The sequence below is a fragment of the Bos indicus x Bos taurus genome, chromosome 7 (assembly GCF_003369695.1).
Source record: "Bos indicus x Bos taurus breed Angus x Brahman F1 hybrid chromosome 7, Bos_hybrid_MaternalHap_v2.0, whole genome shotgun sequence".
Lineage (NCBI taxonomy): Eukaryota > Metazoa > Chordata > Mammalia > Artiodactyla > Bovidae > Bos > Bos indicus x Bos taurus.
The window spans coordinates 69,653,917-69,766,723 of NC_040082.1; the positions used below are offsets into that span (position 1 = coordinate 69,653,917).

At 37.5% G+C, this 112,807-nt stretch overlaps 4 protein-coding genes across 4 annotated transcripts; all 4 read right to left on the minus strand.

Moving 5' to 3' along the window:
• Positions 1 to 4,553: 4,553 nt before the first annotated feature.
• Positions 4,554 to 5,001, minus strand: LOC113895482 (cytochrome c oxidase subunit 7B, mitochondrial). The gene has a single exon (XM_027546753.1). The coding sequence runs from the start codon at positions 4,956 to 4,958 to the stop codon at positions 4,701 to 4,703; it is 258 nt and encodes an 85-aa protein (XP_027402554.1). The 5' UTR covers positions 4,959 to 5,001; the 3' UTR covers positions 4,554 to 4,700.
• A 5,905-nt stretch (positions 5,002 to 10,906) lies between these two features.
• Positions 10,907 to 11,860, minus strand: LOC113896304 (olfactory receptor 2G2-like). The gene has a single exon (XM_027548541.1). The coding sequence runs from the start codon at positions 11,858 to 11,860 to the stop codon at positions 10,907 to 10,909; it is 954 nt and encodes a 317-aa protein (XP_027404342.1).
• A 14,041-nt stretch (positions 11,861 to 25,901) lies between these two features.
• On the minus strand, positions 25,902 to 26,831 carry LOC113896608 (olfactory receptor 2G2-like). The gene has a single exon (XM_027548839.1). The coding sequence runs from the start codon at positions 26,829 to 26,831 to the stop codon at positions 25,902 to 25,904; it is 930 nt and encodes a 309-aa protein (XP_027404640.1).
• A 16,364-nt stretch (positions 26,832 to 43,195) lies between these two features.
• On the minus strand, positions 43,196 to 96,551 carry GCSAML (germinal center associated signaling and motility like). The gene is made up of 5 exons (XM_027546754.1): positions 96,397 to 96,551; positions 70,019 to 70,078; positions 66,521 to 66,570; positions 47,153 to 47,181; positions 43,196 to 46,256 (listed from the first exon to the last, which is right to left on the minus strand). Exons 1-5 carry the CDS (start codon positions 96,423 to 96,425, stop codon positions 46,026 to 46,028), a joined length of 399 nt encoding a protein of 132 aa, XP_027402555.1. The 5' UTR covers positions 96,426 to 96,551; the 3' UTR covers positions 43,196 to 46,025.
• Positions 96,552 to 112,807: the final 16,256 nt, after the last annotated feature.

Sequence of the window (112,807 nt, forward strand, 5' to 3'; positions counted from 1 at the left end):
ACTTAATTGTTCAAACAATGAAGTGTCTTTGGAGGCTTATGAGCACACAGGAGAATGATATTATCTATTTCTGTTTTGGAAATATTGGCCTGGTAGTGATTTATAGATGGATGTGGAAAAATTATTGTCAGGGAGTTCAGTGAGGAACATTTTGATAGTTATCATATAAACTAGTGGCCTTGTAATGCAAATGGACTGAAAACTCTTGGAAATGACAGCAGTTCAATAAAAATTGACAGCAGTTTAATAAAAATTAGTTGGAGGAAAATTAATTGAATGAAAATGTCAAAATTAATTGAATAGTGATTTTGTTATGGAAAGGGGGATAAGAGAAGGATTATAAGATGATTCAATGATAGTTTGTTTTCAGAATGAGAAAACTGAAGAAGTATAAAATGGCAGACTATATTTCCCATTCTGATAGATTTTTGCCCAACTTACCAAGACTCCCATTTCAAAACATGTTTCATTCCATTCTCCTCTACCATGCCTTTGGTCAAAGTTTTTCTTCTTGACTGATTGTGAAATTTTAGGACTCTTAAAATGAGGTGATTGTTTCTAGTGTGTTTATTTATATACACCAAGCCAGGTGTGAGCCAGGTGTGTTTTTCTTCAGTCCAAAAGACGTAGAGGAAATATTTTTCAATGTCAGCTCATGATGACTTTTATAGAAGTTTCTAATGTCTGTTTGTCTCTATAATTGAAAATTGTTATGCTAAACATGACAAAAGAATACAATATGGAAAATATAGATATTAATACAAGAAGCAGGCAGAAACAAGCTATTTTTAAGAAAAACATAAAAAGTAAGAAAGAAGTTGGAAGCAGGGCCAAATTGTGCAAGAGATCTTAAAATGGGGGGTTCTCCTTGTATTTTCTTAAAGTAACAATTAAGCTATTGCATATGGATGAAAGGAGAAATAATAAAAATTGTATTCTATAGTTAAGATTGTGAAAGACTTTGAAATCCAGACGAAGAGACTAGAAATGTTGATGGTTTTGAATAAGACTGTTTTAAAATATCTTGTCTAACTGTGTAGAATTGATTGGGTAAAAAAAAAAAAAGTGATAAGCAGATACAAGAATCAATAAATGAGGTGTAGCCGGGTGTCATGATCTTTGCCTCTAATTCTCATTCAAACTAAGCATGAACCACCAACCAGAGGGATGGATACCACACACAAAGCACTCTAGGTCCTCCTTCTGCTGGTCCATGCCCTACCTAGCCTCTGCCTCTGCCCCCACAAGCTGACTCATTACCCTGCCATGCTGAGCAATTTGCAATCTCCTGTCTTCAGTTAACTATATCTTTTCTTATTCCTCTACCAGAATATTCTCTCCAACATCCATCACCTGGAAAGCATCTACAGTTTTCAAAATTCAGCACTGATCTCTAACATACAAACTCCCCCTTGACTCTGACTTACCTCCACTCTCCATGCTGACAAGATTTATTTTGTGTCACTGCTATACTCTAAATGTACTTCTATCATATTAATAGAAACTATAAGACTCTACTGACCTAATTTTAGTCCTACCCAATCATAAGCTACTTCTTAAACTGAAGGGTCATGCTTTACTGATATTTAATGTAATTTTTCTGATGTCTGATGCATAATAATTCAGTAACAGCTTGATAAAGAAATGAATGCATTTTCAGGTGTCTTGTTTCCCACAGTCTGATTCTTAAAAAAAAAATCTGTACAGAAAATATAAGAAAAATAAATTATGGTCAGATAAGCTGAGCTGAGAGGGAGAGCTGAACTGCATATATAGGAAATTAAAAAAAAAAAACAACAATGAGCCAAAACAAAGTGACAGGGAAGCCCTTAACCACTTACAGTGATATCATGAGTCTAAAGCTGGAGAAAGCACCTACTCCATGTTTCTTGTCCCTTTATGGAATGGCATCACTGTTGAGGGTGCCCTAAAAAAAGTAGCTCCTGCAATTTCATGATCCTCAAACCAAAGGGAGAGAGAGAAGAAAAGGACAAGGTATGGAAAAATAGAGCACTGAATCAGAGTGGAAGAAGTCTTAAAGTTTTCCCTTTCTTCCCCTACCAGGAGGCTTTGGCAGAAGTACCTGAAGAAGTACTCAGTCGCTCAGTCCTGTCTGACTCTTTGTGACCCTACAGACCATAGTCCATCAGGCTCCTGTGTCTATGGGATTTTCCAGGCAAGAATACTGGGGTGGATTGCCATTTCCTTCTCCAGGGGAACTTCCCAACCTAGGGATAGAATCAGCATCTCCTGTGCCTCCTGCATTGGTAGGCAGACTCTTTACCACTGAGCCACAAGGGAGGCCACATGAGGAAAGCTTCTTTCCAAAGCTTCAGACAAACAGACCTAGCAATGAAGATGCCCAGGACATAAATACAAATGTGTCTAAGGACATGACTAGCCACAGGAGCTTCAGTCTGACTGCAACCTTTCAGAGATTGCAGTGCATTGGCTATGCAGCAAGTCTCATGTGGAGGTGGCAGGTTTTCCCATGAAGCCTGCTAGGCAAAGTTTTTGTAACTGCCTAAAGTCAGGGTTGAAGAAGAACACCTACCAACAGAGGGATGGATAAAGAAGATGTGGTACATATACATAATGGAATGTTACATAGCCAGGATCAACTCCTCTGTTACCTGTGCTATTGTGCCACTCAGCCTTTGTTCATTACCTCAATTGCCTGCTTGTAGAAAGCTTTGGGACAGCCTAAAAAATCATAATTCTGTCCTGTCTCCATTTGGAGAAATTCAGCGTAAGACACAGGTTTTTCTGATCTAGCATATTTTCCATATCCTGTGTTCCTTCATGGCTACTCTATTGGGCTTCCCTGGTGGCTCAGACAGTAAAGAATCTGCCTGCAGTGTGAGAGAACTGGGTTCAATCCCTGGATTTGGAAGATGCCTTGGAAGAGGGCATGGCAACCCACTCCGGTATTCTTGCCTGGAGAATTCCCATGAACAAAGGAGCCTGATGGGCTACAGTCCACAGGGTTGCAAAGAGTCAGACATGACTGAGTGACTGACAGCATAGCACTATTGGTGAAAATTCAGTTTCAGTGATTGTAGATTTCTCAGTTCGTGTGTTTAAAAAACAGATTGGAAGTGCTCTCCTGAGTAAAGTTCCTGGTCTAAGGTGTAATCAAGTGCCCTCTACCCATGAAGATTTGTATTCTTGCTGACCTTCAAGTTTCAGTAAAATAAATTACGTCCTCTAAGGAAAAACAAAACCAAAAAAAAAAAAAGAGAGAGACCATAATGTCATTAGAATTAAGAAAGAATAGATCTCTAGAAAATATTACATTTCTTATTGATGAAATCCAATCAATAAAGCCAATCTTCCCTTGTTTTGGTTAAATTGTGTGTTTATGTGTGCTTAGTCATTCAGGCATCTCTGATTCTTTGTGACCCCATGGACTGTAGCCTGCCAGGCTTCTCTGTCTATGGAATTCTCCAGGCAGGAATACTGGGGTGGGTTGCTATTTCCTCCTCCAGGGGATCTCCCCAAACCAGGGATCAAATTTGTGATTCTGAGATCTCCTGCATTGGCAGGCAGATTCTTCACCACTAGAGCCATTTTTTGAAAATGGCAGAGAGCTCCAGAGTTGAAAAGCTTGTAGTGGTGCCCTATTTAATGAAAGTTTCCTTATGATAATTCACATGAGTAAATTTTTACAGAAAGCTGAATCACCTTGAAGTGCTCTAGTTGAGCTATGGAGTTGTATTGATGTGGAATTGAGTGTGTCTGTATCTATTTATCTGTTGTCTATCATCGTAATCATCTATAGTGTTCCTGTAAAAGCACAATTAACTCAAAAAATATTAGCCATGTAAACAAGTCAATGACAATGGTTTATACCTATGAAGAATAGCATAAATTACTCTATTCCCTTATTTGATAGGCAAACCTGGGTGCAGATAGCTTATCTGTCTCATCAGAAACCATTGTTATTTAACTGATAGATCAAATCCAGCAATAATAGAAACCAAAGACTTGCTTACCTCAGGAACTTTTATAAACCCCTTCAAGATCCAAGTATATTCAATTAAGACTGAACAGACAATCCTTACTTACAATTATGGCTATTTTGTTCTGTTTGAAATTTTCACATCCTCAGGAGGCTCATTACACAGCATGTTCTTAGTTGTGTGTTTACATGTCTAACCAGAGCCTGACCACAAGATGACAGGCTTCAAAATCGTGTCTATCAAAGAGTCATATTTCCGACAGAAGCCAACTGTAAGGAAACTTTTAGTGGTAATGAGAATTATGACAGAAGGAAATCCTAAAAAGGGGAAGTTGGCAATATCACCAAAAGGCCATGACTTGTTTACAGTTAAAAGTCTTCTGGGGAAAACCTGTGTCCCCAACAGACAATTAGTCAAGGAACTGACTAATTCTGAGGATCATCCAGGGAGACAGGATACACTTACTTCCCAACTGTGAGAGTTTCCTTTCTTCCTTGAATATTGTTTTGGGACCTTATAATTTCTTAAGGAAATAGTTATCAGACTTTCCCAGTATAAAATAAATAAATAAAAATAGCCTACTTCTGGATATTTTTATTTCTTTTTTTTTTTTTTGAAGGTTTCAAGTATACTTTATTTCTTCAAACATGCTATATTTTAATGGGTACATAGTACTTTTACTTGGAATTAATTATGAGTTGATTTTGAAACAATTCAGTATTAAATCAGCTGGGATGATTACTGTTCTCTCCATTCCTTTGGGGTGACTCTGCCAACAGGTGATGGGTTCCACTCTATTCCAATTTGTGTTGCCATATATACCCATACAGCAACACAGAAAGTGGCTCCACTAGCTAATACAGCATTACCATATTTGTCATGGAAATCAGGTGCCCGCTTTTGATGGATCTGCCTTGCCACTGCTTGCTGAATGCTTTGAACTCTCAGACGACTTAGTGCGTTTTTGGCCAAGGGAAACATCCTGAGGTTGAACATAAAATGGCTGCAACTACAGCTGCTGGTCTCTAGCAATTCGGCGTCCTTTATTTCTTTACTACAATTACAAGAGGTAGTGGTGGCAGTTTAGTCACTAAGTTATGTCCCCCTCTTGCGACCCCATGAACTGTAGACTGTCAGGCTCCTCTCTCCATGGGACTCTCCAGGCAAGAATACTGGAGTGGGTTACCATTTCCTTTTCCAGGGGGTCTTCCAGACCCGGGAATTGAACCCAGGTCTCCTGCATTGCAGGCAGATTCTTTACCGACTGAGCTACGAGGGAAGCCCCCAACTGCAAGAGAGATCAATAGGGCAATTTTTTCTTCCTGAATATGGGGTTCAATGAACCATATAACTTTTTATCTGAGCATCTGTCCTTGTTAAGTATTAATAACTTTAAAAATAACTTGCAAAGTATTAATAGCTTTAAAATCATCTGAAGAAATGTCTAGATCTGACATTTTTGTGAGATAATGACATTTTTTTTAATATATTTTTCAAATCTCAGTCTCAAAACATTTGTTTTTAATTGAAGTATAGTAATTACATTATCATATTAGTTTCAGGTATACAACATCACTAATGATTCAAAGTTTATATATATATATTACTCAATTTAATTTTATTATAAAATATTAGTTATATTTTCTGTATAATACCACTTCAGTATTCTTGCCTTGAGAACCCCATGAACAGTATGAAGAGGCAAAAAGATAGGACACTGAAAGATGAACTCCCCAGGTCGGTAGGTGCCCAATATGCTGCTGGAGCAAAGTGGAGAAATAACTCCAGAAATAATGAAGAGACAGAGCCAAAGAGAAAATAACGCCCAGTTGTGGGTGTGACTGGTGATGGATGTAAAGTCAGATGCTATAAAGAACAATATTGCATAGTAACCTGAAATGTTAGTCCATGAATCAAGGTAAATTGCAAGTGGTCAAACAGGAGATGGCAAGAGTGAGCATCGGTGTTTTTGGAATCAGTGAACTAAAATGGACTAAAATGGGCAAGTTTAATTCAGATGACCATTTTATCTACTACTGTGGGAAAGAATCCCTTAGAAGAAATGGAGTAGCCCTTATAGTCAACAAGAGTCCAAAATGCAGTACTTGGGTGCAATCTCAAAAATGACAGAATGATCTCCGTTTGTTTCCAAGGCAAACCATTCAATATCAGAGTAATCCAAGTCTATGCCCAACCATGGCAAAGAAGCTGAAGTTGAGCAGTTCTATGAAGACCTATGAGACCTTCTAGAACTAACACCAATAAAAGATGTCCTTTTCATCATAGGGGACTGGAATGCAAAAGTAGAAGTCAAGAGATACCTGGAGTAACAGGCAAATTTGGCCTTGGAGTACAAAATGAAGCAGGACAAGGCTAACAGAGTTTTGCCAAGAAAATGCACTGGTCATAGCAAACACCCTCTTCCAACAACACAAGAGAAGACTCTACACATGGACATCACCAAATGGTCAATACTGAAATCAGATTGATTATATTCTTTGCAGCCAAAGATGGAGAAGCTCTATAGAGTCAGAAAAAACAAGACTGGGAGCTGACTGTGGTTCAGATCATGAACTCCTTATTGCCAAATTCAGACTTAAATTGAAGAAAGTAGGGAAAAACACTAGACCACTGAGGTATGACCTAAATCAAATCCCTTATGATTATACAGTGGAAGTGAGAAATAGATTTAAGGGCCTAGATCTGATAGATAGAGTGCCTGATGAACTATGGACGGAGGTTCGTGACACTGTACAGGAGACAGGGATCAAGACCATCCCCATGGAAAAGAAATGCAAAAAAGCAAAATGGCTGTCTGGGGAGGACTTACAAATAGCTGTGAAAAGAAGAGAAGCGAAAAGCAAAGGAGAAAAGGAAAGATATAAGCATCTGAATGCAGAGTTCCAAGAATAGCAAGGAGAGATAAGAAAGCCTTCCTCAGCGATCAATGCAAAGAAATAGAGGAAAACAACAGAATGGGAAAGACTAGACATCTCTTCAAGAAAATCAGAGATACCAAAGGAACATTTCATGCAAAGATGGGCTCGATAAAGGACAGAAATGTATGGACCTAACAGAAGCAGAAGATATTAAGAAGAGATGGCAAGAATACACAGAAGAACTGTACAAAAAAGATCTTCACTACCAAGATAACCACAGTGGTGTGATCACTCACCTAGAGCCGGACATCCTGGAATGTGAAATCAAGTGGGCCTTAGAAAGCATCACTACGAACAAAGCTAGTGGAGGTGATGGAATTCCTGTTGAGCTATTTCAAATCCTGAAAGATGATGCTGTGAAAGTGCTGCACTCAATATGCTAATTTGGAAATTTGGAAAACTCAGCAGTGGCCCCAGGACTGGAAAAGATCAGTTTTCATTCCAATCCCAAAGAAAGGCAATGCCAAAGAATGCTAACTATTGCACAATTGCAGTCATCTCACACGCTAGTAAAGTAATGCTCAAAATTCTCCAAGCCAGGCTTCAGCAATACGTGAACGGTGAACTTCCAGATGTTTGAGCTGGTTTTAGAAAAGGCAGAGGAACCAGAGATCAAATTGCCAACTTCCACTGGATCATGGGAAAAGGAAGAGAGTTCCAAAAAACATCTATTTCTGCTTTAGTGACTATGCCAAAGCCTTTGACTGTGTGGATCACAATAAACTGTGGGAAATTCTTCAAGAGATGGGAATACCACACCACCTGACCTGCCTCTTGAGAAACCTATATGCAGGTCATGAAGCAACAGTTAGAACTGGACATGGAACAACAGACTGGTTCCAAATAGGAAAAGGAGTACGTCAAGGCTGTATATTGTCATCCTGCTTATTTAACTTATAGGCAGAGTACATCATGAGAAACGCTGGGCTGGAAGAAGCACAAGCTGGAATCAAGATTGCCGGGAGAAATATCAATAACCTCAGATATGCAGATGACACCACCCTAATGACAGAAAGTGAAGAGGAACTAAAAAGCCTCTTGATGAAAGTGAAAGTGGTGCACTGGGATGACCCAGAGGGATGGTGTGGGGAGGGAGGAGGGAGGAGGGTTCAGGATGGGGAACACATGCATGCCTGTGGCGGATTCATTTTGATATTTGGCAAAACTAATACAATTATGTAAAGTTTAAAAATAAAATAAAATTTTAAAAAAATTAAAAAATTTAAAAAAAAAGAAAGTGGAGAGTGAAAAAGTTGGCTTAAAGCTCAACATTCAGAAAATGAAGATTATGGCATCTGGTCCCATCACTTCATGGGAAACAGATGGGGAAACAGTGGAAACAGCATCATACTTTATTTTGGGGGGCTCCAAAATCACTGCAGTTGGTGACTGCAGCCATGAAATTAAAAGACACTTACTCCTTGGAAGGAAAGTTATGACCAACCTAGATAGTATATTGAAAAGCAGAGACATTACTTTGCCAACAAAGGTCCATCTAGTCAAGGCTATGGTTTTTCCAGTGGTCATATATGGATGTGAGAGTTGGACTGTGAAGAAAGCTAAGCGCTGAAGAATTTATGCTTTTGAACTGTGGTGTTGGAAAAAACTCTTGAGAGTCCCTTGGACTGCAAGGAGATCTAACCAGTCCATTCTAAAGGAGATCAGTCCTGGTTGTTCTTTGGAAGGACTGATGCTAAAGCTGAAACTCCAATATTTGGCCACCTCATGCGAAGAGTTGACTCACTGGAAAAGACTCTAATGCTGGGTGAGATTGAGGACAGGAGGAGAAGGGAACCACAGAGGATGAGATGGCTGGATGGCATCACTGACTCGATGGACATGAGTTTGAGTGAACTCTAGGAGTTGGTGATGGACAGGGAGGCTTGGCATGCTGCAATTCATGGGATCTCAAAGAGTCTGACATGACTGAGTGACTGAACTGAACTGAAAGAGGTCTATCTGTAAAAAGGATATGATGTTCATAAATACTATCTCTCCCAATACAGAAGCACCTAAATACATAAAGCACAGAAATATTAATGGATATAAAAGGAGAAGTTGAGAGTTTGCAGTAATAGTGTTTGTGTGTGCTTAAGGAGAAGGTAATGGCGCCCCACTCCAGTACTCTTGACTGGAAAAACCCACAGGCAGAGGAGCTTGGTAGGCTGCTGTCCATATGGTCGCAAAGAGTCAGACATGATTGAGCGACTTCACTTTCACTTTTCACTTTCATGCATTGGAGAAGAAACTGGCAACCAACTCCAGTGTTCTTGCCTGGAGAATCCCAGGGACAGGGGAGCCTGGTGGGCTGCCATCTACATGGTCGCACAGAGTCGGACACAACTGAAGTGACTTAGCAGCAGCAGCAGCAGTCACTCAGTAATGTCTGACTCTTTGTGACCCCATGGACTATAGCCCACCAGGCTTCTTTGCCCATGGGGATTTTCCAGGCAAGAATACTGCCATTCCCTTCTCCAGGGGATCTTCCCAACCCAGGTCTCCCACATTGTAGATGAATTCTTATTCTTTAGTGACCAGGGAAGCAATAATAATAGGGGACATTAATACCGTACCTACATCAATCAATTAATCATCCAAAGGGAAGATCAATAAGAAAATATTGACTTTAAGTGATATATTAACCACATTGTCTTAATAAATATATACAAAATAGTTTACCTTAAAACTGTATAGTAGATTACATGTTAGGCCACAAAACAAGTCTCAATAAATTTAATATTAAAATTACATCAAACATCTTTTCTGACCACAACACTATGAAACTAGAAATAATTTTGAAAATAAAACTGGAAAAAAACATGAACATGTGAACAGTAAACAACATTCTACTAAACAATTAATGGATCAGCAAAGAAACTAAAGAGGAAATTATAAAAATACCTTGAGGCAATAAAAATGGAGACACAGTTTTCAAAAATCTGTGGAATGTAGAGTATTTTTGCCAGCTACAGGCTGTACAACCTAATGTTTGCTACAATGCAGTGAAATAGAGATTTTAATACTATGTGTTTGTACAAAATTTTTCAGAATCAAAGTGCAAAAGTCTTAATTTTCAGAAAAAGAATGTTATAAGCAAAGATCTTCAGAATGAAGTTATAGGTAACAAATCAGTGTTGTAGCATAAATAATAAAAGGAGTTTTATTAAGCTTTCATCTGGAAAGTGAATTTCCAAATTATAAAAATATGTTTATATATATAGACCTAAATGTAAAAGAAAAAAAGAGTATATTATTGTATATTTTTTAAAGTGAAATAATCAACATAACATTAAGAAGTGCATGGTTATACTAACAACAATAGTGTTTTTCTTTATATGGCTTTGCAAGCTATAGAATAGTCCGTGGCTATACTTTTTCTTAGGAATCAGAGTCCGATGTTAGTTCAAAGTGATTCAATTGGTTCAACTACAAAATAATAAAATCAAGTTTCTGATTCTGCTTTATTCTCCACCTTTAATGTGTGGCTTTGTCTTAATGCTGTTTATGCAACTCTCTCTATGTCTACCACATGTTAAGTGGATAGAGTATAGGGTGAAGTAAAATAATTTGCTTTACAACAGCTTGCCCATGGTTCATCCATCTTACATACATCCTTGCAAAAAATAAGCCATAAATCCATCTAGAGAAACATAAAGGGTAAGAGACTAAATATATTATTCAAAAATTGTTAAATGGCTAATTTAAAATATTTCTTGAATATTTTCATATTTTTCTTCATCTTATAAAATCTTCATTAAAATAAACCTCAAATGCTGCATATATAATATATTTTGGAGAAAAGACATGAACCAAAGGATTTATGTTACCACTGTGTAATTGTAAGGTTGGGACTAGACACATACATTCCATAGTATATTACAGAATGTTTTATAAGAAATTAATCAAAAAGAAATGGGGAAAAAAGTTTTAAAACATTATGTGATTTTCTTTAACCACAAAAATTAGATATTTATCATAGTAGTGCTTTAAACCATTTTTTGACAATCATGTAAACTTTATTACCAAAATCTTCCCTAGAACTTTTTTTAGTGCTTCCTTGACCTCTTTGTTCCTCAGAGTATAAATAAGAGGATTAAGCATGGGGGTCACCACTGTGTAGAAGAGAGAGACAAACTTTCCCTGATCTTTGTATGTACTTTTGGCTGACTGCAGATACATGAACATGATGGTTCCATAGAACATGATGACAACTGTCACATGGGAGGAACAGGTCCCAAAAACTTTCTTTCTTCCAGTAGCTGAGTTGATCTTCAAAACTGCCTTGGTAATGTAACCATAGGAGACTAGTATGAAGGAGATAGGCACAACAAGGAAGAGGATACTAGCCACAAAGAGCTCAGCCTCATTGAAAGTGGTATCCACACAAGCCAACTTGATAAGTACAGGGACTTCGCAGATAAAATGATCCACTTGGTGATGCCCACATAAAGGTAGCTGCAGGGTGAGAGTGGACTGTACCAGGGTGGTGGCCACCCCACTAAGCCATGCTAAAGATGTCAGGGCCATGCAGAGATGAGGATGCATTAGGAGAGCATAGTGGAGGGGACGGCAGATGGCCACATAGCGATCATAGGACATTACAGCCAGAAGGACACACTCAGTAGATCCAAGAGCATGAGAGACGTAGAGCTGAACCACGCAGCCACCATAGGTAATGGGTTTCATGGGATCCTGCAAGTTTACCAGGAGCTGAGGAATAACACTGCTAGTAAAGCAGAGGTCCAGGAAAGAGAGATGAGAAAGGAAAAAATACATTGGTGTATTAAGTTTGGGTTCCAGATGAGATATCAGAATGATGGTGATGTTCCCTAAAATGGTTAGTAAATATAAGATCAAGATGACCACAAAGAGAGCCATCTGTAACTGAGGGTAATCAGAAAACCCTAACAGGATAAAACCTGTTATGTTTCCCTCATTGGTGCTCTTCACCATCCCCATGTGCAAAGTATGTTCCATAAAGTTGAGTCATAGCTGAGAAAGATTATATATTACATAAGGTCAGATAAATGACAATGTCATCTCTCCCCAAAATTATATGCTAAATGCTTAGACCTCATAACTTGTATCTATTTTCCTATTATGTGCATTCTAAATAAATACAGTGTGCATTCTCTCAATGGCATAGGTGTCTTCTGATGCTCTGCAAGATAGAAAAGAACAGATTTTTTTAAAATGATCAAACTATAGTAATTAAAACAGTATTGTATTGGCATAAAGGTAAACATATAGATCGATGGAGCAGGATAGAGAACCTAGAGATAAACGCTTGCATATAAACAAGTCATCTTCAACAAAGAGACCAAGAATACACAATGTAGAAAGGGCAGTCTCTTCAATAAACAGTTTGGGGAAAACTGAATATCCACATGCAAAAGAATAAAATTGAACCTCTAGCTTACACCATACACATAAATCAACTTAGATTAAAGATTTGAATGTAAAATCTGAAACTGAAACTCCTAGAAGAAACATAGAGGAAAATCTTCATGGTATTGGTCTTGGCGATGATTTTAAAGATATAAGACCAAACCATGGGCAACAAAAGCAAAAATCTATGGAAGGGGAGAAAATATACACAATTATACCTAACATCCAAGATATGTAAGAGATTCAAATGCCTACAACAACAACAAAAGAGATGACCTAATTAAAAAGTGAACAAAGAACTTGAACAGACATTTCTCAAAACAAGACATACAAATGTCCAGTAGGCATATGAAAAAGTGTTCAACACCACTAATCATCTGGGTAATGCAAATAAACCCACAATGAGATATCACCTCATACCTGTAAGGATGGCTGTTATTTAAAAAAAAAAAAAGATGACAGCAAATGTTGGAAAGATTATGGAGAAATTAAAATCCTTGTACAGATTAGTGGGAATGAAAAACAGAATCAATGTTCCTCAAAATATTATAATTATCATACAGTCCAACATTCCCACTTATGGGTATACACCCAAAAGAATTGAAATTGAGATCTTTAAGTGATAATTTCATTCCTGTATTTATTGCAGCATTATTCACAACAGCCAACCTAAGTGTCCATCTAATGATGGTCAAATAAAAAGATATACTATTCAACTTTAACTAATGGAGTGTTGTTAGCATATTGATAAAATATTATGAATAAATAAAGAAGATACAGTATATTCCGTGCATGCGTGCTAAGTCCTTTCAGTTGTGTCCGACTCTGTGCGACCCTATGGACTGTAGCCTGCCAGGCTTCTCTGTCCTTGGGAATTCTCCAGGCAAGAATGCTGGAGGGGTTGCCACGCCCTCCTCCAGGGGAGCTTCCTGACCCAGAGATCAAACATGTGTTTCTTATACCTCCTGCACTGGCAGACAGGTTCTTTACCACTAGTGCCACCTGGGAAACCCCTTATGGTATTTTAGTCAACTTTAATTAATGGAGTATTATTAGAATATTGATGAAATATTATTTAGCCTTAAAAAGGAAACAAGTCTTACAATGTGCAACAACATGGATGTACTTTGAGGATGGTATACTATGTAAAATAAGTCAGACACAAATGGAAAAACACACCTCTTATATGTAATATGTAAAACAGTCAGCCTTATAGAAACATAAAATGGTGATGGCCAGAGGATGGGAGGAGGAGGAAACAAGGAAGTGCTCAATGGTTAAAAAATTGCAGCTATACAATATAAGTTCTAGAGAGCTGCTGTCCGACATATTGCTTATAATTAACAATATTATATTATGTACTTAACATTTGGTACCACGGTAAATCATGTTGTGTGTTCCTACCACACATTCATACAAAAAGCAAAAGAACACAAGGAAACTTTTGGAGAAGACATATAAATGTATTACCTAGATTGTGGTGACTGTATCATGGGTCCACACATATGTCCGGACACAAGGACTTATATATGTTAAATAAATTGTGAATTTATTTATATATTATTTCTACCTCAATAAAGCTGTAAAAAAAGAAGCACTGTCATCTGTTTTAGAAAATTAATTTTATTATCATTTCCATCCAACCAAATGTACCCCTTTATATTGATGTCTTTCTAGTCACATGAAGGGAAAACTCAGCTAATTTCAACTAGAGAAAAAAACAGGTTTATTTAAGCAACTTTCAATAAAGTGAGAATAAGACCATTTTTCATCACCCCCAAAAGAGTAGAAATTAGTTGTAACATTATGTAATTTTTAAATATACCAGATGAGACTGGTAGTAATTAAAAATCAACTACTCAAAGGTATATGTTCAGTCAAAGGTGCATACATATTTAGAATTTAAGGCAACATTTGAATCTATTTCTTATGATCAACCAGTTAATTCTATACTCTTACCTATCTTTCTTTTTCTTTCCCTTAGTGTTTGTTTATGTGCTTTTGAAAAACTGCTCATTCTCTTTTTTTCAGAGACCCAGGATCCTCCAGCCTCCAAAAAGTCTTTAGGAAATGAAATGCTAGCCATATGATTTTTTATTTCTTTTTCCTGTAATCATTTGCATATTTGTTATCAACTCAAAGTGTGAGTGCAAAATGTAATTCATATTTTTAAAGCAAGTTATTAAGGGTAAATAAAACATTCTTTATTATCCTTATGATAGTAAGCATACTTTACTACCATACACTCCAAAAAAATCTTTGTTCTTAACTATCTGGGAACCTTGATAATGGATAAATATATTTTTGCATTTGACTAAGTTGTATATGTGTCTACTCACAACAGATTGTGAGATTCATGAGGCCAGGAGTCATATAAGATATGACTTCTCTGTCTCTAACCCTTAGAGTGGTCAGCACAAAGTAGCCTTTCAAAAATTATTCAGCAGTTCACTCATATTATATCCACCATATTATACCTCTTTCTTTTTCCCTAGGGAAACTAACATATCTCTAGTCAAATAGTAGATAGTAGATATCACTACCAAATGAATGATCAGAACTTACCAACCTTCCCTCAAATTAGAGATGTCTCAAACATATATGGCTCTGCTATCTATTTGAACATCGCTTAATCAAAAGCATGAGGCTGAGAACATGGACTTGTAATATCATAACTAGGGGTCAAATCCACACATGGCCCTCTTCTTGATTTTTATGAACTCTATCCCAGTCTTGTAACTACAAAATTGAAATACTCTGACACATCCTCATTATTTCATCTTTTTCTCATCCTTTCTCAGTAGGAAATACCATAAACTTTGTTTATTACTAAAGCAAATGATCCCTTTTCAAATATTTTTAGTAGATATTATGCAGTATTGGAGAAGGCAATGGCACCCCACTCCAGTACTCTTGCCTGGAAAATCCCATGGATGGAGGAGCCTGGTAGGCTGCAGTCCATGGGGTCGCTAAGAGTCAGACACGACTGAGCGGCTTCACTTTCACTTTTCACTTTCATGCATTGGAGAAGGAAATGGCAACCCACTCCAGTGTTCTTGCCTGGAGAATCCCAGGGACGGGGGAGCCTAGTGGGCTGCCATCTATGGGGTCGCGCAGAGTCAGACATGACTGAAGTGACTTAGCAGCAGCAGCAGCAGCATGCAGTATTAATTATTATTAGTTCTCTATCACTTCAGATCATTGCCCTGCAAAATGTCTACCTTCCACTTCACTGGCAATATTCCAATTCATTGACTTTTTATTTGCATAGTAAACAATTACTACTTCAGTTTACATTTTCTTTCATCTGAACCTTTAAAAACCTCACAATAAACATGAATGAATGGACTTACAGGAAACAGCAGCAGTGTCCAAACACCTTCCAAACATACATTGCTAAGTTCACAGGAAGCAATTAATTTCAATTATAGATATCATTAACTTGGACTCATTAAGTAACAGTATTTTTCTGAGCAAGTAAAATATCTTTATTGCTCATTAAGAACACATTATGCATTACTAAGCATGAAAGTTTTAAAACAAGTTGTGAAAAACATTTTTAAGATGTAAATATTGACAGTGAATGCAGTATTTCCACTTCTGTCTTTAAAACTAATAGCTTAAACACAAATGGCAGAAAATAGAAAGTGAATACTATTCTAAGCAGGAACAGTTCTAAAAGCTATGGAATGCTTATAAGCCTATATTATATATTCCACATATTATGTGCCTGATACGTTAAAATTTAACAAAATCACATGAACAGAGAGTGAAACTCTCTTCACTAAGCACCATTCTATATAGGTCTCGTCTTGGACAAAAAAAGTATAAAATATAGAGGGCCATGAAAACATATATTTTACTGAAAGTATAGCCCATATAAGGGATGGCTCCATAGCTGGGAAGATTAGCTAGTTTAATAATTGAGTGACAGGGTCAAATATCAAGTTGAGCTGGGCATGTTCCAGAGTAGAGATTTCATTAAGGGAAGAAATGATTGAAAACTACCTATCTTGAGTGAACATTCAAGATGCCCCCTGTACTTTTCCATCAAATGATTGAAGGACAGAACACAAATTCTAAATTACCAACATTTAATTCTCCCTCTCATATTCTAAAAATACCACTAAAATAGCACCGGGGGCTGGGGTGGAAAGATGGAAAATACAAGACAAAATGATTCTGCTGTATTTGGGAAAAAACAAGTCTAGATCACTGTATACATCAAAAGATAATAGATATGTAAAAAGCATAAAACACTGAACCTAGTGTTTGAAAGAGAAAGCTGTTCAGTCGAGTTGGACTCTTTGCAACCCCATGGACTCTGCTGCTGCTGCTGTAAGTCGCTTCAGTTGTGTCCAACTCTGTGTGACCCCATAGATGGCAGCCCACCAGGCTCCTCTGTCCCTGGGATTCTCCAGACAAGAACACTGGAGTGGGTTGCTATTTCCTTCTCCAATGCATGCATGCATGCTAAGTCACTTCAGTCATGTCCAACTCTATGTAACCCTATGGACAGCAGCCCACCAGGCTCCTCTGTCCATGGGATTCTCTAGGCAAAAATACTGGAGAGGGTTGCCATTTCCTTCTCCACCATCAATTCTACAGTCCATGAAATTCTCCAGGCCAGAATACTGGATTGAGTAGCCGTTCCCTTCTCCAGGAGATCTTCCCAACTCAGGGATCGAACCCAGGTCTCCCACATTGCAGGCTGATTCTTTACCAATTGAGCCACCAGGTAAACCCAAGAATACTGGAGTGGGTAGCCTATCCCTTCACCAGCAGATCTTCCAGACCCAGGAATAGACTGGGATCTCCTGCATTGCGGGTGCCTTCTTTACCAGCTGAGCTACCAGGGAAGCCTAAGATTTATGTTTTTCAAAATAAAATGCAACAACAACCACAAAAATCAAAGACAAAGAAAAACAATGAAGTAAAGATCTCTAAGAAACAAAAGTTAGATGAAGAACGTATATACTTGAAGAAGAATTTCTCCAAGAAACAAGGTAAATGTTTAGGAAGTAAAATGTACTCCTCCTCACTCTCTAAGAATATAAGACAACCTGTAGCTACAAAAACAAATGATTCGAATCAACAGTAGTTTTTAAAAGAGGGACTGGCTGAATCATGTGAAAAACATCAGGAAAATGTATAATGGTTACTGCCTAAATTATATTTCACAAAGAAATTTTCATACAAAACAGCAAATTGAGGCTAGATTGTAAACAATTTTTATGCTTTATTATAAAACTGCCAATCATCTGTTGTGCAAAATACCATCATTAAAACTTTTAATTAAAGTGGAAATATACTTATAAACAAAGACACATTTCTGATTCCCAGGTGACACAGTGGTAAAGAATCTGCCTGCCAATGCAGGAGACATAGAAGACGTAGGTTCAGTCCCTGGCTCGGGAAGGTCCCCTGGAGTAGAAAATGGCAACCCACTCCAGTATTTTTACCTGAAAAATTCCATGGACAAAGGAGCCTAGCAGGCTACAGTACATGGGGTCACAAGGAATAGGACATGACTGAGCATGCAAGCAGTATCATATGAAGAACCATGCTGTGTAATTGAGACTAAATAAATCATGCTAAAAGACTCTGATGATGGAAGGGATTGGGGGCAGGAGGAGAAGGGGACGACAGAGGATGAGATGGCTGGATGGCATCACCGACTCGATGCACATGAGGGGAGTTGGTGATTGACAGGGAGGCCTGGTGTGCTGCGATTCATGGGGTCACAAAGAGTCGGACATGACTGAGTGACTGAACTGAATAATCATTCCTTCCATCAATACCTAAGGAGTATCTCTCAAGTTTCAGCCAGACTTCCTCTCCAGCTCCCCCTGCAAATGTTGACTGTCTAATCTGCAATTATGTTTCTTCTTTCTGTGCAACCCACTCATCCTTGGGCTCCCCACATGCTCTGTTGTGGACCTTAAATCATTGTATGAAACTAACTTTTGGCTTTGATAGCTGCCTCCTAACATGGGCACTCTTGGTCTCTTTGTTTTGAACCAATCCACTGTGACAAGGAACATCCCATGGGACAGTTCTCTAAACCCTTGAAGATAATGCCCTCTTGTATTCCAACAGATACTACCACCTTTAAGACCACTGATTATCTGTGCTACCCTCAGAGAATGACATAATCAATGTTGTCTTAAATTGTCACCCAATCAATGTTGTCACCTGTAGCCCAACCCATCTGCCTTACACAACCATCTGCAGGGTATTTTCAGTCTCAGGAAATGAGATATTCATAATTCACTGGAGGTGTACCTCCAGGATAACTAAAGTATAGAAAACTTCTGGATGTTTTCATATCACAGGGAGTCTATTCTGACTGTAACATAAGCATGGAGAGAGCTCCTCCTCTTGCTTGTGCTGGACATACACATAGCACCTCACATGTACCTGGAGCTCCTCCATCCCTCAAGAATCTGCTGTCTGCTGAGACTTCATCTCTAGTGTATATCCCCAATTTGTTTCTCTTGACTGAGTCATTAGAAATACCACCTGTACTAACAAATGTTTTAAACTCTCATATTGTTCTTCTCTAACACTGAAAGTTTTTTTTCTCTTTGAAAGTAGTGTGGCATCCATTATTTCACTCTGTGATTATAGAGTATGAATTCAAATTCTGTCATACGTTTTAGCCCATGAACTATTATTCTCCTTAAAATACTTTCCAATATTTAAAGTTGCTATGAATCATTCAATCTTCTACTCAATTTTGGTAAACTCTTTTTACATTTCTAAAATCCAACAACAAAAAAACAAAAATTAAATTTTATATGTAAATATACTAAACAAAATGTTCTCATCCACAAAAGATAGGAATAACTCTAGTTTACACATCACAAATATTGTCCACTAACTAAAATCCTTTTTAAAAATTGGGTTCAAATGTCCTTTCAACAGAAAGAAGAGATATGGGATGTATCCTGAGAGAGGGCAGTATTCTGATATAAAAAACAAGCATTTTAATTGTCTATGGGGTCAATCCAGAGGAAATTAGGAGACTGAGATTGCTGTTAAATAAAGGGGCAGCAGGGTGGTAAGTGAAGAAGTGAGGCACATATTAATCTTTCAGAAATGAATTTCTGGAAATGTATTTGTACTTACAAGTAGTATCAGTTGGTTAAGCAGATAGTGTGTATACTGACTTAATTCCCTTTTAAGTCAATGAGACTGTCTCTATATTTTGACAAGATGCTTCACAAATGTGTATCAGATGCAAAAATATTTGGGTCAAAAGGTCATTTTTTTTCATTTTGAAGAATATAGAAAGATCAGGAATGATCAATTTTTAACTCATTTCTTGCTGCCTTTGAGCAGAGGTGATATTGAGCATCAAAAAAAAGGGGCGGGGGGAGGAAGGACGGAAAGGAGCCAGGAAGGAAGGAAGAATTCCAGTCAATTTTATAAGGAAAAATGTTTTAAAATAGTCAAATACAACATGAAATTACTATTAGAAATCCAGAGACTTCTCAATTCTGAAAAGAAAGTGAAAGTGTTAGTTGCTGAATCTTGTCTGACTCTTTGCATCTCATGGACTGTAGCCCACCAGGCCCTCCTCTGCCATGGAATTCTCCAGGCAAGAATACTGGAGTGGGTTACAATTCCCTGCTGTAGGGGATCTTGCCAACCCAGGGAGTGAATCCAGGTCTCCTGCATTGCAGGCAGATTCTTTACCACCTGAGCCACATGAATTTCTTTGATTTCATAGCTTGCTTTACATGCACTAAAACATACAACCAGACTATGATGACCACAGCAGGTACCATCTGTCAACATACCTGTTTCAGGCTGAGAACATGCATTCTAGCTTCAGGAGTTCCTTCTTTGTTCACAGTATTTCCAGGTGACCTGTGTCTTGAGAGGAAATATAAAGGTATTCCTGATTAAGGTCCCAGAGCCACAGGAACTGTTCAAGACAGTGCAAGCTAGGAACCAAATGTGAGGTTTTGAGAAAAGGAAACATTCAGGCTGTTGTAAAGTCCTGTCACTGACTACCAACTAAACTAATATCGGTATGCCCACAAAGATTAATACCTAATCTTTCTTCCTTACCTGGAAGAGTATGCAAGAATACTGAAACTATCTTTGAGAATTTACTACACGAATGAATTTTGACCCTCAGTTATGAGTAAGAAATATCACAATGGCTAGAAAGCTACTTCTCTGGAACTGAATCTCTCTGCAGCAGCTCAGAAAGATGTGCCTGCTCATGCAGTCTGTGGTACAATATGGAAATGAAAAAATAAATAGTTTCTAAACTAAATGCTGGAGTTTGCATAGAAACCTGCCAGAAGACAATGAGTGATCCCCGGTGATGCCAATTCTGAAAAGAATGAACTTGAAAGGGTAAAACCCCAGTGACTTATTTCCTCCTTTAGGAGTTGGTTTATACTAGGGAAAAAAAAGACTGTTAATATGGCCTTAGAAAGTTCCCAAAGGATAAGAAAATTACCATATTCCCTCTTTGGAAAATATGTTGCTCATTAAAATGTCCATAACAGAAGATCCCAGGATATGATCATGAAAAAAATGTCCTGTGATCATCATTTGTTAATATCACCTAAGGGTTTGTGTGGTAAGATACCAGGAACTTCCCTGATGGCTCAGAGGTAAAGAATGTGCCTGCAAAGTGGGAGACCCAGGTTCAGTCCCTGGGTTGGGAAGATCCCTTGGAAATGGCTACCCACTCCAGTATTCTTGCCTGGAGAATTCCATGGACAGAGGAGCCTGGCGGGCTATATTCCATGGGGTCACAAAGAGTAGTTCACAGCTGAGCAACTAACACAAACACCAGGTACTTACCTTGACACTTTCCAGAACATGTGCCAATTAAATTTATCCTAAATAGCTGTGGAAAGAAGGGAAGTGAAAAGCAAAGGAGAAAAGGAAAGATATACCCATTTGAATGCAGAGTTCCAAAAAATAGCAAGGAGAGATAAGAAAGCCTTCCTCAGTGATCAATGGAAAGAAAGAGAGGAAAACAATAGAATGTGAAAGACTAGAGATCTCTTCAAGAAAATTAGAGATACCAAGGGAACAGTTCATAAAAGATGGGCTCAATAAAGGACAGAAATGGTATGGACCTAACAGAAGCAGAAGATATTAAGAAGAGGTGGCAAGAATAAACAGAAGAACTGTACAAAAAAGATCTTCAGGACCCAGATAATCACAATGGTGTGATCACTCACCTAGAGCCAGACATCCTGGAATGTGAAATCAAGTGGGCCTTAGAAAGCATCAATATGAACAAAGCTAGTGGAGGTGATGGAATTCCAGTTGAGCTACTTCAAATCCTCAAAGATGTTGCTCTGTAAGTGCTACAGTCAATTTGCGAGCAAATCTGGAAAACTCAGCAGTGGCCACAGGACTGGAAAAGGTCAGTTTTCATTCCAATCCCAAAGAAAGGCAATGCCAAAGAATGTTCAAACTACTGCAAAATTACACTCATCTCACACACTAGTAAAGTAATGCTCAAAATTCTCCAAGCCAGGCTTCAGCAATACGTGAACTGTGAACTTCCAGATGTTAAACCTGGATTTAGAAAAGGCAGAGGAACCAGAGATCAAATTGCCAACATTCACTGCATCATCGAGAAGCAAGAGAGTTCAGAAAAACATCTATTTCTGCTTTATTGACTATGCTAAAGCCTTAGACTGTGTGGATCGCAATAAACTGTGGAAAATTCTGAAAGAGATGGTAATACCAGACCACCTGACCTGCCTCTTGAGAAACCTGTATACAGGTTAGGAAACAACAGTTAGAACTAGACATGGAACAACAGACTGGTTCCAAATAAGAAAAGGAGTATGTCAAGGCTGTATACTGTCACCCTGCTTATTTAACTTATATGCAGAGTACATCATGAGAAACGCTGGGTTGGATGAAGAACAAGCTGGAATCAAGACTGTAGGAGAAATATCAATAACCTCAGATATGCAGATAAGACCACCCTTATGGCAGAAAGTGAAGAAGAACTAAAGAGCCTTTTGAAAGTGAAAGAGGAGAGTGAAAAATTTGGCTTAAAGCTCAAACATTCAGAAAACTAAGATCATGGCATCTGGTCCCATCATTTCATGGGAAATAGATGGGGAAACAGTGGAAACAGTGTCAGACTTTATTTTTCTGGGCTCCAAAATCACTGCAGATGGTGATTGAACCCATGAAATTAAAAGACGCTTACTCCTTGGAAGGAAAGTTATGACCAACCTAGACAGCATATTAAAAAGCAGAGACATTACTTTGTTAACAAGGTCCATCTAGTCAAGGCTATGGTTTTTCCAGTGGTCATGTATGGATGTGAGAGTTGGACTATAAAGAAAGCTCAGCACCGAAGAATTGATGCTTTTGAACTGTGGTGTTGGAGAAGACTCTTGAGAGTCCCTTGGACTGCAAGGAGATCCAACCAGTCTATCCTAAAGGAGATCAGTCCTGTGTGTTCATTGGAAGGACTGATGTTGGAAGCTGAAACTCCAAATCTTTGGCCACCTGATGCAAACAGTTGACTCATTTGAAAAGACCCTGATGCTGGGAAAGATTGAGGGCAGGAGGAAAAGGGGACAACAGAGGATGAGATGATTGGATGGCATCACTGACTCAATGGACATGGGTTTGGGTGGACTCTGGGAGTTGGTGATGGACAGGGAGGCCTGGCGTGCTGTGGTTCATGGGGTCGCAAAGAGTCGGACATGACTGAGTGACTGAACTGAACTGAACCCTTTTATAATGCTTGCTTGGACAATAGAAAAATACTAATTTGGCCATTACAGAGAATTCAGAAAAATTACAGCAACTCAGAAAAATAACCTCAAGAATAGATCTAAGTAATTGGCCCACAGTATTGAGGTAGCTATAGAATGAGTTACAATTGAACAGCAAATGTCAAGCGTTATTATACCGCTCTGTTCTCACTAGTGTAAAATGCCACTTTACATTTTTGAGCAGATAAGTTAATAATTCTATTCTTATTTCTCTTGTCTATTCATATAATACTTTAGTTGTTCTGCAGAAGAAAAATTAATTGCTGCTTTGTTTTTATTCAAAACCAAAGAGTCCCCATTTTTCCTTGATTGTCTAAGTCTGATCATGCTTACCAACAATCTCCAAATTCTACATCCTGCCTGTTAAGCTGTTTTGTGCTGATGTCAGACTATCAATAATCAATGTTGTGACTGGACACAATTGCAGTTCTTATATACTTGCAAAACACCCTTGAGCAATAACCTTCAGGAAACTTTGAAATATAAAGCTTTATTATTTACAAGATTTAATAATTACCCAGCACACATGGGGCCACATGGGGTTGGGGAGAAGAGTAGTGGACTTGGGGTTCTGACTTTATTGAAATCATGGGTAGGAACCTAGGATTTCTTAAGTTCATTCTTTGTAGGTGAACTTAAAACACAAGAGCAGAAATTTAAAGTGCCCTGACCAGAGAAAGACAAATATATGATATTGCTTACATGTGAAATCTGAAATAAAAGGATACACATGAATTTATTTATAAAAGAGAAATATTCAAATATATACATACATGTGTGTGTGTGTGTATATATAAAGAGAGAGAGAGAGAGAATTAATATGCTTCAAAGAAAGGAAGAAAGCCAAAAGAGAAAAAAGTCCTCATCAGACCAAAAGGTCAGTTGTTGAAGTGATCTATGATCTCTAAAACAAAAGAGCCTTATTGGGTGGAGGTGACCTGTCTCTTTATCAAGTAAGGTGGCCAACAATTTGTCAGATAGCCGTCTGTTATGGATTCACCACTGAAATGGGTCTCTCAGCAATCAAACCCTAAGTCAGGCATTTATGTTACAAAAAATAAAAATAAAAAATAAAAGAAAGAAACCTGTCAGAGCTTATGCTGCATAAGCTTGTTTTCCTTTTCATTTTTCTATTATTAAGCTCCAGTTTACTTGGATTTCAGAGATGCTTGCACCCTCCTCAATATAGGGGAAAACATTTTATTTTCAGTTATATCTTGCTATATCTGTGCATATATCATGTAAGTCTTCTAATCATTTTAAAGAAAAATGTCCTCTCTGTCACCAAAAACATTCCACTTGAAGACTATTTGGCTACTATAAGCTGTCAGACCCTTTAAAATTTACCCATAAATTCTTTCCTTTCTTACACACATATTAAAATAATTGTGATTTAGCAAATAACAGTATAAACTCATTCTTCCTTCTTCAAGGTGAGGTGCTGCTGCCTAGGTAATGTTGCTTTGCAACCGTATCAGCTTAATATAAAAAATCCAAATAAAATAAAAACACGCAGCCATTAATATTATATTGAGATAAATTTGATTTTACAATCAATTTGATGAAAGTGAGGTTTTTCTCCGTCTAACATTGACTTCTTTTGTTTGACAAGAGATACCATCACACAGTGAAAATCTATCAATCATCTGAGTTGGACGATTAGCATATAAACCCTTTACAAGTGTGGATGCTGTTCTGTTCACATCTGTATTCTCAATGCCTGAATAATTGTTAATAAACAAATGTACCTCATAAAGGAGATAAGACAAATATAAGTTTCATGAGGAGTTAAAAATTGCATGTACCTAGTAACATATATAATGCAAAACATGATTAGTTCATTAAATAAATATCTTCTGCTTAGTAAGGAGGCCATCTTAGAAGCGCACTTGTGGTAGAAAATTAAAATGGGAAGAAGTGGATAGACTAGAGAGATAACTAAAAGGTAAAATCCACAAGACTGTATATAAGTTACAAACAGCAAATGAAATAGGAGACAGAGTTGGGATGATGTATGTTCCATTTTGTGATATTGAGAATAGTAAAAAATAACCAAAAAACCAGAGAGCTTTTGACTTAGCTTTGATGTACTAATTCTGAGGTTGTTTTAATAACCCAGGTGTAGAAGTGAAATACATAATTGAACATGAAAATATAGACAGTAAATACCTATATTGAAGCACAAATCTGGGAGTCACCTTTGTACAGATTTTACTTTAAACTTTGATCCGGTCATAGCATCATTGCCATTCTTAAACATCTACTAGGGAGAGAAACACTAAAAAGTCAGAAAATTGTCAAACAGGAGGAAAGCACAGCAATAATGAGCTTGGTGTATAATGGGATCACAACCTGAGGGGTTCAGGAATCCATGGTGAGCTGAAAGAATAATAGTGTGGATGTTTAGGATTTGTTCTTTCTGACATGAGTAATTGGTCAAAATATTTCAATCCATGCAAGAGAAAAAGTATAATACTCATGTAGTTATGACTAATAAATTAAATTTGTGAATAAACTTTATAAGCAATAAAATACCTAGAATAATCTAACTTTAATTTAAGCTGCTCAATATCATTCATTCCAGCTTATATTTATAGCTGATGTAAAGATTATGCAAATTGTTCAGGTCACCCAGCTGTTCTGTCATGAAATGGGCATTCAAACTCAAGTTTGTCCAACTTAGAATTTCAAGCTCTGTTTAAAATTTTTCTATGGAAACTTACTTATAGGGTTATGAACATAACTGAATTATTTGTTGTCATCATCCATTAAATTACTGTCCTAATAATGCTCTTTTGAATATACTTTGACAATCATGCCTCACTAAATCATAAAGTTTTCCCCATAAATTTTTTCAGTGCTGCTTTGACTTCCTTATTTCTCAGGGTATAAATAAGGGGGTTAAGCATGGGCGTCACCACAGTGTAGAAGAGAGACACAAACTTTCCCTGGTCCTTGGATCTACTCTTGGCTGGCTGGAGATACATGAAGATAATGGTTCCATAGAAGATGATGACAACCATCAGGTGGGAAGAGCAGGTCCTAAATGCTTTACGTCGTCCAATGGCTGACTTTATCTTCAGAACCGCTTGAGCAATGTTCCCATAGGACAGCAAGATGAGTGACAACGGCACCACCAAGAATAAGACACTGGCCACAAAGAGTTCTGCCTGGTTGAAAGTGGTGTCCACACAAGCCAACTTGATGAGCACAGGAACTTCACAGAAGAAATGATCCACTTTGCGATTCCCACAAAAGGGGAGTTGTAGGGTGAGGGTGGACTGTATAAGGGTGGTCGTCACCCCACTGAGCCACGCCATAGAGGCCAGGATGTTACAGAACCGAGGGTGCATGACAAAGGCATAATGTAGAGGACGGCAGACTGCAACATAGCGGTCATAGGACATTACAGCCAGAAGGACACACTCCGTGGATCCCAGGGCAAGGGAGACATAGAGCTGAACCACACAGCCACCATATGTGATAGACTTATTGGAACTCCCCAGGTTGACTAAAAGCTGAGGAGTAATACTGCTGCTACAGCAGAGGTCCAGGAAGGAGAGATGGGAGAGGAAAAAGTACATGGGATTATGGAGTTTAGAATCCAAGAGGGATACGAGGATGATGGTAGAGTTGCCGAGGAGCGTCATGAAGTAAAGAAACAGGATTACCCCAAAGAGAATGAGCTCTAATTGAGGTCGGTCAGAAAAACCTACCAGGATGAACCCAAGGAGTCTGCTGCCATTGGTCCACTGCATTACTCTTGCTTTGACTATTCACTCCAGAGTGATGAAGTCACATTAAACAGAAACTGAAAGAATTTTATAGCAATTCCCTTGGCAATTAAGATCTAGAAAGAAAGAAAGAAAATGAAGTCACTCAGTCCTGTCTGACTCTTTGCGACCCCATGGACTGTAGCCTACCAGGCTCCTCTGTTTATGGGATTTTCCAAGAACACAGGAGTGGGTTGCCATTTCCTTCTCCAGGGGGTCTCCCTGACCCAGGAATCGAACCTGGGTCTCCCACATTGTAGGCAGTCGCTTTTACCGTCTGAGCCACCAGGGAATTAAGATCTAGATATTGAGAAATAAGACTTTGGATATAGGTAAAGAGAAAGGGCAAAAGTAGAGGATACTGGAGTATATCATTGGTTATCTTGTGAAGTGGCATGCCTGATCTGTTGATCACAGGTTTTCCATTTATCTTGAGGATAAAACAAAAGTTTTAAAATGCATCAAGGTTGAAATTTTCAACACCTTTTCAATATCATTTTTTTCAATATAAAAGTAATGGAATTTTGTAGGAAATGTAGGAATTATAAACATCAATGTGCCTTATCAGAATCTACCAAATAGATTAAGTAAGGTAGGACCATGATGAAACATGTGAAATATGCATCTTATTATCTGTGTAAGCAGTGCATTTATGAGAATGTAGAGTAGGGAGAAGAATCTACAGAGGACAAGGCTTAGATTGAATCAACTGTGCTCTCAAAAAGATGAGAACAATCAAAGAATAAACCATGTCTTGATGGTAAGATATAAATATAGAGGGCTTCCCTAGTGACTCAGTGGTAAATAATCCACCAGCCAATATAGGAGATATGGATTCGATCCCTGATCCAGGATGATCCCACATGCCATGGAGCAACTGAGCCCAAGCGCCACAACTATTGAGCCTGTGCTCTAGTGCCCAGGAGCGGCAGCTACTGAGCCCACGTGGCACTGCAACTAGAGAATAGCCCCCACTCTCCATAACTAGAGTAAAGCTCACACAGTAACAAAGACTGAACATAGTCAAAAATAAATAAAATTATTTTTAAAAAAGAAATGAATATAGGAATGGAGAGTACATTATAGGATGTCATAGGAAAAAGGAACTAAATTTGAAGCATGATTATTGCTTATTGACTATGCCACATAACAGAATAGGATACAAGGTAAATTTGACTCACTTTTTCAAGGATACCAATATCAATACATATTATCTGGATAGCCTAGGCTTTGTAGGAGGGTTTTGGTTTGTTTTAAATTTTCCTTTGCTAAATAAATATGCCTGCACAGTGTAGAATCATTTAAAACAGAAGATAGCCTAGTCCAGAAACTATGTAGGCAGCTAATAATAACAGTGTCATGCTAAGTCACTTCAGTAGTGTCCAACTCTTTGTGACCTTATTGACACATAAGGTCCATAAGGAGCCCACCGGGTTCCTCTGTCCATGGGATTTTCCAGACAAGAAAACTGGAGTGGTTTGCCATGCCCTCCTCCAGGGGATCTTCCCGACCCAGAGATCAAATCTACATTTCTTGTGTCTCCTGCACTGGCAGGTGGGTTCTTTACCACTAGCATTACCTGGGAAGTCCATAACATAACAGTGTAGACAATCACAATTAGAGACAGTGAAGTTGATATCAATAGGATGCAAGAAATGCTTCAGTGCATGAAGTGAAAATTATTAGGATTTAACTACCATTGGGATATTGAGCCAATGAATAGGAAGAAGTTAAAATTATTGAAGTTTTGCACATAATGAAATAAGAAGATTGAGTAGTTAAGAACAGTGTGTATCAATTCAGTTCCAAGTCAATTGATGCCTGGAAAAATCAGACTGATCATTTCTACAATGTTCAAGGACAAAATTAAAAACCACTGTTTTGATGCCTTTCTTATCATAAAGACTTTGACCTAGAGTCCTGCCCAACCTATGACATATTGTTACCAGCTACTCATTTGACACCTAGTCATAATTAAGATCCTATGCTATGCTATGCTAAGTCACTTCAGTCGTGTCCAACTCTGTGTGACCCCATAGACGGCAGCCCACCAGGCTCCCCCATCCCTGGGATTCTCCAGGCAAGAACAGTGGAATGGGTTGCCATTTCCTTCTCCAATGCATGAAAGTGAAAAGTGAAAGTGAAGTCGCTCAGTCATGTCCGACTCTTAGCGACCCCATGGACTGCAGCCTACCAGGCTCCTCCGTTCATGGGATTTTCCAGGCAAGAGTACTGGAGTGGGGTGCCACACATAAATCATATATATAACTTTTATGATTATGGCAATTGCATAATAATATGATTATGACAACTAAATGAATATAAGCACTATCCCCAGCCAACTGTCAAAACTCTGGATGTTTGAAGAACTTATGGCAAATTAATCATTATCACTCCCCAAGTCTCTTTTAAAATACAAATGTAGCTGAAAAGGGTAACACTTTAAGACCTTAAATTTTTGTCCTGAAGTTTTTATTTAAAAACAATCCTGTCAAGTTTTTGATTTTTAAACTATATCCCTTTTACCACTAAGTATGTTGTCTTAGCACAAGTTTTCAAAATTTCTCTTTTGTGTCATTAAAATCCACCAAGACACCACCAAAGTCATATTTATTGTGCTTAGACACACATGCAATCATTGCTTCTCCTTGTGTTAATGGAAGTCTATGGAGCATGATGAAAAGTCAAGGATTTTGGAGTCAGATAAGGTTTAAGTCTTGGTCTTTCACATCTTAGTTGTATATCTTGAATAAATCTCTAGATATCACTGGGCCTTGGTTTACTTGACTGCAACATGGAGATGATGAATAGTTCTAATTTACAGTGATAATGTAAGAACTGTTTGAGGTAGTGGATCTAGAATGGCAGTGCTTTGGTTGGGGATAAAGGTGTAAACAAATATTGTATTTCATGTATGGGTGAGAGTGTTAAAACACAAGGTCAAAAGTCCTTCATGTAGTTTACTAGCCCCTCAATAATCATGCCTAAGCCATGGTGGCTTTTGACAACTCCTTCCAAGCCTCAGAAGGAAACACTTTCAGTTCTCCAAACGTAGAATGTGGTTTTCCATTGTTAAGTTTTACTGCATACTGTATTTTTAATAGTATTCACTCATACACATACTACATACTCATACTCATCATCTGCTTAGATATTTTTACATTCTTTAAGACTCAATTTCATCAGCATTTTGGCAAATCTTTACAGAAGTCACTTTTGCAATTCATTTCTACAACTCTGTATTTCTATACTTATACATTATTAGCACTAAAGAGTATTGAATGTGATGTCTATTATCTTGATGTCCTTCATATCTAGCACAGTTTCCAAAATAATGATTGTGAAGTCAAAATCAATATATAAATATGTATAAATAAAACTTAAGGCTTCCCTGGTGGCTCAGACGGTAAAGCATCTGCCTGCAACGCGGGAGAACCAGGTTTGATTCCTAGGTCGGGAAGAAATAAAACTTGGGCTTCCCTGGTGGCTCAGATGGTAAACAATCTGCCTTCTACATAAAAGACCCAGGTTTGATCCCTGGGTTGGGAAGATCTCCTAAAGATGGGAATGGCAACCCACTCCAGTGTTCTTGCCTAGAGTATTCCATGGACAGAGGCTATTGTCCACAGGGTCACAAAGAGTCAAACATGACTGAGCAACTAACACTTTCAAATAAAAATTTAAAAGAAGAGCTTGTGGTTTATCTAATAATGTATTTATCTTTTATCATTTAATATATGAAATATTTTACATATTTATATAGTAATATACTTTTATTATTTATTCCATTATATATAATTATATATTATGCTTCATTATATATGAAATAAAAGACAGATGATCTATAATAATGAATAATGAATAATACATATTCAAATACTACATTATAATATATTAAATGACAAAGAAAAAGATCTAAATATTCAGAAAGAAGACTTTGTAATAAAGGGAAGGGGCTAAAATAGAGAATACCAGCGTGTAATATCATCAATTATCCCATGTTACCTGGTCTATTGATCAGAGATTTTCCATCTACCTTGAAAACAAAACAACTTAAAATGAATCAAGATTGAGGTTTTCATCTCTTTTTCATCAATATCAAATCTATATATACTTAATTTTTATACTCTTCTCTATTCAGTCATAAACACATTGAGGACCAGTTTTCTTATCCTTTTAACAGCATGTATTAAAGTATTTATACATGTTAAGTGAATAACTACAAATTAACTATTTCTCTTGGACATTGTATCAGCTAATGTATCCACCAAAATTTATTGTATACATACTGGGTTCTATGCTATATAAGGGGAATGTTAAATTTTAAAAAGCATGAATTTTGTATCAGAAATTTTGCTGGCTAGTAGAAGCACAAGCATACTCAAGAAGTAGGCACAATGAGAAGTTTTAGGTATAGTTGCTTAGTAAATCTTATTCCATTCTATAATAACTAACAGAGGGGAGAAAAAATGGAGATAAAAGAAAGATTTCAGAAAGTGTATTTGAGTTGAGCTTTTAAGATTATAGAGTGCTCTTGAGTTGCCCAAGTTTATTTCAAGAAGCAGCAGCAGTCTGATGAGTTAAAAAAAAAAAAAAACAGACTTGAAATAAGCTGGTATCATCAGTCAAGCTGAAAATTATTGCCTGGAGCTTAAAGTGCAAGAGCTGGAAAGAGCAGGGGGATAGAGAAGCTGCAACCAGCAGTTGATTGATCTTAGACTGTTTAGGTACTAGAAATCCATACAGCGTTTTTATAAACTATGACAACCATGTGGGTAATTTTATGTATGGAAATGTCAAGCAATTATTCTGAAGACTTCAGCAGAGGCTAGGTGATAGGAATGGGATCTAAAACAGCAAGAAGGAAAAGGTAAGTGTCTGCTGACCTCTACTTTTACCTTCCACTGTCTCTGATCCAATTCATGTCTTTGAAAATAAAAACAAACTTATCTCATGGTACTACTGAACAGGCCATTCTGATAAGAGAATTCCAAATGGGTTTTCTCTTTATCTACAAATGTTTGTTACATGATATACAGAGAACCGCACCTCTCATAGTTGAGTTTGGAAGCTGCTTTTCACTTAGAAAAGAAAATGTATGACCTGGTCTCAATACTTTGCTGCAGAAAGTTCTGCCTGCTCTTACCATTTTTGAAACAGAGAAAATGTCTTGGCTGTTTATGTTGCATTGATTCTGCGAGGATGCCAGGACAGGACTGCAATCTGTGTAGTTGCCTAGGAATTCACTAGATAAAACATGAGATTTTGCCCTTGCTCTAAGAGTGATCACTGACTACCTGGTTAACTTTGGGAGATGGTTTTATGTCCCTAGAATTAAGTGTCTTTATATATAAAGTTAGGATATTACCATCAGTTTTTTTCCATGCATCTAAGGTATATTAACATGAGGAATTAAAATGTTTTATAAATATCACTGAAAGTCAGTAATTCAGTCATGAGTACATAATGAATGAGACACAGAGGACTCATACACCAAATGCTGTTCTGAGTTATGTGCATTCTGTGAACCTGTTTAATTCTCTCTACAAGACTAGTGGTTTTTACTATTCTTATCAACAAAGATGAGAAAATTGATGCTGAGAGTGGAGAAGTAACATGTTCAAGGAGACTTTAGTGGCAAAGCTGGAATCTGAGCCCAGATTGTACTCCCAAACTCCTCACACTGTGCTGGCCTCCTGGGTTCTTGCTAAGATGCAAGAAATGGACATACGTGTAATGGCTGTGCAACTACCACTACCTTCTAAGTCATCTCTTTAGTGTCTCATTCATTAACTCTTTCTGTTAAGAGATTTATTTTGGTGAAAACTGCCCTGTTTTGAGTTTTAGCTTCAAGCCTTCCAGGCTGTGCTAATACCTTGGAGAGCTCTCAGATATTTACATTCAAACACTCCAAGACCACGGATGGGAAGCAGTGTCACAATGGCGGTATACCAAAACCTATTTCATATGTACATATCTGCATGTTCTGCTCTGAGGTGAAGAGAGGAAGGAAAATTTAATAAGAACATATAGACAGAGCCAGTGGCAGGTGGCATTCTGACAAATAATAGAGACAGAGAGTAACACTGGGAAAGAAGATGAGGAGTAAAAGAAATACAATTGTGGGGAAACTGGCAGATATTATATATCTTTGCAGCTTTTGGAGCTAGGGATATTCACGTAGTCAGATGAGCAAAACCGAGCATGAATGAAGCCAATGTTGAGAGTTTAATCTTATGGTGATATTTTCTGGTTCAGAAGTACACACCACACATGAATGTAGGGAAAGAGGTAGCAGTACAGATGTTTCTACTGTTCAGTTGAGTGAACCCTAAACCAGTAGATCTAAGCATAGCTTACTGCAGTCAATGTGTATTGGGGTTATCTGATTAGATATTGTGAAATGTTTAAATGTTGCTTACGAGAGTAAAGGGTATTGGGAAAATGTTACAAAACTTACCCATAAAGTTGCTGATACAAAGGCTTTATGTATAACTGCTTCTGAGATGCCTAGTGTGGAGTTCATAGCTGACCATTCCATCACAGGAGACTTGTACCATTCCTGCATTATTCATTTGGTTTGATCTTAGTAGGTCATTTTCCCCTTTTTACTAATTTCCCCTTTTCCCTAAAGTGAAATGAAAGAATGGAGAAAAATTGAACTGTGAAAGGGCTGGGTTACACAAATTTAATTCTTATTATAACCCCAATTTAAGTATTGTCCAGGAGAGGAAGACTTTGCTGCTATATAATTTTAATGCTGAATATCAACTATTAAAGAAATATAACTTAAGCCCTCAAAGCAGGGAAAGAACACTGTATTTTCATGAATACACCAAACCAATGAACTTTTGGAAGCCGCACAATAGTCTCTCTCTTACAAACTCATTGACATCTCTTCTTTAGAAATGTATTACCCAGAGTTGGTAATGGACAGGGAGGCCTGGCATGCTGCAGTTCATGGGGTCGCAAAGAGTCGGACACGACTGAGTGATTAAACTGAATTGAACTACCCAGTTACCTTTTCCCCGCTTAGTGGTGATGTTAGTCCAAAATTATCTGCTGCCAACTCATTAAAGTTCCTTGAACTCATGATTTCATCTCTACATGTTTCTGTTGCCACTTCTGTAAAAAGGAATGAAAATTAAAATATCTCTATGCTTTAAAGAAAGATTAAAATACTTTTTAAGTTTAAATTTTAAAAGATTTTTAAGTCAATAGACTATAACCAAATTTATGCCTCTTAAAAGAAGCTACTATAAATGCTTTAGAAATCTCTCTGAAGTAGTAAACTTATGATTATAATTTGGTAGCAATTAAATGAACTCCCTTACTTTATCCAACTCTTAAAGCATGGGCATTCTTCTTTGGTCAGCATGATAGTTCAAACAGAATTCTATGAAACATATTTAGCAGTTATCCTTCCAGATGTTGTAACATTTAAATTTTGAGGAAATATTAGCTACTTAAAAAGCATGTTATCTTAATAATAATGCATATTTAGAGTAGCACAACCTTTGGAGTATGTAAAGATGTTCTGCCTCACATGGTGTTCAGAGAATAAACACAATTTATTATGAAGTTGTCAATTTTCCTGAAGTGTGGATGCTTTGCATACTACAGAGAGAGATCATGCATTTGTCCTCTGGGATACTGTGCCCCACCAGGAAATACTTATTAACAAAAGATGGCCAAGGAGAACAATTCATTGTAATCCCTAAAGTCATTTTTGGTCATTTGAAACATTTTTAATAGCCTAGGAAATTTCAATAGTATCTCTGGAGATAATGACTACCATTTATTCTTTAAAGGTTTGATAGAATCAATTACTGAGTATGTGAGCCCGAAGGCTTCTGCTTTGGAAAGTTTTATATAGGCAATGGCAACCCACTCCAACCCACTCCCAGATCTTGCCTGGCAAATCCCATGGACGGAGGAGCCTGGTGGGCTGTAGTCCATGGGGTCGCTAGGAGTCGGACATGACTGAGCGACTTCACTTTCACTTTTCACTTTCATGCACTGGAGAAGGAAATGGCAACCCACTCCAGTGTTCTTGCCTGGAGAATCCCAGGGATGGGGGAACCTGGTAGGCTACTGTCTATGGGGTCGCACAGAGTCGGACATGACTGAAGCGACTCAGCAGCAGCAGCAACTATGGAGAATACTATGAATATTCCTTAAAAAACTAAAAATAAAACTACCATATGACCCAGCATTCCAATCCTGGGCATATATCTAGAAAAAAACATAATTCCAAAAGATACATGCACCCCAATGTTCAGCACTATTTACAATAGTCAGCATATAGAAGCAATCTGAATGTCCACATGGTACATATATCCTATGGAATATTACTCAGCCATTAAAAATGAAATAATGACATTTACGACAACACAATGGATCTGGAGATTAGCATACTAAATGAAATAAATCAAACAGAGAAAAACAAATATCATGTGATGTCATTTACATGCAGAAGCTAAAAAAAAAAATGTGATAAAAGCAAACTTATTTACAAAACAGAAACAGACTCACAGACTTCAAAAAGAAACTTATGGTTACCAAAGGAGAAAGGTGGAAAGGCAGGATAAATTAGGAATAACATGTATACCCTAAAATATATAAAATAGATAATCAGCAAGATTAAGGTATAGCACAGGGAACTCTACTCAATATTTTATAATAACCTATTATTCAGGAAAAAAATTATTATTATTAAGGATTATTCAGGACAATAGTCTGAAAAATGGATATATGTATATGTGGAACTGAATCACTTTGCTGTACACCTGAAACTAATACAATCTTGTAAATAAACTATACCCCAATATAAAATAAAAAGTAAATTTTAAAAGTAAATCAATAAATTGCAGATAAGTATTAATACGTACATATTGCCATTCTTCTCATTGTTTCAAGATTGTTTTTGTAGTTCTTTTGTGTTTCTTCTTTTTTCCTTCCCTTCTGTGTGATCGATGACTAACTTATGTTTGGATTTTTTCTTTGTTGTGTTTTTATCTATTACAAATTTTAGGTTTGTGATTATCACGAGGCTTATATATAGCAATATAGAAAATATGGGTGTATATATACACATATATTTGTAACTTTTGTTTCTGATATCTTATTTTAATGCATTTTAAATGACCTTGAATTTTTACTTTCTCCCATTATGTTTACTGTTTTTGACATCCATATTTATATCTTTCTTTTATGTGTCCCTTAGCTAATTTTATTATAGAAGATCTTATTACATTTGTCTTTTAATCTTTCTACTAGTTCTATAAAACATTTATACTACCTTTATTGCATACTTGCTTTTTTCCATTAGACTGTTATCTTTTATAGCTTTTCAATTTCTAAATTGTGGCCTTTTCTTTTCCACTTAGTGATGTCTATTTAACATTTATTGTAGAGCTGGTCTCATGGAGCTAAACCTTTTCAATTTTGCTTGCCTGTGAAATTTTTTATCTCTTTATCACATCTGAATAAAAGCCTTTCCATATGGATTATTCTTGGCTATAGGTTTTTTGCTTTCATCATTTTCAATATAAAGTATTACTCTCTTTTTGCCTACAGAGCTTCTGCTGAAAAGTCAGCTGATAGTATAATGAGAGCTCACTTGTTCATAACCTGTTGGTTTCCACTTGCTTATATTGTTCTATCTTTATCTTTAATTTTTGCCACTTTTTTTTCAGTTCATTTTTATTTGCATATCTGAGCTAGGTTTTAATCCATTAAGTATATGGTGTATATGTAATTTTGGAACAATTTTTTTTTAATTTTAATGTTTTTTATTTTTTATTTTTTTTACTTTACAATATTGTATACTTACATTACACTTTGTCTTGACCTGGTCCCCTTGAAACTTTCTGTTTTGTATTCTCTGTGCTTCCTATACCTGAATGTCTGTTTCCTTTCCCAGGTTGGGGAAAGTTTTACCTAATACGTCTTCAATATGTTCTCATCCCCTTTCTCTCTTTTTTCTCTTTTTGGGACTCCTTCAATATTTCACGGACTTCCCTGGTGGCTCAGACAGTAAAGCGTCTGTCTACAGTGCGGGAGACCTGGGTTCGAGCCCTGGGTTGGGAAGATCCCCTGGAGAAGGAAATGGCAATCCACTCTGGTACTATTGCATGGAAAATCCCGTGGACAGAGGAGCCTGGTAGGCTACAGTCTATGGGGTCGCGAAGAGTCGGACACGACTGAGCGACTTCACTTCACTTCACTTCACTTCAATATTTCGCAATGGTAAAGAAGCTGCCTGCCAATGCAGGAGATGCAAGAGATATAGGTTTGATCTCTGTGTCAGGAAGATCCTCTAAAGTTGAAAACAGAAAGCTGCTCTAGTATTCTTGCCTGGAAAACTCCATGGACAGAGGAGCCTGATGGACTACAGTCCATCGGGCTGCAAAGAGTCAGATACAACTGAATGACTAAGAACATGCACGCCATGTGTCAAACATATCTAATTTTTAAATAAAATAATTTCTTGTTCTGAGATCCTGTATCTTCTTTGCTATCATTATTCTGACATTTTTTCCTGAGAGGTTGCCTATCACCACTTCACTTAATTGTTTTTCTGGGGCTTTATCTTGTTCTTTCATCTGGTACATATTCCTCTACTGATTCACTTTGTTGAATCTGTGATTATGGTTTTCTTTCTGCAGGTTGCAAGGTTGTAGTTCTTGCTTCTGTTATCTGCCCGCTAATGTATGAGACTATCTAAGAGGATTTTTCAGGCTTTCTGAGAGGAGGGACCAGTGGTGGGTAGAGCTGGGTATTGTCCCTCTGGTGGTCAGTCTTGCACTCAGTAAAACTTTAATCTGCTGATTCATGGGGCTGTGTTCCCAACCTCTTTGTTGTTTGGCCTGAGGTGACCAAGCACTGGAGCCTACAAACTGTTTGATGGTGCTAGTGGCTATTTCTGGAAGGGCTGACTCCAATGAGTACTTCCCAGAACTGATCCTTCCAGTGTCTTCATCGCTGGATTGAGCCACAGCCACCCCAAACTCTGCAGAAGACCTTTCAATATTACCAAGTAGATCTTGCCTAGTCTCTTATGGGTTTACTATTTTTCTGTCTCTGGGTCCTAGTGTGCACAAGACTTTGTGTGTGCCCTCCAAGAATGGAGCTTCTGTTTTCTCCAGTGTTGTGGAAGTCCTGCAATCAGACCCCAGTGGTCTTCAAAGCCAGATTCTCTGGGGACTCTTCCTCCCATTCCCTGACCTCCAGCTGGGAAGTTTGACATGGGGCCCAGAATTCTCCTGTGGAATAACTTCTATGGTATAATTATTTTTCAGTTTGTGGGTCTCTTACCTGCTGGGTATGGGATTTGATTTTATTATGACCACACCCCTTTTATTGATTCATTCTGGCTTCCTCTTTGTCTTTGGATGTGGGGTATCTTTTTTTGATAGGTTTTTTCATGATTGTTCAGCAGTTGTGAATTCCTTTCACATGAATTTCATTTCATCACTGCACAGATTCTCTAGTTGTGATACACAAACTTAGTTGCTGTGCAGTGTGTGGGATCTAAGTTCCTCGACCAGGGATGAAACCCATGTTCCCTGCATTGCAAGGTGGATTCTTAACCACTGGACCACCAGGGAAGTCTCTGGGATTTATTTTTTAATGCTCAAATACCTAAGATACATTGATGAACAGATAATGATTACTAGGCAGAGTTTTCCACAGACACAGACCGATACAAAAAATGCATCTATATCTATAGCTATCTACCTGTCTATCATCTATCTATCTATCCATAGAGAGACAGAGACAGAATTTTCTCACACAAAAGTAATGATTGATAAGCCTGAAATTTCTAAGTGGGCCTGACAGCTGAAAATTCAGGTAAGAATTGAAGCTGCATCTTGAGTCTAAATTCTGTAGGACAGGAGTCTGGAAATTTAGGCCAGACTTCTATGCTGCAATCTTAGAAAGAATTCTTTCTTTCTTGGGTTATATCAGTCTTTCTTAATTAAGGCATTTAGTTGATTGGATGAGGCCCACACAACATTATAAAAGGTTAAGTGAACTGAGTGAAAGTCACTCAGTCATGTCCGACTCTATGTGACCCCATGGACTGTCCGTGGAATTCTCCAGCCCAGCATACTGAAGTGGGTAGCCTTTCCCTTCTCCAGGGTACCTTCCCAACCCAGGGATCGAACCCAGGTCTCCCGCATTACAGGCAGATTCTTTACCAGCTGAGCCATAAGGGAAGCCCATAAAGGGTTATGTACTTTACTAAAAATTTACCCACTTAAATGATAATTACATCTAAAAAAAAAAAATCACAACAACATCTAGATGGTTGTTTAACCAGCCTAGACAAGTTGCAGTCCACCCTTTGCTTATGTGGCATCCATACACATCTTCTTAAACGGTACTAAATCTGCAAATAAAAAAATAACAGGGTGGAATGGGTAAAAGTGCTTAAAACGTACAAAATTCCAGTTAAAAGACAAATAGGTATGGGGATATAATAATAGCATGGTGACTATAGTTAACAATACTGTACTGTATATTTAGAAGTTGCTAAGAGAATAAATCTTAACAGTTCTTATGAGAAAACAATGTGTACTTATGAGTGATGATGGATGTTAACTATATATACATCTAATACAATGTTATATCTCAATTTAAATAAATAAGAAAGTGTCAAAGACTGACTGGACTAGAAAAACAATAGTTAACTATAAGCTAAGCTATTTAAAAGAGGCATCTAACATACAAGGACATGGAAAAGTTGAGAGGAAAAAGGATGGAAAAAGATAATTGAATCATGCAAATAATAACCAAAACAAAACTGATATGGCTTTATTAACATTAGAAAAAATAAAGCTTAGTAAAGAGGATATATAAGAGGATAACAAGGAGAGGTGCCGATTCTAAGCTTTGTGTGAAGTTAATAACATCTTTCAAAATATATAACTAAATATGGTATAGAAATAAAGGAAACTGACAAATTTACCACCACAGTAGGATATTTTCAATACATTTTTTTCTCGATAATTATCACATTTAAAGGGAAAAAAATGAAGATAGACTATTTAAACCACATGATTAACTGGTTATATCTAATTGGTATATACACAATGGAACCAAAGTTACATTATTTTTTAGCTTACTATGATATAGTTTCAAAACTTTTCCACTTACTGTATCATGAAACAAATTTTGACAAATTTCAGAGAACTAGTATTATACAGACATCCTTCTCCAACAATAATTAGAAAGTATTAACAAAAGAAAAAAGAAAAAAACTGATAGTAGAAATTGAGAATGTGCTTTTAAATAACTTATGGTCCAAAATAAATTGTAATAAAAACAGAAAATATTAAAAACTGAACAGTTGTCGAACTGTGTTTTCAGATATGTAGAATAAAGCTTAAACAGTACTTTAAAATTTATGATCTTAAATGTTTACTTTATAGAAGAAAGGATGAAATATAATTTGTGAATGACACAAATTCAGAAATTTGTTTTTAAAAAAAGAAAAGAGAACATAATTCTACCTTTTCTTATCTTTTTCTAAAATTTTATTTATTTACTTTTGGCTGTGCTGGGTCTTTGTTGCTGCATGGGCTTTTCTTTAGCTGTGCTGAGCAGAGCTACTCTCTAGATGTGGTATGCAGGTTTCTCATTGCAGACTTCTCTTGTTGAGGAGCACAGGCTCTAGGGCGTGGGCTTTAGGAGTTGTAGCATGTGAGCTCAGGAGTTGTGGCTCCTGGGCTCTAGAGCACAGGATCAATAGTTGTGGCGCACAGGCTTAGTTGCTCCACACAAATTAAGCAACTCCACAGCATGTGGGATCTTCCTAGACTGGGGGTTGAGCCCATGTCTCCTGCATTGGCAGGTGGATTCTTTACCACTGAGGCACCAGGGAAGCCCCTCTGCTTATCTTTTGTATACCCAAATGTATACTAATCTTCTCCCCAAAAAAGAATGCAAAATCCTTAGATGAGATTCACTCTCCTGTTTGATATTCTATAACTTAAATACTATGATATAAAGTTAAAATGTATATGTATATATGTGTGTGTATGTATGTATGTATAAGGAAAGTCAATACATTTTATGTTTCATGATAAGAAAATGAGAGAAAAAATTTAAAGACATTGGCTTAATATAAAAGTACATGTACATGTAATATGTAAAATGTATATATATTATACATTTACAGGTTTATATATATATATATGTGGGGGACTATATATATGATATAATTCATAAACACAAACACATGCATAGCAACATAAAAGAAATACTCATAACAATTACAATCCTCATTTCTGTAATTGGTCACATGGTTGTAGCTGGATAATTATCATCTTTCATTACACATTGCATATTTCCTGTGCCGTCAGCAAGTACCTCAGATAGTTGTGGGTTTTTTACCTTGTGGGGTGATCCAAGCCATTCCTGAAGTGTCAGGGACATTAGTAGTCCTACCTGAATTAGGTTGTTGTAATTTTCCATTGACCTCAGTCATACGACATGGTAGCATTAAGAGAACCTTAAGGGATACCCTCGATTCCAGACATATTCTTCCTTATCACTGTTGTAGACGACCAGTCCAATTTATTTCCCTTTGGTTGTTCATATCAATTACCCCAACTAGGATAGTAATTTCCTTTTGTCTGTTGATCAGGTGGTATGAGCCCAAAATGGCTAGGTGGCAGTCTTAACTTCTGGTTCCTTATTGTTTCTCTTGGTCTATATACTTCTTTTGGAAGTAAGATCTCTAGGCAAGCAGAGCATAAGTTTCTGAGGACTAAAAGCAAAAATTTGGCTAATGTGTCACTAGAAGTAATAGTGGGTGGTGCCCTCCCGTGTTCACCCTTTGATTGCTGGACCTGTGAAACAGCACCACATAGTGGCCACTGATTGAGAGCCTACACAGCCAAGGACAACCTGGCCTCGACTAAGCAACATATTGCCAAAGAACTGGTGCTATAATTGAGTCTTCAAAATATCATTCCCCTGTATCAAGCCCTCTGCTTAAGGAGAACATGGTAAGATCAATGATTTTCGTAATCATGGGCTCATTTCCATGCTTCTTTCTCTGTGTAGTAAGTTCATTGATCAGAAGCAATGCTCTTATAGAAAAGTCACAGAACAGTGGGTAAGGCATTCCACTGCTGGTACTACTACTGGTGCATTTGGCAGAAGCATTGCATTCAAGGATTGAAAACCTCACCCAGAAAAAGTGCCTATTTCATTAAAAACAAAAATAATGCCCTTCCTTAATGGGAGTGATACAAAACACCTTGATGTTGGGAAAGACTGAAGGCAAAAAGAGAATGGTGTGAAAGAGGATGAGATGGTCAGATAACATCATTGAATCAACTGAACATGAATTTGAGCAAACTCAAATAGTGAGAGTTTATAAATAGCAGAAGATAGTGAATAGAAAAGGAGCCTGGCATGCTGTAGTCCATGGGGTCAAGAGTCCACCAGGACTTAGCTACTGAATAACAACAGCCAGGTACCTGTCTGATCACCACAGGAATAGTGTTACATCAGGGATTCAGAGTTGGACTCTCCTGCTGACACTTGGCCCGTCAGCAGTGACCATAACAAGGTAGTCCTTGGTGAGTGTAAGTTCATGTTGCTGAGCCCAAACATAAAGCTTATCCCTGCCACTATGATCAGTTTGTTTATAAGCCCACTGAGCAATGATAGGTCTGGGGAAACAGGCTGACAGGTATTTACAGGCTGACAAGTTATCCCATCCATTTGATTATTAATATCTTTCTCTGCTAAGGTCACACTTTGGTGAGCATTCTCATAGGACACAAATATCTTCATATTTTTAACATGTTAAGAGAGATCTAACCACATATCTTTTTCCCAGACCTCTTTACCAATTTTCCAATCATGTTCCTTCCAAATATCTGACCATTCACTAAGCCTCTGGCCCTAGCAAATGAATCTGTACACAGTTGCACATCTGGCCATTTTTTCTGCCAAGAAAAGTGAATTACCAGGTGCACTTCTTAAAGTTCTGCCCAGGGAGGAGAATTTCCCTTCAGCACTGTTCTTCAGGGATGTTCCAGAAAGGAACAGTAGAGCAAGAGCTTTTCATTTTAGGTGTAATACCTGTGTAAGTACAAAACTGTCTATAAACCAGATGAGTCTTTCTTCCTGTCAGCTGATTGTGGAAAACTCGTCATGGAGCAATAGGTACAGGTTGGGAGAAAGAAAGTGCAGGAACGGGAACCAGGGGCATTTGGGCCACTTCTTCATGTAACTTATTTGTGCCTTCAGGGCCTGCTTGGCCCAAAGTTATATATACCACTTCCAGTGGTATATATGATGGAATGTTATTGTGTGTGCCCAGTTCTATGGCTTGGTCAAATGACACAGTTGATGATGCGCAAGGCAACTTGGTGACCATGATTAAACCTTTAGTCTCAGAGCTATTTCTCAAAAGGATAGTAATGATCTTTGGAGGATGGATCCAAAATTTTAAGGGCTTTCCCTGTGATTTACCTTCCAAAGCTCCAGACAATTTCCTTATGTGCCACTGACACTTCAAGCACCACTGGACCTGCTGAATCATAAGGTCCAAGTGGCAGGGCACTTGGAGAGCAGCCTGGACCTGATGCAGAACTGTCACTTGTCTTGGGCCCCACTAAAAACTAGCAACTTTTCAGGTCACTCCATAAACAGACAAGAGCTGCAAATCCAAATAAAGAGTATGTTATTAGCAAAATCCACAAATACTGTGTCTTCAAAATTCCACAGGCATTGGATCTCTTTTTTGTCTACAGTAGTAGCCAGATGCAACAATTTATTATTTACCTCAGAAATAATATCTCAACATCCCCCATACCACTAGATGCCTGGATATTTCACTAACATAGAAAATCACTGAATTTTAGTAAAACTTATATCCTACTCTTGAGACATAAAGGTCTTACTGATAAGTCTTCAAATCCCAAAGATTACCAATAAGCCATCAGAAACTAGGAGAGAGGCATAAAACAGGTTTTCTGGGAAAAGAGAAAACCCCTGGCTTACAATTTGATCTTGAACTTTGCAGCCTCCAGAATTGTGAAAAAATAAAATTTTGTTATTGAAGCTACCTAGACAGTGACACATTGGCAACCCTAGCAAACCAACATGTCTGAGTACTCAAGTAAATGTAAAGCAGCTTTATTTATAATGTCAAAACTGTAAATGCCTCACATACCCATCAGCAAATAATTAGATTAAAAATTATGAGTTATTCATTCAGTAGTATACTTATAAAAATGTCAACTACTAATACAAGGTGAAACATTCATTATGCTGAATGAAAGACAGCTTATACATTAAAAACAATACTGAATCTCCACAAGAAATGGGGTATGATTTACAACCAGGTCACATCTATGCTTTTAGATTTCTATATTTCTTTTACTATACAGTAATATTCATTAACCTATTGACTGCCCCTTTTCCTATAATTCCAGATTATTAAGTATATTAAAATGAGTCATTATCTTGAATATAGTATTTATTACATGTGAAAAACAACTACAAAAGCATACAGAGAAAAAATAATTTTGTCATTTCATAAAGTTGACTGATTTCTACAAGGTAAAACAATTTTGTCATTTCCCAAAGTTGACTAATTTCTACAAGAAAAAACAAGTTTGTCATTTCTGAAAGTTGACTGATTTCTACAATAAAAAATTAGTTTTGTCACCTCCTAAAGTTGACTGATTTATACAATATTTCTACATATTTCTGACAAGGTCACTTTTCCAGAATTATAAGATTTCTGTTAAGTTCTCCTTCCACACATTCAAATCACTTCAAAGGAACACAAGAATTTACCAAGAATAGAGAGTCAAAATTTGTGTAAAACCAATAAGTTACACAACTAGAACCCAGCAAATGCTCAATAAATGGTAATTATCTGTATCTTCTGTTATATGAGATCATTCCTAATAAATAAGGTAAGTTATATTTTGACATGACCTATTACATTCTGTTAATTTGTCCATTTTCTCTGTCTACCCACTTTCTTCCAGGTAGAGAGTGCTATAGAGGAGGCAGTAAAGGAGCTCCAGTGTAGAAAAGTGTCTCGGTTTACATTTTGTTAGAGATTAATGTGCATAGAAAAATAACAGACATTATTTTAGATTAAGTCTAGTATTAAACTAATAACTAGAAACCAGATTCCTTCCTACAGCATATGTCATTTTAATGAAAAAATATGAAAAACAAAACAGAAAGTTATCTGACATCTATCTATTGATTTATCCTTGCCAGTAATCTAAAAGGTCAGTATATTGTAGCTATATAAAAAGTAATTATTGATGTTTTGTCCATTATGTCCTTTATGTCCTCAATGGGAAGTTGGCAAGTTGTTTAGACTCTCCTTGAGAATGAAAGTAAAAATAAATGGGTTGTTTACCAATTTGCCTGAATTTTGAAACCAGACACTATTCTTCCTTCTTCATTAAAAATAACTAGTATTTAAATTAACTAGTATATTGTGAATAAAACTGTAAATACAAGTATGCTTTCAGTTTTTAGTTAACTTTGAACAAATTTATCTGATTTACTATCAGAAAGAAAGACACTGGGCCACTAAACCTCATTCCTTTTTTAAAATTGCACTCTCAGCTTTTCCTCTTAGAAAGGCCAATATCAAAACCTGTTAATTCTTAAACTGCTACCACAAATTTACATGCAAGAATCTCCAGTATGCGGAAAAGGCAAAATTGAAGTAAATATTCAGTTAGCAAAGGTTCTGGTCACTAGTCTTATTATGTTAAGAATTTATTGAGTAGATTACACCTCAAAAATGAAATAGATAATTAGGACTGTGAATGCTGGCCTTTGAAATTTGGAATGTAGAATTGGAGTTGGATATTCTAAGTCACATATGTATAGATGTTTATTGTTCTAGGGAGGATCCCCCCTACAATTTCCACATCCTCAAACTTTACAAACAAAAAGAGGTCAAATACTCTATATCATTATATCAATTTATGTGGCTTTACCCAAACCACATTGACGAGATGTTTCAGTTTCTTAATGTGGTACAGTGAAAGAATATCATTTATAAAGTCTGGCCAGGAATAAAAGTTTCATGTACTGCTGAAAGAGAAAGACTCCCCTGGAGGTCACCATTTGCTCATCTTTATTACTGGAAGATGATGAGGCAGGAGTATTCTAGTGAGGAAGCACAATTTCATAATCATTCTCAGCTGCACAGGAAGATGTAATACTGCAAGGTCTCCTGAGAAGGGCATATTCTGTTTCTGGCCTTTCTCTTAATGGTCTCACTCTCTTTGCGATGTTCTCATAACCATCATCGTTGGAGTTCAGGGAGGGTCTCCGATAGGGCCTATGATTAATGACAGTGTAACATACTTCTTCACAACCACTGACATTCTCACATCCCTGCAAGTACAAAGAAAAAAGAAATCAAGGATCTAGAATCAATCATCAGACTTGAACTCCTTTTTTCTTGTCTAATGATGATCTTGCACCTCAGGTATTCAAGGCCCTTTCTCCAAGCCCTGATGTCTTAAAGACTTCATTTTAGCAACATATCCTTTGCTTCAAACTGCCACCAATTCTGTTTTCATTTCACTACAAATAATAAAAGAGAATAACAAGACACTGTTATCTCCCTGAACATCTAGAGAAAAGTAGTTGTATACTTTATGTCACACATACTGAGGTATAATATATGCAACAATCAGAATCACAGATCTATAAGTAATTAATCAAATTGCATAACAATTCTTCATAGGATAAAATTTAATTAATGTAATTGAGAATCTAAATACATTTTCAATTGTATGGACCATGAAAGAAAAATTAAAATACTACTAATTAAATCAATAAAATGTTTGTGATATAATATTAAAAAGTGTTTTTTCATCTGTTGATTGATATTTACCATGTTTATAAATATAAAAGCTAAGTCCTGGACATAAAGATTAAAAAGGGAATGTGGAAAGCTAAAAAATAATATATGTTTTATGGTGGTCAGATTGTAGTTGTGAATTTGATTTACTTTTGTTATAGTAGCTTTGAAAATTAAAATATTAGACTTTGATAGACTTGAGAAAACAATACAAACTTACTAATCACCTAAATTTGTTCAAATATTTTTATTTTTTTATTTCTTTCTATTTTTGCATTATAATTTCCAGGAATAATATTTAAACTATGAAAGTCTTTGATAAATCCATTCAGAAATTGCATGTTAAGGAAGATCTACAAGTAGGTTTATATGAAGTTGTCTGTATTTTGCATTTATCACACAAATGTAATAATGATTGTATTACCTGATTAGAAGTGGATGGAACACCTTTACCTGGAGGGTAAAAATAAAAAGAAAGCAATCTAAGAGTTTTGGGACATCACAAATTGAGGGTAAGGAGATAATGAAAGGGTAGAAAAAAATGATGAAACTTCAAAGAGGTCCACTGTCTAAACATGTCATGATTCCATGTTATTATTGAGGTTCTTAAGGAAGGACACATCTTTTGGGGCAACAACAATACTATCTTTCTGTGTAAATGATACATACCAAAGTTGGTGACTAAATGTAAATTTTGAAGCTGGATAATAAAATTTTGTCCATAAATATGCTATGACAATACAGAATGGCAAGTATAAATAAAAAATAATTATTGCTATAAAATTAAGATATAAATGTTATAAAGTTATCATAGGAAAATCATACAACTCTTAAGATGAATAGTCATTATAGAGATAGGTACTGACATAACAAAAGTAACTATATCAAATTAAATACAGATTCAATTTGATTACAGCTATAAATATTGATTTATACATTTGTTAATCTAAGATTCACTGCTAATATTTTTAATTAATATGTTAGAACTATAGGTTACTATATTTAGACTACTAAATATAGTAAAGTCTCAATTTGTAAAAGGGACATTGAATGATTCTTAAATCTACAACCTAATAGGCTTGAAAGTGATTGTGAGCAAAATCATAGAATATGTTAAATAGATTCTATATAACAACAGTATGCTAGTAACTTTTAACACCTCATTGTTCTTCACAGAAAAGTCACATTCAATGCACTGATTTCAAATATGAAATATTATATTTATCCGTATAATAATATATCTTTATAAATATCACAGTATGTAACAAATCAATTAACCAAATATGTTTTTAAATTAGTATTGTTTTATAATCAGAAGCTGAGGGAATTATGTAGCTTGAGCACAATTCAGTGGTAGCATTAGTGAAAATTTGGAGAACCAAGCACAAGTATGAAAGACATGAAAAACATCATACACCAGTGGGTGAAGTGGTTACAGCTTTTGGTGCTGAAAATGTTAACATATTTAAGAACAAGCATATTTATTCTAAGGTTAAAGATGTGAAACATGCCCATCATTGTGCTAAAGTTCAGCTAAATGCATATCCAGAGTAGACTTCTTACTTGAAGTTAGAACATTGAAAAATATATATATGAGGCTTAGAACCAGAATGGAAATATCTGAGAAAATTTCTGATGACTGCGATTAACCTGAATTCCACACTCCAAGAAAGATCATTGTGTCACATGAGGTGTTCCCGCTGGTCTTAGAGAGTGGGACTCCTCTTTCCTTTTGAAAACCCTGAAATTTATCTTGCAAAGGAAGACCAGCCAGTATCTCTTACCAAGAATACATTCTTATTCATACTGAAGATAAAAATCAGATCCAAGCATACCCTTGACATAAAGCAGATTATAAAAGAAAGAGAGATAAGACGAGGAGACCACATTCTCCCCCACAAATTCATCAAAAGAACATTTGAACACTGAGCAAATTCCACAAAACAACTTCTGAACACTGGCAGAGGACACCAGACACCCAGAAAGGCAGCTCATTGTCTTCAAAAGGAGGTAGGACAAAATATAAAAGATAAAAAGAGAGACAAAAGAGTTAGGAGGGAGTCGTAAAAGAGGAGAAGTTCCAAACACCAGGAAACCCTCTCACCAGCGGGTCTGTGGGGAATCTTGGAATCTCAGAGGGCAACATAACCAGGTGGAAAAATAAATAAATAAAACGCACAGATTATGCGCCTAATGGCAACTCCCAGCGGAAAAGTAGCCCAGATGCTTGCGTTCACCACCAGCATGTGGGGGCTGAACAGGGAGGCACATGCTGCATTGTTTAGGGTAAAGACCAGACTTGAATGCCCTGAGGGCAATATGAGGGAGCTAATGAGAGATACCAACTCAAACTGAGGGATACCCAGAGAGAGAGAGAGAGAGAGAGAGAGAGAGAGAAAACTTTCCCGCCTTAGGCACTGCCGGCCTGCTCACAGAACAAAGGACTGACTGAATACCAGAGGAGAGCTAGCCAGCAGTGGACCAGCCCATCCCCCGCTGGAGGCAGAGAAGCAGGCGGGCAACAGCCAGAGCCAGAAAGGGGCAATCTTGGCCCCAGAGATGGCATCCTCTATCAAGCTGCAAGCATGCTCCCAGTTGCTAACCAAGTTTTCCTGGGATCCTGGATGGTTGACATCCATCAGGATTGCAGCCAGAGATCAGCTCCCCAGAAGAGACACAGGGCACACCTGAGATGGCACTCCCACTACACACCCAGGAAACTGAGTGGCTGGGACGGGGGAGGCGATAAGACGCACCACACCTGGGGAGTGTGTGCTCGCCAAGCACCTGGTCATTTGAGCTGTTCAGACCTGGGAAGGGCACAAATCACAGGCCCAACCGAGTCTGCACCTTTGTGGAGTACCCGAGAAACTGAACCTGAGCAGCTTAGACCTGGGAAGTGCACTCAACCCAGGGCCTGCTTTAGACAGTTCCCCTGCAGAGCAACCTGGAGCCTGAGCAGTGTAGACTGTGAAAGCACACACGCTGTGCGCGGGGGCAAACCCAGTGTGGCCAAAACACTGCAAGCACTCCCCACACACACCAGTGATATTCATTTGCAGTGTTACTCTCTCCCCACACCACGACTGAACAAACGAGCCTAAATAAGTGACCACCTTCTTCCCGTTGTGTCAGGGTGGAAATTAGACACTGAAGAGACTTGCAAACAGAAGAAGCCAAAATAAACAGAGGGAACAACTTTGGAAGTGACAGGTGCAACAGATTAAAACCCTGTAGTTAGCACCGATTACATTGGAAGGGGCCTATAGATCTTGAGAAGTATAAGCTGGAACAAGGAACTATTTGAAACTGAGCTGACCCCACACTGCCCTCAACAGCTCCAGAGAAATTCCAACTTACAATTTTACTATTTAAAAATTTTTTTTATTTTCTTTTTAAGTCCTCTTACTCCTTTAATTTTCATTTTTATAATCTACTATTGCAAAAACAAAAAACCCTATTTTTAAAGCAAACTTCATATATTTTTTAATAATTTTTGTGATTTTGTTTTGCTTCTTTAATATTGTATTTTTGAGAGTCTAACGTCTACTCTAGATTTTTAATCTTTGCTTTTTGGTATTTGTTATCAATTTTGTACCTTTAAGAATCCAATCTTTAGTACCCATTTTTACTTAGGAGTGTGATTACTGTCTTGATTGCCCTCTCCCCTTTTTGACTCTCCTTTTTCTCCCCTAGGTCACCTCTGTCTCCTCCCTCCCCCTTCACTTCTCTTCCCAACTCTATGAATCTCTTTGGGTATTCTAGGCTGTGGAGAACACTTAGGGATCTGATTACTGGTTAGATCTGTCTCTCTCCTTTTGACCCCCCTCTTCTTCTCAGGGTCACCTCTATCTCTTTCCTCTCTCTTTTCTTCTCTTTGTAACTCCATGAACCTCTCTGGGTGTTTCAGGCTGTGGAGAGCACATAGGGATTTCATTACTGGCTAGATTGCTCTCTCCCCTTTTGATTCCCCCTCTTCTCCTCGTGGTCACCTTTATCTCCTTCCTCCCTCTTCTCTTCTCCATGTAACTCAGCTAACGTTTCTGGGTGTCCCTCATTGTGGAGAATCTTTTCTCCATTAACCTAGATGTTTTATCATTTGTGCCATATGGATGGAGAAGTCCTAAGGCTACTGTAAGAATAAGAGTGAAAACCAGAGGCAGGAGGCTTAAATCCAAAACCTGAGAACAACAGAGAACCCCTGACTCAAGGGAACATTAATAAATAAAGAGGTCATCCAAAAGCCTCCATATCCACACTGAAACCAAGCTCCACCCAAGAACCAACAAGTTCCAGAACAAGACATACCACACAAATTCTCCAGGAACACAGGAATATAGCCCTGAGCTTTAATATACAGGCTGCCCAAAGTCACACCAAACCCACTGACATCTCAAAACTCATTACTGAACACTTCATTGCACTCCAGAGAGTATAAATCCAGCTCCACCCATCAGAACACTGACACAAGCTTCCCTAACCAGGAAACCATAACAAGCCACTCATCCAACCCAACCCACAGGGAGGAACCTCTATATTAAGAGGAACCACAAACTGCCAAAATACAGAAAGGCCACCCCAAACACAGCAATCTAAACAAGATGAAAAGGCAGAAAAATACTCAGCAGATAAAGGAACATGATAAATGCCCACCAAACCAAACAAAAGAGGAGGAGATAGGGAGTCTACCTGAAAAAGAATTCAGAATAATGATACTAAAAATGATCCAAAATCTTAAAAATAAAATGGAGTTACAGATAAATAGCCTGGAGACAAGGATTGAGAAGATGCAAAAAATGTTTAACAAGGACCTAGAAGAAATGAAAAAGAGTCCATCAATAATGAATAATGCAATAAATGAAATCAAAAACACTCTGGAGGGAACCAACAGTAGAATAACAGAGGCAGAAGTTAGGGTAAGTGAGGTTGAAGATAGAATGGTGGAAATAAATGAAGCAGAGAGGAAAAAAGAAAAAAGAATTAAAAGAAATGAGACAACCTCAGAGACCTCTGGGACAATGTCAAACGCCCCAACATTCTAAAAATAGGAGTCCCAGAAGAAGAAGACAAAAAGAAAGGCCATGAGAAAATACTTAAGGGGATGATAGTTGAAAATTCCCCTAAAATGGGGAAGGAAATAGTCACCCCAAACCAAGAAACCCAGAGAGTCCCAAACAGGATAAACCCAAGGTGAAACACCCCAAGACACATATTAATCAAATTTAAAAAGATCAAACACAAAGAACAAATATTAAAAGCAGCAAGGGAAAAACAACAAATAACACACAAGGGGATTCCCATAAGGATACCAGCTGATCTTTCAACAGAAACTCTTCAAGCCAGAAGGAAATGATAGGACATACTTAAAGTGATGAAAAAGAAAAACGTACAACCCAGATTACTATACCCAGCAAGGATCTCATTCAGATCTGAAGGAGAAAGCAAAAGCTTTACAGACAAGCAAAAGCTGAGAGAATTCAGCACCACCAAATCAGCTCTGTTAGGTCCATATCATTTCTGTCCTTTATCGAGCCCATATTTGCATGAAATGTTCCCTTGGTATCTCTAATTTTCTTGAAGACATCTCTAGTCTTTCCCATTCTGTTGTTTTCCTCTATTTCTTTGCATTGGTCACTGAAGAAGGCTTTCGTATCTCTTCTTTCTATTCTTTGGAACTCTGCATTCAGATGCTTATATCTTTCCTTTTCTCTTTGCTTTTCGCTTTTCTTCTTTTCACAGGTATTTGTAAGGCCTCCTCAGACAGCCATTTTGCTTTCTTGCATTTCTTTTTCCATGGGTATCATCTCGATCCCTGTCTCCTGTACAATGTCACAAACCTCCGTCAATAGTTCATCAGGCACTCTATCTATCAGATCTAGTCCCTTAAATCTATTTCTCACTTCCACTGTATAATCACAAGGGATTTGATTTAGGTCATACCTCAATGGTCTAGTGTTTTTCCCTACTTTCTTCAATTCAAGTCTGAATTTGGCAATAAGCAGTTCATGATCTGAGCCACAGTCAGCTCCCAGTCTTGTTTTTGTTGACTGTATAGAGCTTCCCCTTTGGCTGCAAAGAATATAATCAATCTGATTTCAGTGTTGACCATCTGGTGATTTCCATGTGTAGAGTCTTCTCTTGTGTTGTTGGAAGAGGGTGTTTGCTATGACCAAACTATGACCAAATGCTATGCCAAGTGCATTTTCTTGGCAAAACTCTATTAGTCTTTGCCCTGCTTCATTCTCATATTCCAAGTCCAAATTTGCCTGTTACCAGGTGTTTCTTGACTTCCTACTTTTGCATTCCAGTCCCCTATAAAGAAAAGGACATCTTTTTTGGGTGTTAGTACTAAAAGGTCTTGTAGGTCTTCTTAGAACCGTTCAACTTCAGCTTCTTCAGCATTACTGGTTGGGGCATAGACTTGGAGGACAGAAATAGTATGAACCTAACAGAAGCAGTAGGTTTTAAGAAGACATGGCAGGGATACACGGAAGAACTGTACAAAAAATATCTTCACAACCCAGATAATCACGATGCTGTGATCACTCACCTAGAGCCAGACATCCTGGAATGTGAAGTCAAGTGGGCCTTGAAAGCATCACTACGAACAAAGCTAGTGGAGGTGATGGAATTCCAGTTGAGCTATTTCAAATCTGAAAGATGATGCTGTGAAAGTGATGCACTCAATATGCTAGCAAATTTGGAAAACTCAGCAGTGGCCACAGGACTGGAAAAGATCAGTTTTCATTCCAATCCCAAAGAAAGGCAATGCCAAAGAATGCTCAAACTACCACACAATTGCACTCATCTCACATGCTAGTAAAGTAATGCTCAAAATTCTCCAAGCCAGGCTTCAGCAATACATGAACCATAAACTTCCAGATGTTCAAGCTGGTTTTAGAAAAAGCAGAAGAACCAGAGATCAAATTGCCAATATCCACTGGATCATGGAAAAAGCAAGAGAGTTCAGAAAAACATCTATTTCTGCGTTATTGACTATGCCAAAGCCTTTGACTGTGTGGATCACAATAAACTGTGGAAAATTCTGAAAGAGATGGGAATACCAGACCACCTGATCTGCCTCTTGAGAAACCTATATGCAGGTCAGGAAGCAACAGTTAGAACTGGACATGGAACTACAGACTGGTTCTAAATAGGAAAAGGAGTATGTCAAGGCTGTATATTGTCTTCCTGCTTATTTAACTTCTATGCAGAATACATGATGAGAAATAATGGACAGGAAGAAGCACAAGTTGGAATCAAGATCGCTGGGAGAAATATCAGAAACCTCAGATATGCAGATGACACCACCCTTATGACAGAAAATGAAGAGGAACTAAAGAGCCTCTTGATGAAATTGAAAGAGTAGAGTGAAAAAGTTGGCTTAAAGCTCAACATTCAGAAAATAAAGATCATGGCATCTGGTCCCATCACTTCATGGGAAATAGATGGGGAAACAGTGGAAACAGTGTCAGACTTTATTTTGGGGGGCTCCAAAATCACTGCAGATGGTGACTGCAGCCATGAAATTAAAAGACACTTACTCCTTGGAAGGAAAGTTATGTCCAACCTAGATACCATATTGAAAAGCAAAGACATTACTTTGCCAACAAAGGTCCGTCTAGTCAAGGCTATGGTTTTTCCAGTGGTCATGTATAGATGTGAGAGTTGGACTGTGAAGAAAGCAGAGCACCAAAGAGTTGATGCTTTTGAACTGTGGTGTTCAAGAAGACTCTTGAGAGTCCCTTGGACTGCAGGGAGATCCAACCAGTCCATTTTGAAGGAGATCAGCCCTGGGATTTCTTTGGAAGGAATGATACTAAAGCTGAAACTCCAGTACTTTGGCCACCTCATGTGAAGAGTTGACTCATTGGAAAAGACTCTGATGCTGGGAGGGATTGGGGGTAGGAGGAGAAGGGGACAATAGAGGATGAGAAGGCTGGATGGCATCACTGACTCAATGGACCTGAGTCTGAGTGAACTCCGGGAATTGGTGGTGGACAGGGAGGCCTGGCGTGCTGCATGGGGTCTCAAAGAGTCAGACACGACTGAGCGACTAAACCTGAACTGAACTGAAACCAGCTGTTCAACAAATGCTAAAGGATCTTCTCTAGACAGGAAACACAGAAAAGGTGTATAAACTCGGACCCAAAACAACAAAGTAAATGGCAATGGGAACATATTTATCAATAATTTAAAAAATGTAAATGGGTTAACTGCCCCAACCAAAAGACAAAGACTGGCTGAATGGATACAAAACAAGACCCCTATATATTCTGTCTACAAGAGACCCACCTCAAAACAAAGGACACACAGACTGAAAGTGAAAGACTGGAAAAAGATATTTCATGCAAATGGAGACCAAAAGAAAGCAGGAGTAGCAATACTCATATCAGATAAAATAGACTTTGAAATAAAGGCCATAAAAAGAGACAAAGAAGAACACTGCATAATGATCAAAGGATCATTCCAAGAAGAAAATACAATTATAAATATATATTCACCCAACATAGGAGCACCACAATATGTAAGGCAAATGCTAACATGTGTGAAAGGGGAAATTAACAATAATACAATAATAGTGGGAGACTTTAATACCGCACTCACACCTATGGATAGATCAACTAAACAGAAAATTAGCAAGGTAACACAAACTTTAAATGATACAATGGACCAATTAGACCTAATTGATATCTATAAGACATTTCACCCCAAAACAATGAATTTCACCTTTTTCTCAAGTGCACATGGAACCTTCTCCAGGATAGATCACATCCTGGGCCATAAATCTAGCCTTGGTAAATTCAAAAAAATTGAAATCATTCCAAGCATCTTTTCTGACCACAATGCAGTAAAATTAGATGTCAACTACAAGAAAAAAACTATTAAAAATTCCATCGTATGGAGGCTAAACAACATGCTTCTGAATAACCAACAAATCACAGAATAAATAAAAAAAGAAATCAAAATATGCATAGAAATAAATAAAAATGAAAACACGACAACCCAAAACCTATGGGACACTGTAAAACAGTGCTAAGGGGAAGGTTCATAGCAATACAGGCTTACCTCAAGAAACAAGAAAAAAGTCAAATAAATAACCTAACTCTACACCTAAATCAACTAGAAAAGGAAGAAATGAACAACCCCAGGGTTAGTAAAAGGAAAGAAATCTTTAAAATTAGGGCAGAAATAAATGCAAAAGAAACAAAAGAGACCATAGCAAAAATCAACAAAGCTAAAAGCTGGTTCTTTGAGAAGATAAATAAAATAGACAAACCATTAGCGAGACTCATCAAGAAACAAAGGGACAAGAACCAAATCAACAAAATTAGAAATGAAAATGAGAGATCACAACAGACAACACAGAAATACAAAGGATCATAAGAGACTACTATCAGCAAGTATATGCCAATAAAATGGACAACTCAGAAGAAATGGACAAATTCCTAGAAAAGTATAACTTTCCAAAACTGAACCAGGAATAAATAGAAAATCTTAACAGACCCATCACAAGCATGGAAATCAAAACTGTAGTTAGAAATCTTCCAGCAAACAAAAGCCCAGGACCAGATGGCTTCACAGCTGAATTCTACAAAAATTTAGAGAAGAGCTAACACCTATCCTGCTCAAACTCTTCCAGAAAATTGCAGAGGAAGATAAACGTCCAAACTCATTCTATGAGGCCACCATCACCCTAATACCAAAACCAGACAAAGATGCCACAAAAAAAGAAAACCACAGGCCAATATCACTGATGAACATAGATGCAAAACTCCTTAACAAAATCCTAGCAAACAGAATCCAACAACATATTAAAAAGATCATCCATCATGACCAAGTGGGCTTTATCCCAGGGATGCAAGGATTCTTTAATACCTGCAAATCAATCAATGTAATACACCACATTAGCAAATTGAAAGGTAAAAACCATATGATTATCTCAATAGATGCAGAGAAAGCCTTTGACAAAACTCAATACCCATTTATGATAAAAACCCTCCAGAAAGCAGGCATAGAAGGAACATAGCTCAACATAATAAAAGCTATATATGATAAACCCACAGCAAACAGCATCCTCAATGGTGAAAAATTGAAAATGTTTCCCCTAAAGTCAGGAAGAAGACAAGGGTGCCCACTCTCACCACTACTATTCAACATAGTTTTGGAAGTTTTAGCCACAGCAATCAGAGAAGAAAAAGAAATAAAAGGAATCCAGATTGGAAAAGAAGAAGTAAAACTCTCACTGTTTGCAGATGACATGATCCTCTACATAGAAAACCCTAAAGATTACTAGAAAATTACTAGAGCTAATCAATGAATATAGGAAAGCTGCAGTATATAAAATCAACACACAGAAATCCCTTGCATTCCTATACACTAACAATGAGAAAACAAAAAGAGAAATTAAGGAAACAATTCCATTCACCATTGCAACAACAAAAAAATAAAATACTTAGGAATAAATCTACGTAAAGAAACAAAAGACCGGATTCATTTTGATATTTGGCAAAACTAATACAATTATGTAAAGTTTAAAAATAAAAGAAAAGAAAAAAAAAACTATAAACACTGATGAAAGAAATCAAAGATGACACAAATAGATGGAGAAATATACCATGTTCATGGATTGGAAGAATCAATATAGTGAAAATGAGTATACTATCAAAAGTAATCTATAGATTAAACACAATCGCTATCAAGCTACCAACGGTATCTTACAGAGAACTAGAACAAATAATTTCACAATTTGTATGGAAATACAAAAAACCTCTAATAGCCAAAGCAATCTTGAGAAAGAAGAATGGAACTGGAGGAATCAACCTGCCTGACTTCAGGCTACACTACAAAGCTACAGTCATCAAGACAGTATGGTACTGGCACAAAGACAGAAACATAGATCAATGGGACAAAATAGAAAGTCCAGAGATAAATCCACACACCTATGGAGACCTTATCTTTGACAAAGGAGGCAAGAATATATAATGGAGAAAGACTATCTCTTTAACAAGTGGTGTTGGGAAAACTGGTCAACCACTTGTAAAGGAATGAAACTAGAACACTTTCTAACACCATACACAAAAATAAACTCAAAATGGATTAAAGATCTAAACATAAGACCAGAAATTATAAAACTTCTAGTGGAAAATTTGGGCAAAACACTCTGACATAAATCACAGTAGGATCCTCTATACCCACCTCCCAGAGTAATGGAAAAAAGGCAAAAATAAACAAGTGGGACCTAATTAAACTTAAAAGCTTTTGCACAATGAAGGAAACTATAAGCAAGGTGATAAAACAGCCTTCAGAATGAAAGAAAATCATAGCAAACAAAGCAACTGACAAAGAATTAATCTCAAAAATATATAGGCAATTCCTGTAGCTCAATTCCAGAAAAATTAACAACCCAATCAAAAAATGGACTGAAGAACTAAACAGATATTTCTCCAAAGAAGACATAAAGATGGCTAACAAACATATGAAAAGATGTTCAACATCACTCATTATCAGAGAAATGCAAATCAAAACCACAATGAGGTACCATCTCACGCCAGTCAGAATGGCTGCTATCAAAAAGTCTACAAATAAATGCTGGACAGCATGTGGAGAAATTAAGGAAACCCTCTTACACTGTTGGTGGGAATGCAAACTGGTAGAGCCACTATGGAGAACAGTGTGGAGATTCCTTAAAAAACTGGAAATAGAACTGCCTTATGACCCACTAATCCCACTGTGGGACATACACACCAAGGAAACCAGAAGTGAAAGAGACACGTGTACCCCAATGTTCATTGCAGCACTGTTTATAATAGCCAGGACATGAAGCAACCTAGATGTCCATCGGCAGATGAATGGATAAAAAAGATGTGGTACATATACACAATGGAATATTACTCAGCCATTAAAAAGAATGCATTTGAATCAGTTCTAATGAGGTGGATGAAACTGGAGCCTATTATACAGAGTGAAGTAAGTCAGAAAGAAAAACACCAATACAGTATATTAATGCATATATATGGAATTTAGAAAGATGGTAACGATGACCCTATATGTGAGACAGCAAAAGAGACACAAATGTATAGAACAGTCTTATGGACTCTGTGGGAGAAGGCGAGGGTGGGATGATTTGAGAGAATAGCATTGAAACATGTATATTATCATATATGAAACAGATCGCCAGTCCAGGTTCTATACATGAGACAGGGTGCTCAGGGCTGGTGCACTGGGATGATCCTGAGGGATGGGATGGGGAGGGAGTTAAGAGAGGGTTCAGGATGGAGAACACAAATAAACCCATGGCTGAATCATGTCAATGTATGGGAAAAACCACTACAATATTGCAAAGTAATTAGCCTCCAATTAAAATAAATAAATTTTTTAAAAAGAAAGAGGATATTTTCCTTTTTATTTATGCTCTTAATATGTATTCACAACCTGCCCAAATAAAACAAACAAAAGTGTGAATTCAGCAACACTCTGTTGTTATTGAATTGATTCTGTGAGTCCTAGATTATGAAAGAAAGCACACATATGATATGGAACAGAATGAATGTCTAGATACTGATGCACTTACCAGAAAGTCTGGACTCAATACTGCAATTCACAGAGTTGAGAGGCACATCTAATTATTAACTAGAGTGGCTGCCTAGGAATTAATCTCAGTAAAGGCCTGTATAAAAAGGCATTACTGCTTCAGGTTGTAATTGTCTCCTATTACTGCTGCCATGGAATTAAAAGACACTTACACCCTGGAAGAAAAGCTATAACAAACATAGAGTACTAAAAAATAGAGACATCACTTTGCTGACAAAAGTCTGTATAGTCAAAGATATGGTTTTTCCAGTAGTGCTACGGTTGTGAGAGCCGGACCATACTGAAGGCTGAGTGCCAAAGAATTGATGCTTTTGAACTGCGGTGCTTATGAAGATTTAGAGAGTCCCTTGGACAGCAAGGAGATCAAACCAGTCAATCCCAAAGAAAATAGACCCTGAATACTCATTGGAAGGACTGATACTGAAGCTTCAATACTTTGGCTACCTGATGCTGTTAGGGAAATTAAACTTCCCTTGTAGCTCAGTCAGTAGTCTGCCTCCAGTGCAGGAGAACTGGATTCCATTCCTGGGTCAGGAAGATCCCCTGGAGAAGGAAATGGCAACCCACTCCAGTTTTCTTGCCTGGAGAATCCCATGGACAAAGGAGCCTGGCAGGTTACAGTTTATGGCGTTGCAACAGTCAGACACGACTGAGAGATTAAGCAAGAGCACGCGCGCACACACACACACACACACACACACACACACACACTCATATACACACACAGTCTTACTTAGGCTTCAGAGACAAAGCAGAGCAGGCGTCTGACTTTGCTTCTAACCTGCCTGGAAACTGCCCTGACTGGGAGTGACTGGGAGTGACTGCATGCTGTGAGTGCAAGACTTTCAGTACCTTACATAAAATGGGGGAAGAGTCTTGAAATTGTTGAGCCCCTGAAGGGGACCTGGCCAACCAAGCCCCAGGCTTAACAACATTCCAAGTTTTACAAGACAAAACAAACAGAATTAGCATGAAACTAGGCTCGCAATAGATATTAAGAAGAAGTGGCAAGATACACAGAAGAACTGTACAAAATAGATCTTCATGACCCAGATAATCACGATGCTGTGATCACTCACCTAGAGCCAGACATCCTAGAATGTGAAGTCAAGTGGGCCTTAGAAAGCATCACTATGAACAAAGCTAGTGGAGGTGATGGAACTCCAGTTGAGCTATTTCAAATCCTGAAAGATGATGCTGTGAAAGTGCTGCACTCAATATGCCAGCAAATTTGGAAAACTCAGCAGTGGCCACAGGACTGGAAAAGGTCAGTTTTCATTCCAATCCCAAAGAAAGGCAATGCCAAAGAATGCTCAAACGACCGCACAATTGCACTCATCTCACACGCTAGTAAAGTAATGCTCAAAATTCTCCAAGCCAGGCTTCAGCAATACATGAACCATGAACTTCCAGATGTTCAAGCTGGTTTTAGAAAAGGCAGAGGAACCAGAGATCAAATTGCCAACATCCGCTGGATCATGGAAAAACCAAGAGAGTTCCAGAAAAATATCTATTTCTGCTTTATTGACTATGCCAAAGCCTTTGACTGTGTAGATCACAATAAACTGTGGAAAATTCTGAAAGAGATGGGAATACCAGACCACCTGATCTGCCTCTTGAGAAACCTGTATGCAGGTCAGGAAGCAACAGTTAGAACTGGACATGGAACAACAGACTGGTTCCAAATAGGAAAAGGAGTACGTCAAGGCTGTATATTGTCACCCTGCTTATTTAACTTATATGCAGAGTATATCATGAGAAATGCTGGGCTGGAAGAAGCACAAACTGGAATCAAGATTGCTGGGAGAAATATCAATAACCTCAGATATGCAGATGACACCACCCTTATGGCAAAAAGTGAAGAGGAACTAAAAAGCCTCTTGATGAAAGTGAAAGAGGAGAGTGAAAAAGTTGGCTTAAAGCTCAACATTCAGAAAATGAAGATCATGGCATCCAGTCCCATCACTTCATGGCAAATAGATGGGGAAACAGTGTCAGACTTTATTTTTGGGGGCTCCAAAATCACTGCAGATGGTGACTGCAGCCATGAAATTAAAAGACACTTACTCCTTGGAAGGAAAGTTATGCCCAACCTAGATACCATATTCAAAAGCAGAGACATTACTTTGCCAACAAAGGTCCGTCTAGTCAAGGCTATGGTTTTTCCAGTGGTCATGTATGGGTGTGAGAGTTGGACTGTGAAGAAAGCGGAGCACCGAAGAATTGATGCTTTTGAACTGTCGTGTTGGAGAAGACTCTTGAGAGTCCCTTGGACTGCAAGCAGATCCAACTAGTCCATTCTGAAAGAGATCAGTCCTGGGTGTTCTTTGGAAGGACTGATGCTAAAGCTGAAAGTCCAATACTTTGGCTACCTCATGCAAAGAGTTGATTCATTGGAAAAGACCCTCATGCTGGGAGGGACTGGGGACAGGAGGAGAAGGGGATGACAGAGGATGAGATGGCTGGATGGCATCACCAACTCGATGGACATGAGTTTGAGTAAACTCCAGGAGTTTGTAATGGACAGGGAGGCCTGGCATTTTGTGATTCGTGGGGTCTCAGAGTCAGACATGACTGAGTGACTGTCTGAACTGAGGCTTGCAATTTGGTCACAGATTGATGATGATATCAGTTTGCATCTGTCCTGGGATTATAAATGGGAGACCCAAATTGCAGTCTTTGAAGTCTCACCCATGGAGTGGACATGCTGCCTGAGACCCTTTCCCAATTGGAACTCTAGATGTCCTGTGACATGGGACTTCCCAGAGCTGATTGAGTCTGAATGTTGGTCAAAATCCAATATGGTGATGTATCTTTTGCTCTTTCTATTTCTCCTTTCTTTTAATGTTAGTATATTGAAAGTAAGCTAGGTAATTCTCTAATATCTGTATTATTTATTTGTATATAACAAGTGGCTTATTTTGTTAACAAATCCTGTGAACCTGAGATGAAAGTGAAAACTTTCTGCAAAACAGATGCAAAGAGCTGGCTCATTGGAAAGACCCTGATGCTGGGAAAGATTGAGGGCAGGAGGAGAAGGGGGGAAAGGAGGATGAGATGGTTGGATGGCATCATCAACTTAATGGACATGAGCTTGAGCAAACTCTGGGAGTTAAGGACAGGGAAGCCTGGCCTGCTGCCATCCATGGAGTCGCAGAGTCAGACATGACTGAGTGACTGAACAAAAACTGCTGTAACAAATTATCACAAACCTGATGGCTTAAAACAATGCAAGTTTATTACTAATATCTTACAGTTTTAGATACTAGAATTCTGAGTCTCACTGGGCCAAAATCAAGATGTTGACATAGCTGCATTCCTTTCTGGAGATTCTAAAGAAGACTCAATTTCTTTGCCTTTTCCAGCTTCTGGAGGCTACACTCATTCCTTGGATCATTGTCCCCCTCCACTGCTACAAACAAGCAATAGCTGTTTGAGTTTTTCTTATGCTGCATCACTCTGACACTGTGCTGCATCACTTCTGCTTCTCTCTTCTACATTTTAAGAGCATTTGTTCATCTCCCCACCTAGAAACCTTGAATCACATATGCAAAGTCCCTTTTGACATTTAAAAATATAGTCAAACTTGGATATCTTTGGGGGCCTTTATTCTGTTAATACCTGTTTGCGTGCTCAGTAGCTCAGTCCTGTCCAACTCGTTGTGACCCCATGAGCTGTAGTCCACCAGGCTCCTCTGTCCATGGGATTTTCCAAGTATTTTCCAATACTGGAAAGGGTTGTCATTTCCTCCTCCAGGGGATCTTCCCAACTCAGGAACTGAACCCACATCTCTTGTATTGGCAGGAAAATTCTTTACTGCTAAACCACCTGGGAAGCCCCTTATTCTACCTACTACCCATATATTCCTTGTTATAAAGCCAAAAAAGGAAAATATCTAAAGATTTAGGAATATAAGAATATTTAAATGAATTTAGTGCTATAACCTTCTCATCCTTGCCCCAACATCTCAGAAAATGGCAAAGATAACCTTCCTTTCCCTATGTCCATGAGATAACACATGGTAACCATCACAGTGCTTTCTAAATTGCAAATTTGTCTTGCTGTTTGTATTTTGGTAAGTCTTCTGGCTCTGTTATGATTCATACACCATTAATAGACTGCCACATCTTTCCTGCAGTTCAACCCAATAATTATGACTGATATGTAATTATTGAAACCAGGAATGGTTGAAGTAAAAAACTTCCAAAGGAAGAATCTCAAAGGTATGAGAATCTGGGCTTAGTTACATCAGCTGATTAGGTTTAGAGGCAGAGCAGATGCCATCAGTATTTTTTTAAAAAATGAGACACAAGTAGTCCACAGTACAAATGGCAAAAGACTTATTAAAAGGGTCACTTGGGTGGAAAAGCCTAGCCTAAATGACTGCTCTAACAGACCTTTAGGGAAAGAATGAGAACTATAAAGACTAACTGATTATCTGATTGTTTTTGGAGCACATAAACAGAGAATATGATACTTTAAATTTGTGGTTCAAGAGCTGATTAAAGGACCAAGGAAACCTCCCTAAAAAAATCTTATTTTACCTTAGCCCACTAATAAGAGAAGGGAATTTTTTCCTATGTCTATGTCATAGTGTGTTGAAGGGGTCCATAAATATATCCAATGAATATTACCATGACTTTAAAACAAGGGTGAAAGCAGATATGTTGACCAATTTGCAGTAGCATTGTATAGATTCTCCCCAAATGGCTCTGGTCCAAATGGAATGTAAACTAACTAAAAAAAGCAATAAAGTAATTATTGACTTTAATATCAAAAAGATGCAGAACCAATACAATATTGTAAAGTAATTAGACTCTAATTAAAATAAATAAATTTAAATTTTTAAAAAAAGATGCAGAGGTGGTAATTTTGATAACTTTTTCACTTAATTTCCCTTTTTGGCCTCAGTAAATGTGGCTGGGTCTTGGACATTTTCACAAACTTAATTAGATAACTTCAGTTGCATTTACTGTTGCAGACGAGGTCTGTTAATTCACTAAAGCAGTGCATTGGCATATATTTAGATACATTTGCTTTCATGAAGAGACACCAGTGCTACTTCATTGGTGTATTTCAGGGCTTTATCAATTTCTGTCTCTCTGTCAATATCTGCTTTGCAGGAACATTGATCATTTCATATATCTGCAGGACATAAAAATAATCTACTATATAGAGGACATAAGGCTGATAGATCCTGGTGAACACAAAGGGACAAGTACCCTAGAATACTTTAGATATATAGTTTGCCATAGGAAAATGAAGGAACCTTCACCTTGGTGAAGTTTTGGGGGTCGAGGGTGGGGGGTAGTAGCCTGAATTATTTCAGGATAGCCCCACCTCAATCCAGAGAAGGCAATGGCACCCCACTCCAGTACTCTTTCACCTGGAAAATCCCATGGATGGAGGAGCCTGGTAGGCTGCAGTCCATGGGGTTGCTAAGAGTCAGACACAACTGAGCGACTTCACTTTCACTTTTCACTTTCGTGCATTGAAGAAGGAAATGGCAACCCACTCTAGTGTTCTTGCCTGAAGAATCCCAGGGAAGGGGGAGCCTTCTATGGAGTCGCACAGAGTCAGACACAACTGAAGTGACTTAGCAGCAGCAGCAGCAGCCACCTCAATCAATTTGCATCTACTCTTCCTGTAAATAAAAGTAGCACAATATTTGGTGAATCTCAGGATTTGCGTTGGAGTTGGGCTCAAAGGAATAGCAAGAGGGCATCACTATAGATCCCGTAAACATTAAATACTTAAAATTTTAAGTTTAGGACCTCAGAATTTTAATTAAAAAGGATAAGTTTGATGAGAAATTTAACTTGCAAAACTGGCAAGATGAAACAGAAAATGTGAATAATCTATAACTACAAAAGCATTTGCGTCTAGAAGTGAAAAAATTGCTTACAATAAACATTTTCCTCAGATACTTTTCCCTAGAAAATTCTACCAAAGATTAGAAAAAATAAAATAAAATCCGTCATACAGAAGCTCCTCAAAAGAGTAGAAAGTTTCCAAATCTGGGTCAAACACCAGCATTCCAGATGTATTGAAACAGGATAGCATCAGACAATAGAGCAATGGTCAACAATTGAGGATCCAAAGAGTAGAGTGTGGTGTCAAATAAATGAAGGAAGGAAGAATTTCAGGAGGGAGATGCTGAGAAACATTTTCAAGTGCTAGAAATACAGTGATGGAGATTAAGTTTGAATGTTGTCCTTTAGAGTCTGTAGTTACATCTGAACAGAGACATTCAACTTTTTTTTTAATGTGATCCATACTTAAAAGTATATTTTATGTCCTGGTTCAGTATAACCATATACATATATAAAATAAAAATAATTTTCATATAACAACTATATGTGCAGTGCACTATGATGCTCTTTAAGCATGTTATTCTAATTATGGCTGTGATGCAGTCTGGTAAAACGTGTTGTTTCATAGTCCATTGAACATGCTTAATGGAACAGTAGTACCAGAAGTAAACTACTCTGAGCTTAGACTGGGAAATGCAAAGTCCCAAATAATGAGGCCATACAATTCTTTCAAGAAGTTTGACTGTAAGATGAGAGGACAGTTGAAGCAATAGTGATAAGAAAACGTGAGTTTTCTTCATAATTGTTCATTTTGAGTAATTGCATGATTACTACAGTGGTAAAGAATGTGCCTGCAAATGCAGGAGATGCAGTGTCAATCCCTGGGTTGGACGGATCCGCCGGAGAAGGAAATGGCAACCCACTGTAATATTCTTGCCTGGGAAATCCCATGGACAGAGGAGCCTAGTGGGCTATAGTCCTTGGGGTCACAAAGAGTCAATACAACCAAGCGACTAAGCGGCAACACCTAGATACTATATCAAATGGAGTAAATGCTTTAAAAAAAAAAAAAAAAAACACTCAACACCAGATAATATGAACCTATTTTAAAACTTCAATATATAAATTAAAATTGGCATAGTTTGGTTAATTCCTTCCCCTAGAAATCTATAAAATGCTGCCAGAAATAAATCATGTTCAAATACTACTGTAATATAAAGAATAATGAGATCAGTTTTGTGAGACAAAAACAAGTAAAGGACCATCACATCCCTATAGGGACTCCAAGCAGAATTTCCTCCAACTGGACCATAGTATCAGAACATCAGCTAATTTGTATGTTTACGACATCCCTAGTATGAAAATATTATGAAGCAATGACTTACTTTTCTTATCTTGACCTTGATTTTCTATCTCAAGTGTAGTCACTTCCTGCCTACAAAGGAAAAAGATAATAACATGAGACACTCCAATTCTCTGAAGCCAAAGTTGCACTTGAAAGAAACATTTCATTGCCCTTAACTTAAGCTCATTGCTAAATTTATAGTTCAAAGGTTAAATAAAATTAAATACTTGCTTACTCTCCTTTCAGAAAAACCATGAAATATAGTTAATGCTGTATTGTATAATTGAAATAGGCTCTCACATCTTTAAAAGATAAATATGTGAGATGATGGATGTTTTAATTACATCAGTGGGGCAATCCTTTCAAAACATATACATAAATCATCAAGTACTCTCTAATTATCTTAAAACTTTGTCTTAAAATTTTATTTTTTAATTATACTTCAATAAGGGTGAAAAAAGGAAAACTACACAAATCTAAGAAAAGAAAGAAAAGTAGAGAACAAATTCCACAAATGCCAACAAAGTATTTTATGAATTTATCGTACTTAGGAATTACTAAATTGTTTAGACCACATGTATTGTATATTATCATATATAGGAAAAGCATATGTGCAATATAGTGAAACTAGGAATGACCCAAAGGATAATATTAAAATTCAATTTATTTCTCCGCTTTATCTTTAAAGATAAATAATAAGTTCTAGAAATTATAATTACAAACTTGCAGTGACAGACATTAAAAGCATGGGCTAGTGATGAAAGAAATAGAGATTATCTCTACAGCCACACAATTCCACACCACGTAACAAAGAAGAGACAAAGAGGGGGTGAAGTTGCCAACACAACTTTTGTTTCCTTTTCCCAGACTCTTAAACTTGAAGGACAAAATGGAAGTGACAAAGGATACAACCTATAATGATATTCCCAACTCAAAGAGGGTAATGCATACAAAACAGAGATGTGCTCAGAGCAGAGGGAAGAAAATATTTGGTGAGGAGGCAATCTGAGACAACATACTAAAATCAAAGCCTGAGTCTTAGATTATCTCTCCTCTCCCAAAAAGTAAAAGTGTTAGATGCTCAATCATGTTCGACACTTTGTGACCCTGTGGACTATAGCCCACCAGGTTCCTCTGTCCATGGAATTCTCTGGGCAAGAATACTAGAGTGGGGAGCTATTCTCTTCTCCAGGGGATATTCCCAACCCAGGGATCAAACCCGTGTCTCCTGTGTTCTAGGCAGATCCTTTACCGTCTGAGCCTCCAGAGAAGCACTCTTGCTAAACCAATGGACAACACACACACTACTTTATCTCACAAATGACCTGCTTGCACAGCAAGGTCCTAAGCACAAAGTTGCACACATGGACTGAATTATATATATATATATATATAATACATGGAGCAGGAAAGTGGGTTAGCATAAATCAAGGGGGGGAAATTGAAAGAAATGGCAAAGCTCAAAGCTTTTAGGGAAAGTAAAATACTAGTAAAAGCATGGCAAAGTAAAAAAAAAAAACAAAAAAACAAGCAGTACCATAAAAAAAAATACTTGAGACTAAAAAGTAAATGGTAGAAAATAAAGAGGTAGAGTGGTTAGAAATATAATGATAATTATGACAAAAAAGAAATCTTAATATCACATAATTGCTATTTCAAGACATGAGAACCAAACAATTAAAACAAAAATATCCAAAGACATTTTTAAAAAATAACTCCTGAAATAAAGACTTGAATCTTAAAATTGATTTTATGGGTGAAAAAAACACAAATCATAGGGAACATTGATGTGTAACAGCTTCTGAACTTCAAGAATAATGAATCCTGGAATATCCATGAGAAAACTTTACAGATATAGAATGCAATCAGAACATTAGTTCAGAAACATCACAAGATATTTTCTACCTCTTCTCCAGCTACAAAATGTAAAGAGGAGTTGCAAAGAGTCACAGTGAAGGCATAGCCACTCCATTATTTCTACATTTTCCTTTGTGCAGAGAAAGCATAGCTGAAACTTAGGAAATGACTGATTCCTCAAAAATTATTTCCTGTCACCAACAAACATCAAGGTCTTCCTCTCCATCCCCCATACCTTCACACTTTGTAAGACTAGAAAGGGTCATCTCAGAGACAGAAAAACAGACCTTGAGATGAAATGATTAGGAAAGGGGTTGAGTGCAAAGATATGAAAAGCTCATGACTGACAAACAAGTCATGGCGTTTCTGTTAATCTAAGCAGTGGCAAGATAAGAGTGTCCAGATATAGACTGCTTTTTCACTGCCTTTTTTTTTTCCATGAGTGTCTTGTCAGGGTTGGGCAACTGATAGGCACTAACAAGTTCAAGCAAAGGTTAGAGCCTTCACATGCACTTGGTCTATAGAGGAAGATGGAATGTAAAAAGCCAAACTAACAATATAAAGTTACAAGTTAAAAGAAAGGCATTAGAAAAATATGAATCGATGCTTTCAAATAGTGGTGCTGGAGAAGACTCTTGAGAGTCCCTTGGACTGCAAGGATATCAAACCAGTCAAGCCCAAAGGAAGTAAATTTTGCATTTTCATTGGAAGGACTGACACTGAAGCTGAAGCTCCAATACTTTGGTCACTTGATGCAAAGAGCCAACTCATTGGAAAAGACCCTGATGCTGGGAAAGATGGAGGGCAGGAGGAGATGGGGGCGACAGAGGTTGGATGGCATCATCGACTCAATGGACTTGAGTTTGAGCAAACTCCAGGGATAGTGAAGGACAGGGAAGCCTGGCATGCTACCCTGGGGTCACAAGGAGTCGGACACAACTGAGCAACTGAACAATAACAAAATATAAAGAGAGGGGCAGTGTAGAAAATCAACGTGGTATGGAAACAGCATTCTTACATAGTCTAGTCAAGGAGCTCATAGAAATCGTAAGAGCCAGCATCTCCAGAAGAGATATTTTCTATCACAAACAAGGAAAATGAAACCCATGTGCACTAGCAAAGCAGCATGCGCCAGGGCCCTGAGGTGAAGAAGATTAGTGGCATGAAGGATATGACTTCCTGGGAGAAAACGGGTGAGCATGCAGGGTGAGGAATGATATTGGAGACATACACAGGAGTCAATCTATATTGAATTTTAGTCCGTGGTGAAGTTTGGATTTTATTCTGGGTGTAATAGAAAAACATTGATGGGTTTTAAGGGAAAGGCATGATTAGATTTATATTTCCCCAAATTATTCTAAGTATGTGGAATAAGTTGGAAGTGTGGTCATTCCAAATAACCAACCAGAAACAAATATCCTTTATATCAGCTCTTCATTCATGCATTTGCATTATATAACTATTAAGAAACAAAATATGTGTACTAATGAGCCAGTTTTCATGTTTAGAGTCTCCATCTAACATTCTACCAAGTCTTAGAGGCAATTGCCAAAGAATTTTATCCTTGTGGTTGTAAGAGGTCTAAGATAGGAATTAGCTGTCACGGTACAGCTTAGAGATTCCAGTAGAGATTCTGGAAGTAAATCAGTGGAAAAAATACTCTGAAATGCTATGTTCTTACCGTTTTCTTTTCACGTCTGGGCTTACCTTCCCAGGCTCCTTTTGATTGTCTTTCAAGCAACTAAAAAACACACAAGAAAAAAAGAGATTGTTATCTCTTTCCAAATCTTTCTGTCTCCTTTTTTAGCTTTCCTTAACATTTTTCAAAAAATGGGGTATAGTTGCCTTACAACTTGTGTTAATTTTTGTTGCACAGTGAATTGAATCAGCTGTATATATATATATATATCCTCCTTCTTGGATCTTCCCCCAGCCTGTATCCCATCTATCTAGGTCATCATAGAGCATTGAGCTGAGCACCCTCTACTATACAGCAGGTTCTCACTATCTCTTTTACACATGATGGTATTTGTATGTTAGTCTCATCCCACCCCACCCCGTATTCACAGGTCCATTCTCTACATCTGCATCTGTATTCCTGCCCTACAAAAAGGTTCGTCTATACCATTTTTCTAGATTCCACACATACATGTTAATGCATGGTATGTGTTTTTCTCTGACCAATTCACTGTGTCTGATAGACCCTATGTCCATTCACAGCTGTATAAATGACCCAACTTTGTTTTTTTTTTATGACTGAAAAATGTTTCATTGTATATATGTATGACATATTCTTTATCCACTCATCTGGATTTAGGTTGCTTCCATATCCTGGGTATAGTAAATAGTACTATAATGAACACTGAGGGGCATGTGCCTTTTGAACTATGGTTTTTCAGAGTATATGCCCAGGAGTGAGATTGCTGGGTTATATAATAGTTCTATTTTTAGTTTTTTAAGGAAACTCTGTACTGTTTTCCATGTTTTCCATATATCCGTTTACCTTCCCATCAATAGCGCAAGAAGGTTCCCTTTTCTCCACACTCTCTCCAGCATTTGTTGTGTGTAGATTTTTTGAAATGGCCATTCTGATTGGTGTGAGGTGATACCTCATTGTATTTTTAAAATACATTTCTCTAATAATTAGTGATATTGAGCAATTTTTCATATGGCTCTTGGTCATCTGTATGTCTTTCTTGGAGAAATGTCTATTTAGGTCTTCCACCAATTGGGGTTTGTTGTTGTTGTTGTTGTTGTTATTGAGCTGTTTGTATATTTTGGAGATTAATCCCTTGTCAGTTGCTTCTTTTGCAAGCATTTTCTTTTCCCCTGTTCTCAGGATTGTCTTTTCACCTATTTATGGTTTTCTTTGCTGTGCAAAGGCTTTTAAGTTTAATTAGGTCTCACTTGTTTATTTTTGTTTTTATTTTCATTACTCTAGGAGATGGTCAGAAATGATCTTGTTGTGATTTATGTCAAAGAGTGTTCTCCCTATGTTTTCCTCTAAGAATTGCATAGCGTCTGGTCTTACGTTTCAGTTTTTAGTCTATTTTGAGTTTATTTTTGTGTGTGGTATAAGGTTCTAATTTCATTCTTTTACATGTAGCGGTCAAGGTTTCCAGGCACCACTTGTTGACGAGACTGTCTTTTGTCCACTGTATATTCTTGCTTCCTTTGTCATAGATTTGGTACCCATAGGTGATGGGTTTACCTCTGGACTTTCTATCCTGTTCCATTGATCTGTATTTCTGTTTTGTGCAAGTATTTTACTGTTTTAATTACTGCAGCTTTGTAGTGTAGTAGCTTAAGCAAACCCCAGGAGACAGTGAAGGACAGGGAAGTCTGGCGTGCTGCAGTCCATGGGGTTGCAAAGAGTGGGAATGACTGAGCGACTGAACCACAGCTGAAGTCAGGGAGCTTTATTCCTCTAGCTCCATTTTTCTTTCTCAAGATTACTTTGGACATTTGGGGTCTTTCACCTTTCCATATACACTGCAAAATTTTTTGTCCTAATTCTCTAAAAAATGTTGGTAATTTGATAGGGATTACATTGAATCTGTAGGTTGCTTTATGTAGCACAATCATTTTTCACAATATTGATTCTTTCAGCCCAAGAATGTGATATATTTTTCCATTTGTTAGGGTCATCTTCGATTTCTTTCATCATCATGTTGTCTTATTGATTTATAAATACAGGTCTTTTGCCTCCTTGTGCTCAGTTAATTAGTCCTATTCAACTCTTTGCAACCCCATGGACTGTAGCCCACCAGGCTCCGCTGTCCATGAAATTTTCCAGTTAAGAATACTGAAGTGGCTTGCCATTTCTTACTCCAGCTTTCACCTCCTTAGGTGAGTTTATTCCTAAGTATTTCACTCTTTTTTGTTGCAATGATAAATGACATTGCTTCCTTAATTTCTCTTTCTGATCTTTCATTGTTAATGTATAGAAATTCAAGAGATGTCTGTGCATTAATTTTGTATCTTGTAGCTACCAAATTCATCAGTTAGCTCTAGTAGTTTTCTGGTGGCATCTTTAGGATTTTTTTTATGTTGGGTATCATGTCATCTGCAAACAGTAACAGTTTTACTTCTTCTTTTCCAACATGGATTCCTTTTATTTGTTTTTCTTTTCATATTGCCATGGCTAGCTCTTCCAAAATTATATTGAATAACAGTGGTAAGAGTAGACATCCTTATCTTGTTCCTGATCTTAGAGGAAATGCTTTCAGGTTTTTCACTAGTGAGAATGATGTTTGCTGTGGGTTTGCATTATATAGCCTTTGTTATGTTGAGATAGGTTCCCTCTATGCCCATTTTCTGGGTATTTTTTTTTAATCACAAATGGGTGTCAAATTTTGTCAAAAGCTTTTATTGCACCTATGAGATGTTCATATAGTTTTTATTCTTTAATGTATTAACATGGTGTATTACATTCATTGATTTGTATATACTGAAAAACCCTTGCATCCCTGGAATAAATCCCACTTGATCATGGTATATAATCTTTTTAATGTGTTGTTGGATTCTGTTTACTAGTATTTTCTTGAGCATTTGCATCTGTGTTTCTCAGTGATATAGGTCTGTAATTTTCTTTTTCGTGATACCTGGTTTTTATCACAGTGATGGTGGACTAAAGAGTGAGTACACTTCTCTTACTATTAAAAAGAAGCCTGCTTTTCCTTTTTGTTAAACTTCTTTTCCTTTGAAATTGACAGTCATAGATACAGAATGTAATTTGGAAATTGACCAGAAGCCAGACTTATGATGGAACAAAATTCTATAATCTGATCCTTGATTCTCTCAGTTTAATTTTTTATTATCAGGAAAGTTCCAGGGCTTGGACTGATCATGATCTGGCATGCAAATTTCCTGAGTTCTCCAGAAAAGATAGGACGTGCCAAGAAGGTTGAAAGCACCTTACAATAGAAAGGTGCAGCCTCTCCAGTGAGTCCAGGTAGCATAAGCATGCTATATGTGTCTATGTGGAGTACTAGGACTACTGATCCTGGCCTTCTGAGCCAGAGTAAGATTCTCTAAAGCCTTCTGTTTTGCCATTCATGTACATGTAGAGCAACGTAATCCTCACCTACATTCAGAGAAGTGTATGTTGTGCATATTATTCTTATGTTTATTCTCATTAAAATCATTATTATGAGAATCAAGCAAACACTGAATGATGAAGCTACAATGAGAGAAACCAGTGACTTGCATGATTATATAATGGTTACAGAATAATTCATCATAGACCAAAGCCTGTGATTCAGTTAATCAAATTTTTCACTATGTGCATTGTACAAACATATCATTTCTTGGAATGGTCTTTTCCCACTAGTATCAAATCCTCAAAAATAGTGTATTCTCTTGTTTCTATATAAGGGTTCATGTAAAATACCTCAGACTATGACCCTTATACTTGTTGCTGACGTTATTGAGAGAAGTCATTTCTTCAGTATTAGTGTTTAAAGTTCAAGAAACATTGTTAGATATTGACATACAGGACTACTAAGCAAAGAGTAGAACTTGTTAAATACAAAGTAAATCAGATTTGCAGAGGAAAGGAACCTTTTCTTTTGATTCTGATGTAGAGATTTCTGGATAATATTCAAAAACTGTCAAGTTGGGAAATTAAATTTAAATTTATTTATTTTAATTAGTGGCTTTTGGGAGAATGTCATTGAAATTTGGAAGTTATAATTACTTAATAGTATAGATTGTGAATCAGGAAAAAATTTTGGTGTCCCCTATCTTCTGTTCTTTTTCTGTTTCTCTAGAATTCAGTTTCTCATGATTTTATTTTTCCAATCTGATCAATGAAGATTCTCCTTGAGGTTTTCAATGATTCTCTAATTTACCCTTCTAAGGGCTGTTTGTATTTAAAATTTAAAAAACAGGGTCATAAAGTTCCTAATTTAGAAGGCACTTAGTTGGGATTCCATGTCATTAGAATTACTGTACATAAATAGGCATTTGTGAATTGTCATACATAAAGTAAAAGATTTTGTTTTAATCAAACAGAATTCAGATACCATCAGGCATTGATGACATACAAAGATTTGTTGAATGAATTAATAAATTGTCAATTTTCTATCATTTAAAAACCATGTATTAAGCTTAAAATGTATGCTGGCCAAAGTCCTGAGACAAGTGCTGATTTTTCTGTATTTTCTGTGCTTTTTTCTTTCTTTTTAAAAATGTCCCAAATGTATGACTTTAACTTCTTAATACATCGTAGCTTCACAAAAGAAATCTAAATAAACACCAAAACTCAATAATTTGTACAATATTTCTCCATCCAATTTGAGATTTTTTATTTTCCATAAGTTCTTCTTTCCACCTCAAGAAGACTCTTCAAAATTTCATTTAGCGTAGGTTTGTTACTGATGAAAACTTTTAGATTTGCTTGTCTGAGATAATTTTATCTCACCTTCTATTCTAATTGAGTAGAATATCCTAGGTGCTGGACAGTATTTTTGATGAGTGTATGTACATGCTCAGATGTGTCCAACTCTTTGCAACCTCAAGAACTGTAGACTGTCAGAATTCCAGAAAATCATATATTTCTGCTATATTGACTATGGCAAAGCCTTTGACTATGTGGATCACAACAAACTGGAAAATTCTGAAAGAGATGGGAATACCAGACCACCTGACAGGCCTCCTGAGAACCCTGTATGCAGGTCAGGAAGCAGCAGTTAGAATTAGACATGGAACAAGAGACTGGTTCCAAATTGGGAAAGGAGTACATCAAGGCTGTATTTTGTCACCCTGCTTATTTAATGTATATCCAGAGTACATCATGCAAAATGCCAGGCTGGATGAAACACAAGCTGGAATCAAGATTGCCAGGAGAAATATCAATAACTTCAGATATGCAGATGACACCACCCTTATGGCAGAAAGTGAAGAAGAACTAAAGAGCTTCTTGATGAAAGTGAAAGAGGACAGTGAAAAAGTTGGCTTAAAGCTTGGCATTCAGAAAACTAAGATCCCTGATGGAATATAAGTGAGCATAAAAAAGGACATTTATGAGAAATCCACAGCTAGCATCATACTCAATGGTGAAAAGATGAAAGCCATTTCTCTAAATTTAGGAACAAGGCAAGAATGCTCATTCTTGCCACTTCTATTTAACATAGTGTTGGAAATTCTAACCAAAGCAATTAGGTAAGAAAAAGAAATAAAATACATCTATATTAGATGAGAAGAAGTAAAACTGTTCCTATTTGCAATACTTTATATAGAAAACCCTAATGTCACCAAAAAGTCTATTAAAATAAACAAATTCCTCACAATTGCAAGATATAAGATTAATATTCAGAAATCTTTTGTGTTTCTGTACACTAATACCTATTCTCAAAAGAGAAAGTTTTTAAAAAACTATCTTGTTTAAAATTGCATCAAAAAGAATTAAAATATCTGGGAATAAATTTAACCAAGATGGTGAAAGATGTATACTAAGAAAATTATACATTGATGAAAGAAATTGAAGATGATACAAAGAAATTGAAATCTATACTGTGATTTTGTATTAGAATAATTAATATTGTTAAAATGAGCATTCTAATCAAAGCAATCTACAGATTTAATGCAATCTCTATCAAAATACCCATGACTTTTTTCACACAACTAAAACAAATAATCCTAAAATTTATATGGAACCACAAAAGACCCAGAATTTCTAAAGCTTTCTTGAGAAAAAAGAACAAAGCAGGAAGTATCACTCTCCCAGACTTCAGAGTATACTACTTACATACAGTAATCAAAACAGGTTGGTCCTGGCACAAAAAAACAGACACATAGGTCAAACAGAAAAGAGAATCTAGAAATAAATTCATATATCTATAGCCAGCTAATCCTTGGCAAGAATATACCAGTGGATAAAACAGTCTCTTCAACAAATTTTCCTTATAAAAAAGGACAGTTACATATAAAACAATGATATTAGAAAAATTTCTCACATTGTACACAAAAATAAACTCAAAATGATTTAAAGACCTAATTGTAAGATTTGTAACCATAAATTTCTAAAAAAATATATAGGCAAACACTCTTTGACATGTTACAGCAACATTTTTTGCCAAAATAAATAAAAGCAAAAATAAACAAATTTGATCTGATTAAACTTAAACATTTTGCACAACAAAGGAAATCATTTATAAAATGGAAATACAACCTAAAGAATGGGATAAAATATTTGCAAAAGATGAGCTCAACTAAAGGCTCATATATCCAAAATATATAAATACTTCATATAATTCACTATCATAAAAACAAACAACCCAACCAAAAAAATGGGCCTGAACAGACATTTCTTCAAAGACATACAGATGGCTAACAGACAAATGAAAAGATGCTCAACATCATACATTATTAAATAAACATAAATCAAAACAGCATTGAGGTATCATCTTACACCTGTCAAATGACCATTATCAAAAAAACTGCAAATAACAAAAGTTGGAAAGGATGGGGAGAAGAGTGGACCCTTGTACACGGTTGGTAGAAATGCAAATTGGTACAATCACTATGAAAAACAGTATAGAGATTCCTCAAAAAACTAAAAATAGAACTACATGTGATCCAGAAGTTCCACTCCTTGGTATTACATCTGGAGAAAACAAGAACATGTGTGCAAAAGACACAAGAACTTGTATGCAAAAGACACAAGATGCTGTATGCTGTGTACATACAATATCACTATTTACAATAGCCAAGATATGGAAACAACCTAAGTATTCATCAACAAATAAATGGATATAGAAGACATGAGATGTGTGTGCATAATACACAATATTAATATTGTTCAGTCTTTAAAAAAGACTGAATTTGCTGCTACATAGATGGATCTACAGAAACAATGGAAACAGCGACAGACTTTATTTTCTTGGGCTCTAAAATCACTGTGGTTGGTGACTGCAGCCATGAAATTAAAAGATGCTTGCTCCTTGGAAGAAAAGCAATGAGAAACCTAGACAGCATATTAAAAAGCAGAGACATTACTTTGCCTACAAAGGTCTGTGTAATCAAAGCTATGGTTTTTCCAGTAGTCATGTACAGATGTGAAAGCTGGACGATAAAAAAGACTGGTCGCCAAAGAATTGATGCCTTTGAACTGTGCTGGAGGAGACTCTTGAGAGTCCCCTGGACAGCACGGAGATCAAATCAAGGAAAACAACCCTGACTATTCATTGGAAGGACTGATGCTGATGATGAAACTGAAGCTCCAATACTTTGGCCACCTGATGGGAAGAGCCGACTTATTGGAAAAGACCCTAATGCTGAGAAAGATTGAAGGCAGGAGAAGGGGATGACAGAGGATTAAATGGTTAGATGGCACCATCAACTCAATGGACATGAGTTTGAGCACACTCCAGGAGATGATGAAGGACAGGGAAGCCTGGTGTGCTGCAGGGGGTCCATGGGGTCCCAAAGCCGCAAGCGGTCCATGGGGTTGCAGAGAGTCAGACATGACTGAGCAACTGAACAACAACAACAAAGTAAGTCAGACAAAGAAATAATGTTTATATCACTTATATATGGAATCTAAAATATAATGCAAATGAATATATGCAAAAGATACTCACAGATATAGAAAACAAACTAGTGCTTCCCAAAAGGGAGAGAAAAAGAAGGAAGGGCATATTAGAGATATGGGATTAAGAGAGAAAAACTACTATTATAAATAGATAACCAACAAGAAGATACTGTATAGCACTGGAATTATAGCCATTTTCCTGTAACAACTTTAGATAGAGTATAATCTGTAAAAATACTGAATCAGTATGCTGTACACTTGAAATTAATAAAGTATTAGAAGTCAAATATACTTAAATAAAAATAATAAAGTTTAAAAAATCAGAAAAAGCACATGACAATCAACTAGGTGTTATCCCAGACTGGGTAGGTTATCAATACAAATAAAAGACATGGAAGCAACCTAAATGTACCTCGACAAATGAATGGATAAAGAAGATGCAGTACATATATTCAATGAAATATTACTCAGCCACTAAAAATAATGTCATTTGCAGCAACATAGATGGACATACAGATTGTTATCCTGAGTGAAGACAAATATTGTATGATATTGTTTATATAGAGAATCTAAATAAAATGATACAAATGTTCTTAGAAAACAAAAACAGATTCCCAGACCTACAGAGCAAACTTATGGTTAGCAGAAGGAAAGGGTCTAGGGGAGGGACTGATTAAGAATTTGGGACTGACATGTACACATTGCTGTATTTTAAATAGCTAACCAACAAGGACCTACTGTATAGCAAAGGGAACTCTACCCAATGTTATGTAAAAACCTACATGGGAAAGAGGAGAGTCAAAAAGTTGGCTTAAAACTCAACACTCAGAAAACGAAGATCATGGCATCTGGTCCCATCACTTCATGGCAAATAGATGGGGAAACAATGGAAACACTGGCTGACTTTAATTTTCTGGGCTCTAAAATCACTGTAGATGGTGATTTCAGCCATGAAATTAAAAGACCTTTACTCCTTGGAAGGAAAGTTATGACCAACCTAGACAGCATATAAAAAGCAGAGACATCACTTTGTCAACAAAGGTCTGTCTAGTCAAGGCTATGGTTTTTCCAATGGTCATGTATGGATGTGAGAGTTGGTCTATAAAGAAAGCTGAGCACCGAAGAAGTGATGCTTTTGAAATGTGGTGTTGGAGAAGACTCTTGAGAGTCCCTTGGACTGCAAGGAGATCCAACCAGTCCATCCTAAAGGAAATCAGTCCTGGGTGTTCAATGGAAGGATTAATGCTAAAGCTGAAAGTCCAATACTTTGGCCGCCTGATGCGAAGAGCTGACTCATTGGAAAAGACTCTGATGCTGGGAAAGATTGAGGGCAGGAGGAGAAGGGGATGACAGAGGGTGAGACGATTGGATGGCATCACAGACTCAATGGACATGGGTTTGGGTGGACTCCAGGAGTTGGTGATGGACAGGGAGGTCTGGCATGCTGCAGTTCATGGGGTTGCAAAGAGTCAGTCACGCCTGAGCAACTGACCTGAACTGAGCTGACATGGGAAAATCCTTTGAAAAAGAATAGTTACATGAATATGTATAATTGAATCACCTTGCTGTACACCTACAACTAATACGATATTGCTAATCAACTTCAAATTAAAATTAAAAGTTTAAAAAAAGAACTGTATTATCAACTATTTGAACTTCAATGCCATTATTGACTTGTACTATATTTTTCACTTAGCTTGTATTAATTTGCTAACAGAAAAATTATAAGTTTAAGCAAATAGATTTTTGTTTGTCCATTATTTGTCCATTTTTCTGAAAATAATTAGAGACAGATACATTTACAGATATTGGGTTGAGACATTCAGGGGTGTTATCTGGCAGACACGCTTGTTACTTTTGCCATGCCTACATTTTTGGTGTCACTATCATGCTTGTCTTGTTATTATCACAACCTCAGACATCATGTCCATGTTCAAAGTAACTATAAAAGGGAAAGTAGATGCCATTTATGCTGAACATATTTATTAGAAAAGAAAAAGATTTCATAGGAAGCTCCAGGTCATCTCATTGAACATCTAATGATATGCCTACCTACAAGGGATAATAAAGCTGATTATATTGCTAAAATAAATAAAATCAAAATTGTATTAGTAAGGAGTCTTGAGGAATGGACATGGGTCATGCAACTGACAGTGTTTCCAATTCACATAATAGAGAAAAAAAAAGACAAGGAGAAAAACCTTTCCTAATCATTTCCTATTACTGTTAACAATCTCTCTTATTCACAAGCCTAAAGTTTACTTAGACACTGCTAAGACAGGACGGTAAAGTCAGTAACTTAATACAGTTCTGAATTGATAATGGATTTTATGTTCATTATTTGATTGCTTTCTCACTACCATCTCTGTTTATCAAACACTGATTGCTATCAGAACTCTAAGCCATTAATTTAAAAAAAAATGAAAAAAAACTATTAACATATTTACCATCTTAGAAATCTAACCAAAAAATTTAAAGGTTATCTCAACAATTTCAAAAATTCATTTGATACTATTTAGCCACATTAATAATAAAAATTCTCATAAAATGTATTATAAGTTGGAACTTCTTTATTTTGATAAAAGCAATATATCAAAAGCATACAGCAAAGTTAATGAAAACAAAACAAGAAAAAGGCAGGAGTTGTAAAAAATGAAAAGAAGTAGAAGTCTTTTTTGTAGTTTACATATTAACTATATGTAAAACCCAGTAGCATTAACTTAACAAACTATTAAATGACAAAGTTAGCGAGGCTGGTAGACACAAAACTATCTTACAAAATTCAATAGCATTTTAACAACACTAGGCTAGAGTAGAATGTACTTTATCTGATATTATAAATAGTACCTAGAAATCAACCTCAACAAAGAATGCAAGAAAAACAAAAATTACAACTCTTTTAGAATACACTAAAATTTTGAATAAAGTTACACACAACTGTTTTGACTGTAATAGTGGTTGCATTAACATAGCTTTTTGTCCTGAAATTAATCTATATAGCCAATGTTATCCCAATCAAAATTCAAGCTGACACTTTTGATTAACTCAACTTAGTTTTTAATAAATATGAGAGGTAAAAGTCCTCAAAAAGTTATATCAACTTTGAAGTGAAGAACAAAGTGGGCATGTTCTGAGCATAGTTAATGGGCATTGTTAATATCTATTCCATCTTCTTTCTGAAAAAAGGAAAGTGATGACTGCCTTCTTCAGAATCATTTGCCACCAATATTGAAGCTGCAAATTATATGCTGCTCAAAGTGTGAAGATGCCTTTTTGTGGCTCTTCCTCCAAAAGTCAGGTTCACAGACAAGAAGTTTTTGTGCATCAGCTTTCTGGTGTCCATTCTCAAGCCTCATAGACAGTACCGGTGGGGAAACTTTTAATGTAGAATCACCCTAGAAACCTCTTAGACAGGGTAGCTTGGTCAATTTTGTAGGGTAAAAGTATGTTTATAAAGAGGCCCAGACTGAAAGCCACAACTAGAGCCATTCCAAGGATTTTGTAGGTACCAAATTCTTTACATTAAAACCTATCCTACTAAAATTCTGCTACGGTTTGTATTTATTACATCAAACCTCTGTGATGTTATAGAGAATAACATCATACCAGATATCAAGTCATACTACAAAGTCATCATAATAAAATCTATATGCTGCTAGTAAAGGAATACAAGACATAAACCAATCATATGTAGACACTTCATATATAATATAGAAGTAATTATAGTTCAATGGGAAAAGAATAGATCTTCTAGTAATTGAAGTTGCAAAATCTGGGTCATTTTTTTGAGAGAAAATAAGCAAAATCCTTAACTTAATCCATATACTAATAGAGATCAAAGATCTAATGAAGAAAATCAGTACAAGAAAATTCAGAGTAATAGCTTTGCTACACAAAAATGGGAGAAAACTTCTTCCTAAGGAATTACCCAAGAGAAAAGAAAACATATATCCACAAAAGCATTTAAATATGAATATTTATTGTAGCTTTATTCATTATAGCCCAAAATAGAAAGTAACTCAAATACTATGAATAGAAGAATGTATAATCATACTCTTGTGTATTTGCACCTAAACAGACTCTGGAATATTCAGTAACAAAAAAGAATGAACTTTTGTCACATGCAGCAGTACGGATGAGTCTCTTCATTAATGTTGACTGAAAAGCAAACACAAAAAAAGTACATATTTTATGAGCTCATTTGTAAAAAAAACAAAAATGGGAATAGAAGAGTACTTTGAGGTGATTGAGAAGAGGCATGAGGATAATTTCTGTGATGATGAAAAATTATATGTCATGATTGGGGTGTTCTATAGGTATACACATGTTCTATGACTATACACATGTTCTATAGATATATACCACGTTCCATAGGTATACACATTTGTAAAACTCAACAAGTGTTACACTTAAAATTTGCTCATTTTGCCATATGCAAATTTTGCCTTAATACAGAGATCAATTAAAGGAAAATTATCTTAAAAGAACCAAACCACAAACCATGAGGCAAAAACTTGACAAATTTTATGACATCAACATTTAGGACTTCAGGCATTAATAAATAAAATGAAGCAAGTAGATAGATGCCTGGTAAGATTAGATACTTGTTATGGCTAACAAACTTGAATCAGTTTCCTGAACCTCTTCCTAGTCCTATCTGTGCACTTCCCTATAAAATCCAATTTTAGTAAAAATCCTGCCAAGATGCTCTAACCAGAACCCCACCAAGCTCCTCATCCTCCACCATCCACCAAGAGATTTCTGATCATCATGGCCTGTCTTCAACAAGAGTTCTGTTAGGTCGGTTGAGCCAGAACCACTTTTAACCCTATTTCCTCTTAGTAAATTGTCATCCACTGACCCATACCCTGTTCCTTGACTGTAAATTCTTTCAGCCCCATCTCTCTCCCCAGCTATAAAATCAAGTCTTCCTTGCCATCTTCAACAAGTGTCATTACTTTTTTCGTTAACCTGGCTAACACTCAAGAGGTGAGTCTATAATATTCAAAAGGTGTTTGTTAATCCACAAGAATTCAAGAAACCAAAGAGGGGGAAAAAGATGAGCAAAAAAGTTTCTGTTTGTTTGGGTATTTTGTTTTGCTTTAATTTATTTCTGATTGGAGGGCAATAGCTTTACAATAATGTGTTGATTTCTGCTGTACAACAACGTGAATAAGCCATGAGTATACATATATCCTCTCCCTGTTGAGCCTCCCTCCCACCCAACTCCTCAATTCCCAGCCCTCTAGGTCATCACAGAGCACCCTGTGTGAAAAACCTAGCTAGTGGGAAGCAGCTATGTAGCACAGGGAACTCAGCTTGCTGCTCTGGGAGCAGAGGCTTTGGATAGTAAACATTTAAAAGAAGCTTCAGAGCCTAAGAAGCACCTGAATAGATACACAAAATCACCAATAAACAACCAGAGAAATGAAAATTAAAATAACAATTGGTTACAAATTTACATTTAAAATATACAGCAAAATTAGAAAACATGCATTTTTCAAGTATAGGAACAGATGTGAAGATCCAAAAACTCCAGAAAGGGAGAGTAGAAGGTGTAGCCTTCTGGTAAAGAAATGGTGTATATTCCAGGTCACTCCTTCCAAAGGGATATAAGAGGTATGTTTTAGATATCCACAGCAGGACTTCGGTAAGCGGGTTGGCAATGAATGGATGGTGTGAAGCAAGTGCAGATACAAAGTTACAAGGCAGATACACTCACTCTAATAAATATAGATCTCAAAGATATTGATGAGTATAGAAGAAAACAGACTAAGTTGATATTGTTATTGTTTGCATCTATTAACATTTCAAAGACTCAGATCCAAACACTCTAAGGCTACAGATGACATAAATTAATTAGGGAGGAAAGGGAAAACATGATGAGAATGGTCTTACATAGGTGGCTCAGTGGTAAAGACTCTGCCTGTCAATGTAGGAGATGTGGATTTGAGTCTCAAGTTGGGAAGATCCCCTGGAAAAGGAAGGACAACTCACCCCAATATTCTTGCCTGGGAAATCTCAAGAACAGAGGAGACTGGCAAGCTACAGTCCACAAAGTCAAAAAACAGTCAGACACCACTTAGTGACTAAACAACAACAACAAGATACCACCCCTTAATACTACTACTACTACTACTAATTCACTTCAGTCGTGTCCGACTCTGTGACCTCATAGACAGCAGCCCACCAGGCTCTGCCGTCCCTGGGATTCACCAGGCAAGAACACTGGAGTGGGTTGCCATTTCCTTCTCCAATGCATGAAAGTGAAAATGAAAGGGAAGTCACTCAGTTGTGTCCAACCCTCAGCAACCTCATGGACTGCAGCCTTCCGGGCTCCTCCATCCATGGGATTTTCCAGGCAAGAGTACTGGAGTAGGGTGCCATTGCCTTCTCCTTAGTCTTCCTGTTAGTGGTGATTCCTTTGTTCCTTTCTCTGCTTTTAAAGCACCTGCCACTTTATTAGAACCTAGATGAAGATAACAATGCAAAATACTTTTCAATGGTCACAAAGAGTAGTTTGTTTTGAAAATCTTTAACACATTCTTTCTACTTTTTGGAAAGCAGAAAAGCATCACCAAGAGTCATCAAATTCTACACTTAATTACTAACTAATGAGGATAAAGAGAAAAAAAAAACATGATCATCTACACATGAAAAATTCATCTGCTTCAAAGTCAGGTACTTCAGTCTCTGATGCCTGGCTAAGCACTTGACCCGGAACACAATTTTAAAAGTAAGAGCAGAATGATGAGATGGTAAATGAATTTCCTCTTAAGGTACATTTTCCTTTTCTTTAGTCAATTTACTACTTCCCCTTTCTGAATACAGAAGCATACTAAAGTCTTATTCTCTGGGGAATATCCAAGCTTTTAATTTAGTTACTTTAGCTCTAGCAGGAATGTAAAATTCTTCATAAACAATTGTGGAGATCTGGTTATAAAATTCTGTCCAAAATGTAAGTTCTAAATCCATGTTGCCTGAGGAAATATGGACTGGGTCTAATTCCACTAGAGGCAATATGGATTCTCCGTTATTGAATTTTCCTTTAAACTATCATCTTTGAAAGACTGCATCATACAGAGATCATAAAATATTTAAGATGATAAAGAACAATAAAACTATTAATCTTATAATTTTAAAGTTTTCTTGCACTGTTCAGAAATTTTATTATTTTTAGTCAATATGGGCCTGTTTGCATGCTGTGTACATATATAGATACAAACTTGAAGTAGATAGATGATGTAGAGGAGAAAAAGTCTTCCTCTAATTTCTTTAGGTCTCCAGCTGGGCCTAAAAATTAAACTGACATGAGGCAGACTAACAGGAGAAAAACATACAAATTTTATTTAATTTTTACATGCATATGAGAGCCTTCACTTAAGAAAGAAAACCAGAAGAAGTGACCAGGGCAGGAAGCTTGTATATCTTGTAGACAAAGGCACAATAAGCTTGTAAAACATTGACAAGGCAGAGGGATTGAGCTAGAGCTAATAAATGACAAAGGTGTAACAAGTTTTGTTAACATAGCTTTTTGACCTTAAATTCCTTGTCTCTGGTGATAGGAATTTCTCTCTTCCCTTTCACATAAGAGATTCATCTCCTGCTTTCAGGGAAGAAAGGCAAGTTTTGGGAAGTCAGAACAACCATCCTGCTTCTGCTGTCCTTGAATTCCTTCAGCTTGAGATAGTCAATATACCAAGGCACCATATTTTAGGGTAGTACATCCTGAACCCTATCATTGGACAGATGAAGAGAAGATTCACACTTTCTCAATATAATGTATGTGTCAGCTATAGATTTCCAGAAGAAGGAAACAGTTCTTTTTATCCATTTAATGCTGAACAATAGACAAGCTACAGGCAGAGGGCTTCATGTCATCCCCTCATACTCCTCTGAGAACCACCAGCAGGCTTCCCACCTTCCCATGTTCCAGAAGGTCCAAAGTACCCTCTTCTTGGAAAGAAGAGAAGTCTTATAGAAAACCTCTCTCAAGTAATCAAACGAAGATCGTGGGCTTTGGAGTCTTGCTAGCTACATGTTTGATGACTTAAACCACCCCACTATGAGGTACCATTTCACACCAGTCAGAATGGCTGCGATCCAAAAGTCTACAAGCAATAAATGCTGGAGAGGGTGTGGAGAAAAGGGAACTCTCTTACACTGTTGGTGGGAATGCAAACTAGTACAGCCACTATGGAGAACAGTGTGGAGATTCCTTTAAAAACTGGAAATAGAACTGCCTTATGATCCAGCAATCCCACTGCTGGGCATACACACTGAGGAAACCAGAAGGGAAAGAGACACGTGTACCCCAATGTTCATCGCAGCACTGTTTATAATAGCCAGGACATGGAAGCAACCTAGATGTCCATCAGCAGATGAATGGATAAGAAAGCGGTGGTACATATACACAATGGAGTATTACTCAGCCATTAAAAAGAATACATTTGAATCAGTTCTAATGAGGTGGATGAAACTGGAGCCTATTATACAGAGTGAAGTAAGCCAGAAAGAAAAACACCAATACAGTATACTAACGCATATATATGGAATTTAGAAAGATGCTAACAATAACCCTGTGTACAAGACAGCAAAAGAGACACTGATGATTAGAACAGTATTATGGACTCTGTTGCAGAGGGAGAGGGTGGGAAGATTTGGGAGAATGACATTGAAACATGTATAATATCATGTATGAAACGAGTTGCCAGTCCAGGTTTGATGCACGATACTGGATGCTTGGGGCTAGTGCACTGGGACGACCCAGAGGGATGGTATGGGGAGGGAGGAGGGAGGAGGGTTCAGGATGAGGAACACATGTATACCTGTGGCGGATTCATTTTGATATTTGGCAAAACTAATACAATTTGTAAAGTTTAAAAATAAAATAAAATTAAAAAAAAAAAAAAACCACCCCTTCTAACTGAGAGACTGAAACCCTTGCAGTCTTAATTTCAAAACATATAAAAATGGGGATAACAATATCTCCTTTGTGGTATCATTGTAATGATTTAGCTCAACTATACAATATTTCAGCACTTGTTCAGTTGCTTGTTAAATGTTATCTCCCTTTCCCCTCAATGCCATTGGATTAGAGTGTCTGAGAGTGAAAGCTGGAAAATCTTTGGCACAAGTCTCATGGCTCTTTCATTCCATGAATGACCACACAGAGGCATGGGGTAATGGCTGAGTCTGGAGAATAAAAAAGTGTTATCAGAGACAAAGGAAAGGGGAAGAGCTGAGTCTGATTCTTATCATTTCTGTTTCCTCTGTCTGGCAGATTTGATGGGGATTTATTTGACAGTTACGGGAGGAAGTTGGGAAGTACCACCTCGCCTAAGATTCGTCACTGTTCTCTGTTTCTGTGTCTCCTTCATCTCCAAATATGTGCAGCATATCCCAAGAGTCTCTAATAATGGAGAGGTCCCCAGGAGAGGCCAGGAAGAGACTTATATGTCATTCAGGGGAATAATTTTTTCCTTCTCTCATGTCACATTTGTGATCTAAATGACTGACAAACACCAAAGTGAAGTGCATTTATTTTCACCAAACCTCTTTTTTTTCCATTTTGGTTGTCCTGCTGAATTTTAGCTCTTCATTTCCTTTTAATTCATCTATTTTTTAGAACTTCTTAACTTTGTCCATTTTTCTCCATTTCACCTTACACACTGAGGACAGACAATTCTCTTAACATATAAGCCACATTACATCTTTATCCACTCATGTTCATTGCATTATCACTTCCTGGATGCCTTTGAAGACTTTTTAATCATCAAATGCCAAATCTCATTTTCAAATTCTTCTCCTATAGGGATTATCCTTGAGCAATATGCTCTAACTTTTGACAACTGTACTTCCTGAAACACCATGTACTTCAAACTCTTATATGTTTTCACACATTGTCCCTTTAGTTTGCAATCTTTTCCACTTTGTTCAGCCTGCCTAACATTTGCAGAACAATCCAAGCTGCAATTATTCAAACATGCCCTACGTCCCTGCCAGTTCAAATTAGAATTCCATTCATCCCTTCCTGTTGTTTCTATAGCACACTATTTGGGCTTCTATGAAGAATACGTTAACATCTGCCCTGTCTGGAAAAAAAAAAAGGTTGTTGTGGTATAGTGGAAATGACACATGACTTGATATCAGAAATTACTGATATATCCTGGTAAACATTTCACAACATATACATGTGTTAAATCATCATTTGTACACTGTAGTTTCATCATTTTATAGCAGAAGTGACCTTGAAAATCTTTTATCATCTCTCAGCTATATAATTTCTAATTTTTTAAAGTATAGAACAGCCATTAGGTACAGTATTTGTTCAAGGGGTTTATCAACTTTTTAATCGGCACCCACTGTAGTCCCTCTTCTATGTTATTATTTTCTTAAGGCCAAGAGTGCTATCTCATATAGGCTTCCCATAAAGTCTGACTGACCTTAAAAGAGGGAAACACTTTTCGTCATGGCATACATGAATTCAACTCTTTGAGCACAACTGTTTCACTTCACCTTCATCACCACAGAAGACATACCAATGGCCAACAGCTGCCTGGAAATGTTCAACATCACTAGTTGTCAGTGAAGTGCAGATCAAAATCACAGTGAGTTATATCATCTCACACCTATTAAAATGGCATGGCTGTTATAAAAAATATATTGTGTGTGTGTGTATGTTGTTTTATAGCTGAGTCATATCTGAGTCTTTGTGACCCCATGGACTGTAGCCCTCCAGGCTTCTCAGTCTGTGGGGATTCTTCAGGCAAGAATACTGGAGTAGGCTGTCATGCCCTCCTCCAGGGGATCTTTCCAATCCAAGGATCAAACCAGGTCTCTCGCAATGCAGGCAAATTCTTAACCCTCTGAACCACCACGGAAGCCCAAGAATATTGGAATGGGTAGCCTGTCCCTTCTCCAGTGGATTGTCCCAACCCAGGAATTGAACTGGGGTCTCCTGCATTGCAGGTGGATTTGTTACCAGCTGAGCTACCAGGGAAGCCAATATATATACATATACATATACATATACATATACATATACATATACATATACATATATATATATATATATATATATATATGGTGTGGAGAAATATATATATATATATGGTGTGGAGAAATTAGAAACTTTGTGCATTGCTGGTATGTAGGCAAATTATGCACACACTATGGAAAACAGTATGATGACTTCTCAAAAAATTAAAAACAAACTAGTTATTTCTGAGTATACATATATTCTTTTACTTCTGAATATATGTCCAAAGAAATCAAAATCAGGGTCTCAAAGAGATATCTGCCTTCCCATGTTTACTGCAGCATTATTCACAATAAATAAGATATGGAAACAACACAAACCCATTCACAGATGAATAAAGAAAATGTGGCATGTAGCATATACATACTATCTAAAATTATTTAGCCATAGAAAGAAAGTATTCTACCTTTTACAACAACATGGATGAATCTTGAGTATATTATGCTTAAGTAAAATAATCCAGTCACAGAAGAACGAATACTGCACGACTTCAATTATATGTGAAACTGAAAATAATTGTAGCATGGAAGCATATAAACTACCATATGTCAAATAGATAGCAAATGAAAATTTGCTTTATGACTCAAGGCTCTATCTGGGGCTCTGTAACAACCTAGAGGGATGGGAAAGGACGGGAGGTAGGAGAGTGGTTCAAGAAGGAGGGGGCATATGTACACCTATGGCTACTTCATTTATGGCAGATATCAAACCAATATTGTGAAGCAATTATTCTTCAATGAAAACTAAGTAAGTTTTAATTTTTTTAAAAAAGAAAATAGTTGAACTCATAGAAGCAGAAAGTAGAGTGGTTGTTGCAAAGGGCTGGGGAGAAAGGGAAAGGGAGAATTGCTGCTCAATAATATCATGTTTCTGTTATACCATATAAATTAGTTCCAGAATATGCAGCACAACATAGTTCCTATAGTTAATAATAAGTTATTGTGCATGTTAAAATATATTAAGATCTCATGTTAAGTGTTCTTAACTCAGACACAAAACACATACACACAGACAAAACAAAGAAACTGGAGGTGATGGTTCAGTCAGTTCAGTCTCTCAGTTGTGTCCAACTTTTTGTGACCCATGGACTGCAGAATGCCAGGCCTCCCTGTCCATCACTAATTGCTGCAGCTTGCTCAAACTCATGTCCATTGAGTCAGTGATGCCATCCAACCATCTCATCCTCTGTTATCCCCTTCTCCTCCTGCCTTCAGTCTTTTTTTTTTTCTTTTTTTATTTATTTTTTTTTACTTTACAATATTGTATTGGTTTTGCCATACATCAACATGCATCCGCCATGGGTGTACACGTGTTCCCCATCCTGAACCCCCCTCCCACCTCCCTCCCCATACCATCCCTCTGGGTCATCCCAGTGCACCAGCCCCAAGCTTCCTGTATCCTGCATTGAACCTGGACTGGCGATTCATTTCTTATATGATATTATACATGTTTTAATGCCATTCTCCCAAATCATCCCCCACTCCCTCTCCCACAGAGTCCAAAAGACTGTTCTATACATCTGTGTCTCTTTTGCTGTCTCGCATACATCAGGGTCTTTTCAAATGAGTCAGTTCTCTGCATCAGTTGGGCAAAGTATTGGAGTTTCAGCTTCAGCATCAGTCCTTCCAGTCAATCAATATTCAGGACTGATTTCCTTTAGGATTGACTTGTTGGATCTCCTTGCAGTCCAAGGGACTGTCAAGAGTCTTCTCCAACACCACAGTTCAAAAACATCGATTCTCCAACTCTAACATCCATACATGACTACTGGAAAAACCTTAGCTTTGACTAGGCGGACCTTTGTTGGCAAGGTAATGTCTCTTCTTCTTAATATGCTGTCTACGTTGTTCATAATTTTTCTTCCAAGGGGCAAGCGTCTTTTAATTTCATGGCTGCAGTCACCATCTGCAGTGATTTTGGAGCCCAAAAAACTAGTCTCTCATTGTTTCCATTGTTTCCCCATCAGTTTGTCACGAAGTGATGGGACCAGATGCCATGATCTTCGTTTTCTGAAGGTTGAGTTTTAAGCCAGCTTTTTCACTCTCCTCTATTTCACTCTTAATTATCTCCACTAATTAAGATATTAGTACCTTAACTGTGGTGATGATATCACAGAAGTGTAAATATGTATCAATTTTAAAATACATACTTTAAATATATGAATTTTGCATAACAACTATATCTCAATAACACTTAGAGAAAAAAACCCAGGACAAGCAGTTATAAAATGTGGAGTGGCCAAGAGGTAACCCTATTAACCTCATGTCCTCTGCCCTCCTCATCCCATTACACACCATACTCTGACTCTCCTTGGGGCCTTTACACATGGTCTCTCTGTCTGGAAGCTAATCCCACAGATTTTTGCCTACTCTGCTTATTCCCAAATACCCATGTCACTCTAATATTAGCTCTCCATGACATCATACCCCTCCCTTTGCTATATTTCATTCATAGTGGTTATAACTCCCTGAAGTGCACAATTTGTATCACTGTAACCCATTTCTCCTGCTAGAACAAGTTCCATGAGGTAGAATTTTTTTTCCATCTTGTTCTCAATCATATCAGCAGTACATTGAATGGGGTTCGTTGTGAACTAAATAATTTCTATAAGTAATTCACTGAGGCAAAATGCACTGTAACTCAAGAATCTGAAAATAAAGTTGATTTCAGTACTAATGGAATTAAATAATAGGTATCATTCATTAATCAGCTACTATGTTCCTGCTAAAAAGAGTTGGACACAACTGAGAGACTAAACTGAACTGATGTTCCTGCTAACATATATGAAAAGTGAAAGTTGCTCAGTCATGTCCGACTCTTTGAGACCCCATGAACTGTACAGTCCATGGAATTCTCCAGGAAAGAATAATGGAGTGGGTAGCCTTTCACTTCTCCATGGGATCTTCCCAGCCCAGGGATTGAACCCAGGTCTCTTGCGTTGCAGGTGAATTCTTTACCAGCTGATCCACAAGGGAAGTCCAAGAATACTGGAGTGGGTAGCCTATCCCTTTTCCAGGGGATCTTCCCCACCCAGGAATCAAAACTGGAGTTTCCTGCATTGCAGGCAGATTCTTTACCAACTGAGCTATCAGGGAAGCCCACTAACACATATACATTGTTTCATTTTATTGTCACAACTAAATCTAGTTGTGACTAAAACTAAATCTGGCAATATTATTACCCTCACAGTGCACATACAGTTATGCAATCATAGAAACCAAGGAGCTTATCCAGGATCACAAGAAAAACAGGACAATTATCAAATATAAGCTTAATCTAGCTTCATGATTTTTCAGGTGAATTATTTATTAGAAATTATTCTTTCCTCCTTTATCCAGTTGTATGAACTGCAAACAGTGCTGCTAACCTGCCTTCTGAAGTTCACCAAGGCAAAGAATACTCTAGACAGAAATTACCCGTATTTTACTTACTGGAAATAAAATAATCTCCCATCACCAATTTATAAATGTATTCAAAAATCCAACACTTTTATATATAATATTGCATTTTTCCAATGAAACCATACATAAGGATAAAAATAACCACTTGGTATGGAAAAATAATGAGATAATCTTATGAACTTCTGAATGGTGTATAGAGCAGAGAGCAAGCCTGAGATAATTATTAGTCCCTACTATAAATGAAAGTTGAATACTTCACTCAGTCCTGTGAGTTCCTTGAGTACTATAGAATCTGGTTGCCTTGAAGTTTGTGGGCATTCAGGAGGACCTAGAATATTCTCTTACTGTGGAGGCATCATTCACAGATGACAACCATGAGAAATCCTAAGACAACATTTGTCTACTTCCTCTTCACATCTTCCTGGACTTTGGCACCCCACTCCAGTACTCTTGCCTGGAAAATCCTATGGACGGAGGAGCCTAGTGGGCTGCAGTCCAAGGGGTCACTGAGAGTTGGACATGACCAAGTGACTTCCTACTTTCACTTTACACTTTCATGCATTGGAGAAGGAAATGGCAACCCACTCCAGTGATCTTGCCTGGAGAATCCCAGGGAAGGGGGAGCCTGGTGGGCTGCCGTCTATGGGGTCTCACAGAGTCGAATACGACTGAAGCGACTTAGCAGCAGCAGTAGCAGCAGAAATCTAGCTGATAGGCTTCTCCAGAAGATGGGACTAGGATCCTAAGCAGAGAGCAATGGCTGGAGAGTAGAATGTGTGTGTGTGTGTGTTAATCGCTCAGTTGTGTCTGACTCTTTGCGATCCCATGAAGAGAATAAAAAGGGGGTTTTGCAATGACAAGTGTAAGAAAACCAAGACACTCTCATCTCTCTGAGTCTAACTGGCTTCGTTTACAACATGGTTGAACTGAATCAGCATCTTCATGATGCTTTCATGTTTGTAAAGTAAGCAAAATTAATGGCTGTTTTGAAAGAAACCACCAACCTTATCAGAACATGGTAACAGATAAAATTGGATATTTCAAAAATCAATACAGAAAGGAAGACAGCTAAAAATGGAAAGCTTCTTTTAAGTCTCAGTAATCTGAAGAGGAAAATTGTACCCTCTGCCCTCCTCCAATGAGTGCACATGCTTCTTCACACTAGCCAGAAAACATTTATTGAGAGCCTTCTTTCTGCAGATTATTAGCAAGAATTTCAGGGATTTTCAGAGTTTAAGAGTACTATCCTCATGGTCAGAGAATACATTATCTAAAAGTCTTACACCCATATAACCATGACAGAGCAAGATGCGTTTAGTGTCATCAGTGTGTATGAACCATTTACAAGTCACTGAATAGTGAAAGAATAATTTCTGGCAAAGACCAGGAAGATGTAATATCTGGCCACAGCACTGTAGAATGAATATTATGTTTTGACAAATAAGAAATGGTTGAAAATGAACCTTGGAGCAAGCATTCTGACAGCCAAGGCACACTTGAACTCAAATGGGCCAAGAGACCAAACTGACAAAATCCATACAACATATTTATGACAGAAAGGGGGAAAAAAGATATATTTAACTAAGTACACATTCTTTAGATTTCTATTTTGTTCTACATTCTAGACAGTTATAGGGGCTGTAAAGATACATTCAAAGTAAAAATTGCTTTGGAGAGACTCCATTAGTAAGTAGAAATTACTTAATTAGAGGCTGGTTGCTAAGCAAGACAGTGAGGCAATGCCCAAAGGGAGAAGAGAACAAGGAGGGAGTGATTAAAACAATATATAGGACTTTAAATTCTAAAACAAATGTTCCACAGTTTAGATGTTAGCTAGTGGGAAATGGATATATTCATTGGAACACAGGAGCAATATGTTGAGTGTTGGAAGGCCAGATCAATCTACCTGTATTACAGATCACATCCAAATGGCCACCAACTACTCTCTGGAAAAGACCCTGATGCCGGGGAAAATTGAAGGCAAGAGGAAAAGAGGGCAACAGAGGATGAGATGGTTGGATGGTTCATCAACTCAATGGATGTGAGTCTGAGCAAACTCCAGGAGACAGTGAAGGACAGGGAAGTCTGACATGCTGCAGTGAATGGGGTCACAAAGAGTCAGACACAACTTAGAGACTGAACAACAACAATCATTAACTATCAGGGAAATACAAATCAATCAAAACCACAATGAGATATCACCTCATTAGTATGGCTATTATCAAGAAAAACAAGAGAAAAAAGAAAAAATAATCTTTATCCATTGATCTATTGCTCAATACTTAGGTTATTTTTATGTCTTGGCTGTTGTAAATAATGCTACAACAAACATAGGAGGATCCTATTTTCATTTCTTTTGCATATGTACCAATAAGCAAGAATGCTAGATCATATGATTGTTGCATTTTTTAATTATTTAAATTGTTTTCCACAGTGACTGAACCACCAGCAGTATACAAGTCTTTCTTTTTCTCTACACCCTTGCCAACTCTTGATATATCTTGTTTGGAAACAATCTAAGACCACAGATGAATGGATAAAAAAGTTGTGTCTTTTAAAGCAATTATATTTCAATAAAGAATAAAATAAAAGTCATTCCAACAACAACAACAAAATGTCTATATCTTAGGCAAAGAAAAAATTATTTACCTATAAGAGGGAAGTGTTTGATGAGGATAGGGATAAAAAATCACCCACAGTGTGGAGAAAAGGGAACCCTCTTACACTGTTGGTGGGAATGCAAACTAGTACAGCCACTATGGAGAACAGTGTGGAGATTCTTTAAAAAACTGGAAATAGAACTGCCTTATGATCCAGAATCCCACTGCTGGGCATACACACTGAGGAAACCAGAAGGGAAAGAGACACGTGTACCCCAATGTTCATCACAGCACTGTTTATAATAGCCAGGACATGGAAGCAACCTAGATGTCCATCAGCAGATGAATGGATAAGAAAGCTATGGTGCATATACACAATGGAGTATTACTCAGCCATTAAAAAGAATACATTTGAATCAGTTCTAATGAGGTGGATGAAACTGGAGCCTATTATACAGAGTGAAGTAAGCCAGAAGGAAAAACACCAATACAGTATACTAACGCATATATATGGAATTTAGAAAGATGCTAACAATAACCCTGTATACGAGACAGCAAAAGAGACACTGATGTATAGAACAGTCTTATGGACTCTGTGGGAGAGGAAGAGGGTGGGAAGATTTGGGAGAATGACATTGAAACATGTATAATATCATGTATGAAACGAGTCACCAGTCCAGGTTCGATGCACGATACTGGATGCTTGGGGCAGGTGTACTGGGACGACCCAGAGGGATGGTATGGGAAGGGAGAAGGGAGGAGGGTTCAGGATGAGGAACACATGTATACCTGTGGCAGATTCATTTCAATATTTGGCAAAACCAATACAATATTGTAAAGTTTAAAAATAAAATTTTAAAAAACTCATAAAAAATAATAAATAAAATGAAAACAAACAAAAAAATCACCCACAAAAGGCACTACTTAAATTAAAAACACTTGAGTGAATTATTTTGCTTCCACAATTTGTAAAAACCTGAGTGTTTATTTTCACACTGATCCCATGAAGTCAATGAATGGCAAGATAAGCCCTCTACCCAGATGAAGAAAGAGTTGTAGGAAGATTCAAGTGATCACAGACCCAGGTTGCTGGATAAGACAGGATGCACAGTTAAATTTGAATTTCAGATAAACAACTTTTTCAGTTTAAGAATGACCCATGCACAGAGCATGATCTGTGCAATAGTGCTCCAGATATTGCACGAGGGATACTTATACTGAAAAAAAAATGCATGTATTTATGTGAAATTCGGATCTAACTGGCATCTTGTATTTTTATTTTCTAAATCTGGAAACCTACCACAATTCCAAAGTAAGCCAAGAGAAAGTGGATTGGAAGGTTCCTGTATGTTCTTAGGAGATGCTGTCCTTAAGTTCAACCTTCTTAAAGCACAACTGATCCACCATTCCAAATGCACACACCCCACCTCCCTCTCCCTGTCTCTTCTCCCAGGAAGGGCTGTGCCCAGAGTCAGGACTCACCTGATTTCTCTCATGAGATTATTTCCCATCCTCTCACTGTGACTCTGTTTCTCAGATCCTGAGTTTAATTCCACTTGGGGTGTCTTGACCAAAGTAACAGTGGCCACAAAACGGGACAGGATGTTACATCTGACCACTGATTCATACTTTCACCAATGACAAGTTGCCAGAGGATGGGCATAGGCATGGTAGAGAAGGCAGGGGAGGGGAAAAGGAAGAGATATGAGTGTGAGAGTGTGTGTGTGTGTGTGTGTGTGTGTGTGTGTGTGTGTGTGTGTGTGGTGTGGTGTGGAAAAATCAGGCTGAAACATGAAAGAATAAATCTAACACTCTGGGTTCATTTTACTTTCAAGAAAATTTCAGGATTTCAGAGTCAGATAGGGCAGGGACTATCCCTATTTCTCACAAATTTTAGATTTCAATATTCTTAATATTTTGTCCTCTTCCAAACACACAAAAAGAAACCCTCCTATAAGGAAAAGAAATAAAGTTAAAAACAGAACAAACGTCTGTTTGTTCTTCCATTGATAAAAATAAAATTAAATGTAAATGCCTTTCCTTAGTGATCTGATACTTCAGAAGACAAGACTGCAGAGAAAGAGTAAGAAAAATAGAAAATACTGGACATTATTCAAGATAAGTAAAAAGAAATTTTTCCTCCTGTTGTTTTTTCAAGACTAACATTACAAGGGGGAAGGTGAAAGGGCCGAACATACAATCTCCACCATCTGGCCCCCCACTTCCTCCCCTACATCACCCATCAGAGCCACAAAGCACAAGCTGGCCACAGTGATAATTTCAAGGCAGCAATGAGCTGACTGCTGACTCTGAGCCATTGTTGCTGGGAGAGTGAAACAGTTTTTTTGTTATAGTTCTCACGCAATAGAGTAGAGAACAAGTAGCCACTTTTCTTCAGTTCTCATCCAACATGAAATTGATCTGCTGAATTCAGAAACTATACACTCATATGTTCCAATTCTTTTTTTCTGAAAGTACCAGGACTGAGGATGTTTTAACTTAGCCATCGGCAGAGCTCAGAAAGTATCAGGCCCTGTATGTGCGTGCAAAGTCGCTTCAGTTGTGTCTGATTCTTTGTGACCCTGTGGACTATAGCCCATCAGGCTTCTCTGTCCATGGGATTCTCCAGGCAAGGATACTGGAGTGGGTTGCCATTTCCTCCTCCAGGGGATCTTCCCAATCCTGGGATCGAGCCCATGTCTCCTGTGGCTCCTGCATTGTAGGCAGATCCTGCATTGAGTCACTGGGAAAGCCCAAATTCTGGTTCAGAAATTTCTAAATTCTAGTTTATGTTTCAGTCACAATTGTGATAAAAATATATCTGCAATAAGATTGTCACACATCCCATTCTGCATTTATGGTTTACCCAACTCATATTTGAGAACACGTGTACTAAAGCCCTGCTTCCCAAACTTTCACATCTATAATAATCATCTGATGATCTTGTAAATGCAGATTCTGATTGTCAAGCTGGGGTCAACAATCTGCCTTTCTAACAAACTCTTGGGTAGATGCCACTCGTGCTGATCCTTTAAGGAATACAGTGCTAGACCAGGGATTCTCAAAGCATGGTTCCAGACCAAGAGCATCCATGTCACCTGAGAACTTGTTAGAGATACATATTTTGGGGCCCCAGCTCACACCTGCTGAATCAGAGACTCTTGGGATGTGTTCCTCCTACTGCCTGCTGAGATTTGAGAACCAGTGCCATAAACCATTTATTACTCACAAATAAACTCATCAGTCCCTAAATGCTTGAGTAGGTCCCCACTGGGAACCCGACACTCAGTGATGAAGATGTAGTAACACCCAAGGTCTCCAATTTCTTCAGCCTCTTTAAGGTCCCCTCTGCTCACACTAGCATGAGTCTATCAGGAAAAAGATAAGGATTTAAAGGGTAAAGAATCCACCTGCAATGTAGGAGACACAGAAGATGCAGGTTCAATTGAATTCTAGCTATTGTAATCCCCGTCCCTGGGATTCTCCAGGCAAGAATACTGGAGTGGGCTGCCATTTCCTTCTCCATATATGCATTAGAATACAATATTTATCTTTCTCTTTCTGACTCATTTCACTCTGTATAATAGGTTCAAGGTTCATCTACCTTATCAGAACTGACTCAAATGCATTCCTTTTATGGCTGAGTAATATTCTATTGTGTATATGAACCACAACTTCGGTATCCATTCATTTGTCGATGGACATCTAGGTTGCTTCCATATTCTAGCTATTGTAAATAGCGCTGCAATGAAACACTGGTTTCGTCAGGGTATATACCTAGGGGTGGGATTGCTGAATCATATGGTGGTTTTATTCCTAGTTTTTTTAAGGACTCTCCATACCATCTTCCATAGTGGCTATATCAATTTACATTCCCACCAACAGTGCAAAAGTGTTCCCTTTTATCCACACCCCCTCCAGCATTTACTGTTTGTAGACTTTTTGGTGATGGCCATTCTGACTGGTTTGAGGTGATATCTCATTGTGGTTTTGATTTGCATTTCTCTAATAATGAATGATGTTGAGCATCTTTTCATTTGTTTGTTAGCCATCTGTATGTCTTCTTTGGAGAAAAGTCTCTTTAGGTCTTTTCCCCACTTTTCGATTGGGTTGCTTGTTTTTCTAGCATTGAGTTGTATGAGCTACTTGTGTATTTTGGAAATTAATCCTTTGTCAGTTGTTTCATTTGCTATTACTTTCTCCCATTCTAAAGGTTGTCTTTTCACCTTGTTTATAGTTTCCTTTGCTGTGCAAAAGCTTTTAAGTTTAATCAGGTCCCACTTGTTTACTTTTATTTTTATTTCCTTTACTCTAGGAGGTGGATCATAGAAGACCTTGCTCTGATTTATGTCATTGAGTGTTCTGCCTATATTTTCCTCTAAGAGTTTTATAGTTTCTGGTCTTACATTTAGGTCTTTAATCCATTTTGAGTTTATCTTTGTGTATGGTGTTAGGAAGTGTTCTAATTTCATTCTTTTACATGTAGCTGTCCAGTTTTCCCAGCACCATTTATTGAAGAAGCTATCATTGCCCCATTGTATATTCTTGCCTCCTTTGTCAAAAATAAGGTACCTATAGGTGCATGGATTTATTTCTGAGTTTTCTATCTTATTCCATTGGTCTATACTTGTGTTTTTGTGCCCATACCATACTGTCTTGATGACTAGCTTTGTAGTATAATTTGAAGTCAGGAAGGTTGATTCCTCCACCTGGATTCTTCTTTCTGAAGACTGCTTTGGCTGCTCGTGTATTTGTATTTACATATGTATTTTGAAATTTTTGTTCTAGCTCTGTGAAAAATTTCATTAGTAATTTGATAGGGATTGCATTGACTCTATAGATTGCCTTTGGTAGTATAGTCATTTTCACAATATTGATTCTTCCTACCGAGGAACATGGACTATCTCTCCATCTATTTATGTCATATTTGATTTCTTTCTTCAGTATCTTATAATTTTCTGTGTAAAGTTCTTTTGTAGATGACTGTTATTATATTTTCATAATATCACCACTAATGATACAAAGTACCCCATTATATAATCATGTAATGATTGTTTTTTGGTCTTCTCTCTCTCTCTCTCGGTTACTTCAGTATTTCTATTATAACAATGCTACAATTAGCTAAAAAATTAGCATGTTTTACATAAATAAATCTTTACATTATTGATAATGTTTGTTTAAAATTTCTAATTTTAACTGGAAATTTCCCTCCACAAAAATAGTGATATTTGTAACATTAAATTACATCAGCCATCCGTGTGGGAGATTTGTTATCAGTTACTTCCGTAAAGCTTGGAGCTAGACCACGCATGTGAGGTGAAAGAAGATTCTTATCTGTTAACAGCTAGTCTCTGCTTATTTGTAGATAATACTGGAACCAAAATGGATTCTTACCCAAGCCCTGGGCAAGGAAACTGACTCTCAAATCTAACTCAATTACTTTATGTGGAAGGACAGACCAATAAGATAAAAATTTACTACTGGAAAAGTTAACAGGTCAACAAACCAGATACTTGGTTTAAAATGTTTTTAATGTCATTACTTGACTAGATTTAAATTTTGTTATATTTATTATATGGAACAAAGTTATCTCAAGTTTGAGAAAAGGTAAAATAATGATTGTATAGGAAATCACAGTATGCCACTTTGGTGTAATGAAGACATTTTATAATCAATAAATGCAGGAAAAAGCTTTCTTTGAGCTCCCCTTATCTACTTAAACACAAAGAAAGAATTTCTTCAAAGAAAGAATTCAATTGTAGTAAATCCCTTCCCTGGGAGTTTTATCACAGGGAAGATTGAATCATCACAGGAAAGGAGATAGGAAGTCACCATCACATTCAAACAGATATCATCATCATCTACCATACCCCCCATTATTCTCCTAAGAACCTAAAATTCATTTGCTGTCTGGTAAGTCTATACCCCAACCAGTAATGCTGAAGAAGCTGAAGTTGAATGGTTCTATGAAGATCTCCAAAGACGGAGAAGCTCTATAGAGTCAGCAAAACCAAGACTGGGAGCTGACTGTGGCTCAGATCATGAACTCCTTATTGCCAAATTCAGAATCAAACTGAAGAAAGTAGGGAAAACCACTAGACCATTCATGTATGACCTAAATCAAATCCCTTATGATTATACAGTGGAAGTGAGAAATAGATTTAAGGGACTAGATCTGATAGACAGAGTGCCTGATGAACTATGGATGGAAGTTTGTGATATTGTACAGAGACAGAGATCAAGACCATCCCCATGGAAAGGAAATGCAAAAAAAGCAAAATGGCTGTCTGGGGAGGCCTTACAAATAGCTGTGAAAAGAAGAGAAGTAAAAAGCAAAGGAGAAAAGGAAAGATATAGGCATCTGAATGCAGAGTTCCAAAGAATAGCAAGGAGAGATAAGAAAGCCTTCCTCAGTGATCAATGCAAAGAAATAGAGGAAAACAACAGAATGGGAAAGACTAGAGATCTCTTCAAGAAAATTAGAGATATCAAGGGGACATTTCATGCAAAGATGGGCTCGATAAAGAACAGAAATGGTATGGACCTAACAGAAGCAGAAGATAATAAGAAGAGGTGGCAAGAATACACAGAAGAACTGTACAAAATAGATCTTCACGACCAATATAATCATGATGGTGTGATCACTCACCTAGAGCCAGACATCCTGTAACGTGAAGTCAAGTAGGCCTTAGAAAGCATCACTACAAACAAAGCTAGTGGAGGTGATGGAATTCCAGTTGAGCTAATCCAAATCCTGAAAGATGATGCTGTGAAAGTGCTGCACTCAATATGCCAGCAAATTTGGAAAACTCAGCAGTGGCCACAGGACTGGAAAAGGTCAGTTTTCATTCCAATCCCAAAGAAAGGCAATGCCAAAGAATGCTCAAACTACTGCACAATTGCACTCATCTCACACACTAGTAAAGTAATGCTCAAATTCTCCAAGCCAGGCTTCAGCAATATGTGAACCATGAACTTCCAGATGTTCAAGCTGATTTTAGTAAAGGCAGGGAAACAAGAGATCAAATTGCCAACATGCGCTGGATTATGGAAAAAGGAAGAGAGCTCCAGTAAAACATCTATTTCTGCTTTATTGACTATGCCAAAGCCTTGGACTGTGTGGATCACAATAAACTGTGGGAAATTCTGAAAGAGATGGAAATACCAGACCACCTGACCTGCCTCTTAAGAAACCTGTATGCAGGTCAGGAAGCAACAGTTAGAACTGGACATGGAACAACAGACTGGTTCCAAATAGGAAAAGGAATACGTCAAGGCTGTATATTGTCACCCTGTTTATTTAACTTCTATGCAGAGTACATCATGAGAAACACTGGGCTGGAAGAAGCACAAGCTGGAATCAAGATTGCTAGGAGAAATATCAATAACCTCAGACATGCAGATGACACCACCCTAATGGCAGAAAGTGAAGAACTAAAGAGCCTCTTGATGAAAGTGAAAGAGGAGAGTGAAAAAAGTTGGCTTAAAACTCAACATTCATAAAACGAAGATCATGGCATCCGGTCCCATCACTTCATGGCAAGTAGATGGGGAAACAGTGTCAGACTTTATTTTTCTGGGCTCCAAAATCACTGCAGATAGTGATTGCAGCCATGAAATTAAAAGACGCTTACTCCTTGGAAGGAAAGTTATGACCAACCTAGACAGCATATTCAAAAGCAGAAACATTACTTTGCCAACAAAGGTCCTAGTCAAGGCTATGGTTTTGCCACTGGTCATGTATGGATGTGAAAGTTGGACTGTGAAGAAAGCTGAGCGCTGAAGAATGATGCTTTTGAACTGTGGTGTTGGAGAAGACTCTTGAGAGTCCCTTGGACTGCAAGGATATCCAACCAGTCCATTCTGAAGGAGATCGGTCCTGGGTGTTCATTGGAAGGACTGATGCTAAAGCTGAAACGCCAATACTTTGGAGAAGAGCTGACTCATTGGAGAAGACTCTGATGCTGGGAGGGATTGGGGGCAGGAGGAGAAGGGGATGACAGAGGATGAGATGGCTGGATGGCATCACCGACTTGATGGACATGAGTTTCAGTGAACTCCAGGAGTTGCTGATGGACAGGGAGGCCTGGCATGCTGCAATTCATGGGGTTGCAAAAAGTAGGACACGACTGAGTGATTGAACTGAACTGACTGAAGTAGTGTTTGTTCTCTCCCTTTATGTATGCTCTCATATCTCACTTTTCCTTTGAATATTCACTTTCCAAAAAATGCCCCCCATGGATATAAAATTAAAATTTAATAAATTTGCATATCTTTCCTTCTCTCAATCTATTGTCAGTTTATAGGGCCTCAGTCACTAAGCTTAAGTAGAAAGAGACAGATGGAAAGATTTCCTCCCTTATGATGGTGATGATGATGATAATTTCAAGAAAGCTATAATTATCTTAACTGATCCTCATCTGAAACTTGTAGGAAGTTTACCTTTGTTGCTACAACATATTTTCAATAATAGAAGGAAAATTTCCCTTTATGACATCATTTGCCTAAATATCTATATTACAGTTCAGTTCAGTCACTCAGTCGTGTCCAACCCTTTGCAGCCCCAAGAACTGTAGTGCACCAGGCCTCCCTGTCCATCACCAACTCCCAGAGTTTACTCAAACTCATGTCCATTTAGTTGGTGATGCCATCCAACCATCTCATCCTCTGTCGTCCCCTTCTTCTCCTGCCTTCAATCTTTCCCAGCATCATGGTCTTTTCAAATGAGTCAGTTCTTCACATCAAGTGGCCAGAGTATTGGAGTTTCAGCTTCAGCACCAGTCCTTCCAATGAACACCCAGGACTGATTTCCTTTAGGATGCACTGGTTGGATCTCCTTGCGGTCCAAGGGACTCTCAAGAGTCTTCTCCAACACCACAGTTCAAAAGCATCGATTCTTCAGCACTCAGCTTTCTTTATAGTCCAACTCTCACATCCATACATAACTACTAGAAACACCAAAACCTTGATTAAATGGACCTTTGTTGGAAAAGTAATGTCTCTGCTTTTTAATATGTTGTCCAGGTTGGTTATAACTTTTCTTCCAAAGAGTAAGCATCTTTTAATTTCATGACTGTACTCACCATCTGCAGTGAATTTGGAGCTCCCCAAAATAAAGTCTGCCACTGTTTCTACTGTTTTCTCATCTATTTGCCATGAAGTCATGGGACCAGATGCCATGACCTTAGTTTTCTGAATGTTGAGCTATAAATTACAACTTATTTACAACTCAGTGTTTTTCCTCCAGTGCTGCTGTCCAGAAATAATCAGGAACACTGAAGGATACAATAGCCAAAGCTAACAGTGTAAGAACTTAAGGAGGTCTTGTTTACATCTCTTTTAGATTCAAGACCTAATTGAAAACATTTTCCTGAACAATGAATGATGTAATTTGGCTCAACAATCTGTGTACAGATCTGTGGTCTCATTCTCTCCATCCAGAATGCAAATATTCAACCTTTCATTAGCATAATCATCATGAGTGCCCTATCACCGACCAGAAAGTATTCCTTCAACAAGTTGCATGGCACATTTTCTCCTAACATAAGGTCCTTTTGTTGTTGTTTATGGTCCTTTACCTAGCAGTTACTAAAATCAGATTTCTTGAATGACCTGACAGGCACTGGCACTAAGAATTAGCAAATATTAGAAGTTCTGATATTTTTACAACCTAGTAAGATTAGAGGTTAAGTTGCAGAAACTGATGTCATGATAGATTGTCAGTTGGCAGAGAAGCAGATGGTTTGGATTGTTTAAAGTAGAAGGTTAAGCATATATAGTTTAATCTTAATTTTAGCATTGTTTCTGGAATAACTATAAAAATCTCTATTATTCAAATGCACTTTGAACCATGCTCAATAACAACTTAAAACATCCTTTCTTATTATGTATTTCTAATTGAGAGACACACCATACTGAAGACAATTATCTGGTTTATAGGTTAAATCCCCCATGTATGAAGCATTTCTCTCTCATTTTGTTTTAAACATGCCAGATGCTTTGTTAGGATTTTTTTTTCTTTTTATCAAGATATAATTTACATATAACATGTAAATCTAAGTTGTATTGATTTGATACATTCATGTATTAAATATAAGTACCACCATACTTAACATTGTTGACATAGTCAGCACATCATATTACATAATTACCATTTCTTTCTTTTTTTTCATGATGAGAACATTTAAGATTTAGAGAGAGAGAGAGAGAGAGAGAGAGGCTTCCCAAGTGGTTCAGTGATCAAAAAGCTACTTTCAATGTAGGAGACATGGTTTCAAATCCTAGGCCCAGAAAACCCCCTGGAAAAGGAAAGGCAACCCACTTCAGTATGCTTGCCTGGGAAATCCCATGGAAAGAGGAGCCTGGCAGACTACAGTCCATGGGGTAATAGAGTTAGACACAACTTAGTAACTAAACAGCAACATACATATATGTATACTTTTCTCTCTCTCTCTCTTTTCTATTGGAGTACAGCTTTACCCTCCAGGGATTGTTTCATCAATAATAGTATTGTTTTTTCTAATATATCTGTTGATTTTCTAAGTCCAATTTATTTTTATTCTTTGTTCCTGTTCTGCTCCCTTTTGTTTTTATTATTATTTTTTTTCTTCTTTGTTTTTGGAGTTTGGTTTTAAGCTACAGTGCCTGTTTCAAACAAATTCATATTTTTATAGCATATCTGTTAGTATTCTAAATGTATTATATTTATTACTCTTTTTTGTCATTCTGCTACTTTCTTTTTTTGAATTATAAAGTCTCAGAAGAAAAAGAGAAAGAGTCTGTGAAAATATGTGAAGAGATAATAGTTGAAAATTTCCCTAACATCTGACAGGAAATAGCTCCCCAAGTACAGGAAGCACAGAGTCCTAAACAGGATAAATCCTAGGAGAAAGATACCAAGATACATATTAATCAAACTAACAAAAACTAAATATAAGGAGGAAAAGTAGCAATGTAAAAGCAAAACATAACATATAAAAGAACCAGAAATTCTGTAGGCCAGAAGGAAGTGTCAGGATATATTAAAAGTGATAAAAGAGAAAAACCCTACAACTAAAATGACTCTACCCAGCAAGGATCTCACTCAGATTTGATGGAGAAATCAAAAACTTTACAGACAAGCAAAAGCTAAGAGAATTCAGCACCACCAAACCATCATTACAACAAGTGCTAAAAAAATCTTCTCTAGGCAAGAAACACAAGAAATGAAAAAGACACACAAAATCAAGCCCAGAATAATTAAGAAAATGGCAATAGGAACATACATATTGATAATGACCTCAAATGTAAATGAGTTAAATGCCCCTATCAAAACACACAGACTGGATGTATGAATACAGAAATAAGAACCATATACCTGCTGCTTACAAGAGACCCACTTAAGATCTAAAGACACATACAGACTGAAAATGAGGGGATATAAAAAGATATTCCATGCAAATGGAAATCAAAAGAAAGCTGGAATAAAACAGACTTAAAGTAAAAACTCTTACAAGAGATAAAGAAGGACACTGCATAATGAAAAAGGGATCAATCCAAGAAGAAATTACAGTTATAAATATTTATGGGCTTCCATGGTGGCTCAGAGGTTAAAGCGTCTGCCTGCAATGCAGGAGACCTGGGTTTGACCCCTGGGTTGTGAAGATCCCCTGGAGAAGGAAATGGCAACCACTCCAGTATTCTTGCCTGGAGAATCCCATGGATGGAGGAGCCTGGTGGGCTACAGTCCACGGGGTCGCAAAAAGTCCGACACGACTGAGCGACTTCACTTTCACCTTCAGAGGTGCACCTCAATACATTAGTAAAATGCTAACAACCATAAATATGGAAACAACAGTAGCACAATAATAACAGGGGTCTTTAACACCCTGCTCCTAAGTCGCTTCAGCCATGTCCGACTCTGTGCGACCCCATAGACGGCAGCCCATGAGGCTCCCCCATCCCTGGGATTTTCCAGGCAAGAATACTGGAATGGGTTGCCATTTCCTTCTCCAATGCATTAAAGTGAAAAATGAAAGTGAAGTCGCTCAGTCGTGTCCGACTCTTAGCGACCCCATGGACTACAGCCCACCAGGCCCCCCGTCCATGGGATTCTCCAGGCAAGAATACTAACACCCTACATAGACCAATGAACAGATCATCCAGGCAGATAATTAATAAGGGAAACACAAGCCTTAAATGACATATTAGATCAGATGGGCTTAATTGATATCTTCAGGACATTCCATCCATAAACAGCAAAATACACATTTTTCTCAAGTGCACGTGGAACATTCTCCAGGATAGTTCACATCTTGGGTCACAAATCAACTCTCAGTAAATGTAAGAAAATTGAAACTGTATCAAGCATCTTTTCTGAGCCACAACACTATGAGATTATGTATCAATTACAGGGGGAAAAAGTGTAAAAACACAAACACATGGAGGCTAAACAGTACATTTCTAAAAATCAAGAGGTGACTGAAGAAATCAAAGGGGAAATTAAAAAAAAAAATACCTACTAACAAATGACAATAAAAACATGATGACTCACAACCCATGGGATACAGGAAAATTTCTATGAGGGAAGTTTAAAGGAATAAAAGCCTACTTCAAGAAATGGAAAAAAAAAATCAAATAAACAATATAAACTTACACCTAAAACAAGTGGAAAAAGAAAACAAAAACCCCAAAGTTAGTAGAAAGAAAGGAATCACAAAATCAGATAAGAAATATTAATAAACAAAAAATACTAAGAAAACAAGAACAAAGATCAATAAACTTAAAGCTGGTTCTTTAAGAATATAAACAAAATTGATACACCATTAGCCAGAGTCATTGAGGGAAGAAAAGGAAGACTCAAATCAATAAAATTAGAAACACAAATGGAGAAGTTGCAACAGACAACACAGAACTACAAAGGATAAAAAGAGACTACTATGAGCAACTAAATGCCGATAAATTTGACAACCTTGAAGAAATGAAAATGAAACTTTTAGAAAAGCACAGCCTTTCAAGATTAAACCAGGAAGAAATAGAAAATATAACAGACTAAAAAACATCTATTTCTGCTTTATTGATTATGCTAAAGCCTTGGACTGTGTGGATCACAATAAACTGTGGAAAATTCTGAAAGAGATGGGAATACCAGACCACCTGACCTGCCTCTTAAGATACCTGTATGCAGGTCAGGAAGCAACAGTTAGAACTGGACATGGAACAACAGACTGGTTCCAAATAGGAAAAGGAGTACGTCAAGGCTGTATATTGTCACCCTGCTTATTTAACTTCTATGCAGAGTACATCATGAGAAACCCTGCACTGGAGGAAGCACAAGCTGGAATCAAGATTGTCAGAAGAAATATCAATAACCTCAGATATGCAGATGACACCACCCTAATGGCAGAAAGTGAAGAACTAAAGAGCCTCTTGATGAAAGTGAAAGAGGAGAGTGAAAAAAGTTGGCTTAAAGCTTAACATTCATAAAACGAAGATCATGGCATCCGGTCCCATCACTTCATGGCAAGTAGATGGGGAAACAGTGTCAGACTTTATTTTTCTGGGCTCCAAAATCACTGCAGATGGTGATTGCAGCCATGAAATTAAAAGATGCGTACTCCTTGGAAGGAAAGTTATGACCAACCTAGACAGCATATTAAAAATCAGAGACATTACTTTGCCAACAAAGGTCCGTCTAGTGAAGGCTATGGTTTTTCCAGTGATCATGTATGGATGTGAAAGTTGGACTATAAAGAAAGCTGAGGACGAAGAATTGATGCTTTTGAACTGTGGTGTTGGAGAAGACTCTTGAGAGTCCCTTGGACTGCAAGGAGATCCAAACAGTCCATCTTAAAGGAGATCGATGCTGGGTGTTCATTGGAAGGGCTGATATTAATGCTGAAACGCCAATACTCTAGCCACCTGATGCGAAGACCTGACTCATTGGAAAAGACCCTGATGCTGGGAAAGATTGAGGGCAGGAGAAGGGGACAACAGAGGATGAGATGGTTGGATGGCATTACCGACTCAATGAACATGGGTTTGGGTGAACTCCAGGAGTTGGTGATGGACTGGGAGGCCTGGCGTGCTGCGATTCATGGAGTCGCAAAGTGTCGGACACAACTGAGTGACTGAACTGAACTGAATCACAAGCTGAAATCAAAACTGTGATCAAAAATCTTCCAAAAGTCAAAAGTCAAGGGCTAAATGGCTTGACAGTGTATTCTATCAAACAGCTAAAGAGCTGACAACTATCCCTCTGAAGCTATTCCAAAGAATTGCAGAGGGAGAAACATTCCCAAACTCATTCTATGAGCCCATCACTGTGATATTAAACATGACAAAATATCACACACACACACAAAATCACAGGCCAATATTACTGATGAACAAACATAGACGCAAAAATTCTCAACAAGAGAATGGTGGAGAAATCAAAAAATAAAAATAGTACTGTAGACATAGGCTCACTTGTCCTCTTTATTTTCTGCAATACCCACAATTTTTTAACTTATGACAATTCAAAGAGAAAATCTGAGCAAAAAAACAAAAAGGCAAATTTTATCTTGTCTGAAGAAACAGCTATTTGAATATGCGGGGAAAACATGAAATTGGGTATAAACCTAAAGAATTTAGGGTTTGAAAATTACATAAAGCTTATGCAAAGGTTAACTGAGACATACTTAATTTTATATAAGATTTTTGGAAAGTACTGATAGAGACTGTATTAGTCAGGGTTCTCAGAGAAAGAGAGCCAATAGGATATGCAGAGGTAGGGAGATTTGTAGATGGTGTTGGAGAAGACTCTCGAGAGTCCCTTGGACTGCAAGGAGATCCAACCAGTCCATTCTAAAGGAGATCAGCCCTGGGATTTCTTTGGAAGGAATGATGCTAAAGCTGAAACTCCAGTACTTTGGCCACCTCATGCGAAGAGTTGACTCATTGGAAAAGACTCTGATGCTGGGAGGGATTGGGGGCAGGAGGAGAAGGGGACGACAGAGGATGAGATGGCTGGATGGCATCACTGACTCGATGGACGTGAGTCTGAGTGAACTCCGGGAGTTGGTGATGGACAGGGAGGCCTGGCGTGCTGCGATTCATGGGGTCGCAAAGAGTCGGACACGACTGAGCGACTGATCTGATCTGAAGGAGGCAAAAGATCTGTACTTGAAAAAACTAAAAATAAAGCTATCACATGACCAATCAATCCCCCTCCTAGGCATATAACTGGAGAAAACCATCATTCAAAATGATGCATGCAGCTGGATATTCCTTGCAACACTGTTTGCAATAGTCAAGACACAGAAACAGCCTTGATATTCATCAACAGATGAATGGATAAAGAAGTTGTGGTACATATATGCAATGGAACATTAGTCTCATAAAAAGGAACGACTTTGAGTCAGTTAAACTGAGGTTGATGAACCCAGAGCTTGTTACACAGAGTGAAGTGAGTCAGAAGGAAAAAAATTTTTGTATTAATGCATATGTATGGAATGTAGAAAAATGGTACTGTTGAACCTATTTGCAGGGCAAGAATAGACATACAACTATAAGAGAACTGACTTTTGGACACAGCAGAGGGAGGAGAGAGTGGGATGGATTGAGACCGTAGCACTGAAACATATACATTACCATTTGTAAAATAGATGGTGGGAAGTTGCTTTATAACACAGGGAGGTCATCCAGATAGAAAATTAAAAAGAAAACATAATCATTAAATGATACATTAGAATGTATCGGTTCAGTTCGGTTCAGTTCAGTCGCTCAGTCGTGTCCGACTCTCTGCGACCCCATGAATTGCAGCACGCCAGACCTCTGTGTCCATCACCAACTCCCGGAGTTCACTCAGACTCACGTCCATTGAGTCAGTGATGCCATCCAGCCATCTCATCCGCTGTCGTCCCTTTCTCCTGCCCCCAATCCCTCCCAGCGTCAGAGTCTTTTCCAATGAGTCAACTCTTCGCATGAGGTGGCCAAAGTACTGGAGTTTCAGCTTTAGCATCATTCCTTCCAAAGAAATCCCAGGGCTGATCTCCTTCAGAATGGACTGGTTTGATCTCCTTGCAGTCCAAGGGACTCTCAAGAGTCTTCTCCAACACCACAGTTCAAAAGCATCAATTCTTCGGTGCTCAGCCTTCTTCACAGTCCAACTCTCACATCCATACATGACCACTGTATAGACTTATTTAATAATTGCTGTTTATAGGACATTCCATCTGAAAATGGCAGACTACACTTTCTTCTCGTGGAGTATTCACACAGCCCATTGTGACAACCTAGAAGGATGGGATGGAGGGGAAGGGGAGGAAGACTCAAGAGGGAGGGGATACCAATGTTCATCGCAGCACTGTTTATAATAGCCAGGACATGGAAGCAACCTAGATGTCCATCAGCAGATGAATGGATAAGAAAGCTGTGGTACATACACACAATGGAGTATTACTCAGCCATTAAAAAGAATACATTTGAATCAGTTCTAATGAGGTGGATGAAACTGGAGCCTATTATACAGAGTGAAGTAAGCCAGAAGGAAAAACATAAATACAGTATACTAATGCATATATATGGAATTTAGAAAGATGGTAACAATAACCTGGTGTACGAGACAGCAAAAGAGACACTGATGTATAGAACAGTCTTATGGACTCTGTGGGAGAGGGAGAGGGTGGGAAGATTTGGGAGAATGGCATTGAAACATGTAAAATATCATGTAAGAAACGAGTTGCCAGTCCAGGTTCGATGCACGATACTGGATGCTTGGGGCTAGTGCACTGGGACGACCCAGAGGGATGGTATGGGGAGGGAGGAGGGAGGAGGGTTCAGGATGGGGAACACATGTATACCTGTGGCAGATTCATTTTGATATTTGGCAAAACTAATACAATTATGTAAAGTTTAAAAATAAAATAAAATTAGAAAAAAAATATTTGTATACGTAAAAAAAAAAAAAAAAAGAGGGAGGGGATAAATATATACTTACGGCTTTCCTGGTTCAGATGGTAAAGAATCTGCCTGCAATACAGGAGACCCTGGTTCCATCCCTGGGTCAGGAAGATCCACTGGAGAAGAGAATGGCTACCCACTCCAGTATTCTGGCCTGGAGAATTGCATAGACATAGGGGCCTGGCAGGCTACAGTCCATGGTGTCCCAAAGAGTTGGACATGACTGAGCGACTAAGCATGCATGACAGATTCATGTTGTTGTATAGCAGAAACCAACATAACATTGCCAAGCTATTTTCCTTCAATTAAAAACTTTTTTTTAATGTGGTGTATATATACAATGGAATATTACTTAGCCAAAAGAAGGAACAGATTACTACTATTTGCAGAGGTGGATGGTCCTAGAGATTGTCAGAGTGAAGTAAGTCTGAATGAGAAAAATGAGTATCACACAATATCACTTATATGTGGAATCTAGAAAAAAATGGTAGAGATGAATTCATATGTAAAGCAAAAACAGAGTCACAGATGTGGAGAACAAACTTTTGGTTACCAAGGGAGGAATGGAGAGTGGGATAAATTGGGAAATTGGACTGATATATATACTGTACTATGTATTTAAAAAATTACTACTTATAACCTACCATATAGAACAGGGAACTCTACTCAGTGCTCCCTGGTGACCTGAATGGGAAGAAAATCTAAAAAAGAGTCAGTATTCGTGTATGTATGACTGATTCACTTTGCTGTAGAGCAATAAATTAATTCAGCATTGTAAAATCACTATTCTCCAATTAAAATTAATTTATAAAAGGTGTGAAGTGAAAGTATAAGTGTTCTGCGCTCAGTTGTGTCTGACTCTTTGAAACCCCATGGACTGTAGCCCACCAGGCTCCTCTGTCCATGGGATTTTCCAGACAAGAATCCTGGAATGGGTTGCCATTTCCTTCTCCAAGATATTGGCGATTGT

What these genes read in the sequence shown, in the direction of transcription:
- LOC113895482 (XM_027546753.1), bottom strand. Translation starts at nt 4,958, where the DNA reads ATGTTCAACCTCAGGATGTTTCCCTTGGCCAAAAACGCACTAAGTCGT.
- LOC113896304 (XM_027548541.1), bottom strand. Translation starts at nt 11,860, where the DNA reads ATGGGGATGGTGAAGAGCACCAATGAGGGAAACATAACAGGTTTTATC.
- LOC113896608 (XM_027548839.1), bottom strand. Translation starts at nt 26,831, where the DNA reads ATGCAGTGGACCAATGGCAGCAGACTCCTTGGGTTCATCCTGGTAGGT.
- GCSAML (XM_027546754.1), bottom strand. Translation starts at nt 96,425, where the DNA reads ATGGGAAATAATCTCATGAGAGAAATCAG. An exon ending in CCAGACGTGAAAAGAAAACG is followed by an intron (nt 66,571 to 70,018) that starts GTAAGAACATAG and finishes TTTCCTTTGTAG; the next exon opens with GCAGGAAGTGACTACACTTG. An exon ending in TCAAGGTCAAGATAAGAAAA is followed by an intron (nt 47,182 to 66,520) that starts GTAAGTCATTGC and finishes TTTACCCTCCAG; the next exon opens with GTAAAGGTGTTCCATCCACT.